Source organism: Candoia aspera, chromosome 1, assembly GCF_035149785.1.
Source record: "Candoia aspera isolate rCanAsp1 chromosome 1, rCanAsp1.hap2, whole genome shotgun sequence".
NCBI classification, from domain to species: Eukaryota; Metazoa; Chordata; class Lepidosauria; order Squamata; family Boidae; genus Candoia; species Candoia aspera.
Genome location: NC_086153.1, coordinates 251,798,628 through 251,942,806, shown reverse-complemented (window position 1 = coordinate 251,942,806; position 144,179 = coordinate 251,798,628). Strand labels below are relative to the sequence as shown.

At 40.1% G+C, this 144,179-nt stretch overlaps 1 protein-coding gene across 2 annotated transcripts; it reads left to right on the top strand.

The window, feature by feature from the left end:
- Nucleotides 1-39,043: 39,043 nt before the first annotated feature.
- Nucleotides 39,044-134,979, top strand: SYT9 (synaptotagmin 9). Of its 2 annotated transcripts, none has more exons than XM_063289509.1 (7): nucleotides 39,044-39,377; nucleotides 87,733-88,078; nucleotides 99,305-99,851; nucleotides 125,645-125,765; nucleotides 128,838-129,009; nucleotides 131,104-131,233; nucleotides 134,603-134,979. In XM_063289509.1, exons 1-7 carry the CDS (start codon nucleotides 39,230-39,232, stop codon nucleotides 134,609-134,611), a joined length of 1,473 nt encoding a protein of 490 aa, XP_063145579.1. In that variant the 5' UTR covers nucleotides 39,044-39,229; the 3' UTR covers nucleotides 134,612-134,979. The 2 variants fall into 2 exon arrangements, with proteins under 2 accessions (XP_063145579.1, XP_063145576.1); XM_063289506.1 differs by lacking the exon at nucleotides 134,603-134,979 and adding an exon at nucleotides 131,926-132,955.
- Nucleotides 134,980-144,179: the final 9,200 nt, after the last annotated feature.

Sequence of the window (144,179 nt, the reverse complement as noted above, 5' to 3'; positions counted from 1 at the left end):
TGCAAGCCTGTTGCCAAGATGGCTGGAACTTCAAGAACCAGTTATAAGTATCACTTGTTCAGTGCCATCATAACTTCAAAGAGTCACTGAATGAGTGGTCATTAGCTGAGGACTACCTGTATATCCAAAGAACCCTTTTTACCTCTGTGTGCAGTATCTGTAAATGCTGAGATTTAGCCTTTCTGATACAGTTCCTACAGTTTCTGGAGACTACATTAATTTCTTCTTTGGTTATGCTCCTGTCCTGTCATTTCCTGTACGTGTCCTTTTTTTCCTCTTCATCATTTTAGAAGCTGTACATGTAACCACACTGGCCTCCAATTTTTCCTTCTTGTGGGAACTTCTTGTGAATGTGCTTTCAGTCTTTCATTTTGTAGCATTTCCCACCTTTACTGGACATTTTTCTGAGAAATTCAAGCCACTGAATCTGATCTACCATTCCTCTGAGTTCATCAGAGTCTGCTCTTCTGAAGTCTAGTATGCAGGTCTGACTCTTCTCAGCTGCTGTTCCTCTGGATATAATCAATTCAAGGATAACATAATCACTTTCATCCAAGATGCCAGTCACCTTCATGTCTTCAATCAATTCCTCCCTGTTGGTGAGAATTAGGTCCAAGATAGCAAATCCCGTTGTTTTTTTCTTCAAACTTCTCACAAATGACGTTGTCAGCAAGAGAGAGCAAGAATTTGTTGGAAGTCTAGCCGTTGGCAGAATTAAGTTCCCAGCAGATGTCTGAATAATTGAAATTCCCCATTATCACTATTGTATTTCTATTTGAAAGACTGATCATCTGACATAGAAACACATCAGTAGCTTCTGTCTGCCCAAGTGGTTTATAAAAGAAACCCACAGTGTTATCACTTTTGTTTCTCTCTTCTGTTATTCTTGCTCAAATACTTTCATCAGGTTTTCCATGCTCTAATTCTGAATTTCTGTACAAGTATATTTTTATTGATTTATTTATTTAGCACATTTTTCCACCGCCCATCTCAAACATGACTCTGCGCGGCTTACAATACATTAAAACAGCAACAGTTCATATCAATTACAAACATTATAAAATATAAATATACAATATAACAAAACTCTAAAAATATATAAATATTATAAAACATATAAAGTTAAAAGTTAAAACCCAAGATGGTAAGATGTTAACATTCCCTAGGACTGTATTATGGTGCCAGCCACCCCCACAATGAACTATCCCCCTTCTTCCGCCCCAAGCGAGGTGGCACAGCCACGTCTTAAGTCCCTTCCAGAAGGCCAGGAGAGTGGGAGCTTGCCTGATCTCTGGGGGTAGCTTATTCCAAAGGGCGGGAACTATGGAAGAGAAGGCCCTCCTCCTGGACCCTGCCAATTGACACTTTCTTGTGGACAGGGTCTGGAACATGCCCTCTCTGCCTGGGTTTTTGTTGGGATTTTTCCTTTACATATTTCAGAGGGTCTGTTCCTTTTAAATAAATTGCAGTCTTTCAGGCCTGTGTGCCAATCGTGAGTATCATCCCACAAGTCTCAGTGATGTCTATCACAGCACATTTGTCTTCCAAAGTTAGGAACTCTAGTTTTATTAATTTCCCATACTCTGCTTTGGTGTAGAAACATCTGAGTACCATCTTAACGGTGTGTCTGTTGTAGTGTCCCCTTCCTGGCCTCCTGTTTCTCCCTTTGTATTCTGCTTTCTTGGCTTGAATACTTGGCTATATATTTGGTTCTGGGTTTTATTGCCCTCTAGGTGAGACAGGAGAGCACCTGCCACATACCTCCTTCCTTTTTGTAAGATGTATCCTCTCTATCCAACCCTTGGTATCACCTTCAGTGCAGTCTGTTGTTTACTTCCAGAATCTTCTTTTCTCTTCTTGTGCCATGACCCTCAGCTGGAAGGATTGATGAAAAAACCACACTTCTCCCACTTACTTCACCTTCCTGCAAAAAGCCTCATAGTCTCAACATTTGTTCAAAGTTTCTTCTGGCCATGTCATTCTTCCCCACTTGGATTAAGAGAATAGTTGTCAGTAGGTTTTAGTAGTTTGGGCAACCTCTCCATCACATCCTGGACATGGGCACCTGGAAGACAACACACCTCCCACAACATCATATAGAATCTGGATACAATCACCTTGGGTCCTTTGAGCAGGGATCACCAACCACTGTGACTTGCCTCTTCTTTCCCAGGCTAGTTCTTGAGTCTGATCCATGGGAGCCCAGGTTTCTTCTACAATGTTCCATTGCAGTTTCTTCAGGTGGCTGTCAAGCACGTTCTAGGGTTTGGGCCTGGGACCAGTCACTGAGCTCCACCAATACCAAGACCCCTGACCCTTTTGCTTCTTTGGGCCACATGCTTCCACATGTTCTCTTCTGACAAAGGGAGCTTTTTCCTGTCCTTTGGTGTTATCCTTCTGGATACCCATACATCCATTAAATCTGTAGGGAAGCCATCATAAGGAAATATGTCCCACTGAATTTTCTCAGACTAGGAAGTTTGGGCAGCCAAGCCCCACATAGACCAACCACTGCATAAGGCAGGAATGCATGTTGTCCTCTGCCTGTCTCAGCCCGTCAGGAAGGCAAGCTCTAATTGTCTTTTTCTGCTATGCATCACTAGCAGCATTTTCTTCGGGGGGTCCAATTCACCTGCTGCACTTCTTTTCATCGTAGGGAAGCAGGAATTAGATTTGGCCAAAACTTCCCAAATTCCTTTTAATTATTAGGTCTGTTACAAAATAGAAAAGTTATGCAGACTGTGAGCTATTCACACTTATGCTGCTACCGATAGTGAAAAATGATTGCTACGTTATTCAGCTCCAAACAGCACTAGCAGATGCTTAAAACGTCCTAGATTTAGGCAGGCAGATTAAGAATTCCTATTACTTGTCGCTTAAGAGAAATTTCAATATATGCAAAAGAGACAGTGTCACAATTGGTTTCCAGTAAGGCCAAAACTGGAGAAAATGGGCATGAACTAAACCAAAAAGCAACCAGATCTTCACATCTCCAGAGGACTTGTGAATATACTTTTCAGTGAAAAAATAGGAGCTCATCTGTAATGATACTGTTCATCTCTCAGGGGCATTAAAGATGTGTCTGCCAGAAAATAATTCTAGAGAAGGTGCTGCCGTTTTCTTAATCAGTTTATCAGGATTATACTTTAAAAGCAACATTAAAATGAAAACCAATGCCCATGGATTTGGGTGTATTTTTCCCCTTAAATTGTTACATAAGGCCTCAGACAACTTAATGGTAGCCAACTTCAACACAAATGCATCTTTTTGTGCACACTAGACCAGAGAAACATGGAAAATAGCCTGTTGATAGCATATAAGATTCTATTATTCTTATTGCTAATTCACGTATTTACTTTACCCAACCTTTTGGGTGAGCAAAACCCAAGCAGATGGAGGTGCTGAAACAGCTTTGCTTTAATCACATACAACATGTGCTTCTGTTGTTCTCATATTCCAGACAGCTTTCACATCAATAGCTGTTATGAAATTAAAATATGACAGTAAAGTTAGAAAAGGAAAGCCTCTAATCCCACTGTTTCAGAAACGGATAAGCCACTCATGCATTCACTAGTCTGAAAATGAATCACTAAACTAGATCCTGCGGATTTAATTATTCAGGTGGTTCAGACTTCAATACTCAATGATTATTGAAGTCTTTGATGTCATTTAAACTATTAGAGTCAGAGCTTGTACAACAGTGCCCTTAATTATTCTGCTCCAACAAAATGTGCAGAAATGCTTTCTCACTATTTGGATTCTAATGGTTTTTCTGTTCAGTACAAGTCATCTTCCCATTTTTAAATTTTTGTTTTAGTTGTGAGCAGCATCACAAATGTGGGTGGTGAATAGAAACATGTCTTGATTCACTGTAAATTCAGTAAGTACAGAAAGGGAACATTTGTTTTAGAAAAGCAATGTGAGCAACTTTCTTTTTTATCTATCATCTGTCTGTCTGTCTGTCTGTCTGCCTATATACCCACCCATCTCCGGTACATGACTCTGAGCAGCTAACCATTAAAAACAGAATAAAAACAATAAGCAAAATTATAACTAACATAAAATAGCAGCCAAGCAACAACACTAACAGTCATCCCCCAATCAATGTAGCCAAGAAACAGGGTCACCTCACTGTCATGGACGTGATGTGTTTGCTTTCTCTGGATAGACTTTCTCTCCAGTATCTTTTAAGGGTTTGAATGAAGTGGAATCTTTTGGCCCTTCATTCTTTTTTAGTTAAACCTCTGCTAGGCATTCTGGTAGCAACTTATCAAGGAAGCTACACATCCACAGAGCAGGGTAAGTGGGGAGGAACATGCTTCCAGTGATGACTGGAGATTACGGGAGTAAAGGATGAACACACCTCGAAGACTTTAGATTAGAGCAGGCTCATCTGTAGCTTCTCTAGCCTCTGTATGTGGTTCCACTCAAGCAAACAAAGAGGGAACTATTAATCCCAGTTAAAAATCCCAATGTATTCCCATACATAGGTGTTCAATTTTTAAGTAAAAATATTAAGAAGATATCTTCACATTCAGCATACATATCTTACTTGCTTATTTGATTGTTATGTAGAATAATTGTGGATTCTAACATAGTCTAACAAATGCAAAAGAGGGACAAACTCTGAATTAGTTGATTGCATATATGCTATATTGTAACCATACTGAACAGGTCTTTCCTAAGAAAAAGCAACATTGCTGTTACAAAGATAAGTGCTGTCTCACCTGACCTTCAGAGATCTTCAGAGTTGGTCCATTGGTCACATCTACATGCAAGATTTGCTAAATGTCCACAGTGCCATCATACCCACAGTGCCATCAATAGACACATAGAAATAAACCATATTTACACACCATTCAAAAGAGATGATAAACAAGCTAAGAAGGAACAAAGAACACATCCTCTCCAGCAGCCAACACCCAGATAAGCAGGGATTAACACCAGGCAAACAATCAGGCAGAAAACAATACCCTCATCAAGGAACTACCAAGGAGAAAAACACACCCCCACCAATACTGGCAAGGAAAGCTACTGCATACAAACAGGGAGCAACCCCACACTCACTAGCACTGATGATGTTACCTAGTCGGGTGATGAAACTTCTGCAAGCAAGCAACCAAGCTCAGGGAACACCAAGGACTCATACCACACCCTTACAGCCCACTTTAACTTTCTTGCTGAACAGCTAAGGTTCCTTTTTTCACCTCAGCTATCCAAAGTCTCAAATCACAAAAACCAGGTGTTTGAAATCTGAGTCATTGTGGCTTAGGAGTCCTTTTCTTGCCATGAAAAAAAAACCTTGTGAAGTGAGGACAGAGGGTGAGGCACAAGCAGGAAGCCAGTTTTGGTTGGCTGGAAGGAATGCTGGTCAGATCTAGTGTATATTCACAAAGTCTGTGGTGAGGACAATCACAGGCCACTGCAAGACATTCTGAAGCCTGGGGGTTGGAAGCATTGCAGCGTAGTGGTATTCCTCGTTTAGCTGGGCTTTCAAGGTTTTTGACAACGTTCCTCTTGAAAAAAAATTATATTGTAATCAAATTAATAGATATACTTGCTGGTGGCAGTGTCCATTTAGTTCTTCACTGTGGTTGAAAGTTTTGAGTTCATTGGGGTAAATGGTAATTAATTCTAGCATGGCTTTATTGACCACAGTATCAATCTTAAGCTTCAGCAAAGGATCGTTACCTTGTCGTGGTGCTGGAGCTTGAGCACCTCAATGATGCCATGAGCTAAACCGTGAAGGGTGTCATGTTCATCGTTGCAATGTTAAAGTGCATCGTAAAGTGCATCGCAAACATTACAAAGGGCCACCCAAGACGGGAAGGTCATGACAGAGAGGTCAGACTAAATGCAATCCCTGGGGAAGGTTTTGCATGTCATTTGGCTGATGCGTGTTTTGGTTGGGAGGGGAGGAGGACTCTGTTGCCTGGGATGTTATCTGTATTCAGCTAGGTTGGAATGTGTTTGGGTTATCTTGTGTGTTCAAGGTTTTCTTCCCAGGACATCAGCATAAATTGTTACCAGCACCTGGGGTGGGGAATTTGAAACGGTTGGGCGAGGGGAGGGATTACGTTTGTGCCGAGGGTTTTTAGTTTGTATTTGGCGTGCTTTTCCTCATTCTCAGCTTTCTCTGTATTTGCATACTATTCTTTAATAAATCAGATATCATTAACCTTCTACTTGTGAGTCTGCTTTTGTTAGGGTAGGCAAACATTACAAAGGGCCACCCAAGACGGGAAGGTCATGACAGAGAGGTCAGACTAAATGCAATCCCTGGGGAAGGTAATGGCAACCCACCCCAGTATTCTTGCCGTGAAAACTAAATGGATCGGTACAACCAGAGATATGTCGGTATACCATCGGAAGATGAGACCCCCAGGTTGGAAGATAGTCAAAATGCTACTGGGGAGGAACAGAGGATGAGTTCAACTAGCCCCAGACGTGATGACGCAGCTAGCTCAAAGCCGAAAGGATCACTAGCGGCCGACAGTGCTGGTGGTGAATGGCAAATCCGATGTTCTAAGGATCAACACACCATTGGAACCTGGAATGTAAGATCTATGAGCCAGGGCAAATTGGATGTGGTTATTGGTGAGATGTCAAGATTAAAGATAGACATTCTGGGTGTCAGTGAACTGAAATGGACTGGAATGGGCCACTTCACATCAAATGACCACCAGATCCACTACTGTGGACAAGAGGACCACAGAAGAAATGGAGTAGCCTTCATAATTAATAGTAAAGTGGCTAAAGCAGTGCTCGGATACAATCCAAAAAACGATAGAATGATCTCAATTTGAATTCAGGGCAAGCCATCTAACATCACAGTGATCCAAATATACGCCACAACCACAGATGCTGAAGAAGCTGAGGTAGAGCAGTTCTATGAGGATCTGCAGCACCTACTGGACAACATGCCTAAAAGAGATGTTATTTTCATCACAGGAGACTGGAATGCTAAGGTGGGCAGTCAGATGACACCTGGAATTACAGGTAAGCATGGCCTGGGAGAACAAAATGAAGCAGGACATAGGCTGATAGAATTTTGGCGCGAAGACTACTGCAGATGCTGACTGCAGTCAGGAAATCAGAAGACGCTTAATCCTTGGGAGAAGAGCAATGACAAATCTCAATAAAATAGTTAAGAGCAGAGACATCACACTGACAACAAAAGTCCACATAGTTAAAGCAATGGTGTTCCCCATAGTAACATATGGCTGCGAGAGCTGGACCATAAGGAAGGCTGAGAGAAGGAAGATCGATGCTTTTGAACTGTGGTGTTGGAGGAAAATTCTGAAAGTGCCTTGGACTGCAAAAAGATAAAACCAGTCCATCCTCCAGGAAATCAAGCCAGACTGCTCACTTGAAGGAATGATATTAAAGGCAAAACTGAAATACTTTGGCCACATAATGAGAAGACAGGACACCCTGGAGAAGATGCTGATGCTAGGGAGAGTGGAGGGCAAAAGGAAGAGGGGCCGACCAAGGGCAAGGTGGATGGATGATATTCTAGAGGTGACGGACTCGTCCCTGGGGGAGCTGGGGGTGTTGATGACCGACAGGAAGCTCTGGCGTAGGCTGGTCCATGAAGTCATGAAGAGTCAGAAGCGACTAAACGAATAAACAACAATCTATCTTAAGAGTTATAAAATGGTGCAATATAAAAGATTGATTTGATTTTTGTTGCTAGATACCATGTTTACATTAGAAATACATTAGAAAACAAAAATATATTTGCTTGGGTCTGTCATATTTAAAAGTGTGGGAAAGAGCAATTAGGAATTAATGCAATAACAAAATGTCCTTTAGTTAAGGATTGTCTTAACTAATATTTTGTCCTCATTTTTTTAGTTATACTAACAAAATAATCCATAGAAGATTATCTCCCTCTTTGCAAATACCTTTTTGAATAGGAATACTATTTCATATTTCTCCTTAAGATTACAAATGTACTGATATATACTCCAAATTATGTCATGTGGAAATCTATTATTATTATTATTATTTATATGCCGTCTGATTCCCAGCATCTCTGATTGGTTTACAAATACTTCTGGTGCCACTATTTCTTATTTATTCAAAGACTTAGGACACGTAGGAACTCATTTTTATAAATGAGTCATTTATAAAAATAATACAGGCGGGATAAAAAAATAATACAAAATGCTGGTTTACAACTTTTTTCACCTTCTGGGCAAAACGTTTTAACTCCACTCACACACATACATGCAATTCTCAGGTCAAAGTCTAGCTGGACCGGTTAGATCAAGAGCTCTGAAAAAACAGAAGTAGAAAACGCATTGCACATGGTACCTCATTGGCTCCAATGCACCACGGTTCCCATCCACTTTTATTCCTTAGCTAATCCCAGCTTGATATTCATCTCGTGCCTACTGGTGCTTTTCCGTTTGAATGCCAGTGCCTCACTCAGTTCAAAAGGGAACCATATGATCTTTGGAAACCGCCTCCTGTTGGGTCATTTTAGAGGTCTCCATCCTGGTATTTTTATTCATTTGGCAGATGCTGAAATCTAGTAGAATAAACTTTCGCGCCTTTATGGCCTGCTTCCAGAAGGTCTCATGTACTTTTATACATGAGCCCACAAATACATGGCACAAAGCTGTCTAATAACTTGCATAACAGTAAAAATAAAATGTATATGAGAACTGCTGAGACCCGAGCACCATGTGACTGAGTGAGCTCCCACACTTGCACCAACTCTTGCCAACCTAGCCATTCGAAAGCATGCAAATGCGAGTAAATAGGTACCACTTCGGCGGGAAGGAGGGTGACAGTGTTCTGTGACTGTCATGCTGGCCACATGATATGGAAGTGTCCTTAGACAACGCTGGCTCTTTGGCCATGAAACGGAGATGAGCACCGCCCCCTAGTGTCGGGAATGACTAAACAGGAACCTTTACCTTTTACTTACATAACAGCAACGAAGTGGCAAGTGCATTAAAAAACTGGTTTGTGTAACTTGGTTTTTTGTCAGTTTTTTTTAATGATAAAATTGGTTCCAGGTTTGTTGACACACAGTTTGCTTGAATAATAATGTTTAAAAGTTTCCTTATGGAAGGGCACAGAAAGAAAACAGAGCAACCCCAATGTGTTTTCTACTCATCCATGAGATGGGAAAAAAACATGTTGGTATTGCAAACACACACATGCGCCCCACCCACCCTTACTGCACTTCAACAGTGAGGCCAATCAGTGTTACTGCCTGCAAGCAATTCAGGGCAGGGTAATTTTAGGCCATGATTGGTAGGTTCCTTGTTATCCTTTCCTCTCCTGCCCACCCTCACCAGTAATTGCCCTCGTGAATGCAACAGAGCATTTCTCAACCTCAGCAACTTTAAGATGTGTGGACTTGAGACTTCCGGTGGGGACAATGGCAGCTTGAGCTGGTTTTTTCCACTGTCTGCAGACTGACCTGTCACTGTGGCTTGTTTTCTTGGGCTCAGGCGGGCTTCCTTGGAGCCCAGAAGCATTCTCTAGATTAAGGAAAACCCAGGAATCACCCCATATGTTCTCCAGATGGCTGGTCCCCACCAGAAGACTGCATGGCAAACATAAGATTAAAAGGCAATGGAAATATCAAAAGCAAAGATGATGATAATGATTATGATGATGATACACAATAATCACATCATGACACCTGAGAACAATCTAATCCAATCCATACATACAGACTCACCCAACGTCCAGACCCCATGCCCAAGGGAACATCCAGATCTTCAAAAACTTACAAAATGCGACTTCCGGTGGGAAAAATGACAGCTTGAGCTGGTTTTTTCCTCTGACTGTGGACTGACCTGTCAGAGTGGCTTGTTTTCTTGGTCTCAGGCAGGCTTCCTTGGAGCACAGAAGCATTCTGTGGATTAAGGAGAATCCCAGGAAGCACCCCATGTGTTCTCCAGATGGCTGGTCACAGCCAGAAGACCACAAAATGGTGTTTCGTGATCAACTAGTAAGCGATCAGCTGGGAGGCAGGGCTATCATCTTCTTCCCAAGCCGCCTGAAGCCATAACAGATCTTAGGGTTAGGGTTAGGGTTTACTTTGAAGTGGGATAATTGTCTAAATGTGTTTATCAGGATGGTTTCCTAAAGGTTTGGATAAGTGATTATGCTGTTTTGAAAATTCTTACATTTTTGGTAAATGCCTAGCTTATTGTTTAAATGTGGTTATCAGGATGGTTTTTTAAGGGTTTAGATAAATGTTTATGCTGCTTGGATAATTTTTATATTTTTGGTTAATGATAGTTTAGTTGGCAGATAGGAGGAAATTACAGTGAAGAAGGATAGTTTTTGTTACTATATTAGGTTCCAAATTATGTTTGAAGGATTTTATATGTTTTTCTTTAATTGAGAGGGTAATGTAGGGAACGTAATAATGAGAATTTAAATGCTTTATAGAAATAATGTTTACTATAATATGAATTGGAGTAAGAGATTGATACTGTCATGAGTAAGGATGGCGAGCAGGGGGCTCTCACCCAGACTGTCAAGCGCATGCGTAGCACTGAGGAACTGTTCAGCCATTCAAAGAGACACAGATCGGGACCGCCTTAACCTTTGGGGTTTATATGGCTGGGTTTTCCCACGCTTTCTCAGTTTGTTAGGATTCTTGTTAAGTACTACTAATAAATATTAGAGACCAAGTCCTCGCCTCAGTGTGTTTCCTGGTAATCAGGACATCAATCCTAACAAACTCCTACTCCCATCGAAAGAGGGAGGAACAAGCAATTAAACAGATACGTTTAGAAATGTCTTCAGAAAACCAAGAAATGCGGCTCGCCATCCAGCAATTGGCAGCAGCCCTACAGCAACACCAGCAACAAGTAGATCTCCAGATCAACACATTACAAGCTGCCATGCTACAGCAGTTGCAACAACCAGCTCCGATTAACCCACAACCGGCACCAGCAGCAGCAGCAGCAGCAGCCCCACCGGTAATGTTGAGATCACAGGGCAGTCTACCAGAGAAATTTGGAGGAGAAGCAGGACAGCTGAGAATCTTTCTCACACAGTGTACTATGTTCTTCGACAGCAGACCCGCAGAGTTTCCCACAGACAGAACCAGAGTCACCTTCATCCTAGGCCTGCTGAAGGGACCAGCGGCCAAATGGGCTATTCCCATGGTGGAGAACAACGATCCGATTCTCAACGACTACCAGAACTTTTTGACAGGCTTCCGAGCACACTTTGACGACCCCATCAGAGAGGCCACGGCCAGCCGGGAGATTCGGAGGCTCAAGCAAGGTAACAAGAGGGTGGGACTCTACATTGCTGATTTCAAGTTGTTAGCAGGAGATCTGGACTGGAATGAGAGTGCATTAAAAGACCAATTCAAACAGGGGCTGGATGAGATTAAGAATGAATTGGTGCGCCAGGGAACACCAGCCACATTAGAAGCCCTATATCAGCTATCGGTGGTCATAGATGCCAGGCTAGAGGAGCTTAGGCAGATGCAGCCGGGGAGAAGCAAGACCCTCCGAGCGTTTTCAGGATTCCCAACTCCCCTTGTAGCAGCCTCTCACTCAGCACGAGAGGAGCCAATGCAGATTGGGGCAAGCAGGAGACTGATTTCCGAGACTGAGAGGCAGAGAAGGAGAGAGAGAGCCCTGTGTTTCTACTGCGGAGCCCAGGGGCACATGGTGAGAACTTGCCCAGCGAGAGGCCAAACAGCTCCAGTAAGACCCCCAGGGCAAGCAGCTGAAACAGGACCCATCCCCGCCTCTGTTTCCAATCAGGGAAACTCCGTTGGTCTCCCTCCCAAGAGCTCAGCAGGGAGACCGTAAATCAATTAAGGAGGGCTCATTCCGAAGATTCCAGGCAAGACTTTTACTACTTACCCGTAAAAGTCCAAGTCAACCCAGAGCACCAGGTCAAGCTAGAGGCCCTCGTGGATTCTGGAGCTTCAACTAATTTTATTGATGCACAGACTGTACAAGACTGCAACATACCGACCAGGGAATTGCCATGCCCCATAGAAGTAGAGACCATTGACGGCCAGCCCCTCAAGGCAGGGCCGATTAGAAGGCTCACAGAACCGGTGCAGCTGACAGTGGGAGACCACACTGAGTGGATCCAGCTTTATGTTACTGCAGCGCTAAATGTGCCGGTAATCCTAGGCACGCCTTGGCTGAGGATCCACAACCCGTTGATGAACTGGACTACAGGAGCAATCTCCTTCCCAGCTAAGGAATGCCAGCACCACAAGAGTCAAGCCGCTCCACACTCTCCAGCAACCAACGCAGTCACAGTAGCAGGGGGGGTCCACTTGCCAGCCAAGTATGCAGATTTTGCAGACGTTTTCAGCGAGCAAGAGGCCACAGCACTACCCCCCCATAGGGACTGTGACTGCACCATTGAGTTGTTACCAGGAGCCAAGATCCCAGCAAGGAAACAATATCCCATGTCCCCCAAGGAGTTAGCCACCTTAAAGGATTACTTGGACTCCAATCTCCAGAAGGGCTTCATCCGACCATCTACGTCCCCAGCGTCTGCTCCTACCTTCTTCGTACCAAAGAAGCCCGACCCGTTGGCACCTGCAACTCAGGAGACACCCTTGAGAGTGGTCCACGACTTCAGTTTCTTAAATAAACAAACAAAGAGAGAATCCTATCCTCTGCCCTTAATCTCGGAGCTGCTAGATCGCTTGCAGAAGGCACGCATGTTTACCAGGTTGGATCTCAGGAGTGCGTACAATCTGATCCGGGTGAAAGAGGGGCACGAATACCTGACTGCCTTCGACACCAGGTTTGGCAAATTTGAGTACCTTGTTATGCCCTTTGGCTTGTCTAATGCAGGAGCCATATTTTCCAGATTTATGAATCACGTTTTTGCTGATTTACTAGACAAGTACATGGTCGTTTATCTAGATGACATATTAATTTTCTCTGAGGATGCCACAACTCACGTAACCCATGTACGTAATGTTTTGCAAAGACTGAGAGAGAACAGGCTGTTCGCCAAGCTAGAGAAGTGTGCCTTTGATTTAACTGAAGTACATTTCCTGGGCTATATAGTATCCACAGAAGGCATATCCATGGATCCTGCTAAGGTCCAGGCAATTCTCTCTTGGCCACCCCCCCGAAATGTTAAAGATATACAAAAATGGCTAGGATTTTCCAATTTTTATCGCCGTTTTGTCCCGGCCTATAGTCATCGGACCAGACCATTCACACAGCTCTTGAAGAAAGGCTCAAAATTCGTATGGGGGGAGAGGGAGCAAGCAGCGTTCCAGGAGTTGAAGCAGCTTTTTGCTTCCCAACCGCTCTTAAGGCACCCTGACCCCACGAAGCCATTCATAATGTATTCAGATGCTTCAGATGTTGCCATTGGGGCAGTGTTATTGCAATATACAAACAGGGCAGAGAATACATTGCTTCCTTGTGCCTTTTTCTCACGCATGCTCTCACCAGCAGAGAGAAACTATGATGTTTTTAACAAGGAGTTGCTGGCAATTAAAGCAGCATTCCAAGAGTGGAGGCACTGGCTAGAAGGGGCAACCTTTCCGGTGAAAGTTTGCACCGATCACAAGAATTTACAGCTTCTACAAAGCACCAGATCCCTCACCCCACGCCAGATCAGATGGAGCCAGTTTTTCTCCCGTTTCAGTTTTGTCATTTCTTATGTGCCCGGGGCGCAAAACTGCTTGGCAGACGCCCTGTCTCAATCCTTTCAGGCAGACCCCCCACTCACCAGGAAGTACAGGCTGCTATATTACAACCTCACAACTTTGATCAGCCGATGAGGGGGAGCCAAACGGAGAGTTTAGCAGCAGGCAGCCAAGCAGAGGACCTATTTGCAAGAGCCAGAGCTCAGCAGCAACAGGACCCGTATGCCAGGGCCAGGATGGATGACCTCCAGAGGGCCCCGCAAGACACTGCCTCCCCATTCAATGTGGAGGCAGGAATCCTCTGGCATAGTGGGCGATTGTACATTCCCCCTTCATTGAGGGAAGAAGTACTGAGACTGTGTCATGACCACCAAACAGCAGGCCACGGAGGCGTTTTCAAAACTCTCCATAGAGCTCTGAAAGACTACTGGTGGCCTAAGATGGTTGCAGACATTAAGGGCTACGTTGCTTCTTGTCACACCTGCAGACGAGCCAAGCCTCTCCCAGGGAAGCCCACAGGACTCTTGCAGCCCCTACCCACCCCCAGTAGGCCTTGGGATACGATCTCCATGGATTTCATCACTGATTTACCCCCGGTCCAGGGCCTGACTTCCATACTGGTGGTGGTGGACCTTTTCACAAAGATGGCACATTTTATTCCTTGCAAGGGCCTCCCATCTGCACCAGCCACCGCGCAGTTGTTCATGGACCATGTTTTTAGGTATAGAGGCATGGTGAATCACTTGGTGAGTGACAGAGGCCCACAGTTCACTTCCAGGTTCTGGAGGGCCCTTTTCCAGTCATTAGGGGTCCAGATCCACCTGTCATCAGCGCATCACCCTGCCAGTAATGGGCAGGCCGAAAAAATTAACCAGTGGTTACAGCAGTATCTCAGGTGTTACACCACGTATCGGCAAGACAATTGGCCAGCCCTGTTGCCCATGGCAGAATTCACTTATAACAACTCTGTGCAGTCATCTACCCAGATGTCTCCGTTCCAAGCGCTCTACGGGGTTAACCCTCAGGTGTTGCCCACCTCCTCCCAGCAGGGAACTGTTCCAGCAGCAGCTGATTTTCTTAAAGAGCAACAAGCCGCACAGGAGTTGTTAAAGGAGCAGCTGAACAGGGCAAAGAGTGCTTACAAAAGGGCAGCAGACGCTCACAGGCAGGAGGGGCCAGCGATCGCAGTAGGAGACAAAGTGTGGCTCTCTACCAAGTTCTTGATCTCTACCAGACCCTCCAAGAAATTGGACTCTAAGTTCGTCGGCCCTTTCACTGTGGTGCAGCAGATAAATCCAGTAGCTTATCGTTTACAGCTCCCACCATCCATGAAGATCCATCCAGTGTTTCACAGAGCCTTGCTAGCCAAAGACCCTCCCCCAAGTAACTTGCGATCGCAACTGCCCCCCCACCACCTCCAGTAATTGTGGAGGGAGAGGAGGAGTACGAAGTGGAAGAGATTCTGGACTCTAGGAGGAGGGGAAGGGGCATCCAATATTTCATACACTGGAAAGGGTACCCTGAGGAGGAGCGCACGTGGGAGAATGCCAGAGATGTACATGCTCCAGCACTGGTTCATCGATTCCATCAGCTTTTCCCTCACAAACCCAAGCCTCGCATTTTACCCGAGATTCCTCTTTCGCCTGAGCAGGCCGAAGAGGCCCAAGCTGAGGAGTTCGTGAGTGTGTATTTCCCCCCGCCCCTGCCTGAAGCCTCGACTCCAGTTACAGAGGAGGTGGGGGAACCACAGCCCTCAACCTCGGGCTTGCATTTCCCAGGGGGGAGGGGGGCTGACCCTGCTAACTCTCTAGATGTTTTTCAGCAGCAGCCACCTGGCTCGGAGGCGTTATCGGATTGGGAGGGCAGCACCGCTTCGTCCGTGGAGGAGTTGTCCTTTGAAGAATTGCCTTCTTTGCCAAGTTCTCATGAGACTTTACAAGCAGACAACATATCTTATCAAGACTCTGGAGGGGAGGGGGCTGAAATGGAATATCAATCTGGAGGGGAGGGTGATGTCATGAGTAAGGATGGCGAGCAGGGGGCTCTCACCCAGACTGTCAAGCGCATGCATAGCACTGAGGAACTGTTCAGCCATTCAAAGAGACACAGATCGGGACCGCCTTAACCTTTGGGGTTTATATGGCTGGGTTTTCCCACGCTTTCTCAGTTTGTTAGGATTCTTGTTAAGTACTACTAATAAATATTAGAGACCAAGTCCTCGCCTCAGTGTGTTTCCTGGTAATCAGGACAGATACTGATTTATGTATATCTTTGTTGTAGAAAGTTGGAAGGCACTTCGTAGTAGTTTATTTTGTGTTTTTTCACAACTTTTTAGTTCTGTTTCTTTTTCTTTATAGGCTTGTTTCAATCTTTTTAGTTTTTATGTATATTTTGAACATGCTTTAATAAAGTTTTTTTTAAAAAAAAGATGTTTGTACTTCAGTTCCCAGACTTCTCCAGCCAGCATGCTGGGTGGGGAATTCTGGGAGCTGAAGTCCACACATCTTAAAAGTCGCTGAGGTTGAGAAACATTGCAATAGAGGGATGGCTGGGTCGGCATGCCCTGTCACATGACTCAAAGCTGATAATGAACACTGTGCTTTGTTGTTGTTTTACAAAAGCTTCATGAGAGATCAATACTCCTACAGATAGAAGTTTCAGAAGAACATTCCATGAACATTCCCAGCCAACCATTCTATTTGCTGTTGCTTTCATATGCAACCTCTCTTAATGGCCTGACACACTGCCCCTCTCCTGAATAGGCTTTGAGTGATTTGTATGGAGGGGGTCAGAGGGAAAATTTAAGATTAGATGTACCCCCCCCTCTTTTCCCAGCAAAGGCGTGGAGAGTCTGGAAGGATGCAGGGGGCTTGTTCTGCAATGCCTGGCTCAGTGGGAGAAATCAGCAAGCCTTTTATGGGCAACAGAGGTGTCAGGCTCTCATCTCCTGAGGGGAGGAGGTGTCTGGGGTGCTTCCTCACTTGCAAACACACACAAGGGTCCCAAGTAAGGAAGCTGGTGGCATGAGGAAAGGGAGGGAGGAGCCAGGTTCTCCCTGAAAGCATCTGCTCTGATTGAGCTCTGAAAGACAAGGAGGCAATCTGCTAAGAAGACAGGTAGATGGAGATGTGAAGACCATACAGAACTAAAGAAGCTCATGGAAGACCCTACTTGAGAATTCTACAAATTTCAGCCCAAACCACTGTTTCTCGACCTTGGCAACTTGAAGATGTGTAGACTTCAATTCCCAGAATTCCCCAGCCAGCCATTGAAGTCCACACATCTTCAAGTTGCCAAGGTTGAGAAACACTGGTCCAGATATTTCTGGAAGGCCCCGGGTTGGCAAGGTTTATCTAATATTTTCTAAAATAATATCAGTCAGTGACCAAATATTATAAAATATCAGTTCTTGGTATAATTTTCATAAACACACTATGATGTTGCAAAAATAACATAACCTCCAGATTCTGTATAGGCACACATATACCATAAATGGTGGGCAGCTGCATTAGCAAATATCCATACTGTAAAAATGATTTTCCTGTAATCTCAGTTTGCTACAAACACATTAATATGGTCGATGAATTCATTTGTACAGGAAACAAGTCAAGAGCAAATTAGCTTTAATTTGACTAAATCAGGTGAATGGTTATGGTTAGATCCCTCATGCCTTATAATGTTGATAATAGGAAAAACATGTTATAAAGGTTGGCTGATCCTGAAAATGCATTCTTGTGCTTTACAGAATGTTGGCAGTAGAGGAGGAAGGGGTAGGAGAAATCAAGTAAAAACTGAATATATCATAGTAGACTGGGAAAAAAACATTATAAATTGTCAATGCATTTTCTAGTAATGATTATTAAAACTCAGAGAAGTGATCATTTATTTAAGAGCCCTTTCATTCATTTTATGATGATCACTCACATCTAGTAAATCATACATGAATGGCACAGTGTCACACTATTGTGGTTATTTATTACTCACCTCTACAAATCAGAAAACACATTAATTACACAATTCCATCCAATAAAATTAGTTCACAACTTAACAAAAAAAAACAGTAAACAAATATTAACTAAGACAAAACAAACACAGCTACCATTCTTATTTAAAACAATGCCTTAAACATGTCTAATTGCATATAAATCCGTAATTAAAAGCTAGATCATGGCACTTTATGGCAATCCTTTTTCTTTTGGACTACTCTTATATTAGGTACTAACCAAGGATGCTCATCATGACTGCTGACAGAAATATGAAACTGCATGTGTTTGCTCCATCTTTGGAGAAACTGTCTGCTTGTGAAGAACCAAATGAAACCCATTCATTTTGGATGAAGTTGAACAGGTTTGTCACTTCTCTGAAGGCTAGTTTGCTCTTTCCTTCTATTTCATGAAATGTTCACAGGAATTCACAGGGTGTTTTAGGATGAGCTTGGTTCCTTTTAATAAAATCAGGCTCAGAGTGCTAATAAAGAATATCCTCATATCCTATAAGCTTCTGATTTATTTATTTGTCAAATTTATATCTCACACAAAATCAACCCTTAAAATCAAATATAAAAACCAATTAAAACAATTAAATAATCAACATAAGTAAAAACAAGATTGTGAAAGGGTTGATTAAGATGTCATATGTGGTGCAACCAACATGTGGGCTCTCTCCTGTCAGGGGATCCGCAGACCTGATGAAAAACTGCATTTTGAGGGCTTTCCAAAAGGCCATAGGGGTTAGGGCAAACCTCACCTCAGGGGATGATGTTCCAGAGGGCAGGTGACACAGCAAAAAAGGCTCATCTCCTGGGTCCTGTCAGATGGACCTCCTTAGCAGATGAGACCTGCAACGTGCCTCTCCTGCTGTACCAGATGGGACCAGTAGAAGTAATCAGGGAGAGGTGCCTTAAAGGACAAAAACAGTAGCTTGAATTGTACCTGGAAGCAAACCAGCTCACGGAGCAGAGGTGTAACTCCCCCAGCAGTTTCATGTAGGTGTTAAACAGGAGTGGCTAGAGCACCAAACACTGTGACATCCCACATAGTAGGGGCCAAGGGTGGGATCTCTCACTCCCAATCAACACCGACTGGTATCAACCCCGTAGGAAGGAAGTGAACCAGCAGAATACAATGCTGCCCACTCCCAATCCCTGAAGCTGATCCAGAAGGATACCATGATTGATGGTACTGAAAGCCACTGAAAAGTCAAGAACAGCCAAGATGGATGCATTACCGCCATCCCACACTTGCCGAAGATCATCCAAAAGCATGACTAATGCCATTTCTGCCCATGTCCAGACCTGAATCCAGACTGAAAGGGGTCCAAATAATCCACTTCATCCAGGGTCTGTTGAAGGTGTTGCACAACCATCTTTCTCCACAACCTTCCCTAAAAAATGGAGGTTGGACACTGGTCGAAAGTTGTCCAGTATGGTGGGATCCAGCGATAGCTTCTTGAGGAGGGGGCGGACCAACACTTCCTTAAGTGGCAAAGGGACAACTCCCTCTCTCAAGGATGAATTCACCACCATTAGAACCCACCCACATGTCACCCCCCGGGCAGCCTTGGCCAACCAGGAGGAACATGGATCTAAAGAGCAGGTGGCTGAGCTCACAGTCGTAAGGACTCTGTCCACTTCCTCAGGCCAACAGGTTCAAACCATTCTCAGATAACAGGACAAAACTGTGCTCCAGGCATCTCCACAGGACCTGCACCAAGGCTGAAGCCAGGGAGTCCGAGTGTAACTAGAAAGACTGAGTGTAACTTCAGGAAGAGACAGGCTATTTGCATTTTCCCCTCAGACACCCTGGAATGAATAGAACTGCAAACTGCTCAGCCAGTTCTGTAAGAGTGTTATTGATGCTGTGCCTCCTTCAAGAAAAATATCAGTCTTTTTTTTTTATCAAATCCAATGAAAGCAGTTTAAAAAAAAACGGGGGGAAAATATCAGTATAATACTAAGACCGTGGAGCAGAAAACCGAAGGGGGAGAAAAAGGGAGCAGGTTTTGCATCTCCTGATAATGAAGACAATCTTTAATGTTTTCAAAGCTGGTCAAGTTGTTTCTATTTCGAAGGCATGGGTGCTGCCAGTTTGCCATGGAGACTGGTGCTCATAGAGGCACTTAATGACTTTACTTTAAAAGAACCAAAACAAACGAGCAATAAATTCATCTAATTATAGAGTTGTAATTGATTGTAATTGTAATATAGTAGAAGACATGAATGTTTTCTACTATATAGATCCCTGTGGTAAAACAGGATAATTTGCGTATCACCCCCACCACTAGCTGAAAGAGAAAAAGACTTTGGGAATTATTGTGTGGCCCATTCAGAATGATGAACTGCACAAAGGGCCTCAGGACAGATCCATAGGCAAAGCAATGCCTTGCAAACCACTCTGTATCAATTAGGGAGCTCCAAGCCATTTCTGGAGTGATCCTTTGCAAAAAAGAAAGACCCCAATGTTGAAAAACAATTGCCCATTTTAATATAAATACAGGGCTGCTAGAGTCTCTCCTCTGAGTTCAATTGTAAATGCCAACTTTCAGATGGATTTCCTTCCAACCAAATAATGCATGGCAAACACATTCAGTGGATGCTCTGACCAGCAGCCTCCTTTGGTCTAACATCATGAAAAGTCTCGTTGCACCATTCAGATGCAAATTCTTGCCTTTGTTTTTCCTCTCTTTTCATGGGCCCACCTGAAGCAGCTCATTTCATTCTGCTGATGGCAGGCATGGCCATCATTAGTGAAAATGAGAAGCCAAACATACCCATTTAGTTGCCCCAAATGGACATTTTCTAGAAACAAGAATTCCAGTTATCCAATTATGTTCTGAAGTCAGTGCTTCTTCCCATACCAGATTCTGTAATTTTATATATTTTGTATCTCTAACCATAGTATATTTATATCCCAATTATAATTGTTTGTTCTACTATGATCTTTAGAGAAATTCATACATCCAGTTGTTTTATCAGCTCTTGAGTATCTATTGCGAACATAATTATACCAATCAGTATATCAGGAGTAATTCCATTTAAATAAGATTCATTTAGGAGTCACAGCTATTAAACACATTATGTTTAGTCAAAGTGGGAAATCAATAAGATACCGCTGATAGCAATATTTATATATTCATACAAATAATGCTTTGGTTTTTTGTTAATATCATTTGCTTTATAAAATCCATCAGCTTTGCTCAAACTTTTGAACAGTATTTTGAATGGAAGGTACATGGGGAGGAAATCAAATATTTTATGGGAAGATACATTAATGCTCTGCTATGCTTTATTGCTGTGATTTGTACAGAAGTAGGACATTATACACAGGAAACTGCCTCTTAGCTTCAGCATAAGGATGGCTTGGTTTGGGGACCTCAAATCATTTGGTATGGAGGATTATAGAATGAATGGCATCTTCTTAAATTCCTCATCCAGATGCTCATCCGCAGGAAGACTGAGTTGGCCAGCACTTGCTACCTATCCTCACTTTGTTATCCAAGAGCACATCAGAGTGCAATATCCTATTTATTTTATTGTTTCTATACTGAAACAGATAACAATGAAATAGGAAAAAACCAAAGAACACAAAAAGGCAATAAAAGTCTTTTGGAGTTTATATAGAAATACAGAAATAATCTTTAGGAGAAATGCAAACATTTCCAATATTATTATCCAGGAAGATATTTATAGAGACCAAGCTTAAACTGTTAGGAAACACTTCGTTATTATGGATTAATAATTGAGATCAAATTTGAATAAAGCAATCCCTAACTGAAGCGGATCTTCAAGACTCTTTGCCAGGGCTATTGCCCACATTATCACTGATTCAAAGAAAGATGTACTTTAATGTCCAATATTTTGGAAACATAAATCTTGCAGCTAGCACGAGCCCAATTCTTGCATGAAGACCTTTTAAACTTTTAATGGGATGTGTATACGTAAGTTCAACTCTAGAGTTTATGATTTCTATTTCTATTTGCCTTAATGTGTGAGTGCTAACCATGGGGCACAGATTACACGTGTTAATCATGTTCTCTGTATTTCTGTATGTGCCATCTCTGGTCTCCTTAGAAATGCACTTTTATCATACATAACTGCAGGTTCTGAAGGGAAATTCTGTCTATATTCATTTGGACCTTCAAGCCTATCCATCCAATACAGTAAAGTTGGGGATCTCAGGAGGCAGGGCTGGCAGGTACTGTGATATGGAAGGGAGGCCAGCATGCATGGACTTTGTTGCCTTTTTTCAGTTGAGCTCCATACACCAGATGAAATGTTTGCACAGGACCAGAAAAGGCAACATTGGTTACCCCAGTGCTAGATGTGTAGTTGTCATAAACTAATTTCCTAAAGAATCTCATTATGTGTTTTGAATGAATTGCTAATGTTTTACTTATGGGCATAGTCCAGCCAAGTTAACCATTTTCAGGCTGCTTCATTTCAATACATACACAATTAATTCTGTTTATAGAGGCTTAGCATTTCTCACATCGTTCCTTATATTTCTTTAATGCTTTTATCCTTTTACTCAAAGGCCTTAGGTGCCACAGAGAAAAAGAAACTACAGCTGCAGAATAAATACAACTTCAAGTACCATAATTGAAGATTCAAAACAAAAGTTGCTAAGAGATAATGTAAACCAGGAAAAAAAGTGTCTCTAGAATACATCAAGACTTGGGCTTAGAACATGAGTATCCTTGATGTATGGATGATGCTTCCAAGAATGTATCTGTAATGACAGAGAAGGAAAAAAAAATAGTCTATAACAGGCAGGAGAAATTGTTGAATATTTGAACTATCTAGATTTGAGAGACAAATATAAATCTAGCCGTAGCTGGACCCGAATCAGACAATATTTCACACAGTCTCAGTGAACTCTTACCCTATTGTCTAAAGGCGAAAATTGATTTTCCCTTGTGATGCCAGCTGCTACTGATTATGCTGGAGAGCAGACATTGCTATCGCATAGTCCTGGAAGGGTTAAAAAAAAAAAGTTGCCACTCTATGAAAATATTTATATCAGAACTACTTTCTAACATTGCTCTTTCTTTTTCTTTTCTTTTTTTAATGCCTTCAAGTCAGTGTTGACTCCTGGTGATTCCCTGGACAAAGTCCCTGCAGTCTTCTTGGCAAGATTTCAGAAATGGTTTGCCATTGTCTCCTTCCTTGGGCTGAGAGAGAGTGACTGGCCCAGGGTCACCCGGCTTTGTGCGGGACTAGAACTTACACATTCTCCCAGTTTCTAGCCTGATGCTTTCACCACTACACCACACTGGCTCTCCAAGAACTCACTGACGCGCATGTAAAACTCTAAGCAAGCCAAGCCATCACTGTCTATGCTCTGGTAACAAGTATGCTGGAATGCCACAATATCTTACATACCACTGCAATTAGTCTAAGGTGTAGCTGGTTACGGACTGAAACAAGCTATCAAGAATATATCTCAAAAGGGTTGAAGAAGCGGCATTAATTCTCAATCCATTTCCAATCACAATTCAAAGCTCTGAGATGAAGAAATTCAAAGGAACTTCTAATTCCACATCAGTTTGTAAACATACGGTACTGAAATCTGTTTTCCCCAGCTTTATTATTTCTGAAACTTTTATTTGGATCTCTTTGAAAATATGGCTTATTTAGCATGTTCCTGAAATACATGTGGTGACTTCACCTACAATTCACTATAAATTAGAAGGGCAAAATTCATTAGGTTTATTTTTAATAGAAATGTATCTAATGTCACACATTCAAATAACTCAAAAACTAGTAATAATCACCTGAAATGTGCAGATCCAAATGCAATTCATTTTGCCCCCTCCCAATTATACACACACACACACACACACACAAATAATATCTGTATGTATGTTGCAGGAAAATCCATACAAAATTTTATATCTTCATGAAAATAATATATACAAATTAGGGAAACTTATTCATAAAACCTGTGCTTTAGCCAAAATTGCAGACAAAAGTGTCTATGTTCAGAAAACTGCAGAAGAAAATTAGCAAAAATATTAGTATGGATTTTTTGTTAAAGGAGTTCGGTTAAAAGATTTACCAAAATGAAAAACCAAAACAGACATACTCATTTATCTATATTACATGCCCACTTTCTCACAAAACTGATTTGGCTCAAGACTAAAAGATTTGTCTACCAAGACTTGGAGGGCTTGCTATTCCTGCAGTATGGAGATCAAAATAACTCTTGGTCATTTTGAGTCACTTTATGCAGAATCTGACTTGGGTAGCAAGTGACATTGATTGAGACTAAAAACGGATAGGCTCAAGAAAATAATACAACACTTGCAGAAAAGGATCTCCCTGGGAGCATTCTTTTCTCTGAGAGAGTTTAACAATAACATACATAATAGATAAGACGAGAACAATCAAAAGCAAAAGTAAAGTGAACTTGGAAGAGAGAGATTTTGACCCAGATTTCATTAGCTTTGATTGAATTTTCCTGCAGGCACTATAAAATGGCAGAAACAGCTTATAAGAAGGAGCTATCACACTCTGAGATACTGGTCCCCCTCTGATAACAAATGATGGGTGCAAGAATCAACAGTGAAAAAATTACTCAGCAGTGAATGGGTTGTGAAAACAAGCCTGGCACCAATAATGCTATATAGTGCAGCTAAAAAGGTGACATGTTTTCACACTTTGCCATTTAAAACCTTGAAACGCTTTTAGTCTTTTTTTGGCTTTGCCAACACAGGCTACAAGGATTTCTTCTGAATCTTTGATAATCAGATCCTTTGATTTTGGGTTACAGTCAGATGAGGTGGCTGGGTTGAGGAGGAAAGACACAAAGCCTATGAGCAAAATTCAATCTGGACTGTGTTTATAACATTTTACTTAAAAATGCCTATCTTCCTTATTACATGGGGCTTTCCACATAGAACTGTTTTCACTCCTTAATCTGGTACAATGGTTTGAGCCTGCAATGTGGTCATCTTCACTCCTGCTGACCTCAAAATGTTAAGAAGAGGCAGGGAAACACCATGACACAGCGAGCATACAACTTTAATAAATTATTATTAAATAATAATTTAAAAATAATGGGAGAAGCAAGATGACTTGCTTAAGCCCAGAGACTGGTAGGAAGAATAAGGCAATAGTTCAATACATAGGGCTTTTATAAGCAGGGAAATTCAAGCAGGGAAGGGTTGATATTATTTTTACAGGAATTGTAAAATTAACTAGAAAGATTAAGATTGGCTTTTGTGATAAAATTGCCCGTGAAATCTACTACAGCATAACAATTTCTGCCAGGGGTGCAGGGGAGAAAACAGTTTCTACAACTGGAAAAATGGTCCACCCTTCAAACCCTGCTGAGCTCTAGCCTTTATTTATGATTTGCACTGTGCTGCAGCAGAGTGAGAAGATACTAAACATGTCCAAAGAGGATGATGGCGTGAGAACATAGCAAAGCTATTGTCAGATCAATGTACAGTAAATGCCATGTGAGAAGGGGCCCTGGTTCTTGGGCGGTGGGGGGGAGTTATTTTCTCAAATATATCCTAGTCTAAATAAATTGGATATTTGCAATCATCTGAATATTGTCTAAATGAAGCAGGGCTTTTCATGAAGCTTTCAGAGATTTGTATGCAATTTTCCCTTTTATCCAATGCAGGACACAACATTCTTCATTTCTATAAGGACATGCTGTGATCCCGCTTCCTAGCTATCATTCACAAAGCACAAGCCTGCAACGTGCTGCTTAATGAATTCTGGCATGCCAGCAGATTATGGGACTCCTGTAGAGTAAACCTATGAAAGTTGCATTGCGTATTGTTTTGCTGAGTTAGATTGGGAATGTTAATGGATGACACCTGCTTCAATGCAATGAAATATTTACAGATTGAAATGTATCAAATAAATCAAACTGGAAAACCAATTTAATATTCCTTAAGGACTACATCCAACAATTATTCAGTCAGTCAAGTAACAGCCAAAGGCATCTTTTCCACCTTTTATGAAATGAAAATTAGGTATATCAAAGGTTTCTTGCTACACCAAATACAGTATATTACTCATCCAATGCTCTGACTGCTTTCCTATACCAATTAAGCCATGGTTTATTAAACAAAACAAAATTCATTAAGTTTACATATTGTATTTATCCATAAACAATAGTTTACAAATCACTATGGCTGAATTCACCTAACTCTAATCCAAAAACAAACAAACCACATTATAGTATAGCACAATATGTAAGCTAAGTGTATTTTTTGCTTATACCTTCTCCACCTTCCCCTACTGAAAATCTGTTCTGGAAGACTCGGGTCCCTCCTGGATAGCGTGGGAGAATCTAGAAGATTTTTGAAAATCACTTCTCTTCTTACAATGGAAATTAGAGCCAAATGTTTCTTGTAATTGAAGGAACCCTTCCACTACATTTTTGACTCCTTAAAAGGGAATAAATCAACTCTGTGAATTAACCCAGATCGAAAATTAATGTGACCAAATTTATAGTGTGCTACTATGTAAAATGAACAGTTTAAACTAGAATAATTATTTAAATCTAAATTCCTGCATGACAGCTATCATGGCTAAAATATTTTTCCCCAAAGAGAATCTCTACCTCCTTCCCAATGTACTTTTACTGAAGGGATTAGCTCAATAAATTTATTATCTGTGAATCCAAGTTTCTCTTTAGAATGTTTTAATTTGAGAAAGCAAGACAGGAAAAAGGAAAACAAATCAAGCAAAGAAGCTCATACCTGCTTCACCACTTAAAGTGGTTGTTTAGGATGAGGGATGTGAGGATGAAGGTTTAGCAACTCTCCATTTGTATGGAGCTAAGCACTAACTGCACTAGCCAATCAAATATGGTGGTAGACTGGAGACGGCTTTTCTTTTTTTCTTTTTTGGCAATTTGCAAATGCAAATATAGTTGCAAAGAATATACCCAGTATTCCAGGTATACCAATTATCTCATCTTCATCTAAATAACTCAAAAAGGTTTTTTTAGCATTATGAAAAAGAGAGAAGTTAGTGAGCATCTTCTGACCATTTTCTCAGCCTACATGACAACTCCAAAAAAGGGCCAAATTTGGGGCTGGTGTGGACAGAATCTGAAAAAGGCAAGAAACACAGCATTAGAAGAAACTAATTAAATTTTTAGTAGGGGCCCTGCCCCTCCAAAGTCCCGCCGATTGTGTTAATATTCATTGCTTTTGGCAATGTCTGCAGTGAAAAAGCCTTCATGAACATGAAAATACTGCAAATAAATAAATTTTCATAATTTACTTATTTGCGGTATTTTTAGACCATCCCAAACATGAGACTCTAGACAGTGTATGAGAAGAGAGACAACAACAACAACAACAAATGAAAACAAAACAGAACTAGACCTACATACAAGATGAATGCCAGCTTAGTTCAATTGGGGCCAAACACCTGGTAATACTGAACTGAATTAAAGTGGCTTCCGTGCATTTCTTGTTAACTAATCTCCTATGTAATTAGCTTATCATGTTTGATTTGTTGATCTTTGCTAGTGGCTTCCGGATACGCATATCACACCAAGCTATTATGGTTTATAACCATATTTTAAATCTAAACTGGGCCACTTCAACAAATCCTTGTTAAAATAAATCTTGGCCAAGTGGAATGGGTAACTATGTATTATTGGCTTAGGACAACAGCTTTCCAGATTAAGAATTTGGCGGGCTGTGGTCCAACACATCTGGAGGATGCCAGGTTGGGGAAATCTGACTCATAGTCTCTCTGAACCTTTGCCCACTGTTGAGCTGAAATCCACTACACACACCCTTGGAATGGGAGAAATATATACTGGCATGACATTTCCTATACTCCCAACTCCATTCCTGCTTCTCTTGTCCCTTTTGAAGTCACTTACTCACCTGAGCTCCCTCCAAGGTGACAAAGCCTAGCAAGTTTTATACATCATGTTTGAGTTTTGCCCATTAGACTCCCTCAATCCCCTCCCCCCAAGCAAAACAAGTGGTCCAAGCTTTTGAGCTCCATTGGCTGTGATTGGGGCAAAAATGTGTGGTAAATCATGGCAGAATATCCGCTGTTGGCCACTTTCCCTTCCAGGAGGGGCAAGGAGTGAAAGCTTCAGAGTAATCAAAAATCTCCACATATACTGTGCACTCATGCAGTGTGTGTGATTGTATATAAATCTGCAAACAGAACTTAGATTATTGGAACCCCTATGGTATAATAACTTCAGCAAAGGATCGTTACCTTGTCGTGGTGCTGGAGCTTGAGCACCTCAATGATGCCATGAGCTAAACCGTGAAGGGCCACCCAAGACGGGAAGGTCATGACAGAGAGGTCAGACTAAATGCGATCCCTGGGGAAGGTAATGGCAACCCACCCCAGTATTCTTGCCGTGAAAACTAAATGGATCAGTACAACCAGAGATATGTCGGTATACCATCGGAAGATGAGACCCCCCAGGTCGGAAGATGGTCAAAATGCTACTGGGGAGGAACAGAGGATGAGCTCAACTAGCCCCAGACGTGATGACGCAGCTAGCTCAAAGCCGAAAGGACGGCTAGCGGCCGACGGTGCTGGTGGTGAACGGCAAATCCGATGTTCTAAGGATCAACACACCATCGGAACCTGGAATGTAAGATCTATGAGCCAGGGCAAATTGGATGTGGTTATTGGTGAGATGTCAAGATTAAAGATAGACATTCTGGGCGTCAGTGAACTGAAATGGACTGGAATGGGCCACTTCACATCAAATGACCACCAGATCTACTACTGCGGACAAGAGGACCACAGAAGAAATGGAGTAGCCTTCATAATTAATAGTAAAGTGGCTAAAGCAGTGCTTGGATACAACCCAAAAAATGATAGAATGATCTCAATTCGAATTCAGGGCAAGCCATCTAACATCACAGTGATCCAAATATACGCCCCAACCACAAATGCTGAAGAAGCTGAAGTAGAGCAGTTCTATGAGGATCTGCAGCACCTACTGGACAACACGCCTAAAAGAGATGTTATTTTCATCACAGGAGACTGGAATGCTAAGGTGGGCAGTCAAATGACACCTCGAATTACAGGTAAGTATGGCCTGGGAGAACAAAACGAAGCAGGACACAGGCTGATAGAATTTTGCCAAGACAATTCACTCTGCATAACAAACACTCTCTTCCAACAACCTAAGAGACGGCTTTATACATGGACTTCACCAGATGGACAACACCGAAATCAGATTGATTACATCCTTTGCAGCCAAAGGTGGCGGACATCTGTACAGTCGGTAAAAACAAGGCCTGGAGCTGACTGTAGTTCAGATCACGAACTTCTTCTTGCACAATTTAGGATCAGACTAAAGAGATTAGGGAAGACCCACAGATCAGCTAGATATGAGCTCACTAATATTCCTAAGGAATATGCAGTGGAGGTGAAGAATAGATTTAAGGGACTGGACTTAGTAGATAGGGTCCCGGAAGAACTCTGGACAGAAGTTGGCAGCATTGTTCAGGAGGCGGCAACAAAATACATCCCAAAGAAAGAGAAAACCAAGAAGGCAAAATGGCTGTCTGCTGAGACACTAGAAGTAGCCCAAGAAAGAAGGAAAGCAAAAGGCAACAGTGATAGGGGGAGATATGCCCAATTAAATGCAAAATTCCAGAGGTTAGCCAGAAGAGATAAGGAATTATTTTTAAACAAGCAATGCGCGGAAGTGGAAGAAGACAATAGAATAGGAAGGACAAGAGACCTCTTCCAGAAAATTAGAAACATTGGAGGTAAATTCCAGGCAAAAATGGGTATGATCAAAAACAAAGATGGCAAGGACCTAACAGAAGAAGAAGAGATCAAGAAAGGGTGGCAAGAATATACAGAAAACCTGTATAGGAAGGATAACAATATCGGGGATAGCTTTGACAGTGTGGTCGGTGAGCTAGAGCCAGACATCCTGAAGAGTGAGGTTGAGTGGGCCTTAAGAAGCATTGCTAATAACAAGGCAACAGGAGACGACGGCATCCCAGCTGAACTGTTCAAAATCTTGCAAGATGATGCTGTCAAGGTAATGCATGCTATATGCCAGCAAATTTGGAAAACACAAGAATGGCCATCAGACTGGAAAAAATCAACTTATATCCCCATATCAAAAAAGGGAAACACTAAAGAATGTTCAAACTATCGAACAGTGGCACTCATTTCACATGCCAGTAAGGTAATGCTCAAGATCCTGCAAGGTAGACTTCAGCAGTTCATGGAGCGAGAATTGCCAGACGTACAAGCTGGGTTTAGAAAAGGCAGAGGAACTAGAGACCAAATTGCCAATATCCGCTGGATAATGGAAAAAGCCAGGGAGTTTCAGAAAAACATCTATTTCTGTTTTATTGACTATTCTAAAGCCTTTGACTGTGTGGACCATAACAAATTGTGGCAAGTTCTTAGTGGAATGGGGATACCAAGTCATCTTGTATGCCTCCTGAAGAATCTGTATAACGACCAAGTAGCAACAGTAAGAACAGACCACGGAACAACAGACTGGTTTAAGATTGGGAAAGGAGTACGGCAGGGCTGTATACTCTCACCCTACCTATTCAACTTGTATGCAGAACACATCATGCGACAAGCTGGCCTTGAGGAATCCAAGGCTGGAGTTAAAATCTCTGGAAGAAACATTAACAATCTCAGATATGCAGATGATACCACTTTGATGGCTGAAAGTGAAGAGGAACTGAGGAGCCTTATGATGAAGGTGAAAGAAGAAAGTGCAAAAGCTGGTTTGCAGCTAAACCTCAAAAAAACCAAGATTATGGCAACCAGCTTGATTGATAACTGGCAAATAGAGGGAGAAAACGTAGAAGCAGTGAAAGACTTTGTATTCCTAGGTGCAAAGATTACTGCAGATGCTGACTGCAGTCAGGAAATCAGAAGACGCTTAATCCTTGGAAGAAGAGCAATGACAAATCTCGATAAAATAGTTAAGAGCAGAGACATCACACTGACAACAAAGGCCCGCATAGTTAAAGCAATGGTGTTCCCTGTAGTAACATATGGCTGCGAGAGCTGGACCATAAGGAAGGCTGAGAGAAGGAAGATCGATGCTTTTGAACTGTGGTGTTGGAGGAAAATTCTGAGAGTGCCTTGGACTGCAAGAAGATCAAACCAGTCCATCCTCCAGGAAATAAAGCCAGACTGCTCACTTGAGGGAATGATATTAAAGGCAAAACTGAAATACTTTGGCCACATCATGAGAAGACAGGACACCCTGGAGAAGATGCTGATGCTAGGGAGAGTGGAAGGCAAAAGGAAGAGGGGCCGACCAAGGGCAAGATGGATGGATGATATTCTAGAGGTGACGGACTCGTCCCTGGGGGAGCTGGGGGTGTTGACGACCGACAGGAAGCTCTGGCGTGGGCTGGTCCATGAAGTCACGAAGAGTCGGAAGCGACTAAACGAATAAACAACAACATGGTATAATAAAGACTTAAAAGATGTATTGTTATGACTTGTAGCATACCATAAGTCAACAATTGTCAACCACAAAAGCTTACTGAAGCTTTTCCCACTCTCTCAAAGGAAGCTACAAAATCTTACTGGTTATGCCTCCATCCTCTGCTAAGAAGCTTGCAGTGAGGAGTGATAGGCTTCAAAATAGGTCAAATAGATGGGGCATATGATTATGCCTGTTCCTGACTTAAACACAGACCGATTTTTCATTTGCATAAAAAGCTGCTTATAGTTTCCTTTCTAAACTTTTTTTAATGCTGTAAAATATAAGGCTTTTCCCTCCAATAGTCAGATGCTTCTGAATACACATGCATTATTTATGGGTAATAACAGCAAGACGATTAGTGGAGGGACTGAAACCATTTTTTGAATAACAGTTCATAGCACAATACGGAAACATATGGTATTGTGCCAACTGTTTATAAATATTATCACAGAATAGCATAGAAGAGCAGCCTGCTATCAGAATCAAGGAAAATAACTAAAATATCAATGTAAATTGCTGATTACTCATGAGATCATCTTCTTTATCATCATCATCCTGGCCTTTTCATCCTTTGCTTTTCTCCCACATATATTCCTATACTTTCTCATTATAATCCCTGCAGAATATTTCTACTTGGGGTAAATAATCTTCTTGAAATAACTTACTTATGCTTGAAAGGCATAAATAACCAAGTATATTTGAACAGGTTCTCGGAAAATCACTTGGGAAATGTGTGCCACCACCACTGATACCTGAACAGGAACTAGATACTGCCCAGTCAGGCAGCATGCATAGGTTGCTAGATGTGAGACCTTGTTCCTGAAGTTGGGCTCTGGGTATCAGTTGCATTGTTGCTATGTACCAGCCTCCCTGCTGAGCTTCTTGACTCAGTCTCAGGGTTGGCAGTGGAATTCCCCAGGCTTATGGTTCTGAGGGATTTCAATCTGCCATCCCTGGAGGTGGGGTCTGAGGTGGCTCAGGAGTTCATGGCCACCATGACAGCCATGGCCTATCCCAGGTCATCCAGGACCCGACATGAGACAGCGTCACACTCTTGATCTGGTTTTCTTGTCGGAGCAGTGGCAACATGATCTGGAATTGGGGGAGCTTTCAGTGTCTCCTGCCATGATCAGATCATGCCCTGGTAGCCATGAGATTCTCTGGTGTTCCCTGCTGCAGGGAAGCAGGATCTATTAGATCGGTCCACCCCTGGTGGCTGATGGACCTCGATCAGTTCCAGAGGAAGCTGGGGGTTATTCCTGATGATCTGATGCATGGTCTGACGGAATCCTTGGCCATTGCTTGGAATGAGAGGGCGGCTGAGGCTTTGAATCAGATCGCGCCCACACAACCTCTCCTCTCTTGTGGATACTATTGCTCCCCATGGTTTACGGAAAAGCTCAGGGAGCTGAAACGGGAGAAGAGACATCTAAAGTGCTACTGGAATTCAGTGAGGGATGACTCAATCAAACATGGGTGAGAGTGCCTATTAAACCCTACCTTGTGGTGGTAAGAGTGGTGAAATGACAATATTTCTCTGCCCTTATTGCGTCTGCAGGTAGCCATCCAACAGCCTTGCTTAAGGTGACAGGAGCCCTCTTGGGAAAGCAGGACTTGGAGGTTTACCTACAAGGCTGTGCAGAGGAATTTGCAGAGCATTTCTCAGACAAAATTGCTCGAATTCGTTCCAAGTTGGATGCCAGCTTTGATACAGGTCCAGTGAAGATGCCTGGGGCACAGTCTTGCCCCATTATCTGGGAACAGTTTGATCCTGTTGGGCTTGAGGAAGTGGAGAGGGTCCTTATGACGGTGAGTTCAGCCATCTGCCCTTGAAGAGCATTCGGAACTGGTGCACAGTGCATCTGCATAGACAGCTATGTGTGCCCCTAGCATGGTACACATTACACCTCTTGTTCCACAAGCTGCGTTGCTTCCAGGTGCAATTCAAGTTGCTGGTTTTGACCTTTAAAGCCCTACATGGCATGGGACCATTATTTGAGCGACTGCCTCTTCCCAATTACATCTACCTGTCCCATCAGGTCGAGCAGGGCAGGTATGCTGCAGGTCCCATCTACTAAGTAGCTCCATCTGGCAGGACCCTTTTCTACTGTGCCTTTTCTACTATGGCCCCTGCCCTCTGCAACATAATTTCCCCTGAGTGAGGTTGGCCCCATCCCTGCTTGACTTCCAGAAAGCACTTAAAATCCCCCATCAACCTTGGGGATCCCATGGTGAGCCTACAAGATGGCAGTATGATGTCAAGTGACTGTTGTTCTCCCACAATCTTGGGTTTTTATGTTTTCTTTTTTACTTATGTTTGAGTATTTTATGGTTTTTAAATTGTCATTATGTTTGTATGCTGCCCAGAGTCATGTTTCATGAGATGGGCGGCTATATAAGTTTGCCAAACAAATGGATGTGATTAAAGCATAAAGTCTGTCACGGGAAAATATGTTTTTCTTGTTGTTGTTGTTGTTAAACCTCATGATTTTCTACCCACGCACTCTCTCCCACATTATCGTCTTTGCTTTGGCCCTCAAATCATCCATGGCATGAGATAGACAGGTACAACCATTGACCCACAGTCCACATGTAACCCTATTTTCCCCCACCTCCAAGTTTTGATACAGCCCTAGATCTGCCTCAAATGTTACTACCAAATTTGAGAGATGGAGCAATTTGTTCCATCTCTCAAATTTCCAACTGCAGTTTGTTCCAACTGCAGCAAAACAAAACAAAACAAGGGAGTTCCTGGGGCCACAGTTATGCCTCGCCAGCCTGAGAATACAGCCATCCCATTACCTGAGAACTCAGACTCAGGGGTGGAGCTAAGGGCTCTTCTAACCGGCTTAAGTGGACACCTGAGTTCATATCGTCTAGATCTGCTATGTTCCAGACCCAAGGGACAGAACACTCTAACTCCTCTTCTTGACATCACAGAGTTAAAAACTGGACAATTACACTTTTATCCCAGTTGTCTGTTCTCCCAGCCTTCTTTCCATTTCAGCCCCTCTTTTCCCTCTCCTAATAGCCATCCCATTGTTTTGATTTGTTTTTTTCCTTAAGGCATATAGGTTGTCTCACACCTTTTCTGTCTTCAGGAAACCATACCAAGGCAACTGGAAGGAAAGAGAGGAGAGACAGAGTGTATATTATAGCAATCATAGCTGAACTGTCCCCTCATGGTTTGTGACTTTGTATTGGGAAAGAGGCTCACACATCCCAAGGAAGCTATGACCTATATTCTTGGCAGTGTATGCTCCCAAAAGGATAACCCATAATGGATAGCTCACACAAGAACAATCAGACTTAAATGTGACCCACTGGAGAAGCAACTGTCAATCCACTCCAGAATTCTGACAGGAAAACCAAACGGACATTCACAACCAGGACAATCTCACCATGATATTGGGGTATGAGTACCCCCAGGATGGAAGGTATCCAAACAACTACTGGAGAAGAGCAGAGGGTAAGTACAAGTAGAACTGGTGCTTCTGATGTGGCTAGATTGAAGCAAAATGAGATCCATCTGCTGATGTTCCTAGAGGCAAAAGAAAAATTCAGATTGGCAAAGATATGTATACCATAGGAACATGAAATATCAGAACCATGAACTAAAGCAAACTTGATCCAAGCAAGAATTTACAAGAGCCCAAAGAAGAAATCACCATCAGACAATCTTGGCAAAATGATATCCTTCAGGTCACAAAGCGTCAGAAGCCACAGAACAACTGAATTGCAACAGAACTGCCCTGCAAAAATCCTGGTAACTGCTAGGTGGCAGCAAATAAATCAGGTCTATATATCTTTGCTGCCATCTACTGGTCATCCAGGCTTTAGCTGCCCAAGCATGATAGCCCTAGTATATACCTGTGCATAAAGGAAAATAATGTGATATGTGTATGTATGCATATGGAAGATAAAATATGCATATATATGGGGGAATCAATGAAGTTTACAGATAGAGTGTTTCACAGGCAGTCAGTATGATCAATAAATACCAATAAATTAATAATATTAACTTATTTAAGTTATTTTGTCTTTAACTCATTCATTTTTGGAGTATATTCTCCAGCACTCCATTCAAAGGTTTATGTGGCCCTTCCTTGCCCTATCAAGATTATGTACCCTGGCATAAATGAGTCTGAGTGGACTAAGGATTTAAGAGCTAGAACAATATTATCAAGGGGCAGGGTCATCATATTTCAGCTTTTGAAAGGATATTCTGGAGAAGGGGTTGCTTATGTGACGTGCTACATATAGCACAGCTTGAAAAATTCTTTGTTTGCTTTGTTTGGTTTGCTCTTCTATCACAAGAAACTGCAGATGGGTCTCTAAATCAGTTATGGTTCTTTTAGTCACTCCCAGTGGAGTTAACTTGGCCTGGAGCAGTGTTTCAAAATCGAAACTCTCTGCCACCAAGCCAACGTTTGCTGTATGAAATCACAAGTCTCTGCCAATAAGTCAATTATTTGCTGTATGCAATCAAAACTCCCTGCCACTTAAATCAGTATTTGTGGTATGAAATCAAAACTCTCTGTCACTTAGATCAATTAGTGTTAAAATCAATATCTGTCTCAGGCAAGGGGGAGGAGGCGGCGGCAGCGGTAGAGGTTGCTTAAAAAAACTCACCTCTCAGATGATACTTTCTGGGGTCTCATGCCACCTCTAGCTGTAGTTATATGTTTCCTGACTATTTCCCTTTCCTTCACACCAAGTAGGAGGCAGGACCAACATTCGTTGCCATGGATGTTTATTCTTTTTTTTATTATTATGAATTTCATTAAGTTTGAAAAGAAAGATAAAAGCTACAAAAAAGAAAAAAAAGAAAAAAAAGAACTCAAAAAAGAGAAGAAAAACTAAAAAGGTGTGAAAACTCAAAAGAATTTTTTTTTCAACATTACAGAAAGATGTGATTTCCAACTTTTAACAGCAAGGATATAGAAAAAATTTCCATAATCAATCTCTTACTCTATATTAAAGCCAAATCACATTATTTCTATAAATCATTACCCTTTAGCACATTATAAAAATCACTAAGTAGAGTTACTCCCTCCCCTTATATTAAAACAAAGAAAAAAAATTCATATAAACTTCCTAAACAACTCCCCCCACAAATAACACTTATTTAATTATTCCCTTCCTACTACTATTCTGTACATTTCTGTCTACTACAATAAAAATCAAACTAAAAAGCACATAAACTGTCTTCCATTATACTAAATAATACAACAATTTTAATAATCTTAATCTTAATAAACTCAAAAAAGAAAAGCAATTGAAAACAATGACCTTAAATCAAATTCTTAAAACCATCCAAATAAACATTTTTATACTCTAGTAATCTTAATCCATATCCTTAAAAACAAATAACAGCAGTCAAATCCTAAAAGTGATCCAGATAAACATTCTTTAGCCCTAATTCCACTTCAATGTGCAGAGTTTTTCTCTTAAAAAAAATCAAACAACCCAACTGCCCCCCTCAAAAATTCCAACTTCTCTTCAGAAAACCTCCCAAACATAATGACCCCTTCTTTTTCATGGTATTTCATCAAAAAGTCAGTTTTACTAATTACTTGCAAATCTCTCTCTCCAGTAGATTTATCCAACTCCACTATCCAATCTTCATCCAGCATCTCAACCGAAATCCCAATCTCATTCTTAGAAGAAACATTTCTATCACTATTGAATTCCTCAGTTTCATCCACTACATCCCCAACCTGATAGGACATTTTAGAGCTCATATTTTCTACAATGTCCTGAACGTCTTGTGTAAAAACTTGATAGGAGTCAGAAAAGATCTGTTTAAAATCCTCCATGTCTCACGCAGTAGATTATAGCGCCCCCTAGGAGCTTAACCAGTGAAAGTTGAAGATAGGGAAAAGTTCCAAAGTATGTTTACACAAAGTGAAAGTGAGATAAGCAGACTGTTCCCAAGGGAATATAGAAGCAGAAAGCTGAAGGTTTAAATCAGCCGATTCAACGTGTAGGAAAATGCTAATATCTTGAAATTTAATACCAAAATAATAACAGGAAGACAATTGTTTACTCTCAATCCTCCTTTATCTTTGAAAGGAAAATGAATTCCAAAACTTAAAAAAGAATTTTTTGAAAAGTTATCCCAAAAATAACAGTAAGCACCAAGAGAGCCAGCTTCTCCTTACTGTAGAAAGCCTCTCTTAGGGTATGCATACCCTCCCTCTACATAAATATATTTGGTGATTTAGAAATGGGGTGGCCGGTCTTACTGTCCCAGTGTGGCTTGGAAAATGATGACGTCCCAGCCTCCCAGCTAGCTCTTACCAGTCAAACGTGAAATGCTGTTTGCAGTCTTCTGGCTGCAAGCATTATCCCATCATAACTTTAGGATACGTAACATTTTGTCATCCTTTATCTTGTGAAGTGAGGTCAGGTGACTTGTGGATGCAACCAGAAGTCTGTTATGGTGTTGGGAGAACAGGCACCCGAACACTCACTCTTCTGGTCACTAACCAGTGTCTACTGCAACCATTTATCTTTGTTCATCTGGCCTCTCCATTAGCACTTTGTTTTCTGAATTGCTCTTTTATCTGTCCCTCCCTGGTTTTGGAACTAACTTCCCTCACTCTTCCAGCAAGGTAGAGGAGCAGAGAGCAGACCTCCATTACTTTATCTGGGTAAGGAGGAGGATGGTATTAGCACAATTCCAGATTAACTAAATAATTAACCAGTTCACTAAAATGACCAAAGGACCAATATTTTACTTGGGGAAGAAAAGGAGATGTATTAGCACAAGTAAAAATATTCTGAACTGGCATGAGAATCTTTACCTTTAGATGTAGCATTCCATCTTTTCTTCATTGCAAGGTCCAGAAAATAATAAGTGGTATTGAACTGAGCTTCTGTTACTACTTTTCAATTTTCCCTGTATTTCAATCACTTCCTTCTGCCATAAAGGAAGGGAGATGACAGCCAGCAGCTAGTCAACCTTTATCTTGGAGGTAAAGTTCTCCCTACACCCTAATTCTACTGTTGTCAGAGGATCTGTCTCCCTTCTCTCTATTTTTGTCCTACTATCTTTCCTTATTTCACATTATTTTAACTTGAGAGATGCCCAAAGGGAGCACTGGCAGATGAGCAGACAAACCATCCTAGAAAATTCAGGCAATGTCCTGAAGTCAAACAGGCCCCATCCAATGACTGGGGGATGCTTACCCTGCGGGCCAATGAGGGCTGAAGGGATCAACATCACCAATCACCTTGTTGATAGAATTTAGTGTGCCCCAGCCACACCGTGACAACAGCATTTTGCATTTGTCCCAAAGTACATGCTAACAAAAGGATTCCACCCCCCACACACACTCAGTTCACTTGTGCCTCCCCCCGCCGTTCTATATACAGTATTCATGTCCCAGTTAGAAGGGAAAAAGTGTTCCAGGCAATGGCGTTCTTAATAAAACCTCAGCAAGTGGTAGCACCTGACTGACTTCATCTGCACCCAGCAGCTAAGTGGGGTGGGGCTGGTTAGTCTCTGGATGGGATATCACAAGGACTGCTTCTTACACTGAGGAAGCGAAAAACATCGTGGAAGAAGCCAGTGCCGACCTATTTCTGTGTCACGGAAACTATAGGGATCTATCCACGAAGTCACCAGATCGACTGGAAGGGGACGCCACCACTTTATTCCAAGGACCGCACGCGATGCAGGCGAAGCAAAGAAGTGGCCAAGCGCGCTGAGTTTGACTGTAAAGAAAGGCAAGGCTCGCGGGGCCTGCTCGTAACGAAGAGTTCCTACCACTAGGTAGCGCTGTTAGGGCGCCGCTTGGACCCAAGGTAAGACTGCTTAGGCGCCGCGGCGCGTCGACGGATGAGCCTAGACTAACGCGCAACTGGTGGCGGGATCCTCCTCCTCCTCCGGGAGGGGTCCTTCCCGTCTCTCATGCCCGGCGCCGGCGGCAGCAGCAGCAGCAGCAGCTTTTCCATCCAAACACCAAGGCCAACAGGACGAAGTTGGGAGCGGCAGACCTCGGGGGGCAGCGGCGTTACCGCTGCTGCTGCTAAACATGCGGGCGTCTCCCCAGTTGTCTCGCTGTCGGCGCCAGGCGAGAGGCGGGCAGCAGCCGAAGCAGCGCGTGTGAGCGAGCGGGGAGCTCCTCTCCTCTCACAAGGATGCTGGGGGACGATGCCTGGTGGCAGGGAGGACGAGATTTGCCAGAAAGCGCTGAAACTGCTGGTCGAGCTCTGCTCCGAGGGGACGGTCGAGAACGACAGGTGCCTGGAGTTCAACTACTACCTGCGGGACAGCGGCAGACCGCGGCCCGCCGACGCAGGTAAGCGGGGTGGAGTGCCGGGATTCGGGGCGGGCAGGGTGGCTCTCGAGAACTTCCTAGACGCCAACCAGCCTGCTTCAAGAGGACCTGGTTTCAAATAAAGAGGCGACCGTGCCGGCTGGGCGGAGGGGCGCGTCCATCCTATCAACTGCCCGAATGCTGCCCATTGGATCCAGGCAAGCAGCGCGGAAACGGGGCAACGAGAAAGCGCGTGTCCGGCCAACGCGACTCCCCCCCCTTCCCCATTGACTTCGGTGGTTCTTACTTCCTGCTGGCGTTTGGTGGTGGGGGTCTGAGCTGAAAGAGAAAGGGATCCTTTCGTTTTTTCTCAGTCTCGGGGTACAGGCTTGCATTTTAATCCAATGTATCTTTACTCCAAGCTGAAGTCCTACAGAGTTCCGTGGAAGACACTCTCAGATGGGTTTCGATCAGCGTAAGGAGCCGTCTGAGCTATTTTTAGATCCTGTCGGGTTTCCCCTTTCTGCTGCGGTACTTATATATAGGTATATAGGAAGACGTGAATCAACACTTCTCCAGCAACTGTAGAATGACAGGAGATCAGGCTGATGGTGTATTCTTCTGTCTAAAGGCATTAACTCTGCTCATGGTTCTTGGTGCAACTTACACAGAGTACAAACCTCCAAGGCAATTCAAAACTTCCTGGAGTATTTGTCTCTTATACATCCACCCATACCATCCATATCAGTAAAAGTCACAGTAATGAAAAGAATCAAATGTGATAGATGCATTAAGTCTCCTACTAGCATTTAAGCAATTTGCTAAATGTTAGACATCTCCACTTGATCCCTTTAAGATCAAACTGGTCATGACAACTGGAAGCAAATCTTGTTTTTCTTGCAAACCTGTTTCCAGCTCGATTGGACTAGTTGTACTTGAGCAATCCGGTGCTGTCCCAGCTTAATAGTGCTAAATCATTAATTAATAGTGGTAATAAGTAGCAGCTAGACTTGCGCGTATTTGAAGCTAGCCAGCCAACTTTAGTAAACTCAGTTGGCAGGGATCGGGATGGAAAATATACATACCAAGTTGTTAAAATGGTAAATGTTTTATTTTCCTCCATAAAATGACTCTTAGCTGTGATGTTTCTTTGGAAGCAAATCTGATTAAAGAAACTTGTTTTAAAATAAATGTAAAGGTATTGAGTGAAGAAAGGAGTTGGTTTAAACTATTGTTTTGTTTTAGTAAAATCCATATTTGGTCCATTGTGCCATTTTTATTCTGCAAGTAAGTTCATTGCACTGTCTTTAATTTCCAACAGATCAAATACCCATACCAGCCTTTGTGGATGATTACAGGATTTATACTGGATTATGTTTTTAGCATAACAATTTTTCTTTCTTATTTTTTTTATAATGTACTCTTGGACATTTTTTTCTTTAAAAACTACTTTGGGCTGCATTGTTGACCAAAGGGTGTTAATTATTATTTTACCCTGAAGTCCCAGAATTATTAGGACATACTCTAATAATTAAAAATTCAAAGTTCCCCTAGTACTTTTACAGCTGTGTTTTATCAAGGAAATATTTTCCAGATAACTAACCAACGGCCTAATGTACATTTAAGTTGGGTACATGAATGAGCGTGTTGTCCAGTACATACCCAACGTCTGAAGTCTAGGCATGAATATTTCTCCCCCGTTAGCTACCCTAGAGACACAGGTGATTGCCAGACTAGTGTAGGTCATGCAGTTAGCTGCTGAGGCCCAAAAGGTTCTCCCATGCCTGCCTGCCAAACTTTCCTTGATCTGTCTCTTGCATGCCTAATGCCATTTGTGTTCTTTTTTAAAATAATAATTTTATTAAAAATTATTGCAAAGATAAAAACTAATACAAACTAAAAAAAGAAAAGAAAAACTAGAAGGTGCAGAAAAGAAAAAAGTAGAAAGAAAAATAGAAAAGAAAGAAACAAGAATTTAGTAAAGAAAAAGAAAAGAAATATATAAAGAAATGACTTCCCCCTTCATCACAACAAGTATAAACAATATTAGTAACATTACCTTCTCTTAAAATACAACAAATGATTGATCTCTTCTTCTCATATCCCATCTCTTATCTCTAAACAAATCCTTAAAGCCTTGTCGTTTCAGTGCTGATCAGCAAAAGTCCGTTAAGTGTTACCAGAGATAGCAACATATCTATTTTAACCTTGATCAAATAAATCAACTTTATATTCCTTCCTTTTACTCCTAACAATCTTGATCTTTAGTCCCTTAAAGTAATGTCCTAAAGCTTGATTTCTTTTCATTTACTCTTTGTCCCTTCTCAAAAAATTCTTCAAAGCTTTAACAAGCCTCTTTTGTAAATCCAATATAGGGAAATTATCCAGGTCACTCTCTTGGTTTGTTATTTGTATACCCCTTTTACTTATTAAGACATCAGCTGGTTTCTTTTGTGTGTCTGGTGTAGCATCTTTTTCCATAGAGCCTGTCATTTTTAAACATACTTTCAGATCAGTTTCAATATGGTCAGGTAGAACTTATTCATCTTTTAGTCTATCTGTAGAGGCAGACACTCTTAAAATTAATTCCAGGTCCATTGTTCAAAAATATCCTTCAATATGTCCAATGTTAGAATATTTTGCTTCATTCTGTATTAGTAAGTAAAATTTAAGTGTTCTTCTCCTTTAATTGTAGTCTTTAGTTCCTTCTGGTTTCCTCTAGTGTCCAACCTTCAAAGTCTCATCGTATCATTGTTTTTAAAAAGAGAATTAAAAAAAAGCATTTTCCTATGGGAAGGATTCTTATAATTAATTCCAAAATCTTATTTCAATCCATCTGGACCATTAGTCCATTTGTAACTTACAAAAATCAAACTTCTAATAACCCTTTTGCTGTTTATTCCCCCCGCCCCCCAATTTTTTTTTAAGTTCTTAAACCTGTATTTAAAACTTATTTTGCTAAGGATTGAAGGAAACTCACCCAGTGTTTTCAGACATGTTAATCCAAAGGTTCCTAGAAGCTAAAAAGCAGTTAACAAGCAATTTCCAAAAGTGATTAGAAAAGGAAGTATGCAAACCCGGTGTCCTTAAAGGTGCCAACTGTCATTTGAGCAAGATGGCTATTCCCTTGTTTCCCAGAGCTATAAACCCGCTGGAGACCTCTCTTGTGGTCTCCTCAAGAGGACCAACTGTCTGGAGCACTTGTGGGTAACCTCAAGTCCTCTCCTTGTCTGGGGAGGAATTACAAAGAGCTGGTCTACTCAATGGCTCTTCATTCTGCTGCAGATGCTGGTTCCATCTTCAGTTCACCATTTGTTCCCCGGAAGTCCTGCCATTTGCATTCTTAATTTTTATTGAAGTGGAATATTTACTAGGAAACATATACCTTTGAACTCAATGGGGGTTCCAACCTGCTAAGTATCTTTGATTGCTTGAGCCTATGTTCCAGAGAACAAGAATAAACCTAAGTTAACATCAAAGACAGGAATCCCTCCTATAACTTGAATATTACTACATTTTTAAAGAAGGGCCTATAAAAAATATAAAAAGTTTGCTTGCAAGTCTGTAGTGCATGGCTACAATTACTACTACTACTACTACTATGTGGATTGCTACACGCATATCCATACTGGATTTAGCTTGTTGGAAACCTGAGGTGTGCAAGTGAAGAATGATCAGGTTTACAGTTTGGAAGATGGCAGCGGGGTGTCTGTGTGTGTATGTGATTGGAAACTCAAATCATCTTCTCTCTTCTTTATCCCCTTTGCATCTAATGAAGTAAACTCAACTCATGAAAGTTCCATGTCATTTAATAAAGTTTGTTACTCTAGAAAGGTGCTACTAGATTCCTTCTGACATTCTCCTGCTGTGATCTTTTCCTTCTCTTAGGTAGCCTCTCTATGTTGGCCTGCCCTGGCCATTGTCTTCATTAGTCCCTTTCAGGCAGTTCTATGTATACTCCATCCTGTTTTCTTGTCCAGCTGACTCAGCATTGTGTGGCCACTGAGCACGCTCAATCTTTTCTCTCAATACTTTTCATTATCTTCTGCAAAACAAATGTATTTCTGTCAACATAAAGATTTCCCCAAGCGTGTTGATATTTATTTCTAGTTAATTGGTGACTTTGATTTTGGTTATGCGTCAATCAATGGGCCCTGTAGTTTGGGAACAGAAGCAAAAACTGGGAACAAATCATTGCATGGGTGGGAGAATCTTCAGAGATACTTTCCATAGCTTCTGCTGTTTGGGCTACTTAACTGTGGTCACTTGGACAACAGATCCTGCATTAGAAGACAGAGTGGTCCTTTTGAATTACATGCAAGCTTCCACCAGAACAGGGAAAGTTCCATATTGTCTTGGGTCTTTAGTTATATTATACACATTGTGATTTAGTGAATGTCATTTGTATATTGATAGTGCTTCAGTGAAAACAAAGGAAACATGAAGAAAGCATACCCTAGGTGCCTGATTAGCCAGTATAATCCTGCAAATAAATCCACAAAATGTATTAGCCAACAGCTATCTGTCATGTTTACCTGTCCATGCATCTCACCTGTATTAGTCATTTGAGGCGTAATAACAGCAATACAAAGAAAAAGCTGTTTTCCATTTTCAAGTAGCTTCCTTGCCTCAGCATCTGGATGCCACAGATATCCAGTTACACAGATATATGCCAATATACCCTATTTGGGGAGAACCTGTAGTACACTGTAGTCTTAAATCATGTTAAGCACTTCAAGTAAACAGAAGATTAAATAAGTCAACAGGGGTATCTGTGTGTGTATGTATGGTAAACTTTACCCATAAATTATATTTTGAGTGACTGATGGGTCTCTGTTGGACGGGATTCATAAACTAATTCAGTTTTTGTCATACTAAATAATATTTATGAGACACCATCCAAAATGATTCTGACTTGAACTGTATTTTCCGTGTTGTTCTTCTGGTCCTACCAAGGGTGTTTGGTTCAGCTGCAAAGTAGGTTAGTTGAATTTTTAAACCATTGATGTCATCAGCACCTTTGGGGATTTCTTTCCAAAGCTGTCTGACTTCTATAGAGATGCTGTTTGGGGGAAAAAAGAAGTGCAGTAGGTACAATATCCATTTTCCAGTTTAACACCATGAACAGAGTAGCTTGCCTGGCAGGTAGAACATCTTCCCCTACTTAGTACTCCCTGAAACAACTATGGATGTTTGTTTCCCACTAATAAGAAAGCTTTTCTGCAACAAAACTGTCACTCTTGCATTATATAGTAGAGCATAAATTCATGTTATATTGGTGTTTAAAATACATCTTTGCTATTATTTTTTCCTGGCATTTTTATTTCATTTGTTTATTTTGGAAGGGGGTATATTAGACTAGCAGGAAAAGCCCTGCTGGTACTGTAATAGCATACCGACTTGACAACTAATAGAAAATAAAGTAAGTTGGAAGAAGCAAATCACAGGTTTAAGTTTCCAGAAAGGTTGCTGTATCATCTTGGTGCTAGTTTATTGTCCTTACATAACAGGTTGAAATGCACAGCCTACTCTCCAGTACAAAATGGATGAGAAGGTGCAATGCCATCTGCGTTCACATAATGCTGTATCCAGGGTGAGTTGGGGGGGGGGCAGACCCATTAATTTTCCCTGCTCCTCCCTATAAATTTCAAATTGTCTTTAAATTACTAGATGAATTCACCCCAGCTTTTGGTGGCCCCTTGAACTTTTAGACAGATTTGGGGCCTATGTTTATATGGTTCAGATAATAACCTCTCAGCTATACAATTAATTTGATGAAAGAGGGGTCAACCTTGTCCCACTGCGTCATGAAGTCCTACCATTTTTCTGCAAGGCTAGGCAGAATGGGCAACTGGAATAAGTACGTGTCTCTGGTATAATTGTGTGTCTTGTTGTTTTTGGTCTTTCAGTTACAGCTGCCATTATAATATTAGTCACTGTAATTGGGGTTCTCATGAGTGGGTATGCAGTAGAAGTGTTCAGTTAGTACATCCATGGACTTCAGTCTTTATGCCAGAAGCCTGCTCTACACACATACAGTATGTCTCTTGCAGTGAGCACTGAAGCTTAATAAAGTCATTGGATGAAAAGGTTTGCTTCTCAACACAGTTCTTTCCTAAGTAATGCTGTGTGTTTCTGCATTTTCCAAATGAGGCTCAGTAATCTTGTTTTGCTTTTTATGTGCTTTGTTATTTCTTGTTTGGCCATTGAACGGGGAGCTAAAGACAGAGCCCTTTGCTTTGGAAGGCTGAGCACTTAGCCCACATTTCAGCGATTGAAACAGTATCATATGAAGATTAAAGGCAATCCCCTTGCTGTCTGCTATTTCCAGCCATGAAGTTAAATTTCTTATCCTAGTTGGAAAACAATATATTGAGTTTACTAAAGGGGGAAAAAAAACTCTAAAGTAGCATTTACTGTGGCTCCACAGAAACCCATCAGTAGTAGACAGGCCCCAAACATCTTGATTTATTCAGACAAGCTGTCTTGCTGAGTTAGTGGAAGACAATTAATGGGCTCTGAAGAATGTCTCTTCAAGTTTCCAAGGACTGGTCAAATGACGATTGCAATGGTGGATATACAAAACATATACAAATGTTTGTTTTAGAGGGTTTTGTCACTAGAAGAATATAAGGAAGAAGGAAACAAAGAAAAAAGATACTTTTCCCCTTTTACCAAACTTCAAAAAATAGGGACACCGTTAAAGGAATCATTCATGTAAAGTTAGAGCAATTGCTCCAAATCAAGAATGGTTTCCACACCCCCATTCTGCTTTTGTTCCTCTACCCAGGATTACGGCACATTAAAAAAATGTACATTCGCATCTAATAGCTCCATCAGTGTAGCAGCAGACAGCCCATTCTTCCAGGTCTGTCTCTGGGCTCAGCTTATTTAAAACACTTGATTCCTGATCCACATGCCACTTAGTTTTTTTTTATCTTCCTTAGATCAGACATACAGCATACTGATACTTTCTGTCAACCTCTTATATGAACGGTAGTCTGCTCCCTTGCCATTGTTCCCTTCTTTTTGTGCACTGATTGAGTTAGATATTTCCTTCTCTCCTTTTTGTAGTTATATTATATGATGTATTCTATCAATATTAAGTTAAAATCATAATTAGTAGCATTAGTTGCCAAGGAAATTGCTTGGCTTTTTTTCCTCAGTCACCCAGGGAGGCTGCTTATCCCAACATACTCTCTGAAGTCTGCAGATTTTTGAGTAAACAGAGTGGAATATTTCTTGGACTAGTGAGCTCCCTTCTGTAGAACTCATCTAGGAGGGTAGACAAGTAATTGTAAAGGGAAAGGCTATGCAAAGACTGTATGTTGGGCGCACATCCTAAGATACACAGTGTCCCAACCCCTCTAGGAACAGCCAATGAACAGAATCCAGAATGCCTCCATAAAATCTAATGGGATGTTTATGTGTTCCCTATCAACCACTTCTGTTGTTTTAATAACCAAAGTAGTGTGGCCTATTAGATGCATGTTAGCTTATAGAGGTATACACCAAAGTCATAGGGAGAGTTTTTGTCGTACAAATAAATGTATGTTTTTCACCATAAATATTTTTTTATTCCCAGATGGATTATGTTCCTTTTCAGGGGCCAAAACTGCTAAGGTAATCACATATAGCATATATAGGTGGTTTCCTCACTGCTGAGTTGAAGTGCAATCCACCCAGCCTTGAGCTGGCAGAAGACTACGCTGGCATGAAACAGAGGTGTTAAAAACACAGAAAGTGGTTTAAAAATGATCTTGGATAGAAAAAAGATAAACAAGCAAGGTTCTAGGTAGATTACAAGACAATAGAGTCTGCTTCTAATTTAGAGAAAACTCTGTTTAAAGAGATTCCAAGTTGCATAAAGTTACAAGTACTACGTTTGCGTAGATAAAATAAATATAAGAGGCATTAAATTGCCAGGGACAATAAAAATTCCTGGTTGGAATGTTGACCTATTCCTTCATGACAAGGATTACAGCATAAAACAATTCTTCCTTGTTTCTCCTGGATTCTCCCAGGGAAATATGACAAGATTATAAGAAAGGCTGAGGAGAGAAATGTTTCTTTTCGCCTTTTCCGTAGCTATTATACCTCAGTTCTGGCTTGGATTTAGATGGGGGGGGGGGGGGAAATGCCATTCTTTCCAGCAGAAAGTGTGTGTGTGGGGGTGAGTTATCTTTCTACATAAGTTTTCCCAGCTATGTCTCAGCCTAGAGAAGATGCTACTGGGTATATCTGAGTAACAGCTTCTTACAATATCTTCCCTGAAGGGTTGGCATGCAGACTCTGAGAATGCAGGTAGTAGCCTGCCCATTCACTATCTGGGGCCAGAATTCAGGGATTAAACTACTATGACTTACTCTTGTTCCAATCATGTAAGTTTGCAGTGTGAATTTTACTATTGATGTTCACTATTAACGGTGAAAATGAGTATGTAATATTCCTGCCACAGGGGTGCTGCCAAAAATGACACGTCCATGTATATCTTTATCCCATTAAAGTAGCATTCATTTACTAAGGTACCTTGGGTTGCTCCATGTTCTTACTAGCTTCTAGTACGCTTTCATTTTAACAGCTCGGACAACTTAAGTAAGGACATTATTTTCAATGGGATCCCCGCAGAAAGTGAAATGTGTAGTCCATTTCTTTATATAGCACCTCTGTTCAAGTGCATGGCACCTCAGAGTAGGTTTACTCAACCATAAGCATTTTCTCTAACAATATGGTTCCTCTGGAGACAGAGTAGCAAGATTATTTGTACAGATTAATGTTTGCGTGTGTATATCACTAATATGGGGTCAAGATCTCTGGATTATAATTCTTTAGGATGATTTTTCAGAAATTGATATGCCATTCAAACAGTCCCATCAGTGGGATTCTTTTCTGAGAAATACATTGGGATTTGAGCCTAAGAAACTTCTATACAAAATTCATAAAGGTCATAGGCTGCTGTGAAGCTTCAGAATAGGATGAAAAAAGAGATCAGGAAATACTTATGTAGATAAAGATGATGAGGAGAAAGACCTGATCATTAATCACATTGAATTTCATTAATATCATGGTGAGCGGAAGAATGACATGGCCAATATTAAGTAAAGCTCTCTGTTTTTTATTGCCCTACTGGGTGTACATTGTTGAAGTCCCCAAAATAAACTAATGGGCTACTGCTCTTTGCTCATATTAAAAGCAACTTCTGACATATTGCAGTGTAAGTAAATATTATTGTTCTAGCAGCAGAAATTAAATTCCTGGAGGTTATGAATCAAAAACACTAAAAAGTCACATCTGATCATTTATTAAAGTTGAGAGCAGATCCTTACATCTAGAAAACCTTTTTTTAAATGTTTAGAATGTCACTTGGGTTTTGTGATACATTTTCATGCCAATGGAATTGGTAGTCTCCTCATCAGTATTCTGTTTGCAAACGTATTATACTTAATTTTCTTTAAAGTCAGTATGCCAGAAAAATGCCCCTAACGTAACTCCTTAAATTATGAACATACAAAAACATGCAAAATGACTTTTATGTCAACTGCCTTCCAGATTGTAACTACTACTTTTAGGTGGATGATGATGATGATGATACTGAACTCAGTTATGTTTTATCTGGATTCTTATGGCCAGATAGAGACCAGGACACAATTTTACTGTATTCCCCAATGTTTAAGAAAATGGCAAATACCCACCTCGTTCACACTGTTTTATTCTTAGGTTTTATAATTTATATTTTTAATTGTTATTAAGCTACCTTGAGTGTTGTATAAACAGAAGGGTGTTTAAGTGTAATAAATAAGTAAATAAATACTGGTTTGTTCTGTTAGGCACTCGTAGAGATGCCCTCAGTCAAGCTCAACTTGTGGGGGCATCATCTGTGCAGTTTTCTTGGTAAAAGTATGTAAATAGTTGGCCATTGTCATCTTCAGGGTTTTTTCAGAGCTGTTGGCTAGACTTGAAAGTCCCTGATGTACTAACCAGAAATACAAGTACTAACTAGAACCCACCTGCTTAGCTTCCAATATTGGCCAAGGCAGCTAGGTGCTACCACCTGCTGTGGTATCAACATAATAAATGTTTGACAATATTATCTACAGCATTTCTCCTACAGTCATTATAACATACTGTATTTTAATACTTTAGCCTTTGGGAGGCTGGAGATTAGATGCTGGATTGTATTTGAGTATAATTCTGTGAATGTAGGAAATATGCATCTCTATAGATCTGGCATAGCAGGCACATAGTTGGGGGTGTGGACAATCTTAGCTTATTTAACAATAAGACCCAATAAAAACCTTATGGTCTATATCAGGATTTTTCAGATTGTGTCCAGTGGAATTCTAGGGCTGTGTGAGAACTTGACGGGGTTGCTTGAGAAACTAGAGGCAAAATTTTAAAAAGGGGGGGGTCTTGAACACAGCCATTTTTCTGTGATAGAATTTTGCCTCCTGATCAGAGGTTCTGGAAAGTTTTTTTTTTAAAGAAAAAGAAAACATTTTCCATGGCCTGAAAAAAATTGAAAACCCGTGGTCTGTATTACATTAGATCAGGCTTGTATATTAGATCTTATACACTAGAAAGCATTGCTCTCAGTATAACCTCAAGAGAGTGATTTCATTTCCTGTGTGATCCCTGGGGCATTAAGATCACTTTAGGAAATAGAGAAAGGAAGGTTGCCAGAACATAGCAGTTGAGTAATCTTGAGATGGGAACAAAAAAGGACTGTTCAAAAATCCAACATCCTGAAAAGATTCACATGCAAACCTTTGGTGCAGCCTTATATTTTACTCTTTTCCGTAGGCTTTTATTTAATATAAGGAATTTTTAACAATGGTTAAATCCACCACCAACATGAAAATAAAAGAAACTAAAAAAAAGAGCCTTTTCTTTTTAAAGACAGTTCAGGTTTTTTTTAAGGGGATATATTCATTCATTCATTCATTCATTCATTCATTCATTCATTCATTCATTCATTCTGTGTTTGAATAAGTTGAAAAGTTATTCAAGTGATTTTGGTCAGTGTCATAACCATACAATCTGTTAAAGATTTATTTAAGCATGACAAATTTCAGCTGAAAGGGGAAACCATTTATGAAGTCAAAATCAAATGAAACTTTAGATTTAGAGGCAGAAAAACTCCTTTAAAGTTAAAGTACATTTTGCAGTGAGTTAGCTATGGCTGAAGTCATACTTATCAGCATTTCTTATATTTGTGTCAAGGTGAAAATAGATTAAATGCAGCCTTTCCAGTTTGGTAGACTTTTGTCCATCTTATTTACAGAAAATCCCAAGCACGTGCAAGATGGCAGAAGCATGAGCATTCAGGAAAATTTAGGATTATGGTGCCAGCCAGCCTTCCTGAAGAGGCATACAAGAGATGTTGACAATTAAGGAGGGCTGGTGTATAACAGCCACCCCTAAAAGGCAATGCAGATTGTGCAAACTCTTCTATCTCTAACAAAGGGGACTCAAATCCAAGTTTTCACAAGTGCCACATGAACACTAGTTCATCAGCTCAAAGGCCACCATACTGAAGCCATTTCGTACATTGATAGAAGAGTCTCTAGTGAGTCAAAAATAAAGAAAATGAAAGAGTATCAAATTACACTGTTAAACACAAATTTATTAAGTAAATAAAAAAGTCTATGTGAAACAGAGCTAGTTACTTGTGACACAGAATTGCAAAGCAGAGCCATTTCATTTTGGCCACTTAGTTGGCAGCGTTTTCCATTAACCAAAACACCAATATTAGGTTTTATTACTGGGTTGATGTGTAATATTTTTCAAGATCACATTGATGATGATATAATCTAGAAACCCACTGTACTACCAACCACCCAAATGCTGCTTTCCTTTTTCTTCCCATTCTTGCAGACAGGGAATCTTCCTTTCCTTTGTTGTTGTTGTTGCTTTCATTTGCTTTCTCTCTGTTCAGTCTCCTTGCCTGTCGAAACTCTTCCTTCTTTTGCCCAGCAGAGAGACCCTTGATTCATGGCAGCCAGATCCAGATCCAGTTCCTCTTCAACTGCCTCCTCCTTTCCTATCCAGCTTCCTCCCCCAATTTCCCTGGCCGAGCTTCACCTCCATGCTGTCCCTACCACGAGACCCTCATGCTGTCTCAGAAGCAGTATCCATGATGGAGTGTGAGAGCAGGCCAGAGATCTCCGAAGGTGAGGCTGCTCAGTGCCAGGGGCCTTGGGTTTTCAACTGTATGTCATGGTTGACCAGGCCCCACTATTGTTGGGAAACCCACTCAGGCTGATATGAGCTACTGGCCATTGCAGTCCTGCTATTCCTTTTCCTGGAGTGCTTCTATGGCCTAGCCTGCACATCTACACAGTACTCAGTGCCCTGACTTGCTGGGTAGCTTGCTCAGATCCTATGAACTACTGTTGCAAACTATAGAAAATGACTAGGATGGCTGAATGTGGCCCATGAGCCATGAGTTTTGAAAGCTAACTATCATGAGAGATTCATGATTCCAAACTTGTCCTTTAGTTTTGTTTTTCGCTATGTCAAACATGTCATTTGTTAAACCTGTTTCACTGGTTGAATAAATTTGGGGTTCATTTGACTAGAAAGGCTGATTCCAAACATTGTGCTGGGCTGTGTGGGGGGGGGCAGTTGAAATCATGATTGCCGAATAAGCCATAGCTGCTAAAATTGTGTAACAGTGTGACAGGGTTCTTTTAGAACTGGAGGTGTATTTTGGTTTGCAAGGATGGCAATTAACACAGATAAACAAGAACATGGAGGCTTTTATGCTTTCTTAAACTATATACAGTGAAGCTATTTACAAGAAATATTTACAACCGGTGTATAAAACATGATCCCGGAGTCAAGTTTACTCCTAAGTCTCTCTCCCAGAGACTGTTTCCCTCTAGCTCTCCTGCTAACCATTTTGCCTCCTCCCCCTTTCACTCGGTCTCCCTCCCAAGTTTCTGGGCTTATCAAGAGAGAGTGAAAAGAAAGGGATGTGTTGGGTTTACTGCAGTGTGCTCAGCATGGCTTGACCTTCTCCTGGATGTGCTCAGCCGAACACCTACTGCTTCTCTCTTGGGGGAAGAACCTCTCTCAGGGTCTTCTGCTCAGTCCTTCCCCAGAGCCTAGGGCTTCGCTAACACCAGCTGATCCCCCTTATCCATCTTGGGTCATGTGTGAAGATGTTGTCTGTCTGGTACTTCCCTTCCTCCAGGAAAGCCATCCTGGAACCTTTCTTCTCCCTCCCCAACCAAGAACCAACAACTGCTCTGCACACACATGTAACTTCACTCTCCAGCTTTTTTCTCTAGCTACTCCATTTGTGCAGTCCTTTTTTCTCCTCTTCTTCTCTCCTTTCCTTTTGGGGCAGACCAGCAGCATGTTCCCCAGCAACTGAGGAAGTGGGTGTCCCCCCAGGACTCTAATCCCCAACACCTATATACCAGGCTGGACCAATAGGACTGCTGTCTCTACATCTTGCCACAACAGCCATGGCTAGCAGCCAGGTCAGCTCATCAGCCCTTGTGACAGCACAGCTGCCCTTCAAGGCCAGAACTGAGCTTCTTCTCCCCTTTTCTCACTCCATTTGCTGACTCACACCAGCACAACAGCAGCCAGGCCAGGCCAGGCCAGGCCACTGAAAACCATATATCTCAAAAAGGAAGCTGCAAATCATGGCTGAGTTCACAAATTCACTAAGCCAAAACCAATCATTACCTTAGAACTATGTATAAATCCATGCAATATAAAATTAATACAGAAATAAAATTCATGGTGAACTTATTTTAAAAGACATTCTGTAATATGACTTCTGTTCTGTTGAAAAGAAGGGAAATGTTGAGGCATCTAAAAGAAATATCTGCAGCTAAGATGTTAGACTTGAATTAATTGGCCTTAGTGAACATTAGCTGTATGGGGATAGGCTCTTAACCTTATTAGTGTCAGCAGATAATGTTTAAGTACTTGCATTACAAGGCAGGAAAAGCTGCTCTACAGCAATAACTGCTAAGTAACTTTGGAGATGAAGGCTAAGACATTTTCATTAATAGGATCTACAGACTTTCTTCAAGCAAGGTTGGGCTCTCTCATATGATGGTAAGAATGGAGATCTTAAAGGGTTATGTTACTTCTACTGTTACGGGATATAAAACAGAATTCTTCCATCACTTTTGAATAATGCTGTTTAACTGAGAAATGACAGAAGCTGAGATTTTAGTTTTCTGGGAAGCTTATCGTTTTTCTTAGCCTCTGTTCTTTTTTAAAACTACATCGTATGTCAGGTCTGCTGTGCCGTTACAGGTTCTTTTTATTATCTCTCAGATGCAGGGCTCTCCTATTCTCATAAAATAGTAAAGACTCCCTGGAGTCAAATTCAGTTGCTGGTGACTTCATGGACATAACCATCTAGTTTTCTTGGCAACAACACAGAAGTAGTTTGCCCTTGCCTTGTTTTTGTTTGTTTACTCCCCAGTGTAATCTATAGGCGTGGGGTTTCCTGATTGGTAGTAGAAAGCTTCACAAGAGTATTTTGCTTTCTGTTACCACTTAGTGCTAGGGCGGGAGACTATCCATAGCAGTGTATTATATTAAGAAGTTAAAAAAATAAAAATAAAGCCATAGTGGCTCCCTTGATGCTTAAAAAAAAAAGCAGCTTAGGATCTGATTACCTACAAGACCACCTTTCTCCTGTCATTTCTGCCCAACCAGTACAATCTGGTAGACTTGATGTGCTCCAGGTCCCAGCTGTAAAACACTGTCATCTTGTGGGACCTAGGAGATGTCCTTCTCTGTAGGTGCACCTACCCCATGGAACAAAGTCTTCCCCAGGTCCATATGGTCCTGACCCTGCTGTGTTTTCGTAAAGGTATAAACACCTGTCTCTCTGGGGTAGAGTGTGGTAATCCATTTCCTGATAGTATATCTTGCTTTTATGATAGATTGAGTTTGTTTTATTCTTTTCCAGATGTGTTACATGTATTACTCTTTCCTTGGTTCTTGTTTTATTTTATTGTTTTTAAACCCTAATGTGTAAGCCACCTAGAGTTATTTCAGTAATTGAGGAGGCATGCAAGCTGGCAAACAAACAAGCAAACAAATAAGACTAAAGTGAAGCATCCATGTTGATTTGCTTCAGAGTCCCTGTCCATCTGCAGAGTTTGAACTATGGGAGAAGGCTGAAAGGAGCTTTCTCCTGACTTAGTATGATTGGCACCTCCAGTTCAGGTTTCAGAGACCAATGTATAGGCCACTGAGGTCAATCCAGAGATGCCTTGACATGCACTAGGATCCTTCTCTGCATTGCTCAACTAATTGAGAAAAGCCAGTAGCATGGAAGAGCCCTTTATGCGTTGGTGGGCTCTCAATTGTTCCCCAAAACACAAGCAGTTGAGAGGTGCCACCAGTGAGAAAGGACCAAAATGTCTTATTCGGGGAGCATTGCAGGAGAAGGTTGAGGGAAGCTAGGTTGCAGGAGAAGGTTGAGTGGTTCCAGAAGTGTCTGGCCTAGAACCCCTTGATACATCCTGAGAGTGGTCTAGGCTAGACAGCTTCAGAAAAAGATGCAGTCAAATCTGAAGCCACATAGTCTGGAAGCATTTTATCAGGGCTGTGGGAGAAGGCTAAGAAGAGTCTCCTCCCACAGCAGTGGCCTGAAGCAATTCAAAACCACCCAAAACAAATCAAGTAGCCTCTTTGCATTTGTGAAGCAAATCAGGTAGTCTCCACTGCCCAAATTGCTTTGGCAAAGGAAATCTTTCTCACTTTGCATAGGCTCATCAACCAGGTCCAGCCCTGCTAAAGTTTTTCAGATCAACCAAGGTTGGGAAGAAGCTTTCACTTATTTGTGCAGAAACAATATTTGTAAACATCTCTGGGATATTTTAATGAGGAAGCAGTATAAAAATACTGTTAGTAATATTAAATAACACAAATATTTTCTCATTAAGAGGTTTGTGGGGGGATGTTATCCATAACTCTGTATAATGGAGTAATTCTAATTTGTACCCAGGAGCACTAGATATTTTAAGTTAAGCATAACTTGCATCATAGACATGGCTGTCAGACTTCTCCAAAGGTTGCTTCTGTTTCTTTATCTCTTATGTTCTTTTATGCTGAGATTTTGGGAACAGAATGGGACTAAATGTATCACCTAAAGATTCTAAACTGATTCCATTGGACAGAGAAAATTTAGAGACTGTTTTATTCTACTAAAAAAAGAGGCCCCACTGAGTTCAAGGAAATTAAGAATGTTGGTATTGGATTGCACTCATAGAAATTAAACCTTTTAGAATCGATATCATTGCAGACTATATTTACTTGCCACAGTCTGGTTCCAGGATCTGGCATTTTAAAACAGTGTTCAAACAGCTGTTTGTACAATCAGATTTGTGTAAATAGGGGCTGTCCAGAAGTCTCTGGTACCCGCATGGTTGGTAACTCTGCAAACATTCATGTTATTTCCAAACATCACATTCATTTCTCATTTCCTGCTAGCTTTGGGATTGGAAAACCTCTTGAATCTTCTGTAAAGGCTGTAATATTTTCTAAGATGAAATTTGTGTGTCTCTGTTATTAAGTGCAAAAACATTTCCATATAATCTGTGTCTCCTGCTTGAATTCAGTATGTCCCTTCAGTCTCAAAGCTATTGCATTTATTTTGCTTGTTTAGGAGAAACCTATCCTGCACTCTGAAACTTTCCAAATCATTCTGGATTTTAGCTGTATTTATGGCATTAACTTAAGCTTTTGGGGAGCTTTACTTAGCATGAAGAGACAGAAGAAGATTACTTTAGTTTTAAACCTATATTTTGTTGATGGAATCTTGTGATAAATTTGCTTTCAAGATAATAACAAAATTGACAAGATTATTCATAACTATGTTTGCTTTTCTGTTTTCTTGTTTCTTAATAAAAGAGTCATTACAATTTATGAAGCGTTGACATTTAGATTTTATTTTAAGTCTAAGAAAATTATTTTTAATTTCTTCTTTTGGTTCTGTCTTCAGTGAATGAAATATATACTCTTCATGCACAGCAGCTGGTATTTTATTGTTGTGATCACACTTAAGCCTCAGCATTATTGTATTATTCATGTGCTCTTGCAATCTAACATAGTAAGAACAATTATAGTATTCCCTGAGCATATCTGTATAAAAATTATGCCACTAGATACAATGGAATTTGTAAGCATGCATATAGAAAGGGGCATCTGGCAGGGTACATGTGGCTTCACAATCCCTATTTTGCAACTCCCAGAACAACCCGTTTGCACCACCAAAATTCAGTAATTAACCCCCCAATATTTGGAAGTGATTTTTTTCCATATTTTTTGTTTTTAATAAGATTGATGTGTGAACTGATGTGAGGCACACGTATTCATTCTTCTCCCAATGCTTCCCCCCAAATACAAAAATGTGCCAAAACATTTAAGTGCTGCCCATTTGGTAATATCACTGCATTACTGGATACTTCCCCTGAAGCTTTTGGCATCCCAAAACTTTTTTTTTTTTAAGGAGTGCAACCTTCCCTGATGAATAGAGTTGGAGCCATCCATCATTTAGTAAGGTCAGTTTTATTTGAATTTGCCACATGGGGATTAGCTATGTGGTAAGGTCTGCAATACCACTAGATGGTGGTCAAGGACTTACTTCCAAGAGTGCTTTTTTTATTTAATATTTTGGGGGAGGAGGTTGTCAGATTTCTCAGGAGAGAGGATGGGATTGTTTTGCACACAAAGTTCCAATAGAAGGGAATATCTGGAGCTCAGGGTTGAACTGTGGAGTCCTCGGTGCTCTCTGAGCTTGGTGGTTTGCTTGCAGACCTTTCATTACCCGACTGGGTAACATCATCAATGTGAGATCACAAGCAAACAATCAAGTTCAGAGAGCAGCAAGAACTCCACACAAGAAAGTTCATGGAGAATAGATGTTTCCTACAATGAGAGAAGGAAATCCTCCAAAAGGGACAATACTGCTCCCCTCTAACAAAATGCTTATCAATTTTATCTTCACTTTACTAACCCTTCTGTTTTTCTCCTATAAGGATATGTATACTTGTTAAATTAATACTTTTTTTTTCCCTGTAGATCTTTTAATTAAGATTTCAAAAGACAGAAATGCTTTGTTCTGGTTTATAACTGCTGATTAAACCTTGTACCAAACTAACAAGCAGTCTCCTCTTCAAAGCTCTTGTCTTAATACAAGCTGTATTATGTCCTTGTTGGGGGTTTTGATTTGTTCATTTGATATTAAGCTGTTTTCTTCTCATATCGCTTCAAAGATAAAAGAGTGGAAATGAGACATTTCACTAATTCTGTTCCTCATTTTCCCTTTCTTATTTCCATCGTGTCTTTGCTTTCCTTTTGACCTTCTCCCACATAGTTGATATTATAATATTGGTTTATCTAGGAGTGTTTCCATAGTGTACTGGGAGCCACCCAGGGCAAGAAAAATTGTCCAGACCAAAAGAGGATTTGAGAAAGGTAGGGAAAAGATGAACAGCAACAATGCAGGCCTTGTTCAAAATTAGGCAGACTGAGGCAACCCAAAATAGCTGATTTCACGGCAGAATCAAATGAACAATCCTACTTTCCTCTTCTACAATCTAGTAGAAAGGTGGATGGATAATAGACAGTGCAGCTTCAGGAGGAGACTCCTGCAACAGTCCAGTGTTTTGAAGTCAACACCCACACTTCTTCTGTGATCACCCATCTGGGGGAAAAAGATGAGTTATAGAGAGTATTTTGAGGGGCTAGAAAATGTAGTGGGGAACAGTCTCACTCACTTTGTCTTCTGGGCATTTTGTTACATGCCACACATACACCAAGGCAGCCATTTGTGGACAAAAATGCTCCTCGTTGGCAGCTATTATATGAGAGCTCCAACATGATACCAGACTTCCAGACGTGCCCATTAAGGATAGTTATCAGCACCATATATGTCTGTTTGTATCATTTTTGCTTAAATTAGCTTCACTGGGCTACAGTAATCGAGGTTCTTGGATGTAACCTTTTGCAATCTCCTACAATTAGCCATTTGTTCATATAGGATTGGCTTGGTAGCAGGTCGTGTGAGCAGAACGAAGAGCTTTTTTGAAGAGCTAGTTTTTGGATTGACTACAACTGTTTTAAACATAATTAGGTTTCATCATCAGAAAATACTGCTCTATCTGTGCATTATTATGGAGGTTGAATGAAAAGTAACACTTCTACCTCCATCACTTTAGTTTAAATTGGGTAACTTTAAAAAATGAAACAGGAAAATAATCCTTGACATTAGCCCTTTTGTTACCTGTATTTTCTTCTGCACATAATCAGCGCTATTCGTTATACACTTCTTCCAGTGATGGACAAGCTTTTTAAAGCCATCACAGAAGAATTCCACATATTGTCTCTTCAAGTAGGTCCTGACAGTTCTTTCAGCCTTTTCATTTCAGTCAAACAGAAGCCCAAAAGGGCATTCCTTCAATTTTGGTAAAAGGTAAGTTGTACAGTGTCAAGTTGGGACTGTATGGTGACTGGGGTGAGGCAAATTCAACTTTGCAATTGCACCTTGGATGGCTTATGAGGTGTTAGGCCTCAGGTTGTCATGCTGTAGCAAAATTTCCTTCTTGTGTTCTGAACTCTGCTAATGGTTGTTTCAAAATTTTGAGTGTTGCAGTGTAGTGCTCTGAGTTGTTAGTAGTGCCAGGCTCAAGGAAATCCATGTAAACAACACTGTGTGTGTCCCCAAGAGCTGAGTTTTCTTGCCAAGGATGTTTTTTTAAAAAAAATCCCCACAGGTGACGTTTCATGATGATATTCTATGGACTGATGCTTCATTTCCAGATCATAATGTTAAGCCCATCTTTTGTCAGCTCTCAAAATACCATGGAGAAATTCCTCACCTTCATTTTCATAGCATAACAATTGCAGGCAAATTTTGGCTGATGAAGCTTTAATCTCTGTTGTCAGCATGCGAGGAACCTATCCTGCATAAACGTTCTAATCCTGAAGAATATTAATAATATGACCCACATGTTCCTGTGAAATGTCAGGCTTGACTGATTTCCTTTTGAGTGTTCTGTCAGCTATTCTATCAACATTTCTCATGTGAAACTCATTGGTTGCTGTCACAAGTCATTCACTTCAGTCTTGATGACACAAAATGAGCTCTTTCCAGTTCATTGTCTTTACATTTTTTTCTGGCCCAGCGATGCACAGTACTCACTTCAACATAGCCATTGCCATAAACAACCCGCATTCAGCAGTGAATTTCAATTAGAGGAACTCTTTCAATCACAGCACATTGCTTAAAGTACTCACTGCATACTCACTGCAGACTTCCATTTCAGAAACAATAACAACCCAACCTTTTCCCACAACAACCTCCCACCAACTGAGGTGAAAGAACAAATTCTAAAGAACACATTATAGCTTCTAGCATATAAGTCACCTGTTGGCAACTTACAACATTTGAGGCATTAGTTTTCATTCAGCCATCATACTACCCAGCCTGAACCTTCAGTTGTGGCCATTGTGTTCATATAAAAGAAGCTCTGTTGTTTCCACTGCTGCTGCTCTTTCCTTTCCTTCTTCCTCTCTGAAACATCCACTGAAAAATTATCATAACGTTCTGGATAAAGCATGCCAATTGTTTTAAAAGTACAGCAAAATTTAATCAGTAAATATGACATCAGGTGCTGACGTATTTATAATTCTTAGGGATATTCAGATTTTGCTTTGTTTCATCAGATATATGAACTAAGTATCCTTTACAAGAAATGCCACAACGTAGCAATATGCTTCTAACCAATGAAACAGCCGCACTGCATTCCTAGGCAATTTTGTTATGCACATGAGCTGCTAGAAGAGAAGCTGACATTAGGTTGTGACAGACTAATTTCACCTCAGATTCACTGAAGTGCAGTGGTATGTCTCATCAAAGAAAATCATACTCCTACACCAGACAAAGGCCCTTGTAAAGCAGATTCTAGCTTTACAATGGCTCTTCTTCCCTGGATTGTGGGTGGAGGCTTTAATTAGTTTATCTCTTTCCCATTCACATAGCTATCCTAACAGTAGGTTAAAAATTGTGCTATTGCTGAGGTGTTTGTCATGTGGGAATGACCTTGGGAGACAGGAGGGAGAGCTGCAGACTGGATAACTGGCATGTAAAAGATATCTCAGCCCACAGAAGGAGAGATGGCATGGGAAAGATTTCAGGAGGGACCCTCCCTAGTTTCCCAGAGAGTAAAAGGAAAGGAGGGGAGAAATACTTTCAGTCTTGCAATATTCTGTTAATGTAACTTTAAAATAAGGATGGAGCTAGTACACCTGGTTGTGCTTCTTCTCCTGACTACCTTGAAGGGGCTAACAGACTTTCTCTATGACTTCCTACTCACATAGTATCCATTGCAGCTATGTTGGTTTTTACTGAACTGCTGTTGACATTTTGCCACCTGTTTTGATACAGTTAAAAGCAGCACTTTTAAAGTTGTAGGGAATGTTTCTAAACCAAATGTTGTTATAAAGTTTTCCTAGAGCGATTTAATAGAAATACAGAAAGACAAAAGTAGATTCACCTTCTGGGGGGGAAACACTAAAAGTAAAAAAAAATTGATGCCTTTTGCATACTTAAATTTTCATAGAACTCAACATAATAAGTCTTTATTTTTAGGAAAATACAACTGTTTTTGGAAACAGGCTGACTTTTTAAGATTTCTACTTTTTAGGACTCTTGTGATAGATTTTTAAAAACTGAAAACTCTTTTTTTAATTCAGTGCAATCACTTATCCACTGCAGAAAGTTTCTCAAATGAATTTGCTAATGTATGCTTTAAAAAGCATGTTTTGATTAGGTGTGGGAAAAGAACTTCTGAACAATGAAACAGTAAGGCACTCCTAACTGCACAAAAGTTGTTAAGAAGCACTGCGACAACAGTGCATATTTGGTGAGCTTGGAAAGGAATTATATGCCTAGAACAACATGAGATAACTGACAAAATCAAGGCTGTGGGGAGTCTGAACAGATGGAAGGACACTGAAGCTGCTGACTTATCTCATGGCATCATGAATATGTCTGAAAAAGTTGCCTTTTGAATTCATAAATAAAAATATCCTGCAAAATATTGAATGATACTTCTTTGCAGGTATGCAAGTCATGCCCCTTTGCTTTGCTTTTTCTTTCCCACTGCTCCATTTCCCCTTTGGCCTGGAGCCTGATAGGAGGCTGGCTGGGGAAGTCTGGGAGTTGAAGTCCATACAGCTTAAAGTTGCCGAGGTCAAAAAACACTGGTCTAGCTGCTGGGTGAAAGGCCCCACCCCTCCTTTCCTTTGCTTCACCTTTTATTTCCCCCTCCCCTTCAAACCCCTCTTTCAGCCTGGAGCCCAGCAGAAGATCTGCAGGCTTTGGCCTAATTCTCTTTTCTTTCTATTTCTTTTTCCCTTCCAAAAACACACTTTGTTAGTGCATCTTCTTTGACAGTGAGCAGGAGACTGTCTTGTGTGGGTGTGCAATAGCCACTGTACAGCTACACATGCATGTAGCTTAGAGGAAACATTCAATGGCTGGGGTGCAAATGGAATTGAGGCTGCGTCCAAGGGACAGGCTGTGGTCTGTATTTTCAGTGCAAGACTGTGGAGTGAGACAAGATCATCTGGCAAAGATGTCATTTATGAAAGTAGCTTGAGTATTTCAGAATGTAAGACTTCAGTGCAGTTAGAAACATATCGTTCCTAAGAGCCAGCTGCATTTATTTTAGCTGCCTATGAATCAAGGCAAATAAAAAGTCATGAAGCTGTACCAAAAAGTTCCCAGACTGGCCAGTCAAACCTAGAGGGCACCAGGTTAGGGAAGTAGGACTTAAACCACACTGAATCATGCTACAGTTGTTGAAGTTGGTATCTTGCTTACCTTCCCTCAGATTCAAGGGATAGCCTGTCATGTTCCCCTTTCAATGTGCTGTTAACATTGTAACGTTTCACATGTCATCTTCTGTTCCGTGTTCCTTCACCCGGGGTTTTTCCATTCCTTCACCCTCCGTTGTTTTGAGGGCTTGGAATGTATGTTTGGGTTTGCGCTCCTGCTCAAGGTTACTTTCCCAGGCGCGTCTAACGGCTTCTAGCACCTGGGAGGGGGAGCGCCCTGACGAGGGATGGGGCGGAACTTGCTCACAGGCAAGGCTTTTAAGTTTGTATTTGGCGCGCTTTTGCTCATTCTCAGCTTTCTCTGTATTTGCATACTATTCCTTTAATAAATCAGTTATCTTTAAGCCCGAGCTTGTGAGACTGAGTGTTTGGGATTAGGCAACCGTTACATAAAGCTGAGAATCATTTCATCCATTTTCCGCTAGCCCCATCCAATCGTTGGATAAGAGGGAACGCTAGCGATGACAGAACCTCAGCTTTGCGCAAGTGATGGAAGCGAGGAGGAGCGGGAGGCGGCCAGAATCCGGCCAGCGCTAACCTCGAGAGCGCAAAGAGCAGCACGTCGGGAGTTGCGGGATATCCAATTAGATGAGCTGCTGATATCCATGCAGGAGAGCCTCAGGAGTGAACATAGAACTGTTATGGAAAGAGCACCGGGGAGGGGGTCTCCACAATTATCCTGGGAGCCCGAAGTCCCCTTGTCACCGAGGGTGGTGGTAACCAACCAACCCCCGGAAGAGCCGGTCACTCCAGCTCGTATGAGGGCATTAGAGGATAAAATGGATTTAATAGTGACAATCCTTAAGGATCTACCCAGAGATGCAGAGCCCACCCCGGAGGATTGGGAGGAAGAGCCGTCACAGTACCCCAGGCATAGTACCCTATCAACCAGGGGGAGAAGCAAGACTCGATCAGCCCGTCAAGGGGGGGGGGCGAGAAGCAAGACCTCCTAGGGATCGGCCACCCATGGGGGCTCGGCGTACGCTGACATTCGCGGAACCGCCACAGCCAGCTGAGCCGGCAAGAAACTTCCCACCATTTGGAGTGAAATTCGATGGGGATCCCACTACGCTCTCCTTCTTTATCACTAATGCCAAGCATTATATAGAAGATTGGGGCCGGAACTTTCGGTCAGAACATGGCAAGATCAATTTCATTGCCAACAAACTGAGAGGAAGGGCAGCTGATTGGTATGTGCAACTATGCCAGGCTGAGGCAACTGAGTTAGAGGACTTCAATGACTTTTTGTGGGCACTTAAACAGCATTTCGAAGACCCTCTAGCCCAAGAAACAGCTAAAAATGACCTGAGGAAACTCTACCAAGGGTCCCTCTCAGTTGCCAATTATGCGTTGGAATTTAAAGCTTTGTCAGGGAAAGTGGAAGACTGGTCTGAGCCAACAATAATTGAAATGTTCAAGCAGGGGCTAGAACCAGAAATCCTTCGCTGGGCACTAGGAAGAGATGATCCCAAAACGCTGTATGGGTGGATTCAGTTGGCGGGCAGCGCAGAAAATGCCCTACAAACCTATGCCCATACCAAAGAGCTTAGACAATCGCGTCTTGCTAGAGGAGCGCGCACATCTGGACTTGCCAGCCGCCCCAAACCGAAAACCTGGGAAGAGGAAAGGGAACGACGGTTCTCCAAAGGTCAGTGCCTGAGATGTGGGAAAGAAGGGCATCGAGCCACGTCGTGCCCGAGACGCCGTCCAGAGGAACGACAGACGAAACCTACGGTAAAGTCCCCTGCTCCTGCTCCACCGCGGAAACTGAAAGCGGCCGTCGCAGAACTGGACCCCCCAGAACTACCCTTCGGAGAAGAGGAAGAAGAGTTGCAATTCGAGCAGCCGGTGGGAAAAGCCTACCACCTGCCCTGAAGGGCGCCCTAGGGCAGGTGGAAGAAACCGGGCGTAACCACGATTCGGTGAGTGGAAATTTCCCCACACTGACTGTTAAAGTTAAACTGAGCTCAAAAACCAAAACTGTGGAAGTTTGGGCCATGCTAGACTCGGGCTGCTCCCGTTCCCTTATGCACCCTGATGTCGTAGCGGCTCTGGAACTGCCCACGTTTCCTTTGCCAAGACCTATGATCTTCACCCAATTGGATGGAACTATGGCGGGAGGGAAAGCAGTCAATCATTCCACGGGACTGGTCGCCTTGCAGATGGGCTCCCATCAGGAAAAGCTGCCATTTGTGGTAGCTCCAGTGGGGGGTCCTCTGGTAATCTTGGGGATGCCTTGGTTTGTGCAACAAAACCCTTTTATCAACTGGCTGCATAGAACTGTGACTTTTGCAGATGGATTTTACAAAGTACCCGAAAAGGACCTACTGGAAGACATGGAGGGTGGAGGGGTAGCGTATACTACTGTGCAAACGCTTCAACCTCTTGAGGGACTACCCAATCAGTATCAGGATTTTGCTGAGGTATTTGGGGAAGAGGAAGCAGATCGCTTGCCACCCCACCGAAAAACGGATTGTGCCATTGAATTCTTACCAAACGTGAAATTGCCTCACCCAAAAATATACCCCAAGTCACCCAAAGAACTCACTACGCTAAGGGAGTTCATTGACAAAAACCTGGCTAGGGGTTTCATTGAGCCTGCTAATTCCCCGGTAGGAGCCCCTGTCCTATTCAGGCCAAAAAAGGATGGGTCATTAAGGCTTTGTACCGATTTTCGCGGGCTCAATGCGGTCTCAATATTAAATAAATATCCTTTGCCCCTGATCAAAGATATGTTATCACATCTGGCCAGGGGCAAAATTTTCTCAAAACTGGATTTGAGAGAAGCCTATTTTCGGATTCGCATAAGGGAAGGGGATGAGTGGAAAACAGCATTTAACTGTCCTCTTGGGGCTTTCCAATACAAAGTCTTACCCTTTGGGTTATCCGGAGCACCTGGGGTCTTTATGCAACTAATCAATGAGGTCTTGCATGACCACTTATTTAAGGGGGTACTGGTATACTTGGATGATGTATTGATTTATACTGAAACCATATCAGAACATATCCACTTGGTGCGTCAGGTACTGGCTAAATTGAAAAAAGCAGAGTTGTACGTGAAACTGTCAAAATGTGCATTTCATCAGTCACAAATTGATTACCTAGGCTATCGAATTTCAGCTCAGGGCATTGAAATGGACCCTGCAAAAGTAGAAGCTATTGTGGCATGGGAGCCTCCCCGTACCAGGAGACAATTACAAAGTTTCCTTGGATTCGCTAATTTTTATCGGGCATTCGCCCAAAATTTTGCTGAAATTGCCCTCCCCCTTACTGAACTGTTAAAAACTAAAGGACAGGGGGATACGCGACGTTCAAAGAACCCAGGCGCGCTCCTTAAATGGACTCCTGCCTGTCAGCAAGCGTTCGAAGCGCTCAAACAACTCTTTACCACAGAACCAATTTTACAGCATCCAAACCCCTCTAAACCCTTCGTTGTACAAGTCGATGCTTCTGATTTCTCCATAGGAGCAATCTTGTTACAATCTGACCACTCTGGCGCCTTAAAACCCTGTGCCTACCTCTCTCGCAAATTCACTGAAACTGAGAGGAGATGGCACGTTTGGGAAAAAGAGGCTTTTGCTGTAAAAACTGCTTTAGAAACATGGCGACACCTATTGGAAGGCACTTCCAACCCTTTTGAAGTCTGGACTGACCATAAAAACCTGGAAGCTCTAAGCACCAGTCGAAAACTCAGTCCCAAACAGCTGCGCTGGGCTGAGTTTTTCAGCCGCTTCGACTTCACCCTTAAGTTCATACCAGGCAAGAAAAACTTTTTAGCTGATGCACTCTCCCGCAGACCCCAAGATGCTGGCCCAGGACCAACGGTCCAAGGCACCGTCTGGACCGACAAACAATTAAGTTTGGCAGCGGTGACTCGCAGCCAGACCCGAACGCAATCAACGCAACCTCCAGCCGCTCTGCCTTCCAGCCGCTCGCCGCGCTTGTCAATTCCATCCGATTTGCAACAACAGTTGCTTTTCCACCTTAAAACAGATACTTGGTTACAAACCAATAGAAACAATTTAACCTTCACTGACGATCTTGCCTGGCGCAACGATCGCCTCTATGTACCCGATGCTATGCGAAAAACCATACTCCAGCGTTGCCACGATGACAAGCTGGCTGGACATTTTGGCTATGTAAAAACTCTACACCTTGTTCGCCGACAATTCTGGTGGCCAACTTTACTCAAAGACCTGAAGGCATATGTTACTGCGTGCCCTGTGTGTGCCGCGATAAAGCGCAAAACAGGCAAACCCCAAGGTCTCCTTCAACCCGTTGCCACCCCATCTGTCCCCTGGCAGGACATTTCCATGGACTTTATCGTTGATCTACCCCCTAGTCAACGCAAAACTGTCATTTGGGTGGTCAAAGACTTTTTCTCCAAACAAGCCCACTTCATCCCATGCGCTTCTATCCCCACCGCACAACAGCTGGCACGCCTCTTCCTCATCCACGTGTACCGCCTCCACGGTATCCCCGCCCGTTTGGTGAGTGACAGAGGCACACAATTTACGTCACAATTCTGGCGGGCATTTTTAAAACTTTTGGGCACCAAACAGTCACTTTCCACCGCGTGGCATCCGGAAATGGACGGATCTACAGAGGCGGTTAATTCTACACTGGAACAATATCTCAGGGCTTTTGTTAACTACCAACAGGACAATTGGGTCGACCTACTCCCATTTGCAGAGGTCGCTTACAACAATGCCGTTCATCAAACCACTGGTCAAGTTCCTTTTAAAACAGTTTTTGGACGTGATTTTGTTCCTATTCCTGAACTTCCCCATCCACAACCGCTGCCAGCTTCCCTTACTGACTGGGCGGACTCTCTCCAGCACTCATGGATTAATATTCAACAAGCTCTCCTCCATGCCCAGGCTACTTATAAACGCCATGCCGATGCAAAGCGTTCCCCAGAACCATCTTTTGCTGTCGGGGATAAAGTCTACTTGTCAACTAAGTTTATCAAATCCCCACAACCCTCTAAGAAACTTGGCCCTAAATTTGTCGGACCTTTCCCAATTATCGCCCAACTTAACCCTGTTACGTTTAAACTTGATTTGCCTCACAACCTTAAACGTTTACATCCTGTTTTCCATTGTAGTTTACTCAAGCCCTACCTGTCGTCGGACCGCTGGCATCCACAACCCATTCCACCCCCTCCCCTCATGATCGACAACCAGCAACACTTCGAGGTGACGTCCATCCTCGACTCCCGACGCCAGCGCTCCGCTTTACAGTACCTCGTCCGCTGGAAACATTTCCCTCATCCTGAATGGGTTGCTGCTCCAGACGTGTTTTCCCCTCGTCTGGTAGCCCAATTTCACTCTGCCTATCCTGACAAACCTGCTCCATAAATTTTTTTTTTGGAGGGGCAATATGTCATGTTCCCCTTTCAATGTGCTGTTAACATTGTAACGTTTCACATGTCATCTTCTGTTCCGTGTTCCTTCACCCGGGGTTTTTCCATTCCTTCACCCTCCGTTGTTTTGAGGGCTTGGAATGTATGTTTGGGTTTGCGCTCCTGCTCAAGGTTACTTTCCCAGGCGCGTCTAACGGCTTCTAGCACCTGGGAGGGGGAGCGCCCTGACGAGGGATGGGGCGGAACTTGCTCACAGGCAAGGCTTTTAAGTTTGTATTTGGCGCGCTTTTGCTCATTCTCAGCTTTCTCTGTATTTGCATACTATTCCTTTAATAAATCAGTTATCTTTAAGCCCGAGCTTGTGAGACTGAGTGTTTGGGATTAGGCAACCGTTACATAGCCCAACACAAATACAAGTCCATCCTTCTTTTCCTGCAAACATCTGTCCTTTACATAAAAATGACAGTACGACTAAAAGGTATAATGTACAACTTGCTCCTAACACTGTTAACTATCCAGTATATGTCACACAGGCAAAACTGGTATTTATATAGCATATTTCATCCTGCTGCAATATTTCAGATGGCTTCCATGACTCTTTGTTTTCCAGGATAACATGACCAGAAGAGGACAATGTCTCTTGCTTTCATATGTCTGGTCATGAGAAACTGGCTTGCATTGGGTTTATGAAAACCTAGCATGGTATAATGTCCCAATTGACAAACCATGGTTAAAGCTATTGCTCTGCTTCTTGAAGTCACAATTAAGGCTGTGAATTACTGAGCCTTCCCACCTCCCAGCTGGCTGTTCCAACATTGCCCTTCCCTTCCTGGTGACTATCTTATCCATCTTTTTTTTTTAATCTGAAGGCTCAGAAGGAATCAACAGTGATATGTTGAGTAATCAAAGATATTACTGTTTTTCTGATTGCTGTAAAAATTATAATCTCCATGCTTTCTTTAGGCTATAATCTCACTGTTGTGTACATTACCTATACATTTGCTGATCTGTGGGGGAGGGTTTAAAAGCCTTTAAAATTTAATTGGATGCTTGTTTCAGAAACTACACTAGTGAAGGTTAAATGGTCATAAGGTATTTTTCACTGAAGTTTCTCAGTTTAGTTGCCCTGCTTCTGTCAGTTGCTTTATGCTATTGTAGTTCTCATAATCAGCTGTCACCAAGGCAGACAACACTGGTTAATTCTCATCATAGTGCAAGAATGTGCTGAATGTTATTTCAGAGGTGAGGAATGTTTTGAACTTGTTTCTTTTAAAAATAAAATGCTTTATTTGATTTTAGGCTCCTCATACTACATTTCTCCTGGAAACACTAACTAGGCTTCTTAGCAGATTTCAGAAACTCTGCTGTGCTTCCCAGAAACTCCCTTGTGTATTATCTCTCTCTCAGTCTCCATTTCTTTCTCATACTGGGTACTTAGCATTGATTGCTGTGTCTTCCTACAGCATTCTCAGATGCATGGCCTAATCAAGTATTCATAAATACTCTACTGTTTTTTTCTTTATTGTACATTGTGGATAAAATTCCAACACCTGCCACCCTTTAGGCAGTAATAGGATGCAACTTCCCTTAATTTTTGAACCCAAAACATGTGAATTTGGATTTTAGAATAACTCTACACAAATTGTATATTTAATGTGTGCAAAATTATATAAATTAATTCATTGCTGCATTTTTATTTATTGCCCCACTATAAATCAATTAACTCTTGCATCAAAAGCATTCCAAGCTCCAGAAAATAAAGGAACTATTCTAATTATTACATATTTCAAAGGTATGCATTTGAAATAGGTTGGTAGAAATAGACATCAAAACATACGATTGCAAAACATTTGTAATATAAAGTTACAATTTTTCCCGAATTCCAGTAGCAACTCCAGTGGGTACAAAGTTCCAACCCCTTTATATTCAGAAGGCAAGGATATTTCCAGGGTAAAAAGACAAGCTTGGAGCAGCAAGAAAATAATTCACCTCTTCTGTTGTGTAGAAATGGATTGTAGTAACTGTAAACTTAAGCAGCTGACCATACCTCTTTTCCTGACTATCAGATGCCAATTCACACAGGTTGCATGCTCCCTTGGAAACCCTTAGACTCCTGTCTGGAGCAACATTTAATATAGAAGAATGAGCAAAATACACATACAGTATAGTCCTCTCTACTGATATGGGTGGGAGAGTTAGCCTTTCACAAAACTTGGTAGCCAGAAGTAGGTCTTTACTATTTTTTGCAAGAGTTTGCTTATGGGGCAAGCATAGCCCACCACCACCACCACCACTACCACCTCCTCATTCGCTAACTTTGCTCACTTCAATCATTTCAAGATTGAAAATCAGCATCCAAGTGCACATGCAGTGAATAAGCAGGCAAAAGAGGCAAGTCCAGCCTTGCTCAGGCAAGACAAATGGGACTTGAGGGGGGAAATGGGCAATTTAAAACCCCTAACCTCAAAGGGGGAAAACTCTAGAATCAAGATTAGGAAGAAGATACCAAAAATGTTATCTTTATTATCTCCCTTGAACCTTAGAACATAAACTTGGACATCCCAGAAAAGCTAAAAGCAGATCAAAAGAACATTGAATTAGGAAGAAACATCTGATTCCAGAAATTGCTATTTTGATACCAAATTAACCAAATTCAAAGGTAACTGAATTTATCTAGAAATTTTGTCAGTTGTTCATGTTTTATTTTAATGTGTGTTGCTAGTGAACTACTTTAGCATGTCTGAGATTTTAGTGCTTGTGCTTATTGCCTGTCTTTTCATGTTCTCTGCATAGCTTGTATAGTTCTTTTCATTTTACGCATCTTGGAACTGATAGCTCTGAGTGTTTCCAAAGAAGAGCAAACCAGGAGGCCATCAGATAGGCTGCCCCGCAATCTTCTCCTTTTTATCATTCGATGGGAGGTTTTTGTTAATATGCTGCCTGTGATTTTAGCAGCACTACAGTATAAGCATCATTGTTATCCGAAGAGGCTGTTTAAATTGTGTCATGGGAAAAAAGCCGCTATAATATGAACCAAAGCAATGGAGATCCGAAAGAAAGTTTCTTTTACTGAAGAACCCTGAAACAGTGATCACTGGTTTCCCAGGCAAATTGATTGAGAGCTCCAACAATCGTTTGACAGAGGTTTATAGAGGAGATAGAAAAGGTGCATCAATGGCCATGAATATGAATTACCTTTGCGTAGGCAGGAAGAGCCCCCAACTCTCCCTCCGCAATAATGTAATCAACCAAATCCAGACCTTGAGGCTGGTGCCATAGTCTTGCGTTCACCCCTTCTGCACTACCCTTGGCCTGACATTTTTACACCATGTTATCTGGCTTCTGCTTCCTTCCTCCAGGTCACTTTGAACTAAGGTACAGTATCAAAGGATGTCCTGAATCCCAGCAATTGTCTTAATTCTGTGCAATTTTCTACTGGCATAGGAAACATGATTTAAACATAAAAATCAAAGTCTTGACTAAGAAAACCTAGAATTCTAGCTTTTAAGCTCGACCATTAGAAGATAAGTGTTTAGAACTTCTTTCCTTATTTTCAGTAAAGCTTAATTTACAATCAAAGCTTGTTATATTGTTTTGAACCCCCAGGGAGGGGGTCAGCTTTTCCCCTAGAATGCACTTCAAGCTTGTACTACATTTCTAGGAGGGGACTATAGATTTTAGTTCACTTTTATCATTCTTGTATTTCTGTGATTTGCCAGTACAGATCCCTAATTGTCCCACTGTGTCAAGGCGGTTAGGCAGTTTTTCTGGAAAGGGGGAGTACTTTTAACCCTACAGGCTCAGCCCTGGTCATTACAATGGAATTCTTACATAGTTATTTCTTTTTGGAAAATGTGTACCTCACTTTTCTATGTAAAGATGCCTGAAATAGCTAAAAGTACCAATTCAAAATGGAATCTGTTTCTAAAGAGATTTTAAAATTAAATTGTGTCCTGCAAGGTAGTGTATAAATGTGTTCATTTATATTAATTTATATATAACTACCTATCAATGTGTACTGAGCAGCAGATAAAATACCAGAAATCAGCCAGAGATTTAAAATGGACATTAAATAAAGACCCTTTAAAAGGCATTAGGAACATTGAGAAGACTACCAGCTGGAACTCTAGAGTGCACACACTCCAAAACTTGGGTGTGAGAAGTGTCTGTCCTATCTTCCCTCTAAATGTCTCTCTATACATGATGGAACAGGCAAACAAAATTCTTCAATAGGAATGAAGCACTTATACAAGCTGTGAACTTTGTCTCCAATGATCCTGAGCAGAGTTCCTAATAGTGGGGAACGTTGGGAGTATTTGTAAATATCTTGAGGGCAACTTTTAAAGGACAGCAGGTTCAAATGAAGCAAGATGGTCTTTCTGTTATCCTGGTCTTAAGCCTTAACAAGTAGCAGTTTAAATTTAGCCTAGAAATGAACCTGTAGTCTCTTTTAATGCAACAACAAAGGAATCACTTTATCTAGCCAAGCTACTCCGCTCAAAACTTTGGCGGCAGAATTTTGTAGCAGCTTCTGAAGGTTCTCGTATAAGTATATTCCATTAGTCTATACAAGAGGCAATGAAGGCAAGATTGGATTTCTGTGAACCTTAATAGGTAAACAGGTATCTAAATAGGTAAAATTGGCACCATAGCTTCATCTAGGCACATAGGGCAGTGATGCCAGGTCAAGATACATCTCTATATGGTAGTATCTAGAAGTTCAGTATCATTCAAAATTAAGTAGTTTAGGTTTCAATATATTGGTTCACAACTACTCCTTTGTTGCTAGGAGATATTAATTCTTTATTTTCACTGCATCTGAGTGGCAAATTAACATATATGCATATATTTGAATCTATCAGTGAATACAAGAGATTACATTACTTAATTCTAACAAGTCCTGGTCTATAAAATAATTTAGTAAGACTTCTCATTTGGGGGAATAAGTTTAGGAGTCTTGATACCAAGCTTGTTTTCAGTTATTTATGTTTTCAACATAAGCTCTTCAAAATTTACCTTTATAGTTTCAGATTTAAATTTTAAGTCTTGAAAACCATGATGGACATATTGTTGGCAAAAGTAATACATTATTACTAATATCATCAATAATAACATAGTCAGTTTAATGAGAACGATGAAATGTACCAGCTGTGTGGCCATACAATTAACATGAATAGTTAAATAGCACATGTTAAAAATAAAGGCACCAATTTTTTAAAAATATGATTATAATTCCACATATCAGTGTAGATATATTGGCATTGTACTGCTCTAACTGTTAAGACAAAGGTTGTGGTTTCATTGTGCTAGAATTTATCCAGTCGTGTGGTGTTGTTTCTAGCAGAATCCTTTAAGTAGTACAAACAAAAAATCTAAATACTCCCTTTCCATTCCTGTGAAACAGAATACAAGGCAGTGCCTGATATCAGGCACCTGAAAAGGCACATAGTGTTCCATCAGTCACAATTAACTTTTCCTCTTTTTACCAAAATCCCCATTGTAACTACTTGGCCGCTGCATTTAAAGTCTGTTTTCAAAAGCTTGTTATTTGCATAGTTCAGCTGCAAATAACCAATAATTGTTCTACTGCATTAAGAAATAGAAATGTAATTTGTTTATTATACTGTTAATATAAATAGCAGGTGAAAGGATGAAGAAGTACAAACACACCAAAAGGTGTACAGTAAATCATTCTCTGGAGATGGATGGAGGGAGGGAGGGAGGGAGGGAGGGAGGGAGGAAGGAAGGAAGGAAGGAAGGAAGGAAGGAAGGAAGGAAGGAAGGAAGGAAGGAAGGAAGGAAGGAAGGGCTTGTATGGGGGCATTACTTGCTGCTTGCGTTGAAACAGGTTGATGATTGACATGGGCAGTGCCATCCTTTATCAAACATGTCGATATCATTCAGAGACTACACATGCCTCTAGGTGAGGATTATTACTGTTTAAAATTTAGGGAAAATAAAACGCAATGAATATTGTAATCTAATAAAACCAAATCTTACTAATCCTGTGAGCTATTTATGAATCAAATGCTTTTATATGAGAAGCATCACTTTTTTGCTAAAGGATATCCAGAATATTAAGGTTTAGGGATGCAGGAGCATTCAGATATTCACAGTGAGTTGTTTGAATGAGTTGTTTATTTTGAACACTTGCAAAAGAGTCAAAAGCTCTTGAAAAAATTGTTCACGGTTGTCTGCCTCTTCCCCCATTCCTGGTCATTTTCAGGAATAGAAAAATTGTGGCAATGCTCTGGCAAAACGTCTTTTTTCTGCCAGTATGGTGAACTTAGAACTATTAACCTCAGAATTCATTTGCAGGTAATTGATCGTAATTTCTGCATAACAGCAAAAGGGTTCTGAAATCTGAAGACCTTCTCCCTCTGCAAGACGTTCTGTGCATAGTGCTGGTTTTCTTCTGTGCTTTCTAGAATGATGCTGCCACGTTTCAGTCTCTGAGATGGCCAATATTGTGTCTGACCCAAAGGATTTTGGACTAGGAACAAAAGCGTGGAAGATTATTGCAGATTCAAGATGAGCACAGTCCTGCTTGAAGCAGACTGTGAGCAAGGTTCTTCTCATACTGACCTTGCTCAGGAGGGTTCAGTCAGGGCAGCTTACAGTATAAGCTAATATTCATGTAATACTTCATTTTGCATCTCTAATATAGCTAAAGAACAACTTGGAGAAATTTGAGTCCTTCTTATACAGCTTCTTGTTCTAGTATGCTGTAGAATTCTTTTAAAAATGCTTGGTTTCTTAACCAGGCCATAATTTGTAATCTGCAGCTGACCATATGCATACCAGAGACATTGGAGAAAATATATTTAATAACATGCATCAGAGGAGGCAGAAGTTGATCTCATTGAAATCCTTCTAGTCCAGAAATGCAAACATCCTTGTCTCTCTTAAGTCAAAGGAATTTGTGTTTATTTTTTAACGTGGCACTGAATGGGTCTCTCACCCCTGTGTCCTAGCAAGCAGATTTTCTAGGGCCAAGTAATATGCTAAATGCTGACATTGAAATGTGTGTACTAGAGTGAGAGAAGAATTGAATGTGGGTGAACTACTTTTCTGTATCCAGTAACCACAAGCTTTTGTAATCCATACAACAGTTTTAAATCTGAAAACTAGTTATGTGTATCTGCAGTCAGTCCACCCACTGGTCTTGTATTCTTCTCTTTGTCATTCGATGACTTAGTCTTACCAACATCTATTTCACTACTCATCCCTCCTCACTTTTGCTTTCTGTTTCAGTCTGTGTGTGCATCAGATCTCATTAGCTGGTATCTTCCAAGATTGCAGTGAGCTAAGGTTCACGGAGGACTGTGACAGAACACATTGGCATAGTGTAGATGTCATAGAAGGGACTGGGATCTTTCTTCTTGGCCCAATAGAATTTGAATCCTAAGATCAATTAAGCCCCCTTTTCTTGGGTATTTTAAAGTTTTGAAATTATATCTTGCAGAGCTTTGGTACCACATACAAAGAAATGTAAGAGCTAGTACAATTCAGTCTTCACATGAAAATAAAACTATTCTCCCCAAATACTTTTTATCTTCCCATTTTAAAGTTAAACTATCTGAGAATATGGTCATGGTGGCCAATTAGATTATTTTCGGCATATCCCATTTCTTGAGAGTGGGAAATTATTTTTCATTATATAAATATAGCTGCATTGTTTTATTTGTTTATTTATTTTACACTATTTGTACACAGCCTACTTTGTGGGACTGGGTGGCTCACCACTATGAAGCATCCTAAAGAACCACCATAACATAAAAATCTTAATAAAATAATTAATCATTAGATCATTAAAAAAAAACAATAGGCTTCCAGTCACGGCCATCAGGGACTCTCTAGCTGTTAACATCACTCTTGATGTACCACTTAAAAGCCTGATAAAAGAGGATGGTCTTTGCTTTCCCAACTCTTCTGCAGCCTGGCTGTTAAGGGTAATTACGCAGCTATAAATTTCTTAGCTGAGACAGGCTATAAAACTCTTCTGTCCTACATAAAGAGCAGAAAGGTACTAAGATGAGAAAAAGCAGCAAGAAATAGGAAGCCAATCAGGCTTGTTTTCAGATACCTTAGGCAGTCATATGCTGCAGCAGAAGCCACAGCAAGTTGAGAAAAGGGTCCAACTAGATGGAAAATTTGGAAGTGTAATCAAACAGCAGGCTAAGAAGGGTCTAGCAAAACATGGAAATTGGTAGCTGAGCAAGCAGCAGCCAGAGTAAAAGACCTGTTTTCAGCAAGCTGCCATATATAAGGGAAGGCTTAAATGTTCCTTGCTGTGCTCATTCCCAGCACAGGGCTGAGTGTCATCAGTCCTCCTACAGAAACTCATCTGCTCTTCTGCCAGGAACCAGCCTGGCACTAATGTGCTGTGCATCCTTCTGACCTTGTTCTCTGAGTCTGCATCTTTCCTGAGGACTTTGTGGTCTAACTTCCAGATCAGAGTCTGGGCCACTTGGTCCAGGCAGAGGGGTTTCTGAGGTAGAAAACTGGTTCCATGGTTGTCAAGGCTGCTGCAATTTGGAATGTCTGGGAAGCTGCCTATTGACTCACTTTGTAAAAAATTGACCATCTTGTTGACTGAAGTAGCATCCTAATATAACCTTGATGCAGATGTCCTGCATTTTATATAAAACACTCTTCATTTCTTTCCATTCGTGTCCTTAGACTTATTCCACCCCCTGCCCCCCCAAAAGACATTCTTAAGAATAATGCATAAGAGTTTTTCATGTTAATGACGGTTGTAGAAAGGCACTAACATGTATCAAAAAGGTGGTTACTGCCTTTTGCTAAGACCAATCTTCGAACCTGCTCAGTTTTTAGAACATGTTTTTGTACTAAAACTATACCCAAGCAGATCAACTATTCATGTAAGGCTGCAGCCAGATAATACTTAAACAATAAGGCTTTTAGGCACAGGTTCAAAGACCCAGCTCTTGACAAACTAATTTTATTACATATAATAGAAAAGCTGTAATTGGAGTAGAACACCAGCAACCGTCAGCTATAAGATTCAGGCCATATAAATTATATGTTAAGGCCCTAGAACCAGTCATTTCGTCATGGGAGGAACAGTTGACATCTGTGTCCTGGTATCATAACAGGCCTAGTGCCAGGCCCTCTGCTCCCAATCTTGCCCATTCTAACCCTAGCAGTTCAGCATTCCTGACAGCTACCAAGCTGTTTTAAACTACTTGATGATTTACACTCAAGAATATTCCTAATTTCTGCATTGTCTCTAATTTGGAGGGTGGGGCTCCTTGCACCTCCAGTCAAAAGGGACCTATCCAATTTTTTTCTTTCATTAACAGAATTGCTTTTGGTAGTTAAAAAAACACAGAATAAATGATGGGAAAACAGAAGAGGGTTGTTACAAATGGAAGAAGGTAACTGATCTCTCCTTCCCATACAGTTTCATGAATGATGCAGGATGGTTGGACAGTCTTAAAAAACAGTAGTCTTCCCTAACCTATGAACCCTCCAGATAGATATATGGACTTCAGTGCTCAGAATTCTCAGAGTATGCTGATTTGGGAAAACCAAATTAAAATTTTCACAACCCAATCCATATGGCCAATTATGATGAGAGCTGCAACCTATAGTTCAACAGGATCTGAAAGGTGGACACATACATTTCCCTTATTTGTTCTATGTATAATCTGGTTTCCATAACATTTTGGCACTATCTTTGTTATCTCCCAATTCATTTCAGTTTTTGTGTTAATGGATAAGCCTATTTTTTAGTTATAATTAACCTAGATTTGTACAATTTGTGAAGGCAATGGTGGCTATCAAGTGTGAGGCTGGTTAGAGTTCATTTGTAGAATGCTATTCTGTCTGACTCAAAGCAGTGCAACATGTTAATTTAAACCAATCTTACTCTTCACCTTAGTTTTCCTTGAAGCAGTAATGAAACTTTGGCTATTGACCCACTTTTGGCTATATTGATAATGTGCAAACAGAGGATGGTATGCATTTAAGGGGCAAAACCAGAATCAACTTACTTAAAGCCCATAGTCCTAGAGAAAGAAGAATTTGGTTATTGTGTATTAGTTATTTTGTCTAGTCTAATTAGGAATAATCATCTGAATACAAAATGCTTGACAGACTAATCCAGTGCATATACCATAAAACCTATTGTGTTCATTAAGATTCATCAGAGCAGAGTTCCTGAAGCTGCAGTCCTCTAGCTGACAGTAGGTTCCTCTGAACCCAGTAGGGTGTTTCTGAGCAGTTATAAATATGGTTGCACCAAGAGACAGTGTTGACATTTCATTCAAAGAACACCACAAGAATGCTTATGGATTTATTTGTTTATTTTCAAAGGTACAATTTGTTTGTTTGTTGCAGGATGAGAAGAGGTGAACATGTACAGTATACTGTCAGGTATTAATCCCATCTAGTTGTCAATTCACCCTTTCAGAGAACAGCTGGAATAAAGACAGCTATGTGAATAGAAAAGTTTGGTCATGAATAAGTAATATTGAGTATTCCCATTGCCCCAGTTCATGGCAGCTTATCAATTTTTTATATTCTAGTGAGGATTAAAGGCCTCTTCTGTGCTTTTTCATGCAAAAGGGGATAGATTTCAGATTGCCCTTTCTTTTTTTGGTGGGTTGGCGCAGTAAGCTCATTTTATATCTTCTGACATTTGCATCTTTCACACTTTGCAAGGATAAAGGTCTCTTCATACAGAAATCCCTGCAGAGGTTTGCAATTGGTGTCTTTTTCTTAAAAGATGCTTAACATTTCTGTAGGATATTCAATAACATTCGGAATCAAGCAGGATGCAAAGTGAGCTGCAGGTGAGGAGAAATGTCCAGCATATATGGATTTTCTCTTTTCAACAAGCAGTTTTCTTCTAAATATAAACTCAATAATAATTGATCTACTTGCAACCTTTTTTTCAACCCTATCCGTGTTACACCAAAAGAAGGAAGAAATCTTCATTCTGAGCTAAACTGTATTGTTCGTTTGTTTGTTTCAATATGATCCTGAATGGGTCACAAACTATACAGCATCATAATGTTCTGGATCTTTAACCTAAATTTGGAGTCGATTGAAATGCTGCAAATTGGACAAGTTATGCAGAATATGTGTTGCTTGTTATGAGTTGTTCCTTCAGTTTCCCAAGATCTCTGTTAAAGTGATAATTAAGAGTCATTCTTTGAGGTAAAGATTGTAAGAATGAGAAGACCAGCTTGGTAGAAACCCTTGCCAGGAAATAGGAGATGCGAGGAAAACCTGTTCATAAAACTGCAGCTTCAGCACTTGGCCTGAGAAACATTGCGTGTTGCTCATTGAGTTGCTTTGCCAAGTACTGCTTCACAGTTTTCCTAGGTATAATGAATTACTTTCTAAATATCAACCACTGCATGTGGCAATCCCAAAATATACTTCATCTAGTTGTATTTCTCTCTCAACTCCACCGTTTATGCAGCACTATTTCCTGCAAGGGCTGTTTTCTTTATGACATGCTGTTCTGACCTGAGCCTCTGATTCAGTGATATTTATCTGAAAAACACCACTGCACTTATAATGCAATTAAACAGGTGTGACAATTGTCTTTCTCATCGTTTAATTCCATATGACTGTGAGGAAAGGAGCTGTTATGGTTGGAAAATATATAGAATACTTGCCTCCAATTATTTTTAAGAGCTGGAGGTGTGATATATAAACACTTTTCATCTCTGTAGAAGATTATGGTTCTGACTGCAAGCAGATACTTACTACAATCTTGTATAAAGTCACCACATAGTAAAGGTAATAATCTTCTCTGGTGTCATATGAATAAAAGGTAATGGTAGAGACTGCCACAGGTCAAGTTTGACCCTTGGGTGACCATAACCATGTAGTTTTCAGTGGTTTGTAATTGTATTCTTCCAGGACGTTTTTGTTTTATTCCCATGAATGAGACAAACCAGCCCTTCACAACCAAGAATGTCTTGGCAAAACCCTGGCAAAGATTAAGGAATTTTCCAGCCAAATCACACCATAAATGTTGGGCAGTAATACCGGCTAGAGTGGTCCCCATCTCTGTGCTGCACAGGATAGACAGAGCTTGCTACCAATAAGTGGAATGAGGTAACATGTGCATTAGATACTTTTTCAGTTTTCTCAAGCAAGGCAGCATTCATGGTTCACACATCCCTCTAAATAAACTGTGGAAGCAGCTTTCAGTGATCGTTTAACCTGGCAGGAAGAATCAAGTAGGAATGATTAAGCAGCATATACCAGCAGAACAAGCCAGAATTCTGATGTGAGAAGAGTGCACATAGACACTGTAATGTTCTGTGCCTCCCAAGTGCCCACCAATATGAAAAGCATATAATATCCTTAAGAGTCTGGGGGAATTCAGGTTTTAGGACTTGATAGTTTACACTGATTATGCAATAAAAAGGAAAGTCAAGTCAGTGCACTGAATTCTTTTTCAGGCATATGATTGGGATGAGCAGCAACTATGTGGCAAGAAGATAATCTTATTTGTAGGTTTAAAAAAGCATAAAGTCAGAGTTACTCCAGCATGTTAAATCTATCTTTGTTTGGCAATCCATGTGATGAGGTGAAAAAAAAGAAGAAAAGAAACATCCCTCGTACCAGAGAGAAAAAGAAGTTCTAAAGAATATTTGGGATGGGTGGCTTTGACTTGCCTTAGACGAAGGGGGTTCTGATTATTTTTTCTTTATCAGGAGTCATCTTTGCACTCTCCCTCTGCCTTCCTTGTCTTGGTTAAGATGCTCAGCTCCATAGTAATTCTATCCTAGCTCCCTGGAAACCCACAGCATTAACCATACCCATTTTTTAAATCTGAAAACAATGGTTTCTAAGTAATTAAATCAGTCTCAGAAAGTTACACCTTCTCTTCCAAAGCAGCACAAAATACCCAATAGGTACCACTGATGATGTTACCTAGTCTGGGTATGAAGCGTCTGCAAGCAAACAACCAAGCTCAGAGAGCACCAAGGACTCCACATACCCCATAGAGCTTTTGGAGTACTATTGCTGAATGGCACTACGCTCCCTTCTCTGATGCTCCCTCCATGGAAGGTCATTGCAACAGGTATCATCCCAAGCCAAGATGCCACACACATGGAGAGTTGGGGAAGTCTGGGGCAAAAAAATTGTTGCAGTTCATATTTGCTCACTCTTACTTTATTTTGCTTTTTGCCATGCTTCAGATGTCTAAGTGTTTTGCTGCCCATTTCCCCCCTTTCCTCTTGTCTCTTTTGTGACTCTCTAACAGTGTCTCTCCTTTCTCTTTTGCCTTTATTCCACTCGGAAAGAGAAAGGGAATGACGAGAGTATATTACCAAGATATTGTTTCTGGAAGACTGGGAAACCTTTAAACTATTGCTTTCACTCTGTGGAGAAAAGACAGATGCTATACATTCAGCTTCAGGGTCCCTAGACCTTAACCAAAAAAGAGTTCTGAATGTCAGATTTCAAATAAGTTCTTTTTAAATAAAAAATTTCATCTGGCAGAAATACGTTTTCTTCATGTCATGATTGCATGACGTAACACTCCTGAAAGCTGCTCAAACATACCGAATAGAAGGCAGTCTGTTAAGAGTAAGGTCACTGGTTTGAGGCAGCCACGTATGAGCCAATTCTATGAACCCTGATGCACTGCTATAGAAATCTGGGAAAGAAGTAATTGTGAACAGCAGGCAATCCACCATATTGAATGACATTCATATCTACAAAGGTTGCACATTTAGAGATTGTGATGCTTCCGTTTTAACTCATGGCACTGTGAGAAAGTAAAAGGGTCAATTGAACACCTAACTGAAAAGACATCATATCTCATCCTGAAGAGAAATGCAAGAATGCTGTTAAATGCACAGTTGCATCAGTCCACATATAAATGGATCCAGATTCATCTAAGCTTGTATAGTTATGCAAGAAATAAAGCCATGGCATCAGTGCAGGTAATTGCCCAAAGATCTTTTTTTTAAAAGATATATTTTTATCGTACCTTTCCTCCATGGAGCTCAAGGCAGTTTTGATCATCTCTTCCCCCACCCCACTGCCATTTTATCCCCACAGTAACCCTCTTGTCACTCTGGTCTTCACATAAGGAAAAGAAATAAAGTGTATGCATACACTGCCAACATTTCATGGTTGCAACCCAGTTTTGTACTAAAGATCATTGGGCACAGTAATGCCCATTTTAGGGACAACAATATATTATGTTACCATATAGTATGCAGCAATCCTTTTCATTTTTATTTATATAATTAGTATGAAAGTTCCAATCCAGATTAGAACCTCCATGCATACATGGACTGAGGAAGCTTAAAACTCCCTTCCATCCAACTAGTTTCAGAATCTTTCCCTCCCAACCAGAAAAGAAAAGAAAAGAATGAAGGTTCAGGAATTTTTTTCTACCCTCTTTTTTTTTTGCACACGGGGGTGTAGGCAACTCTGAAACACAGCAAGTGATGAACTGAGGCATTATGCCTTTATAATCTGTGTTCAGAAATGGCCTATCTCTGATTATTGCTCATATGAACATAGGCAAAATGAAAGTTTTCTGATGCTGGCTTATATCCGTAAACTATCTTTCGAGGTAGTTCAGATGTAATGGTATATTATGGTTTAATTGACCTCAGGCAATAGTTGTTTTCAATCTCCTTGTAGCCATGCTGGAGGACCAAAGAGAAAGCCCCAAGTAGGACAGGCTCATTTACTAAACTCTGGGATGATTTTAAGTAGCATTTGTAACAATTTTATTATTCAAGCAGGACTTTGGTAAGATAGCGAGCACAAATACATATCACCTCAAAAACTTGCTTCATGCAGAAGCAATGGTGAGCACCACTTTGTGAAAAATCAAGGCCAGGTACCCCAGAGCTTTGGTGCATGCAATCGAAACCTCATTGAAGTGAAGTAACCCAATAAAGCTCTAACACCTCTTCTATAAAGCACTCATATCTTTAATTGAAACTAGATTACTTCCAGCAATTCACACTTTGTGTCTCTCCAGCTCTATGCTATTCTGCGGAATCCCTTCCTGGTAGCTACTGAGTATAGCTACGTTGAGCTGTCCTTCCTATCTGTTTTAACAAAAACATTTTAAAGGCAAAGATATTTAAATAAATTTAAATTTTGTTTGATTTTTAAAATCAATAAATACAAAAACATAAGGGATATGTAGGTGAACAGTGCAAACAGACAAAACCAGGAACAAGAGTGATTCATCCACCCCTAATTGCTGTACGAAAGAACACATAAGGGTTAGATATGGATGCAGGAGGAAAACCAATGGAATATATGCTGAGGATTTAAAGAATATTGTTTCAGTATAGTCTACCTTTCGCATATTGCCATTCCACCACCTTTTAATCTGAATTGATAGTAAGGTAGGGTATCTGTATTTTTTCTCTATATAAAAGCAATAATAAGCCCTATTTCCTTTTTTTTAATTTCATGTCCAGGCGTGCCAAGTATATGAGAGAATGCCACATATCTTACAATATATATATATTTAAAAATCACTATAACTAAAAGAAGAAAATGGCCTTGGCTTAGTGAACTGCTATTGTATAGGAAAAAAGAAGCTGTGAACAGTATTGTTTATTTTTTCATGGGTTATAACATTCAGGTTTATTTGCCCACTCATCTACAAGGCCATCAAGGAGACATAAAAAGAACCTACTAAACTTACATTGGTAGGAGGACCAGTGCCTTAATTTTAAACAAATAGAATGCTCAAGTACTGTAACAATAGAATCATTCTAATTCCTTTCAGGTGGGCCCCTGCATTCTAGTACCTGCAAGATGAATGGCACAAATACCGTTTCAATATTCTCTCTCCATAAAAGTAAGCCATGGCCTTTACAGCTCTTAAGGAGTTGGCATACCACATTGATACTGTTGAAAGGAGACCTTGTTAAAAGAGACCCCGACAGTTGCCAAAGGTCTTACGTGTGATCTAGGCTGGTTGTGTGTTCTGTTTATTTAAGCAGTGAGGATGTATTGCAAATACAAGCTTCTGGCTTCAAAAATAACAACGTACGTGAATACTGATTCTCTGAGGTTGAGCATCAGTAAGATGCTAAGAGAATCAGTTCTGCAGCATACTTTACGTGGTTGCAAGGGTCGCAATCAACCTCTTACAACAAGGAGGACTGAAAGACAACTCAGTAAATGTATGCAGCTTGGTGTTCTGCCCCTTGTTATAACACAAGACACGCATACTAGTCTGTCATGTAACAGACGTGCATGCTTATCCAGTCACGCATACACATTCCGTGAAACCAGATCAAACAGTTTCCAGCTGTTTGGGGCTAGCTACCCTTCACTGAAAAGTTTGCAGTGAATTGAGAGATGAATGCATGCAGGTGTTCAGAAGCTTGCTCAGGTAGTGACAGGAAACACCTTGTTTAAAGGATAAACTCTTTCTGGTTGATTGCTGTAGTGAAGTTAACCATTTTCAAAAAGACAAGTACTAAAGCTGTTTGTTATATAAAAATACATCCCATATATAAGGTAAATACAAACTATGTGTGTTTGTGTGTGTATTATATTACAGAGTGGCTTGCCACAATAGCTAGTTACATAGATTGAAAAGGGAGAAGCTATAGAAAGTGAGAGAAATGAAAACCATTGTAAAACCACAACTGCAGACGTACAAGAGCAGGTCTATTGGAGCCCAGTCTACTCATAGGGGAGTGAGGTGTACTTAACATGTGTGTTCTCTGAGCTTCCCCTACTCTAAGCTATTCACAGGACACTAAGGGGCTTTGTGAATAGTTAAAGGGATAGGGCTGGCCCGGTCAGAGTTACATATTCAGTACTTAAAGGGATTACTTGCAAACTGTTACTTTGTTTGTGTTTGGCCACTTTAAATTGTGTACATACACAAGTAGGTGACCCATACCATAAAAGATACCACAAATACAAGCAAAATAAGGAATGTGTAGAAAACATGAACTGGCTGATTTTTGCCGAGCATGTTGACTCAACAAATATGAAACTGCCTTGGAGTATATATAGAATATATTCATTATAGACAAATTATAAATAAATCAAGGGCTGTACTTTAGCAAACTAATTGTAATCCACCTTTACTTCCTCACACTTCTGTTCCTGGAACATTACATTTCATTTTCAGTCAGTCAGTAAGAAAATGTAAAAAATTCCCCTTCTCGCTACACCTCAGATTCAACTGCAAGGACTGTCCTTGGTAAATGTTATCATCCATATATCAGGGCAATGGAGGGATGGAGCACCTGGCCCCACCCCTGAGGATACCGTCTGTGTCTCTCCTGCAGTATGTTCAGAATGAATGCTTAGTAATCTCAGTGGTTTGTGCTATAGTTCAACAAGTTGTTCCTGAGTGTGCAAGATGCTGCTTGGCCATAAGGGATGTAATGTTGGGTCAGTTTGATGAGCCAGTTTGGTCTGGTGGTTAAGGCAACAGGCTAGAAACCAGGATCAGTCTCCTGGTTCTAGTCCCACCTAAGGCCTGAAAGCCAGCTGGGTGACCTTGGGCCAGTCCCTCTCTCTCAACCCAACTCACCTCACAGGGTTATTGTGGGGAAAATAGGAGGAGGAAGGAGTATTAGGTATGTTTGCTGCCTTGAGTTATTTATAAAAATTAAAAAGGCAGGATAGTAAATAAATAAATAAAATGTCCCATGCCAGTTTTATGAATATTAATTGTTTGTTATGTGGCCCTTTAAAAATAAGAAAAGTAAAAATATCAACTATTCTTGTACCTTCCCCAGGTGTGTTTCACAGTTCTAGGAGTTTAATTTCTGTTTAGAGCCACATAATTTTTAAGAACATTCTCAAAAATTATAGACTGCTATACACTGCAGACTCCTTCTGATATAATCTCAGTAGTTAGCTTGATGTGTCAGTGTGGCTACAAGGGAAGATAATACTAGGATTTAGTGAGAAGGAAGCAAATAACTTAATTTATCCACTCTCTATGACTAAAAAAGCCCTAGGAAGTAGAGAAAGCTTTAAAAATAGCAAAAGAAAAATTTAAAAAGGAAGAAGAGGGAGAGTAGAAGGTAGTTTATTTTAGATGGTTTTCAGGTTAAAACACTATTGGGAAAAGGGGATGATTGTTCCCTAAACTTAAGAATACTGGACCTTTCCCATTCTCCAAGTTTTTAAAGAAATGAAAGAAATTTACCCCTTCGGTTTCATCACAGAAAAATCACGTTTGGAGGAACGTTTTGTTGTCTCTTTGAAGGCCTTGTGGATGAGGGTGCAAATAAATTTGAATGTATAACCCATGAAAAAGAAACCAGTACCGATCACAGTTCCTGCTTCCTACATAATAATCACTCAATATTTCAAGGCCATTTTCTTCTCTCTCAGTTGCATTTTCTTTTTATTGTCAAGTATGTGGCATTGCTTTCATGTACTTGTACACACTGGCCCAAATATCTAGTAAAAAAGGAAATGGGCATTATCCCATGTTATTTATTTACATAAAATTTCAATTAAGATTCAGACGGTGGCGGATTAGACAGCTGAATATACTTAAACATTGTTGTGAAAAAAAACAATAACCTCCATCTTATATTTCCCTGGTTTTCTTACTGCAGTCATGACCTAACTCTGTGGGTTACATTTCTACAGCAATTGGGGTGGATGAACAAACATTTTAAGATATATTAAGTTCAAGGAGTCATGGCAAGTGGCAGAACCTCACCAATCTTGCCTGATCTCAAAAAAACTAAGCAAGGTTGGGCCTGATTATTACTTGGACTGGAGATCCCTAGGAAACCCCAGGCTGTAAGCTAGATTGAGATGTCATCAAAGTATCTCAGAAGCAAACTCCTTTCTATTCCATTGAGTTCAACTCGAGAGTCTTTACTGAGGCAGTGAATCCTTACCTGGATTGAACTGCTTAGGGGCTGTGTATCATGACTCACATGACCAACAAAAATACCTATGCACATAGAAAGCTAGTTGTTTAGAAGAAGATTTGTCTCTTGGCATTCTTCCTGGCATGGATGTTTCTATGCAAAAGATTTCTTTCCTGTTAACGGTGTCAGCACTTCCCTCATTTGTATAATGCGGACAAACTTTTATAACCTCATGAAAGACAAACACTGGTCTGATTAAAAGAACAAGCTTATCAGTCCCTGTTTCTGCAAAGTTCTATATTTAGATATCAAATAAGTGATCTTGTCTAATGTTCTTGCATATGTACAGAGAAAGCCAAACAAAAATCCATTTGTTTCCTAATTAATCACCTTTTCCTAAGTCAGTATTCTGAGCTGCAGATAAGCTAAACAGCAAAATCACCTGTCAGGTGAACATACCAAGATTTGAACAGTTCTTTCCTCTTACACTTACAGTCTCTCTTTCTGTAAGTGAATAAACAAAGCTGAAGGTCTTCCCTTAATCAGAGTGTCCCATTTTATCAAAACCTCACAACTGTGAGTGCTAGTTTCAGAACAGGTCAGGATATTAAACCAAGTTGAAGCCATCTTTTAATATGCTAATTTTGTTAGCTATAGTTTCCTGATCTGGATGGAGTACAAAGTAGGATATTACAGTAGATAGTTCCTGGTTTCATAACTTGTATGCAAAAGGATGTGGACATTTGAAAGTTTTGGACAGTGATGTTAGGGTTTATAAAGACTTTTGTACAGTTTTTTTTTTTCAGTGTTACTGCTATCAATTATTAAGCATCTTAATTATCTTTTCTCTGGTCCTGGTGGCAATCATCACATCAGTGATTTTACATAATTTAAATTTAAATAATTTAGACATCAGAATCCTTTGGAGTTGGGCAGCTAATACATTCAAATAAATACATATATAAATATACAATTATTTTTATTGTGAAAATCCAGTCTTTTATTGTTGCGAGAGAGATGCTAGTTGAATGCAATCACTGAATCTTGAACTCTGTAGGCTTTTAAATTGATCCATTAGAGTCCTTCATATATTTATGAGGCAAGATAGCATTAGTTAAATATACTTCAGTAGAAATCTTTAATGGAAAAAAATTAATGGAGCATTTAGAAAGAAAAAGAATTAGAAGTAATATTTTTCTTGGGCTTGCTCTGCACAAAGAAAGTTTAATCCTGGTCAACATTAGGTTTTAGAACAGCAGCTCTTGTTTGAACATTAACATGTATTTCTTTGTCTTCTTTTCAGATATCACAGTAAGTTTGCTGTCCTTAGTGGTCACCGTGTGTGGACTTGCTTTGTTTGGGGTATCTCTGTTTGTGTCCTGGAAGCTTTGTTGGGTTCCATGGCGAGAGCGTGGCCTGCCAGGCAACAAAGACAAGCAGGAATCCTTAAACTACACAGACACAGAGACCAATGACCAAGAATATAGTGAGGAATTCCTGGGGCAGCCTACTTCCTACCCTGACTCTTCCATGAAGATTAGCCACACTTCTCCAGACATTCCATTGGATGCTAAGGCAGGGACTAAGGAGAACTGTATGCACAATGTTCGGATGCATCGACAAATCACAGAGCCAACTTCTTCTGCTCGGTCAGTAGCTCTAATATCTTGTTAGAATAATGAAGGAGGAGAGCAAAAAGGTCAATTCTTTCCCTTCTACCTCCTCAATCCCAAGGAGAAATATATAAATGGGTAGGGTGGCATTCCTTTCCCCGTTGTCTTACATTTATTTTATTTCTTTAAATTGTATGCCATCCTTCAAAACCAAGTTTTGCAAGGAATTTACACCAGTCTAAAGCAGAGTTTCTCAACCTGGGCCACTTTGAGATGTGTGGGCTGCACCTCCCAGAATTCTCACTGGCTGGGGAGTTCTTGGAGTTGCATCTTAAAGTGGCCCAGGTTGAGAAACCCTGGTCTAAAGTCATATTTTAAAAAAAATGGAAATACTCAGCATAGATTTGGGATACCATGTCTGGACTGCTGACATCTGGAAGACTACTAGAAAGCAAGAAGGAAATACAGAAAAATCTAACTTTGCTGCCACTTAGTGGTTGTCCAGATGTTTGTACCCAGATATGGTAGCCCTGCCATGGGAGGCATCAAAGGAAGGCAACTGTAGGATGATGTTAAGCTGTGGATTAGAAGAGGATGCCTTGTTTTATCAAATGTAGGAATGGAGTCTATAGTGGGAGATGAACTAAAGAAATAGAAACCTGAGCAAAGAGAAATCAGCTGTGGAGGTGACAAGCAATTCAACCATCTGTTTTTCCTTGAGCTTGAACAAAATCCCATTCCTAAGAAGAAAAGGGATCTAGCAAATAGAAAGCCAGTTGTAAAAGACAGAGAAAGACCAAGACAGAAAAAAAAAACCATGTAGTGTATTTTTACTGTATTATTAAAAGTCAGAGTTGGAAAACTAGAAGGAAAAAGGACCAGGCGTTTTTATAATAGGAAAATCCACTTTTCCATACAGAATTGAGAATTGGGCATTGAAAAGCTGATGGTTTGACCAACACTTTGATTCCTAAATCTCTTCAGTAGGGTCAGTAGCATCCACAGGAATTTGCTGCTTTCATCTTTGTTGTAAGCAGCATTGTAACATTGCAACCCATGGAAAAGAGGGTGGCGCTTGTACCACAACATCCCTAACAGCAGCTTGACCCTGCTTGCCCCACTTTGCAGATGCCTGGCCTATTGATGTTAAGATTCTTTGTCATTTTACAAATACTGTTCAAGGGGAATCACAAGGTAGTTGAAAGTGGGGAGTTCTGAATAGTGGTCTATCCAAGGTATTTCACATTTCAGAAGAATTAACTTTTTATTGAGTCTCTGGTTAGAAGAGGATAAAAGAAGCTTTTTGTGCAGGCTCTTCCTCTTTCTCTCTCTATGTACTGTAGCTGCATTCAGTGTTACAGACACAACCATGTTTCTTTGAAAGGAGAGTTTGAATTGAAAATCTGATCCATAGAAAAGGAAAGGCAGAAAGGAGGTTAGAAAAACATGAGCAGAAATCTTTCCCTACCTTTTCAAATGGAGTTGAAAATTATCACCAAAATCAATCCTCAATAGTATTTTGCCCAAAAGTATGTGCAATGTGACCTACTTGTATTTGTATGTATGTACGTATATGTGTGTATGTGTGTATGAAAGGTGAAAGGTCCCCTGTGCAAACACTGAGTCATGTCTGAGGGACTGTCATGAGTAGTGATGGTGAGCAGGAGGGGGCCCCTATCCAGGGGGGAAAACACACGTTTAGTTTAGAGAATTTGAGCGGTCATTCAAAGAAACCCAGAACAGACCCGCCTTGACTTTTGGGGTTTATCTGTCTGGGTTTTCCCACACTTCTTCAGTTTGGTAGAATTTTCTGTCTACAATAGCAGCAATAAAACACTAGAGACTTCTTCCTCATCTCGGCATGGTTCTTGTTTAGTCAGGACAGGGACGCTGCTTTTGTGACGTTTTCTTGGCAGACTATAGCGGGGTGGTTTGCCATTGCCTTCCCCAGTTGTCACCTTCCCCAGCAAGCTGGTTACTCGTTTTACCGACCTCAGAAGAATGGAAGGCTGAGTCAACCTGAGCCGGCTACCCGAGAATCCAGCTTCCGCTGGGATTGAACTTGGGTCATGGGGAGAGTTTTCGGTTGCAATACTGCCGCCTACCACTCTGTGCCACATGAGGCTGTTATGTGTGTATATATATCTGTAAAAAAGGGTGGCTGGATAGCAAAATGGTTAGAGCACTGCCCTTTCACACAGGAGACCGGGTTTTGAATCCCAGCTGGTACCTACCTTACCAGTAGGAGTCCTTGGACAAAGACCCCCTAATGCTTCCCCTGTCTATCTCAGATATGAGAGTGACATGAACTAAGAGAATCATGCTGGCTTGGACGTTGCCTGGATTAACAAGGTCCACACCAGATGTTGGAGAAGCAGGACAATCTGACGATAAGTGGGCTACTGGAATAAACCATACATGGATGAGACAAGAGAACCTGGAATTGATGGAATGCTACTGCAACAGCAGACCTAATGAGAGGGGATATATGAAGCGTATGAGGGAACTATGGATGGGCAGAAGACCTACATCCACACTAACTGAGAAACAGCTAGTTACCCAATGCTTCAACATAGTGAAGAGGAAACTGCTCTTAGAACTTGAGATAGACCAACTACACATTGCATCCCAGACTCAAGAAGACCCTGAAGAACAACTGGATGTGCAGCCAACACCTGAAGCTGGAACTTCATTGCCACCCCCTCCATTACAAAGCACAGCAGCTGATATGAGGTGTAAGATCATGGATAAACTAGCTACAGTCAACCTTTGAGACCGATTACCAAGGCTCAGTGGAGAAGTACCATCAGATAGTATGCTAGAAGATGCCAATAGAGCCCTCGCGACAAACCCTACTACCACTGTAACTCAAACCAATGAACTGGTAAATGCTACAGCTGCTGTAATCCTGGGGATGCTTGGCTACACGATCAAGAAGAACAGCAGTACATACCCCCTCTGGAAAATGAGGTTGGAGGCTAAGATCAAGGTAACTCTTAGAGAAGTTACTCAGTTGGTGGAACTACAGAAGGGTGTGGAGATTAATGATGATATTTGGCTACTGAAAAAATGCAAGGGCCTGACTCCATCTGAAGCCCTAGAGACTGCTAAACAGGCTCACAGCATCGGCTACCAGGCTAAGGAGATACCCTAGAGAAGCAGAGGCTAAGAAGATAAATGCCCTGTTCACCAAAGAACCCTCCAAAGTGTACTCCCAACTGCAGTGCAACAACACAGTAACAGCAGAGCCACCAATAGCAGAAACTGAACAGTACTGGAAGAGCATATGAAAGAAAGAGAAGACACATAACACCAGTGCAAAGTGGCTGCAGGACCTGAGGGCAGACCACAGCAATCTCCCAGAGCAGGAACCAGTCACCATCACAGCAGCAGACATCCAACAGGGGTCAAGATCATGAAGAGCTGGACAGCACCTGGCCCAGACATGTTCCACACCTACTGGTTAAAGAAACTAGCAGCAGTGCATGAATGCCTAGCAGCACAGATGAACCAGCTGCTAGCAGCAGGCTCCCACCCAGACTGGCTAACACAAGGTAGGACAGGGCTGATCATGAAAGACCCCATAAGGGAACAGCACCATCCAACTACCGGCCAATAATCTGCCTCCCCACGACATGGAGAGTCCTATCAGGCATCATAGTCGCCAAGCTGCAGGGCCATATAGGCCAGTACATGAGCACAGCTCAGAAGGGCATTGGGAACAACACCAGAGGCTCCAAACACCAGTTGCTCATAGATAGAGCAGTCGCCCGAGACTCAAGGGCTAGATGGACAATCTGAGCATACCCTGGATTGACTATAGGAAAGCCTATGGCTCAATGCCACACACATGGACCTGTGATTTCCTGGCACTGTAGCAAGTCAACAGGACACTAAGGATCTTCCTCAAGAACTCAATGGGACTGTGGAAGACAACATTGGAAGTCAACTCAAGACAGCTTGCACAAATGGCCATCGAGTGCGGCGTATACCAAGGTGATGCACTGTCCCTGCTGCTGTTCTGCATAGCCACATGGGAACCATGATGAAGAGGCAAGGAAGACAGCAACATCCAACTACCACCAAAGAATAAGACAGGTCGTAAAGAGCCAGCTCAGTGGGAAGAACAAGATCCATGCCATCAACATGTATGCTCTGCTAGTCATCAGATACCCTGCCAGTATAGTGAGCTGGCCAAAGGAGGACATGGAGGCTGCCGATGTGAAGACCTGGAAGCTCCTCACAATGTATGGAGGTTTCCACCTCAAGTCCAACACTCAGAGACTGTACGCCAGTCGGAAAGAGGGTGGGTGGGTCTGATGCGTGTGAAAGCCACTGTCCTGAATGAGACCCAGAGCATCCAGGAGTACATCAGTAAGATGGCACTAAAAGATCAGGTGCTGAGAGAATGCCTGAGGCAGCAGCAGACATGGGAGGAAGATCAAGCAGAGGAAGTGCCATGGAAAGGCAAGATCCTGCACGGGATGTCCCATCAACAGATAGCTGAGGTGGCTGACATTGGGAAATCCTACCAGTGGCTGGAAAGGGCTGGACTAAGAGACAGCACTGAGGCACTGATCGTAGCAGCACAAGAACAGGCACTAACCACCAGGTCCATAGAAGCAGGGGTCTACCACACTAGACAGGGCCTGAGGTGCAGACTGTGCAGAGAGGCCTCAGAGACAGTCCAATACATAGTGGCAAGGTGTAAGATGCAGGCAGGAACAGCATACACTGAATGACACAACCAAGTAGCTGGCATGGTGTACAGGAACATCTGCACAGTGTATGGGCTAGACCTCCCAAGTCCAGATGGGAGATTCCACAGAAGATCATGGAGAATAACAGGACTAAATCCTGGGAGACTTCCAGATCCAGACTAACAGGCAGGTACTGGCCAATCAACCAGATACTGTGGTAGTAGACAAGGACCAGAAGACAGCGGTGGTGATAGATGTAGCAGTGCCAAGTGACAGCAACATCAGGAAGAAGGAATATCAGAAGCTGGAGAAGTACCAGGGCCTGAAGGAGGCATTAGAGAGGATGTGGAAACTGAAGGCCAAAGTGGTTCCAGAGGAGGTAGGAGCCCTTGGGTCTGTGACTCCAAAGCTGGGAGAGTGGCTCCAACAGATCCCAGGAACAACATCAGAGCTCTCTGTCCAGAAGAGTGCAGTGCTAGGAACAGCTAAGATACTGTGCAGAACCTTCAAACTCGCAGGCCTCTGGTAGAGGACCCAAGGTCGAGGAAGACTCATACCACCCATAGGGGTAAGAAGGGATTTTTCTTTCTGTATCTGTATGGGCAGTGACTGTACCCCCCAAAATGGGCAGAGCAAATTCAATGGGCAAATTAAATAAATATTTTGGATTAATGACTTATCCTTCCACAAAATTGCTTATGAAATAAATCACCCCATTTATAAAATTAAGTGAGCCCGTATACATTCATGTAAACCATCTGTTATACATGAACCACTCTCTCGCACACACACATAGAAATGAACATACACATTCATACAGAAAAAGAGAAGAATCTAAGCTTAAGGAACATAAACCTATGCCTGCTCACTTTGTTAATGCATATTAAGGCTCATTGTGCTCAATGGCTTTTAATCCCACCAAGAGGCAGCTGCAATAGTCAAGATGCCAATCATGTCAGCATAACTGAAGCCCCGCCTCATTGTGGGGCAGGACCAATTGTACTGCTGCCACAACCACCTTGCCTGTTTTGAGCCCCCTGTGGACCCTCATAACTATGCATAGACTACCACTGTGCAAAAGATAGATCTGTTTAGTTCAGTTCAATGCACATGAGCTGGTCTAGAAACAGAGAAGAAATCCTTTTATCCTTTGTTTAGAACAAGAAAATGGGTTATTAGAAGCCTTAACGCTAGACTCCAAGGAGAAGGGAACATTCTCAAGGCTTGTTTTATAGGAAATCATATAGACTTCAATGACTCCTACTCCCAGCAAGTATGTTTAGGACTTCTGGTCCTATTCAGTCAGCATGGTAGCCTCTTTCTGCTCCACACGTAAAGGAGGACTCTGTAGAGCAGTGTTTCTCAACCTTGCAACTTTAAGATGTATGGATTTCAACTCCCAGAAAAGCTGACTGGGGCATTCTGGGAGTTGAAATCCATGCATCTTAAAATTGCAAGGTTAAGAAACACTTGTATATACCATTAATCTAGTGCAGTGTTTCTCAAGCTTGGCAACTTTAAGATAGGTGGATTTCGTATCTTAAAAAAGAGGCTCTCCAACACTTTGAGGATACTGATTTTCTTGATCGGCGTGGAAAGCATCCGTGGATGGGAGGAAGTGCTCATTGCAGACAGTCATTTTCTACAAATGGACAGCAGTAGGTTGCTTTCTCCCTCTGTTCTTCTCCTTTGCAGTCAGTTTGCACTACTTACCCAATTTAGTCACCTCCAAAAGTTAATCTCAATGTGGCTGTATTCCTAGTAAATATAAGAGGATTCCTTTTCTCCTAACTGACTTGTAATTATTTGGAAGGGAAATCTCCTACTCTGTTAGCATAAGCGCAGTACTAAAGAGTTTCAAAGATGGAAAAGGAATCAGATTTATGTGGCTTCTTTTTAATTTATGATGTGTAGGAAAGAAATGCAACATTCTTTGGTACCTCACATATTAAAAGTCACCTTGCTGCAGAAATTAGTGACCCTGGGAGCACTCATGATGAACAAATCAAAAGTGTGTGTGTTGCAGAAACAATCCTTCATTTACAGGCAATGTATAGCAAGAGTTATTTTCTAAACTAGACGAAGTTGCCAAGTGTAGTATGTGAAAGGAGCCCCAATTTAATCTTGCAAAGTATGTTCATTTGCACTTATCTCTGCTGCTGTGACTGCTGATGTATCTCTGCAAAGATGTCAGCAAAAATAGAACAGGTTAATAAAACACTTGTGAGAATAAGAAATAGGAAGTGTTAGGTTTTAGCCACAGCTTTGATTGAGTGGGAGGCATGTGAAGTCACCAAGGGAGACTGACTGAATAAAATTACATCAAGGGGAACATAACAGAAAGGTGGGAGCAGGAATGACAGTGGGCAGAACCAACAGAAAAATTATCCAGGCTATATAAAACTTGTGGCTGAGTTGCTATGTTGCTGAAAATAACCAGTCCCAACACTAATGAGACATGGCAAATCGGATTATCCCCAGCATTCAGAAGGGGTGCTTCATAAAGCACATTGACATGAGCAAAGCCCCTTTCTTGGAGCATTACAGCCACGGCATCCTCTGAAAGGCTTGTAACAGCTTTGGTGGCTGCCCCAGGTGCATGAACCTGGGACCATCAGTGAAGCAGCTGTCCATGCACCCCCAGGCCTTTGAAGTACTTGCACTGGGTCTTCCAGAGGATTCAGGCAGCTGTTTAACCTTCAAAGAGGGGTGCATTGTTCACTCTAATACACTTTATGAAGTGCCCCTTTCAAGCGCTTTGCACTGCCCGATTGACAACGATAAAAGCTGTTTGCTTCCACTTCCAGTAATAAAAGGTGCACCAACTGCCTCTCCAAACATGCAGTATTTTTGTAAACTCCAAAGTAGTAATACTAATATCATAATGATGGATAATGATCCATCGTGACTTAATCTATCATAAATTTATCTCAACTGGCTGGGGAATTCTGGGAGTTGAAGTCCACATATCTTAAAGTTGCCAAGGTTGAGAAACACTGATTTAGTGCTTAGACCACATCTTGTGGCAATGAAATCCTATAAATCATGATAGATACTAGTTGTCATAAATTTCCAGAAACCACTACATTTTTTCCAATTATGATGCCAGATTCTCTTTGTTTAATTCCCTTCCCTTTCTCTTTCTCTTTCTCTTTCTTTCTTTCTTTCTGCATCTAGGGCCCTGCTTCTGGGCTTGTCAATTGGTGCCCATTGATCAAAGAGGAAGCATGATCTTTTTGCAGCCAATTAAGAGCAAAGATGGTTTGATAATAGTAAAAATGCTAAATTAACCTTAGCTAGTTACCTCCTGTCTACATTTTAGTGCTGGGTGGTTTCTTTTGCATCCAAGAATTCAGGAGTTCGTTATTTGAGCAAGGGCTACGCATAGAGTAGAGAGATTAGAATGTGAACCTAGCTATTTTTGGCAGCATTCTGAGGCAGGCCAAATGAGGAACAAATGATGAAAGTGTTTCCCTGATGATATTTTGTTTAGATATTATAAGGCAATAGTTTGAAGGGGAGACATAGAGGCAAAGGAACATTTATATTTTTCAGAAGCTTCCCCAAAGTTGAAAATTCCATTAGTGCTCTTTGATTTTGTTTGTGTTGCTTAATTTTACATAAGAGGGCTGCAATCCTACTGCATTCATTTCTCAAAATAAGCCTCACTAAGCTCAATTGGACTCTCATCTTAATAGTCATGTTTAGGATTTCATTGTGCAAATAGCAATTTATTCAAACATTCAAAAAGGGGAAAGGATATTTCTGTAGGTGTTTTTTGTATCAGCTAGGAAAAAAGGGATGTTGCAGTGACCCATTCCTGTGACATTTGTGTGTGTGTGTGTGTGATTTTATTGTTTAGTTCTCTGTAAGGAGGGTGCAGTTTGATAGTACTTACTAGAAATAGGTTGCCCTGAATCTAGTGAGACCAGCTTTTCCAACTAGCACTTGTGCTTATTTCTAAGAAGGCATGCAGGTGAAGTACAACCTTTGTCTGTTTTGGAAGTGTATTTTGCGTTGAGGGGCTCCATCTAGTTTAACTTCGATCCCACCATTGTTGGAATGTAGCTTTTGGAACCTTTTCTAGAACTGAGATAGACATAAAAAGCTCTTTATCTCTGGTGTAAACGTAATGAAGTAAACATTAAGAAATCATTAATTAGATGTCTTTGAACCTATATGAAGATTATTCCTTTAGGCTTAAGTGAATATATGTGGAGGTGGGGGACGGAGGGAGGGAGAAAAGCAGTTTTGTGCGCATTTTGCTATGTCAGGCACATTGAAATACATACTCATTTCCCTGTTTCTTTTTCTGAAATGTTAGCAGGTATGATTTATTTATGACCAGTATGAATAATGCTTTCTTTTGTTTATCTTGTTGCTTTTGAGCTCTAGCAAGTTTTACAACTAGATGGTCTCTGCTCATCTGCTAGATAGATGATTGGGACAGGAAGAACCAAACAAAAAAACACCATTTTATTCTTCAGTGTTTTACTAGATTTATTGTTTTTATTTATGGTGTCCTATCCTGAGATTCTTTGATAGAAGATTGGTGGATATTCTGAAATTTCAGTTAGAAGGCAGGGCCATAATTCCAAGATACTCTGTGCTGCATGAGGTGCAGTTTGATAGTACTTACTAGAAATAGGTAAATTAATATGGTGCCTGCTGGGATGCTCGTCTGAACTCCAAGCATTCAAGTCGCAATTTGTAGATGGATTTACCTGCAAATGCTCCTTTGCATAATTTTTACTCTTCAATTTGGCATAGTGTGAGTCACATTCAGATGTACAAGAATTGTCCCCATTGCCAATAACAGCGTGGAACAAATATAAACTGAAACCATCAGAAATGTTCCCAACTTACTTTTCACACATTCAAATTACTATTTTCCTTCTTATAAAGTCTTTGTAAGGTACATTTGTGTTCTCATTTCTTACATTACTAAGGGTGGGGTAATGGTAGGGGAGAGTGGCATTCCTAGCATATTTGATACTTGGAGCAGATAATTTTTAACACTCCCCTTCTCCTTCATTGCTGATAGCCAGTTTGGTGTAGTGGTTAAGGCATAAGACTAGTAACCAGGAGACCATGAATTCTAGTCTGCCTTAGCCACAAAGCCAGCTGGGTGATATTGGGCCAGTCACTTCTCTCAGCCATAGGAAGAAGGAACTGGCAAACCACTTCTGAAAACTGCTGTGAAGAAAGTTGCAGGGGGCAGTCACCAGGAGTCCAGACTGACTTGAAGGCACTATTTCTTTCCTCCACTACTACTGCGCCTCTGCCACATGGGCAGTAGCAACCTGACTCCACGCCCACTGCCAGCCTCATGTCCTCAGCAGCATACCCCCTTTTTGCCTGCACTAGGGGAGATGCCCCCTACTCCATACACCACTGATTTAAGGCCGCCACAGTATTCTGTGCTATTGCTCCAACTGGTTGTTTTACATACTGTAGATTTTAGCCAGAGATTTTTCACGTGTGTGAATCATGGGGAAAATGTTCTCCAACTTGATTCTAATTCTGCTTAGAAATGGAGACCCTCATCTCAAATAATGCAACCTTTTACAAGCAGTTCTCAAATATAAGAATAATCCAGTGAGGAGAGTCAAGTCCATGCCAGCAGAATGGGAAATATTATTCCCTGCAAGTCCTGAAATTCCCTCTCCAATTCCGTGTCATGCCCATTGAATCTCTGAATGTTGCCATGACTTGGAGATATGTATTCAGATCTCCTAAATGTCAGGACATTAAGTGGCACTTCTCCTTTTTACTTGGCTGCATGTTGGCTTTAATGTAATATTATATGCTTGTCATATAGTATGGCATGTGTTGTTTTTTTGTAGATATGTACAGTCTACATTTGGCAGCACAATAATGTCTTTTAAAAATTAAAAATGATGCTTGATTATACAAGGAGCAGGAAAAGTAAAAAGTAACTGAGGTTTGCCTGATGGTTGGACTAGAAGACTTCCAAGGTCTTCTAACCCAATGATTCTATGATTAGATGAGTTGTAGCTGGAGAAATAAACACACCAGCTCAAACACTCCTGGAACAGCCTGATTGGTAGAAGTGACCAAGCTCTGAGAGCACCCCGAAGCCTAGCCGTCCTTTTTAAAAGCTTGGGTGGGGGAGGATTCCCCTAAGAAATTCCAAAGCACTAGTTACTATGGTAGTCAAAACAGGAGCCATCTGGACTGTTTGCAAATGATTTAAATGCTCCAATCCAACACCCTTCCAAAACAATTTCTACACTTTTGTGAGTGAGAGAGAAACTCTGTGTGTGTGTGTGTGTGTGTGTGTAACCTGTTTCTCATAATCCAAAGTCTTGATTTTAACGCTGAACCATCTTTTTTTTTTAAAAAAGATCTCATATTCCTCTCTATTTATCTAATGTACTGTACATTGAATCACATTTCTCTCTCTCTCCTTCTCTCTTTATAGTAGTTGTATATTTTTATTTTTTAATTTGTCCACTCTTGAGAACATCTTTTTTTAAACTGTAGAGCAACAAATAAATGCAGTCAATCAACCAATCAATATATTTCGCTTTCATTTAAGGCACAATTCAATCCGACGACAGCTCAATCTCTCCAACCCTGACTTCAACATCCAGCAGATCCAAAGGCAGGAGCAACTGACGGGGATTGGACGCATCAAACCGGAGCTGTATAAGCAAAGATCAGTAGACACGGATGATGGTCGGAGAAATAATAGCAAGTCTTGTGGGAAACTGAATTTTATTGTGAAATATGATTGTGACTTAGAACAACTTATAGTGAAGATTCACAAAGCTGTCAGCCTGCCCGCAAAGGATTTTTCTGGGACTTCAGATCCTTATGTCAAGATCTACTTACTTCCAGATAGGAAAACAAAACATCAGACTAAAGTGCACAGAAAAACTCTTAACCCAGTGTTTGATGAAGTTTTTTTATTTCCTGTTCCTTATAAAGATTTGAGTTCAAGAAAACTTCACTTCTCGGTGTATGACTTTGACCGCTTCTCCAGGCACGACTTGATTGGCCAAGTGATAGTGGATAATTTTTTAGAGTTATCCGACTTTCCCAGGGAATGTAATATGTGGAAGGATATTGAATATGTCACCAATGTAAGTATATCCTTTTTAATTCTGAAATTCACTATTTTGTTATACTGTCAGCCTGTTTATCTGTGAACAAAATGAAAGATTCATGAGGAGAACCCAGGATGTATCAACCTAGTGCAGACATCATCATTAGTAAATGTATTGTTTATAGAGGAATTACTTTCTTGTTACAAAGGTATTTGTCCCTTATTTCTGAACTCCCTTCCTAAATATTAGAAGTGTGTGGAGATCACCTGATTCCTCTTGAGGCCTGATCCAGAGATCTGAGAAAAGCCCAACTTGTTCCTGATAATTCTGAAGGTAATCTAGTCTGACTCAATGTCTTAGCATTAGTAATTAGTGGTTAAGGTGCTGGTTTAGAAACCAGGAGGCTGTGAGTTCTAGTCCCACCTTAGGCCTGAAAGCCAGATGGGTGACCTTGGGCCAGTCCCAATCTCTCACCCCAGTTCACCTCACAGGCTTGTTGTTGTGGGGAAAATAGGAGGAGGAAGGACTATTAGGTATGTTCACCGCCTTGAGTTATTTATAACAATAATAAAGGCAGGATAAAATTTAAATAAATAAATAAATTAGTAACATTAGCCATAGCTCAGGACAGTAAGATTGTGAAGAATGTTATACTCATCTCCCATGGTATAGCATAGCTGTATTCTTTTCCTAAAAGCATAGATTTACATTACACTGGAATTGTATACAGGAACAAAACCTGCCAAATTTCATAGAAAGTGGTGCAGTGGTCATACCTCTGCTCTTTTTTAAAATACCATTTAAAAAAAACTTTGTTGTTTGGGGGAGGATATAACTCGCTTTCCAATAACAGTAGCCTCTGTGGTAAGGAGCATTGCTTACAAATTCTACACAGATAGATGGAGGTTTTGTGCCATGGGCAGATGTGCATGCAAGGAATGTTGATGCTGCTTTCTGAGTGTTACAAGGATGATTGTTGGAAAGGGAGGTGGAACTAGAAGGAATTAACTCATTAGTCTTTCCCCATAAGATAAATCATATACTAGGGCAAGTCAGCTGGCTAATGGCTCACAAAGCACAATCACACCATTTCTCAGGAAAGGGCACAGTGCAAAAGTAAGGTAGAGTACATGGTTAAACTAAGGTTCTCTCTCAACCCCCATTTATTATGTATTTATTATTTATTTAAGTAATAAAATAAATAAAATTCAGAGCATATCCCTATAAAGTACTTTCCTTACTACCTTGGATTTTCTGACAATAGATGCTACTTTATGATTATCACTTTTTAGACATTAGTAGACTCTGCAAACTTGTTTCTGAATTCACAAACTTCAACATTCACTTCCCCAAACTTTCTAGAATCCATCCTGAGTTTATAACCTAAGTATCCTAGATGTGTTTCTCTAATCTTTTGGAAACTCTGAAGGCCCTTTATCCATGTGCCCCACAACTGACATCATCAAGACAAGGATAAAATCTGCTGGTTTTGTCCCTTTTCAATTGTTAAGAGAGGAAAGCCCCACATATATTTGCCATGTACCAGAAAGTCCCCAGTTTAAGAATGAGTTCCGTTCCCAAGGTCTGCCCTTAAGTCGAATTTATATGTAAGCTGGAACAGTATTATTGTATAATACTGTATAATAGTATATTGTAGAGAGCCACAAAGATGATCTTGGGGAAGCTAGGCAGAGGGAGTCATAGTTACAAAAACAAAATTATACTTTAAGCCCAGGCAACAATGCAAGAGTGAGAGAGAAGCTCAGATTGACTCCTTACTAATTCATTATAAGAGAGATGGAGGGGAGAACTCAGTCAGACTTTCAATATTCTGTTATTATAGCTTATATCAATAAACTGTAGTTCCAGTCAGTTTTGTGGAGTCTGTTTCCTAATCTGGCCTACATCGAAGGGCTGACACATATGTGGTTCAGCAAATATTTGTGAAGCTTTCCTCCATTCTTTCAGTGAAACATATTGCAATGCTCTCAAGAAGTTGATTTCACAAAAGCAAGGAGGAAAAAATAGGAAGAGTACTTTGAGAACCAAGAAGACTGGAGGAGAGCAAATGTTACCACCATCTTCAAAAGAAAAGAAAATGGAGGATCTTTTCTGGGAAACCTTAAGCCAACAGCCTGATGTCTACACTGGGCAAGGGCTTCAAACAGATTATCAAACAGCGTGTCTCTGAGCACTTGGAAACACATGCTACAAATAACAAGAGCATGGGCTTGATCAAACAAATCCTGCCAGGCTAATCTCGTCTCCTTTTTTGTCAGATCTTCAAGATAGGCCAGGAAACAGACAACACAAGAACTGCTGGAATTCTTTTGTTATAAGATGCAATAACAAAATCTTGAAAACCTGTCAAATGGTACTCAAGAGGTGGCAAAACTCAGAGAAAATTATGTTTTCTAGATAAGAAACCCATGAATTTTGTTTACAAATTAATATTTTCTAGCTTTCTGTTGATTTAAACATTCATAATTAAAGGGTGATTTAAGACTTCTTCATATTTACCTACAGCCTCCCTGTAGAGGGGAAGGAGGGACAGAGATGTTTCTCACACACGGTAAATTTAATCTCAAATCCTTGTGTGGTAAGCATTGTGTCAAATACTTGGATTTTTGCCATATTTCATGAACCTTTTGCCTGAGCTGAGTGATAAGAAAAATAGAACTGATTTACTGTGCAGAACAGAAAACACATAGACACGTTTTGACCATGCTCAGCTCTAAATCTTAACTGTTCCAGTCTCTTTAATTTATTCATCAATTTTAAACATACTTGCCCCTGAAACCACTGCACTTATTTCTGAATAAATATATTTAGGAATTGTATTATCTCTGTTTAGTTTACCATTTTCCAAGGGATTCTGCTTTACTTGCACTTAAACAGTGAGCAGTCAACCCCAAGAGGTAATAGCTTGAAAAAATGAGCAAACTCCATGGGAAAGAAAGTCTCAAATCAGATTCTTGCCAATCTCAATTCTTGCAGATCTCGATTCTTACAAATTCTGGAGGGAAAAGAATGAATAGAGCCTTCCCAAAGCAATATAAAAATATATTACCAATTGGTAGTTCAGAGAATTGATGCACTTCTCTCATTCAAGCTAATTACTTTTAGCTTTGTATGTCTCCTAAATAGCAATTTTCATAGAAACTATACGTACAAGGTGCTGGGCATTTTGAAGAACAATTGGAATAGAAATATAATAAATAAACCAAAGGTATATTGCAAGATCATCATAATCATGACATTTGTTGCATACACAGGCTGAATTCACATAATACCTCTAACCATACTGATTTGAATAAACATTGGTGAATTAATCCATATTTTAAATTAATCCAAGTTTTAAAATGTATACAACACATTTAACTATAAACTAGACACACAAGGCACAACCAGATGGCATTGAGCCAGCAGAAAATTAGACCTACATAAAATTTGCTTGCCCTGATTGCTGAGCTCTATTCTGCCACAGTAACAAGACCAATGACTGGCACTTCCTTACTGTTTTAATATCCAAGTGAAGGAAAAGGACTCCAGCTGTATTTCCCCACCCACCTAGTTTCCCATACCTATGGGAAAACACTCTCCCTAATGTGGGGTGGAGTGAGACTGGGGAAGTATAGGTGGGTGCTTGGAACAGTGTCAAGCTGCATGAGAAACAGGTTGAAGGCCTGCACAAAGGGGCATTGTGGTGAAGCAGTAGGGAGTGATCCCTAGTGCACAGTTTATATCTGCGGCTAGTGCTGCAAGGGAAGGGCAGTCCTGACAGTGAGTTCAGTTCTGTCCTCGTGGATGGCAGCCCCCAGGCACAGCCCATGGACAGTCCAGGAGCTGTAATGGAGTAGGCAAAATGGTACTGCCCCCCACAAAGTAGCAAAAAGAATAGAAAGTACGGCCACCTGAAATTTGTTCACAGAAGCCGTGGAAAATCTGTAATGCATCCACTGATGACAGAACCAGCTGCATGAAGCTGGCAGAACCTAGCTTAAGAGAGGGGTAGACCTGCTTTTTAAACCTAGGCCTAGCACTCTTTAATACCTCTGCTGAATGCCACAGCACAAGCTACTGCAGATGCCCAGGCAGTACTGCTCCCATAAGGAGGTTGGGAAAATACTCCGCCCCTCTACAGATCCCACAGCAGGGGGAAAACAGACCCTGAGCAGAGGTGACATTGTTGCAGGAAAGGAGAGAGATCATGGGGTGTTAAGTCCATGTCTACAAGAAGCCCCCATGACACCTGACCAGTGTTTCAGGATGTGCTGGTCAGACATTATGCAGGCAGATGCTTTTGCAGAATATCCTGTCTGTCCTATGGCTCGAACCAAAGCAGCTATGGAGGGCAGTGTCTGATGATCTGAGGGCAGGGAACATGCACAGAGTAGCCTGAAGCAGCAACAGGAGCTGGGCAGATCCCACTCCTCCACACATCAGCAGCCATTTTGCCATTGAAGTTTTCTGGGATATCCACAGCCAAAATGCTGTTTAGAGAAGAGGAAAAACATACTTTACCTCTGGAATAGCTAAAGATGACTTTACGCAGGATCAACTTTGGGCAGGGGGTGAGATGAAGGGAACATTGGTTTGCCTTTTAGTTTTGAGTTTGCTTGGTTTAAATCAGTCTACCTAGCTCAGGTACAACAGCAACATCAGCAGCAGCAATTTCACAGGTATTAATAGCTGTTCAATCTAATGTACTATGCTTATGCTGCTTTCTGATCAGTGTAATATGCTTTTATTAATGGTGCTGCAATTTATTATATCATTTCTAAAATGAATGGAATTCAAGATGATACCATCATGTTGTTGCTGATTGCAAACGATTGTATCTCAAGCAAGAATCTGACATTTCCTCCTAATTATAAAAATAGAGGCCAACCATTTTCTCTCTCTTTCTCTTTTAAAAGAAAGAAAATCCATTTCAGTTCTGGGTGTTCAGCTTCTGAGATCGGTTTTCTTTTTGGCTTCAGAAAATGCATTTGATAAAGCCTTCTGCAGATTTAGCTATCATTTTAAACTGGAAACGTATATTGGCTTGTTCCAATGGACTGAATAGCAAGCAATGGATATACAGAGAGATTTTTGAGCATCCTAAAGTAGCTGCTATTGGACAAGCTACCCATGAACTGTAGGGATGTGCAATCCCTACAATCCCCTAAAACTAGGCAAGGAGTTTGGTGAGTGGTGAAGGTTGCATAAAAGTGCTATCTGTCAGAATAGGGACGTTTTGATGGTGGGAGCCACTCTTGACACTTTGTGAGTACCTCGGGGCCACCGTGGATAGAGTGATGATGCAAAGAACAAAGATTTTTTAAGAACGTTGGGGGGGGGAGCTAAGAGGTTTTATAAATTATATAAAATTTATTTTTGAGTTTGCACTATATATTTTGTGTTTCCTACCTTAAAATGGCCAAAAAAAAATGCCACCAATTTCTGCCAGCTGTGGTCAAAGGTAGACATAAAACTGGGTTTCAGAGAAGCAGACTACCTACCCCTGATCTAAGAGGACCCTGAAGTTCAATTTGATGAATTAATATACTAGTTGTGGACTAGTTATAGATATGCCTCATTTGAATCATCAAGAAATTGAAATCAATTAGAAAAGATATATACTGCACGGAACCCTCAAACTCCCAGACTTCTGGTAGAAGACCCGAGGTTGAGGAAGACACATACCACCCATAGGGGTGAAAAGGGAATTTTTAAATTACTTCTGTTCCCTTTTGGAGGCACACATACTTATAAATACTTCTTTTATGGAAAGGAATGATTATTGTTAATTAAAATTGTAAAGCATTTTACTATAGATAAATATATATATAGAGAGAGAGAAACTGTGACTCCAAAAGGGAACAGAAGTAATTTACTGTGCATAAATTAATTTGTTAATATATATTGTATTTATTTCTGAGGCTGCACAATTATATGAAGAGTCCTGTAGAGCATGTAGTGTTGAGGACAGCAATTGAAGAGAATACGTCAGAAGCAGGGAATGAGAAGACATTCTGTCTTTCAATAACTGTGCATTCCAGAATAGTTATTTACCCAATACCAGTGAGCAAGTTATATATAATTGTCAATAAAGCAAGTTATATATGTCAGTAAAATGTGCAAAGTTTAGTCTCAGCAAATGGCAGCACCTAATTGAGCTTGTCAAGCACTAAGCAGAATTGGGCTTCATTCGTACTCAGATGCACATTCGCCAGGATATACTAGAATTCTAGACTATAAAATTGAATAATATCTAAGAAGGAAGTGGTGAACAACTTCAGTATCTCTGTCAACAGGAGTCAAGTGGAAAAAGGCTTTACTTTTACTATTAGTTTAAGCAGTATTATTTCACCTTTGTATATGATGGACAGCATTCTCCAGTTTGGTGCATTCAGGTGTGTTGGTTTGAAGTTTCTAGCTCATACGGTTTTAAACTTGCTAGTTTGGGATTATGGCTGCTGACATTTAGTATATTTGGAGAGTACAGTGTTGGGGAAATTGCATTACAACCTGAAAAATAGAAAAAAGCTTCACAAGGGAAGGGAGAATTCGATGTTTTTGCCACCATAGATTAACATGGCTCTCCTCCTACAACCTCTATGAGTGTAGGGAGAAGGAGAAATCTGCTTCTGTCTAGCCTTGTTCAATCAAATGCATCTGGAAGGTTAAACAAGGTCTTGGGTTTGTTATAATTGTGCAACTAAAAAGTGTTGAATACCAAGTGATGTAAATAAGAAAAAAACCTCACCATCAAGAGGGAAAAAAATAATTGTTCTTCACACTTGACATGGAAGAATCACTTTTTGTAACACTTCTGTTGGTTCACTGTCAACATTTTTTTAAAAAACTTGTTTTATACTGTGTGATCGTTTTCATTTCTAAGCCACCTTTTCAGCACTGAGAGTTGGTTCTTTTTAATTTTTAGAAATTGACAACTTTTAAAAATATGTTGTGAGAGTTCCTGTTAACCTAGAATTAAATAATTTTAAGACTGGGGACAGGTATAGCTTTTTCAAAGCTGAAGGTGATATGAAATAGGCATAGGGCCTGGGGTACATACTGTACATTCTGCCTTACAAAGCCAACATTAGGATTTGTTGTATATTTTGTGTAACCTTTGCAAATATATTTGAAAAAAGTTGATAGAGGGAAATGATCCCTGTATGCTAAACTTGTCTCGTCATCATCATCACCACTATCACCAGTTCAGACCCTTACTAATCTTTATGAGTCTGCATTTGTACAGTGGGAAGAAGAGGTGTTAAACACTCCTTTCCAGAAGACTCCTATGCTAGCTTGTGGTTTGAGTGCCAGAATAAAGCCTGTGGTAACCTGATTGTTACAATCTTTTTCTCTTCTAGTTTGAAAGATAATGAATGTACACTGAAGTGGCAGAATGTATGCCTTTATACAATGTAAAAAGTAAAATAAAATTATTACAATAGCTTCCTTGAGCCCCAGATATTTCAAATACAAATTCTTCTGGGACACTCTTTAGAGTGGAGCTGTACCTGGTATAGGCTTTTGTACTCAGACATGCCAAGAGCATGGGTCACGAGGTTACATAGATCTTATATGGTAAGTTGATTAAAGACGGTTTGAGTATGTGCACATGAATGCAGAAGATCCCAGATAAAGAAAGAATGGCTTTGCAACTGATAAGGAAACAAGTTAACCACAAGAACAGGATTTCCTTCATGGTGTGAAAACATTACAAACCCCTTCTTAGAAATGCAGTACAGCAGCTTTGATATAGAAGTTGAGCCAACACCCTAATTGTTATCCTAACAAGCTGAATTTACAGGAGGAAGAGATTAGGAGGTGTAGCAGTATATATCCTTGAGTCCTACTTTCTTGAAAGGCATGACCTCTGTGACCAATTAGTCACAATGGGCACAGATTGTCACAATAATCAAAATTCCATGCTTAAGGATGTTTCTTGAGAAGTACAGAGAAGGAATCTATGAACTTAAAAGAAACATATAGCAGTCATCCCCTAATATCAGTAAATAGACAGATTGATTCAACCTGAGTTCTTATTCCAACCCATCACATATACACACATACATTCACTCACTCACAAAGCACAAATAAATTACAAAAATATCTAATAAAAATGATAAAGCAGACAAGGGCAGCAGTGCTGCTTATGTTCCTTGAAGAAAGAATGCCTTTCCAAAAAGAAAGATTGTGATCTGTTGGTGAAACACCAGCAAAGAGGATGGCAATCTACTCACCCAAGCTAGTGAATTCTACGTTTTGGTGCAGCCACTGAGAAGGCTCTTTCTCTTGTCCCAAACAAACATGCCTGTGCCACAGGTAGGAGAGAAACATCTCACAATTAGTTGTGAGGAAAGAGGCAGTCCCTAAATTATTCTGACAGTAGGGTAAAATAGCTATAAAATTTGAGGGCTCTTGGATTTTGACCTTTTATTGTTAAAAAGTGCAACTTAATAAGTTTTGATATTCAGTATGTGCTCTGTGTGTGGGGGGGGGGGCTGGGTATGTGTCTCCGTGAACATGCACGCAATATAGATAACCTACAGGACTATTACAGCGTTCTTGTGACATGGCAGACCCCTCTGTCATGGCACCTGCCCTATGGAATACCCTCCCACCCAGAGATACAAGCAGTCCGACTCTTTTGGAAGGCCGTGAAGATCTGGGTCTTCTTATAAGCACTGGGGCCAGGGTATTGAGTTATTGAAGCTCTGGCAAGGGGGTATGTGGGAAGTGAGATTTTTATTGAGCCTCATTGTGGGTTTTTTTCCCCCTTTGGTTTCATGGATTGGATGTTTGTACTTTGTTTGCCACTCAGAGTTTCATTGGATAGATTAATAAATAAATAAATTAGAGGTGGTGGCAGCATCTATAACAAGCCATGATGGCATCAAAATACCATGTGTCACAACATTGTGGGAGTGGCACGGTGATGTCCGACTAAAGTAGGTAAGTCATGTGATTTGGGTGCTGACATCACAATCCATGCATCATCATCTGTCCCTCCCACAAACGCCCATGATTAGTATGTGTGCAGTGCATATGTTCCTTTTTCCAGCCCAGCACCAAATTTCTTCACTGTAATTTTGTAGTCTTTGCTGAGAACTGATTCTAGCTCTATATTAGGGGATTCTGACTTTGAGGAGTGAACCTTTTCCTAAAACTTTTCATCTTTACACAGTCTTTACTCACACTTGAAATAATTCTTACCTGGTACATGCTTTCTCTCTCAAATTCAAGCTCTTGTTTTCTTTTTTCTCAAGATGCTTCTGAGCTATTTTCTCATCCATATGAACGAGCTTTAAAACTCTTTTTCCAGTGTTAATACACAAATACTCATTTCTGTGATTACCACCTTCTTTCTTTGCATTTTCAGCCTCTTTAATGAGGCTGAGAAACAGCAGGTTCCAGCTTCTTTTCCAGTAAGGAAGACACACATTCAATGATACCAGAAAATTCTTATTTAACTAATTTCCTGTTTGGTCTGTTCCTAGATCTGGTCAGTCTGAGTCTGTGTTATATTAGATCTTAGTTATGTGCTCTTTTGTGGAATAATGTTGTGGTGGTTGTTCATTTCTGTGATATTCATAACATTATAGTTGATTAGAAACAGATCTTTAAGCACAGCTGCAGCATTCATTGCAGCTCTCTGGACTGAGATTAAACATTCATTCATCTGCGTTCAGCTGAATTCTTGAGCCAAAAATTCACTCCAAGCAGTTTGATATACTTGATTATGATCTGATTTACCTTTAACTTGTGTGGTAGCACGGGGACTTACCTTTACTCTCTCTCTCTCTCTGTTTGCCATTGTTTCTGAACAGTTTGACAAATTTTCCCGTCTGCCTCTCTCCAGACAAAACTACCGAAAAAAGTTTGCTAACTCTGTGAATTAATGTTAAAGATATTGGTGATGTTGATGGTGGTTTAATTCATGAAGCTTAATTTGATTTTATTTGTCCTCCTGAACTGCATATTCTTTAAGTGTCTCAAGCTATTTTTAGCCTTTAATCCTCACAAGATACCACAGCCATCAGCCATTCCTCTTTTTCTCCCATTTCCTCCTCCTCCTCCAGCTTTACAGGGTGTACAAGTCTTGTGTATAATCTGACCTTGTAGTTTCTGTTTTTTTTTTATAGTGCTATTGCCTGTCTTTTAGCAGCTTCCGGTCTTGAGATTGTGTTCTTTTTTTAGAAACAGATAATATAAGATTGGATATTAATACCTTGGGTTCAAGAGATACTAGCAACAACAACCCTTGGCACTGCCCAGTTGGTCTGGAGTTGGGCGGTGCTGAAGAAAAAATAATAAAAAAAGTTGGTTCCCTAATTATTCTGGGTCAAAAGAAAGGAAAAATACTTGACCATCATATTTACCTCAAGGATATTATTCTCTCCTTTCAAGTTAGTTTAGTGTATATTATCTTTTTTCTTTCTTGATTGTATAGTTTTAGTAAATAACATTATTACTTTACTATTGTTTATTTTTGACGTTATGTAAATACATTGAGAGCTCTTGCACTGAAGTCAAATTCCTTGTATGTCTAATCATACTTGGCCAATAAACTATTCCATTCCATTCCAGTAATAGCATTTGGAAGCAAAGTGTTGATGTTATGTGCTGTCATAGAACTTTTATGTGTCATCATATCCTCTTGAGCTAGGGGAGGATTGTTTGAGGTTCTGTTTTAATCTGGAAGTTTTTGAAAGCCCAATTCAAGCATGAATTACATATTTAAGTTAGAAACAAGGAGACTGGATTATAATCTATTATTTGCATTTTTTTAAAATTTTCATTTCAACTTGGGTATTCAGTTTCTTCAAGATGAACCTTCAATTGGCTGTGTGCTTTGTTATACTTAATATTATTATTATTAACATTATTATTATATGATACAGTTTAATATTCATTCAAGTAATATTAAGTGATTTTTTGTCCAGACCCTGCTATTTTTTTGTGCTTATGCATACGTATATGCACATAATATACAAATGAAATCACATGGACACATGCTTTGGACAGTGGGAGTTGGCAACCCTCGTAAACAAAGTAGGGAAGCTGGGAAATACTGTATATAGGATTTTTGTCTTGGTTTCTCTTCTTTGTGTATGTGTAATCTTTCCTTTTATCCATGGGTTGTTTTCCTTCCTTACAGCAAGTGGCAACCCCTAGGTAACCTTGACTGATTTTGAAAAAAAGCTAAGCAGGGTCAGACCTCTTTAGGACTTGGATGATAGGCTGTCAGGAACTCTCAGGTGTAGGGAGTTCTGTAGACTTTCATGGACAAGTCCATGAAGTTATCAGGAGTTGAGCTCATCTCAAGCAATACTTTTAATTAAATATGATATAATCTTTTTAGATGAATTTCCTTTATGGAACTATACCACACATTGTAGAGATCATGTCACTAAAAACAATTTGTCATCATAAATCATTCTTGCCCCCACTAATGTAAACATCCTTATGCCCCTTCCAGCAACCCCTGGATATATGGAAGGGGGACTTGGAGAGAGGGAAAATACAGAGAACTTACTTCCTCCCCTCTCAGGATCTTTCTTCTCAGTGGGCATAATCACCATAGAACAGCCTTTCTCAACTTTTTGACCCTGGAGGAACCCTTGAAATAGTAATCAAAGTGAATATTTGTAACTCAGGTTTGAACTGTGGAGTCCTTGGTGCTCTCTGAGCCTTGTTGTTTTCTTGCAGATGTTTCATTGCCGACTAGGCAACATCTTCAGTTCAAAGAGGGAGTGGGCCTTGCTCTCAGTTTATATACTGTGGCTTGTGTTGTTAAACACCCTTACCAGTTTATATACTGTGCAAAGAGGGAGTGGGCCTTGCTCTCAGTTTATATATCGTGGCATGTGTTGTTCAACACCGCTACCAGTTTATATACCGTGGGTTGTTCAACACCCCTACCAACACAAGCAGGGCAAGCCATGGTATATAAATTGAGAGCAAGGCCCACTCCCTCTTTGCACTGAAGATGTTGCCTAGTCTGGCAATGAAACATCTGCAAGAAAACAACAAGGCTCAGAGAGCACCAAGGACTCCTTGAAATATTTTTCAGGCCTTGGGGAACCCCTGCACATTCAGGCTCAAATACAGGCCAGAAGGTACAAAAGTTTTATATTTGTTTCATGTGTAGGCCTGTATATATGCACTAACAGTGTTCTTAAACTGTAAATTAAAAATGGCACTTATTTCTTTAACGTGAAGTTGCCCAAATTTGAAATATTTTTTTAAATAAATCATGATCTCCCAGGGAACCCCTAGTGACCTGTTGCAAAACCCTAGGGTTCCATGGAACCCTGGTTGAGAACTGTCATGAGTAAGGATGGCGGGCAGGGGGCTCCCATCCAGACTGTCAAGCGCATGTGTAGCACTGAGGAATTGGTCAGCCATTCAAAGAGACACAGATCGGGACCGCCTTAACCTTTGGGGTTTATATGTCTGGGTTTTCCCACGCTTCTTCAGTTTGTTAGGATTCCTGTTAAGTACTAGCAATAAATATTAGAGACCAGTTCCTTGTCTCAGCGTGTTTCCTGGCTGTTAGGACAAGAACCCTGCCATAGAAGAACAATATACAGTACAATATTTGGACAGGTTTATTGAATTAAAGCTTGAATTCAGCTGTCCCTTTTTTATCTGTCTCAGTTCCAGCACAACTAATTAGAGATACATTGTGGTCAACACAAATTTCCCAACTAATGTGATCAGCGAGGTTATCTAAACTAAGAATCAGATGGTTACCAAAAGTTGTCTTGTAACTCCTTGATTCCAGAAAGATTTTGCACCATGGAAAAGATAAAAAGAATACTAGTAGGCAAAAAGCAAATCAACAACAGCTTGCTATAGAACAGAGATGCTCTTACACTACACTCATATTACATACATACCCTTCACCCAGCTTACTCACAGAGCTCCTCTTTGTTTCCTATTTTATAACTAAAAGTGTTTGACTCTTTCTAGTTCGTTTCCATCAATTTTGTCATAGAATATTGTTACAATTGAGAAGACAATTTAGGCAGAGGTCTAGCTCTTCTTGGGCAATTGACTCTTGGTACGTTTATCCATCAGTCATACTTTGAACTTCTCCTAGTCTTTAGCCCATTATTGTTTTAGTCCACCTAGCATGCTGTTGCATTTCAATGCACCAGAGTGTTCAAATAGACTGTATTTACTTCATTAGACTGAGTATTCATATAGCTAATTAAACTCATTATCCATCATGATCTCTAGAAAAGGTCATTTGCTGGGCAAGCCTGCAAAGTGGTTACATTGTGTTCAAACATGGGATCTCTCTGGTTACATTGTGTTCAAACATGGGATCGCTCCCTTGGTCACTGTATGTCCGAAGTTCCCTTCAAGCAAGGGGTTTCCTTGCCATTTTCCTGGGGAGTAGTATGAAACAAATTAATTCTGTGAACAATTTTCAAACTGAAGGGAGAGCTTTATAATACCTCTGCTTTCTAAGAATATGTGCTTTTTTAAGAATCTTCCTACAATATTTCTTTTAGTATTGTTATTGAAGTGGCAACAATCTCTTGTCCTAGAAGACCACGCGTGTATGCATTGTTACTCCATTTGAAATAAACTGTGAAAAACTGGGGCAGTAGCTCAGTGGCAGACCATCTGTTCACCACGCAGAAGGTTCCAGGACCAACCCCACCCATCACCTTCTAGGGCTGGGAAAACTCCTGCTTGCCCAAATCCTCATAGAGCTGCTATCAGACAGTTTTAGACAGCTAACCCTGACCCTAACCAGTGGCCTAGCTCAGTATAAGGCACATTCCTTATACTGCTACTCCAGACTTAAAGTCCTGGATTGAAGATAAGTATTCACTTTCTGCCTTAGAACTGGCTCTGTATCAACATAATGGAAAGATTGACTGCTATGAATCTATGTGGTCAAGGTTTGACATGTGCAAAAACTGTGTTGCTTTTATATATTTATATAATTGTTTGTATATTTCTTTTCTTTTTCTTTTTTATCTTTTTTGGGGAGAGATTGTATTCTGTAGTCCTTCGTTTTCCATTTTTTGTAGTAGTAATATCATCATTGGCAAAAGCACCTTTGTAATCCAGTCATTGTTGACCTGTCCAAGAAGGTCCTGACAGTGCTCCATTTTTGTGAGGTCAGGTTAGATAGCATTGTCTTTCAACTTTGGTACCTGTTCTTTGGAACAGCCTCCCTCTAGAAGTTAGAAGTTACTGACCTCCTCAGTAATAGCCTTTCGAGGCTGAACATTCCAGAATGCATTTGGAATGTGAGCCTTCACCATCATTTTTGTTTTATATTATGCTTTTACCTTTTCGTTCTCAACTATTACTGTGGATTTTGTTCTGGGGTTATGAGGGCTATGAAGTAAATTGTTCACTTATTTACTGTTTTATTACAGTGATGTTTTACTGTATTTATGTTTTTATTACTGTGGATATTTGTATTTTATTTTGTTGTGAGCTGCTAAGAGATGTAATTATTTGGTGGCATACAAATTTAATAATCAAATAATAAATAAATGTGCAAACTTACACACACACACACACACACACACACATCAATATTCTTAACATACAGTTATTTATTAGAAATTCTTTTTTGGTTTAGCTGATTGGCAAATATCTTTTTTATCCAAGAGAAAATGACATCAGTCTAGAAAAGAACAGCTTGATGTCTGTCATATTGTGGTAGATAATGAGAGATAATGGGATTTTTCTCATTCTGTTTCAGTTCATACTGTATATGTTCTTTGTTTGTTTTTTCAAACAGATGCATAATTTTAAGGACTAATGTATGGCTTTTGCTCTGCTGCACATGGTGAAGTTCATCAAAGAACCATGTAGTTAAATTGAAATTATATATTATTAGAATTTTAACTCCAAAAGCAATTTCATGCAGAATGGTGCTATAACTACTCTGTATTTACAAATACTTATAGATTTTCCCAGCTGAACAAATGGCAACTTCTTGCAGAAGATATTTAAATCAGGAAATAGTGTGGGGAGAAAGAACCATTTTTCTGGTGTGCAAAGCAGCCACATAGAAGATTGTAGGAGGTTGTAATCACAATATATCTTACTTGACCCTCAGTTTTCTAAATCGACAAGAGGGAAAAAGAATGTCAGCTCATGACATATCTGAAGACAAAGAAAATAGTCTGATTGAGAACTGCAAAAGAGATTGGAGAAAACATAAATGACTGCCGTATATAAAGGCAAGTAAAAGGAATGAGAGAAAAATATCTTATTGGTAAGAAGTGAGGCAGTGCCACATTTTCATTGCCTCTGCTTTATGGTAAGAAATATTACCTTACTAAGGACTATAAAAGTGACTAAGTTAATGTCATGGGCCACTTCTTTTCCTAAAGAATGAAAGCAATTATTTTAAATATATTTTAAAAATTAGGTGATCTGATTTTCCTAAGGAGTTTGCATTGTATCCACCAGAAGTAGCAATGAATGGACCCATATATATGAGATTTACTTTCAGGTTGAGTCCCCATAAAGTTACACACAGTTTTTATTGAACTATCAGCCTAAGATATTTTTGTAATAACAGCCTACAGCTTTTGGCCTGCAAAGTTTAAGATAGCTAGCATGTGAGTGTGGAATCTGTTATATAATATAACAATCTATAATTTACCCATTCTCAAAATAAGAGGGAAATGGAGGTGTGATGATTTTATTTCAAATTAGGCCAAATTCAATTATGCCTGTGAAATACAGATGTGACTAAGAAAAAAGCAGAATGCATCCCAGCCCAGTTCAAGGATTGATCTATAAACTACAGCTAAAGATTGCTAATCAGAAATATCATACAGATTAGCATGCTGACTGGCCAGCATTTTACCGCACAAATCCAAAAATAAAGTTTTACATTGGTGTAGTGAATATTCCCTAATTGGTGGGTTAATCAACTGAATGAAAATGAGACACTATTGAGTAATCATGGACTTAGGAAACAATATAAAATGTTGGTATGAAGGATATGAGTAATTAAGCCCTTTAACTGTTTGCCAGAAACTCGTTATAGAAACATTTCCCAGCATTTTATTGAACACCTTTCAGAATAAAATATACACCTTCTAAAAACTGCATTTTCTAAGACTAATATACTTCTTTTTTTAGCTTTTCATTGAACAGTAACAAAGATAGAAAAAAAACCATCACAATCATGAAGATAGCACAGAAAGTGCTGATAATAGATGCCAAAAGATTAAATGCTAGGATGAGGCAATACTTAACTTCAACGAAGATTTGAGCAAAACCCTCAAAGCTGCACCATAAAACCGTGAGCTCCCCTTGTTTCTAAGGTGATTTCCCCACTAGTATCTTCTACAGCTATCTAACCATCTTTGTGCCAAAATAACTGTGATGAGGACAGGATTGGTATCTTGTCAGTGTTGACTGAGTGATACTTTCAAGATGCTGTCTCTAGTTGGATGATGGCCTAAGAGCAAAGTGGCCATGTTGTTTCATTTCACCTGTGTCCTAACAGTCAGGAATCACGCTGAGACGAGGAGTAGGTCTCTAGTGTTTATTACTGCTGCATAAGACAGAATCCTAACGAACTGAAGAAGCGTGGGAAAAACCCAGACAGATAAACCCCAAAAGTCAAGGCGGGTCTGATCTGTGTCTCTTTGAATGGCTGCTTAATTCCTCAGTACTACGCATGCGTTTTCCCCCATGGATAGAGGCCCCCTCCTGCTCACCATCAGTACTCATGGCAACCTGCTTCACTTACTTCCTCTGCAGCCTCCTTAATACCTGTACCAGTGTGTGGGTGTTGCCAGTGCAGGGAGATTAAGAGGATGCAGACCTGAATTGAATCACATTGCCTCCACAGGGTGATGGTCTTTCTCAGGGTGAATCAAAGCTGCCTTGCCTGAGGAAGTTATCCCTAGGGTATTGTGGAAATCAATCTGGCATCATACAGCAGGGCAGGATCAAGGAAGCTAGAATTACACAGATTCCAATAAGATATTTTAATGCATGGATTAGGGATACAGTATAGAACCTTGGGAATGCAGTAGAAACTCCAGCCCTCATTATTTGTGAGTTCATTAAGGTAGAACCTCTCTGAATATTTTGAATCACTTATTCTTTTTGCAGCCAGGAGCTGTTGTTTATTAGGTAAGCTACTGATAATCTCCTCTCCTAATTGTTAGTTGTTTATGTCTGGCATTTCTCCCTGGTTTTGTGTGTTTTTTCTTCAGTTCAAATGGCATGGGATACTTTGATGATGGTGGTAATGGAGTAAGCTCAGCAGCATCCCAGTGGGGCTGGGGGATGTCACAATTAGCAAGATGGCAGACAGAGCATCATGGTGCAGTCCCTGTCACTTTTTAATGTGTGTGTCTGTAACATTGATGACTGGGTGACGACTAGGGAAGGCAATGGCAAACCACCCCACTCTATAGTCTGCCAAGAAAACATTGCAAAAGCAGCGTCCCCCCAAAGGGTCAGACATGGCTTGGTGCTTGCACAGGGGACCTTTCACCTTTCACTTTTCAACATTGATACACATACAAAGGGGCAGAGCTTACAGTGGTGCTATACTATCTGCCATTTTGACCCTATTGTAGATGCTGCTGGATAAGCTTCAATGACATCACATTTCCTATCAAAAATATCTTTTTTTCCTTTTTTTTCACAATACTGCACATAAGAGAGGAGCAACTATGGAGGCCTAAAACATTTACTGGAGAATGCAGAAATGGGCACTCTGCACATGCCCTCTCTGAGTTAACTAAAAAATCCTCACCACAAGTAGTTGCTGCTGCAGATCTTCACAAGAATGACTGTCCCTGCCTTGATACTCAACTGAACATGAAAGAAGAAAAAGAAAGGAGATAGGGGAAAAAATGGTGAGCCATCTCCTTTGGACTCTGGTTTTGTCCCTGTCCATTCTTAGCTGTCACTCTTGACAAATTAGACTTGAGGAACTACCATGCTTGACCGAAAATAGGAATCCTGATTGGGAAGAATGGAGTCAAGAAGGTGTTCGTTTGGCTCTCATATTATCCCAGAATTGTGAAGCACGAATTGCTGAATACCCATAATTGGCTACAATTACACGCAGTACACTAAGAACATAGTTAAATAATGCAAAGGCTTAGTGCATCCAATGAGCTAAGCCACAAATAAACATGCTACTTATGGCTTTCCTTTTGGGAATTGCAAACAGGTTAGTAAACTGCAAAAGCATACTTGTAGGTGGTCTGTCTATGAGGTGCCTTGTACTTAGGGATTTAATTCATAGGAAATTAGCCCTTTGTAATAGGTGCTTAGCATGATGTTTTAAAAATGTTTGAATAATCACTTTAAAAGTACATTGTGTGTGTGTGTGTGGTTTTTTTTTAAGGAAAAATGGATGAAACGTAGAGCCACCTGACTGGTAGACTGGAAGTGCTCCTTGTAATGCCACATTATAGGATACTTGTAATTTTCAGATTCTTGCTTTTAAATCTACAAGGTCTTGTTTTTACTTTGGAGACTCATCTCAGTCCCAAGGAGATTCAATCTGGGTGAAATAATAAGGGAGAGTAAGAGAGTTCAGATGAAGGAGCAAGGATATCTAGCCAGAGAGCTTAGACTCTCCAGCAGTCTATTCATTTGGGGATTAACCATTAGCTTCATCTTAGAACCTCATTTGTCTCTGATGACTCCTGCCCATCTTTAGAATGATAGTTTTGTTATACTCCTTTCTCTTAGAGTAGTTGCAAGACAGGTAGAAACTTTACAAGTGAAAGTTATCCCATAGTCATATTCCATATGAGTTAAATTTTGATCCTCCTGTTTTATTTGTCTGTTGTAAAAGACTTAGAAATCAAACTAGAAAAGAATACACTAAAATCTCTGTCAAGTCAAGCTTGATTCCTGGTGACTATATGGACATGTCATTCTAGTTTTTCAACAATAGTACTGCAATTGTTTGTTGTTATCGTCTTGTGGTGTTTTTTTCAGGTGTCCAGATTAGTCTGTAGCTTTTATAGTCTGTGGCAGTCTCTCAACCAAATACTAACCAGGCTTGGCCCTGTTACTTTGAAACCAAATGAGGTCACTCAGGTTCTACCACCTGCTGAGCCTAGGAGAATAGCTCTTCCTTATTATGAACTCTGACTTTACTTCTTAATCTAGAAAATATGGGGTTTCTACAGATTTCCTAGATTAACTGATTTCCTACATTGATTTCCTAAATTGGCTTATATGGAATGATGTACTACAGTTTGGCAATACAAAGATGAGGTAGAATGGTGAACTTCTTTCTCCTACAACATGGCTGCAATAACAGGAGTTTAGAAGTGCACATTTCTCTTGATTAACAGTAAGCTGTATCAAGTAAATCTGTACCTCTTGAGTAAACAATAGGTAAGGTTAATCCCAGCTTAAGCATTCAAAAAACACCCTAGAGTTTGATTAATTGGAATCAGGTGCTTTTTATTTTTCAGTAATGTAAAGCCCACTGCAGTTGAATGCTCTCTTTTTAAACCATGGATTATTGTATGTGCATTTTCTAAAACCACGTCAACAGAAATCCTATCTCATGCAATCAAACAGGTTCACACTCCAGGCTTCAAGGCAGTAAGACCACATGTCAATTTCTCTGTAGTATGTACATTTGAGATAGGCAGTTTAATACATAAGATATTGGTTTATTTTGTGCCTCTGTTAGGATTTTTGTTTTCCTCTTTTATGTTGGTATGTTACTTACTTTTCAGTGTTACAATTCACAATAAATTCACCAACAAGTACAGTATTAACTCATTAACCCAAACCATTCATTGACAGACTGTGATTAAAAGTATGTTTTTTAAAAAGACAAATACTGTGGATGAAACAAATTAAGCTCATGAATGTCTCAATCCCTCGACTCCCAGCCACTCAACCCATGAGCCGACTGCAAAAACTTTGGTTCCTGCAGTTTAATCATAAGAAGCAGCTGTCCAGAGTACATGTGGGCAGTGTCACAATCCCTCCTTTTTCCAGAGAGACTTTGCCAGCCAGAATTCACCATCTGGCCACTAATCTCCGCCGCAATGCCGTCTAGTTCACCATGAATCCTCACCAGAAGTGTAAAGATATCTTACTTCCTGAGCTCCTTAGAGCTGTTCTTTTTATGAGATTTGAATACCAGTCACTGGAGCATATCTTACGTAGGTCTAATGATACATCATTCTGCATTAAAAATGTTGCACAGTACTGTATGGGAAGAGCTGTTGCTGCTACCATCTGTGTCATCATCATGCTATCACAGTGTTTTTACTTCTGTCCATTTTGATATTAGCAGTTGGTCCTCACAGTCAGTGCAATGAATAGGCACAAAGTTCAGAGCAAAGCTTAATGGCAGTCAGAGCCAAATCTATAGCTTCTGTTTCATCCGGGTATGATAACACCTTTGAATCAGAATACTGTTTTCTTTCCCTTTGCTTTTTTCATCAACGTGGATTATTCTTTAGTTCAAATTATTATCAAGACTCAGTTGTGTGGAGTTCACTCCTGGTGACTATATGGACACATCCTTGTCATGTTCTTAGCAACAGAGTGGAAGTAGTTTGTCATAGCCTTCTCCCAGGATGTTTGTTGACTTGCCTGTCTAGCATATAACCATGGAATTTCCTGGTAGTCTTCTGCCCAAGATCAGCCAAACCAATTAGGTGCTGCTAACTACTGATCTTCCAGATGTTACAACTGGAGAACTCTATTAGGATACTGTTATGACAGTTCTGCCAGTTTGAAACTACATGGGAATATGAACATATACAGTATATGGCCATTATCTACTATAGGACTGTAGTTACAGCATAATTCTGTTTCTAAGCTCATCTATTTTTAAATGACAGGAAGAGCTACAGCATTGCAGGGAGTTATGGGTAGATAGTTTAAGAGTATATTCACATACAGTTTCAGACTAGTGTGAAAACTTCTGCATGTGTCCATCTTCATTATTAACTTAAATTTTTACAAATGCAGCTGATAGGAATACGCTGGTTGGAAAGATCATTAATGTATGAAGACTTCAAAAGCAATTTGCTCTAAGAACTTAATATTTTGTTGGCGGTTGTGCAGAGTGCTGGAAGGCGTTTGGCCCGAGAGATCAGAAAGAACACACCAGGCATTTCTATAAAAATAAGTGTATTTAAACAAAGCATAGAACATAAACAGTTTCCTTATCCAGAGCCCTGGATAGGCAGTCCTTAAATACAAAGAATCGTTTTAAAAGCTCATATGCGTGCACACATGTGCTAAGCAAATGAGAGGGCTGCTGACCTGGGCTGAACAGAAAACTGAAACCTCTGGTGGCAAGTCCAGGCAAGTTCCCTCAGGCAGACAGCAGCTTTTCCTTATTTGTTCATCCTTTCCACACCCCAACCTGAGACAATTAAGTCTGACCTCCTCACCCTGCTGACACTTAATTACCATGGGTACTGTTCCTCTGCAGCTAAATTTCCAGGCAGAAAAAAAATACCAACATATTTATCCCCTCAAAACAAAAGGAACTGCCCAAGCGGCTGAACTACTGGAAGATTTTAAAGCAACCAGACATTTTAGAGTTGCACTTAGGACAACTGGTTGGAGTTTTAACTAATGTAGCTCTGTGTTATTAATATGATTATGCAAGCAATCATCAAAGTAGCCTAAACCAAGAGTTGCTCTCATTCATCTTTCCTGATGTGATGGTGGGTGTCATTTTCAGACTTTCTGGCCAGATAGACAAGGGCTGTATACTCTCACCCTACCTATTCAACTTGTATGCAGAACACCTCATGCGACATGCTGGGCTTGAGGAATCCAAGGCTGGAGTTAAAATCGCTGGAGGAAACATTAACAATCTCAGATATGCAGATGATACCACTTTGATGGCTGAAAGCAAAGAGGAACTGAGGAGCCTTATGATGAAGGTGAAAGAAGAAAGTGCAAAAGCTGGCTTGCAGCTAAAGCTCAAAAAAACCAAGATTATGGCAACCAGCTTGATTGATCACTGGCAAATAGAGGGAGAAAATGTAGAAGCAGTGAAAGACTTTGTATTTCTAGGTGTGAAGATTACTGCAGATGCTGGCTGCAGTCAGGAAATCAGAAGACGCTTAATCCTTGGGAGAAGAGCAATGACCAATCTCAATAAAATAGTTAAGAGCAGAGAAATCACGCTGACAACAAAGGTCTGCATAGTTAAAGCAATGGTGTTCCCCGTAGTAACATATGGCTGCGAGAGCTGGACCATAAGGAAGGCTGAGAGAAGGAAGATTGATGCTTTTGAACTGTGGTGTTGGAGGAAAATTCTGAGAGTGCCTTGGACTGCAAGAAGATCAAACCAGTCCATCCTCCAGGAAATCAAGCCAGATTGCTCACTTGAGGGAATGATATTAAAGGCCAAACTGAAATACTTTGGCCACATACTGAGAAGACAGGACACCCTGGAGAAGATGCTGATGCTAGGGAGAGTGGAAGGCAAAAGGAAGAGGGGCCGACCAAGGGCAAGGTGGATGGATGATATTCTAGAGGTGACGGACTCGTCCCTGGGGGAGCTGGGGGTGTTGACGACCGACAGGAAGCTCTGGCGTGGGCTGGTCCATGAAGTCATGAAGAGTCGGAAGCGACTAAACGAATAAACAACAAGACAAGGCACTTGGACTTTCAACAATTCTTTCTTTGCTCCTGTGCTGCTGCTTTTGTATTCCATTCCACGTGCTCAGGCCAAAGTGTTACATTTTTTTCTTCCTTCGCTAGTCCTACAGTACACTCCATGATCCCTAAGGTGTGACAGCCTCCTTATTATGTTGTTTAGTGCCCAGTTTTGTCTGTTCCTTACTCTATAAAATGTTGGTGATGATAGAGGGGATAAAATAGGGATTTTTGTTAACGCAGGGCATGCAAGGTAGGAATTTACCATAATTCAATTATTTGTAGGAATTTGGGCATCAGAAACATCCTAATGAAGCCATACAGTCTAATTGATAAGAGGGGAGGGGCAAAATAATAACATTTTATTATATCAATCATGAATTGTAACATAGTTCAATTATTTTTCAGATTTTTTTTTCAAACTCCAGGGATGAGTACTGGCTAATTCTGTGCAATAAAGTAGCTTTCAGTAATATAAAATTTATTCAGTAAATGTATCTACTTTATCTAATTCACTGGTATTTGTCATGAAAGTAACTCTGTTTTTGTTCTGGTCAAGTTTGCCATTCGCAGTAATAGATGCCAGAAGTGACAACCAGCCAGTGGAATATGCTAAGGATTCTATTACAAAGAGATTTGTTTGTTAATCTGACTTTTGACAGTTACTGAAGCACATCTTTTCTGAGCTGACAACATATTACTTGTGGCAAGTTTTAAATTGTACATCAGAATTTAAACTGTGCCTCCATAAGACTCACTGTCACACCAAATCCCATACCCTTGGAAGTTAACTGAAGTTGCAAATATTGAGTTTAGCTCCTGAGTTTCACTGTCTTTTAATGCATTTATCTAGAGGTAGTTGTGTGTGTTTAATTTTGAATCCCTCCATGTGTAATGAAGCCTTTTCTTGGGCATCATATTTTCTTAGGAGTACCAAGGTATGCAAATGGAGGCAGGGATTGTAAACCTAAACATAGGGATGTTGCCAAACCAGTTCCTGTACTATGTTAACAATTACTAGGCAGGCTAACTGAAGATTTTTGGGGAATCAGCAAAAACTTGCCCTGCTATTTGTTGTTCAGAATTTCTTTCCTTATATCGTAGCAGTCATTTCAGCAAAGGATTATATTAGCAAATGATTCCTTGTAGCATAAATAATTATAAAAAGATGTGTTCTTTTATTCCATTGTTTGTAGTTCAAAGCCATATAACTGCTTCTATTAAGAAAAACAACTTGCAGCTACAGTAGACATGAAGTCCAAATATAGATTGAAATACAGCAGTTCTTTGGTGAAGATAACCCATTTAATTTTTTTTTTCTGTAGTTAGTATGATTTGTTTGGGTAAATTTTCCTGAAGCAGTTAAAGCAGAGCTCTCAAATTCACGACCCATGGGCCATATACAGCCCTGCAGCCATTTTCTGTAGCCCACAATGGTGCTTGGGAAGACTACCACAGAATGGTAGAGGGCCTGTCATGCTTCAACAGAAGGATGGACTGGAACCGCTTTGATAAGGTTGCAAAAAAATCAGGAACCGAGAATAAGTAACATTTAGTGAAGGAAGTTGAAGGCAGTTCCAAAAGAATTTCAGCAACTACAGCTAATCATGAACTAGCCTGCTTTTTTAAACAAACAAATAAATAAATAAAAATAATGATGATGATATTTGTTTGTTTGTTTTGTCCTGCCCTACCTATGGAGAACTTGGCCTCCTCAATTGGGTAGGATGGCTTGTTTCATTTGTCCTTGTTCTTAAGGTGGTCAGACTTGCTTTTATCTGCTTTTTCACTGACTGTAAGAATTAATTTTCACAGACATCTTGCTGAACAGAGCTTTTCTAGAAATGTGGGGAGGGCAGCGTTGCTTGTGACTGTGTAACAGTGGAGGCTTTTTATTTTTGGTAAGTTTATGCTTGAGGGGATTCTATCATTTTCTTCATTTTTTACTCACTGGAAGCTTTTTTATTGGGTGGGGGACTTCATCAGTGTTGTTCCTCATGTGGCAGTTGTTGCAGTTTCAGTTTGGGATCCCAGTTTTAAAATATCTCATATTTACAATAGCTGAGTATTTTATTTAACATGAAATGCCATATAAATATCTTTAGATCATATGTTATGATGACTGCAAAAATCTAATAGAAGTGAATTCTATAAACGTCTTCCAAGTTATTTCCACATTAAAGTCAAATAGGTTTAAAAAGAAAGTCATACTTTTTCCTGTATGATTTGGAGAAGGAACATCCTTCCAGCTTCTATAGTGAGTTCTCAAGCCAACAGGGACAAGACTATGCTCAGTCTGCATGTTGAAGCAACTTAATTGGCTTAATCCATACACCCAAACACATTGCTTCCTGGAATGTTATGATTGTGATGCAAAAGTGTTATAATAGGAAAGGTTGCATATTTGAGGAGAAAAACTTTTCTTGGCATATGACAGATATTTGACTATCTAGGAAATTGACAGAGATCCAGATCTACCCTGATGATGTTTAGGAAGCTATTGAAGCCCTGGCTATTCTCCCAGGTCTCTTAGGGTAGGTTGCTGGTGGAGCCCATGTTGTGTGTGTGTGTGTGTGTCTGTCTGTCTGTCTGTCTGCCCTTGGACCACTTACAAGTTTTTCTCTTTTTTATGGTATTTTCTTGCATTTTTAACTGTAAAGTACCCAAAGTTGTTAGAAATCAGGTGGTCTCTAAGTTGTTTAAATAAATAAATTGACACAGAGTGCTGTGGGTGTCCATAGTCCAACAGAAAACAGGAAGATTCCAACTTTTCCTTTTTAAGAGCCATAATTAGTTCCAATGGGGAAAATCATCTTAGGGATTCACTAGTTACTATTCTTGGTTTTTCACTCTGTGAGCAAGAGGATAGAAAATAGATGATAAAAGAAGCTTCAAGAACATTGGAATAAGTGACAAATCTGGTCCTTTGTAGGTCTGGGGAAGGGGAGGACTCCATTCTTTTTTTAAACGGCTCAGGATCACAGATGCACTCTTTCCACATGCCTTGCATTTACCCAGAATTTTACTCAGAAAACTTCACTCAGAATTTCCCTTTTGTTCTGGAAACAGCAATCAAGTTGAAATCCTGAAAAACATGAGACTGCTAAGAATAAGAGATGTATCAGTCTCATTAGTGATACTTCAACAGATGCAGAAGGACATTTTTAATATTGTTCCATATGTATTTCATTACTCTGTAGGACAAAGTGGATCTTGGAGAGTTGATGTTTTCGCTTTGCTATCTTCCAACAGCTGGCAGACTAACTATAACTATAATAAAAGCAAGAAATTTAAAAGCAATGGACATAACAGGAGCATCAGGTAGGAATATCTTTCATGCTGGTCTAAGATTATCTTTGTTCATATAACAAAACTGTTTAGGAATTGATGGTACATCTCAGCTTTTAAGAGAACTGGGTAGTATCCAATTAGTTCCACTGTTAGAGCATTTCTGTTGGCAGAATGGGGACTCTTTCTCCTCTCCTGTGTCTCCAACTTCTGCTTCAGAGGCTGGGGAGGAGGGGCACTTCTGGGGAAGAAATGGCGAACTGATGATGGCTCTGCTAAAAGTGGAGCCAACGACCATGGTGGAATGAAGAGCTGATGGGTAGACGGGATCTTCGTAATTCCTCTTTGGACAAGGAGAGGACTTGAGAACCCTACATGAGGAGACCACAGGACAGCTGTCTCTGGTGAATTTAGAGCTCTGGGAGATAAGGAAATAAACATCTTTTTGCTCAACACCTTCAAAAAGGATAGTGGGTTGGCATACTTCCTTTTCCATATTGTTCGTTAACTGCTTTTCAGCTATTAGGAACCTTTGGATCAACACGTTTTATATCACCGGGTGAGTTTCCTTCAATCCTTAGTGAAATAAGTTCTAAATACAAGTTTAAGGACTTTTAAAAAATTCTTTTGGAATAAACAGCAAAAGGGTGATTAGAGTGTGGATTTTGGAAAGTTGCAAATGGACTAAGGGTCCAGATGGATTTGCATTAAGATTTTGGAATTAATTATAAGAATCCTTCCCGTGGGGAAATGCTTTCATTTTGAATTCTCTTTAAAAAAAACATGATAGGATGAGTCTTTGAAGGTTGCACATTAGAGAGAGCCAGAAGGATCTAAAGATTCCAATTAAAAGAGAAGAACACTTAAATTTGACTTACTAATACAGAATGTAGCAAAACATTTTAACATTGGACATATTGAAGGATATTTTTGAACAATGGACCCAGAAGTTAATTTAAGAGTGTTTGCCTCTATAGATAGACTGTGTTTTAAAGATGTTACAGAAGAGGAACAAGTTTTACCAGACAAGACTGAGACTGATCTGAAAGTGGATTTAAAAATGACAGGCTACAAGAATAATATGGAAAAAGATGCTACACTGGGCATACAAATGAAACCGGCTGATGTCTTAATAATTAAAAGGGAATACAAAGAACAAAACAAGAGAGTAACCTGGACAACTTTCCTACACTGGATTTACAAAACAGGCTTGTTAAAGCTTTGAAGAATTTTGTGAGAAGAGGCAAAGAAAAAATGAAAAATAATGTTCTAGGATATTGTTTGAATGGACTAAAGATCAAAGTTGTTAAGAGTAAAGGGAAGAAATATAAAGTTTGTTTATTTGATCAAGGTTAAAATAGATCTGTTGTAACATCTGGTGACCCTTAATGGGCTTTTGCTGATCAGAACTGAAACAACAAAGCTTTAAGGATTTTTTAGAGATAAGAGATGGGATATGGGAAGAAGAGATTTATCGTTTGTTGTATTTTAAGAGACGGTGATAAGTTACTACAGTTGTTTATACTTGCTGTTATGAAGGAGGAAGTTATTTCTTTATATATTTATTTTCTTTTTCTTTATTCTTTTTAAATTTTTCTTTCTTTTTTCTTTTGTGCACTTTCTATTTTTTCTTTTTATTATTATCTTTTTTAGTTTGTATTAGTTTGTATCTTTTTAACTGATATTTTTAATAAAATTAGTATTAAAAAAGAGGCTGGGGAGGAGGGGGGTAGGCATGTAGGTGGGGAGGAGAAAATCATATTGGGCAAATTAAAATTCAGTGAGCTACATGCCCGTCCTGGCAACTACCATTTACTTTCTGTAAATACAAATACATTATAGGTTAGAAATATATTGTATTTTTATACTGATATTATGCATTTTATCTGTTTATCTCTTTTACTGTAAGCCACCTAGAGTCATGTATGTGAGATGGGTGGCTATATAAATTAATTAAATAAATAACAAAAAGATGGTTGCCATTTGTGGGGAGGGATAAATTTTTATCCCACTCAATCTTAAATTGCTGAGAGATCTTGGTCGTCAGTTGTATATAAAGTCTAATAAAATGATGTAATGAACTATTCAGGTTTTTTTCCCATTGGGACACAGAACAACTGCAGCTTATTTTCAGTCCTTGAAAACTGAGTGAGTTGAGTCTAAACAATGACAAGTCCAACCTGTTAACTATCACACCACATGGATTTGCGGCGCTTGCTGCTTTACCGTTCTTTCAGTCATCCTCTGAGATAGGTGAGGCTGATAAGATAGCCTAACCGAACAGGAAACTGTAGTCTCCCCGGTCCTATCCCCAAATTTGATTAGCTGTATCACATTTGCCTTTGTTGCCAGATGGCAATTATTTTGGAGAAAAGATATTAAAAAATGAACCTTGCCCTAATAATAGCAGTAGCTTCTAAGTGATTTCTGGTGATAATGCTATTGAATATACAGACCTATCTGCCCTAGACTGTTTGTGTGTTTGGAATGGGTTAACCCTTCTATTAGGACAGCATTTTGTAATAGCTCTGCTAAAGAGGGGCTGGACTGTGCACATATGTAGACGCCTTAAGACTGGAGATCCAACCCCGTTCAGTAACAGAGTCGCTGTGCATTTGGATCTCAAGAACACAAGGATGGTCCAAGTTATGTCGTGCTATTCACCAGGCAGCATGATGACAATGGAGAGCAGGAAAAGTCAGTTATCTTCCTGGAGTGAGATAAATAGCCCAGTCCACCTACTAAAAATACATCGCTATAAACAAAACAACCAAGTATTTTGAATTCTGGCATATTTTTGCTGGATGTTTGTTTACAGCAGACTTCACTGCAAATTCCTCTCCGTTTTCAAAAATATTGTTGGAAATTGTGATTTAAGGATGCAGGTTTTTCTTCAATTTCTTGTAAAAATGGTATTAGACTATAAATGTTACCCTGAGAAATAAATTCTAAAAGAATGTACAAGGTCATTAATTAAATCATGCCTTTTATTTATAGTACAGTGAGAAGGTTATAAAGAGAGGGAAGATGAGCAAAGCTGGATGGATATATCAATCATGCTTTAAAGCAAAATAAAATACTGTGGTTGTTATATCTGTTACACAGATCCGTATGTAAAGGTGTCGCTAATGTATGAAGGGAGACGACTGAAGAAACGGAAGACTTCTATCAAGCGGAACACCCTTAATCCTGTTTACAATGAAGCCATAGTCTTTGATGTCCCTCCAGAAAACATCGATCAAATTCACTTGTCTATAGCCGTTATGGATTATGACCGGTGAGCTATCTGGACAGCTATGAAGACTGATGAGTGAATACTCTAAATTTGGGTGGTCAAGCCATGCTCTCCCCAACTTGCACATACTCCCAGGTCCTCTTCTACAAACCTCAGACTCTCCAGGGATTATGACACAAATGTTTAGCAACAAAGGTGGTGTTACAATCTCCTGCTGGAACTGTTTTTTTTTTAAAACGAAATCAATAGGTAATTAAGTACAGCGGTGTCCATGACATCAAAATGGCAGGCATGCTTGGACAATCAAAACCCTGCTCTTTTAATGTACATTCAATGTATACGTTGCATATTAAAAAGGGGCAGGGCTTCAATTGCCTGGTCATGGCTTCCATTTTGATGTTGTTGACCCCCTCTGCAGAAGCCCTGGACTTGGAGACCTCACAACAAACTGAAAAACAAAACAGTCAGAATATGAGGTCTAACCTCCCCTGCCTTGTACCACTATCTCCCCCCATTTTTTTTTTTTTTGCATTCCTATGTTATCATGTCACTACCCTTTGCACTGTGGCCCTTGTCCACTGGAAGAAATTCTTTTAAAAAGTTGCTTGTACATACTCTAATCCAGTAAAAGTGGTTGTCTCCTGGTACCTCAATAAAGAAGCAGCTAGGTCTTCTCTGGTATGCTGTATTGGAACTCTTAAAAGAATTTGAGCACTAGATCATTGAGAAGGGGCATCTTGGACATTTTCATTTAACGGAGGTTTGAATTTACATCTGAATAAAGACAGATCCCTAAGATTTAATTTTTGAAACAGAAAAAAAAAGCTCATGTTATATTTTTCCTTTCTTCAGTATCAGGATTGGTTGCTGTTGATCTCCCCATCTAGCTGAGAAAAGGGGAGATAAAATTGTTCCTGAGGCTTGAAATGGTAGAAGGAAGTCTCCCAAAGGTTTGAGGGTAATAATCCGCTTTACAAAGAAGACATGGTCTTTGATGTCTCTCTAGAAAGCATTGCCCAAATTAATTTATCTCTGACTTCTATGAATAATGAATGGTGCAATATTACTGAGGAGACATTTTCTTTTTGGAATGTGGGAAAGCCTGAGATTAAAAACTTTGGTAGGTATTATCTGCACAGAAATACAATTAAGCTTCATTCCCATATATCCTTACACCCTGCTTTCCTTTAGATCTTTGCATATTCAGCAAGTTATGTTATGTTATGTTAGCAGAACTTTTTTAGATCTTCATAGTACATACAGAAGGTCTAGAAGATGGCTTGTGGCATAGGGATGATAGGACTGGGACTTACCTGCCAGTTCCCCTGGCCATTTTAATGGCACTTATGTGCAGGCAAACCTTTTCATAGGGTTTTTGAACACCACTCTTTCCTTTCTGTGTTAACTCATCCCAAGCCAATTTGGGGGTTCTACGTTGTTACCATGAGCCCTAGACAGAAGTGAAATCAAAAATTGCCAGAGTACAATGGAACTAATTCTTGTCTGAATGCATGATTAAGTCTAAGTAAAGTAAAAGAGGTCTCCCTCAATCAAGATTGACTCCTGAGAAATTCATGGACACATCCCATGCATTTTTCTTGGCAACAAAACTTAAATAGTTTGCCACTGCTTTCCTTGCTTTCTCTTAACTTCTCAGTCTGATATAAACATTTTTCCAAATATTAATCAAATCTTACCCTGATTATCTTTTCAAAATCAGCTAGATGATACCAACTGGGCAATGTAAGTCTAGAAACACATGGTTTATTTGTAAGAACTAAATTTCTGAGCTGCAAACTGCACATGCATCTTTGTTTCTAAAGTGTGGGTTTTTAAAAACTGAACATTAATTTCAAACCGAACATGAATAGAAACAGGCAGAGAAAGGAAATTTCTCCTAATAGGGAGAAAATCTTCTACTGGTGTCATTGACAGGTTTACTTGTAAAACAAATGCTAATTTCTGAGAAGTGATTTTCTTTGTATATTCATAGGCTGTTTCCGTACTATGATCACATCATCATGAACTGCAAAGATATATTTAAGAGCACACCTGCTTCAGCTGTTAGATCTTTTGAACTGTGTAGTTCCTGAATGCATAATTTTAAGAAATAAATATTATTGAACATTTTCACAGTGTAGGTCACAATGAAGTAATTGGAGTCTGTCAAGTGGGCAACGAAGCAGAAAGTCTTGGACGAGACCATTGGAATGAAATGCTCTCATACCCTCGAAAACCCATTGCACACTGGCATCTACTTGCAGAGGTAAGACAAATGAGCTTTTACAGGAGGGTATTTTTTCTGTAAAATGACACTTCTTTCTTTTTTCTTTCTTTCTTTCTTTTTCCTCCTCCTCCTCCTCCTCTTCCTCCTTGTGGCTTTGAGTCAGTGTTGACTCCTAGTGATAGCCTGGACCCTGCAGTTTTCTTGGCAAGATTTCACTAGCACTGGAGAAAAGAATCCACTTGTTTATTGTAAATCCTATTAAGACATATTGGAATCCAGGGGCATATATCAAAATTGATGTACAATGGAAGTAAAATCTGTTCCTCATAGATTTTCTCTTTTTTTGTATAAGATAAAATTCTTCCAAGTTAAGGTAAAATCCAGATAATATACATAAGAAGATTTTTTAAAAAAATCTTAAACTTGAATAGACAACCAGGTTGTCTATACTGTTTGCTATGTTTGCATAGACAACATTCTCATATATAGCTTTAAGCTTTTCTTTTAAGGATAGTGCTTTATATAAGGCACTGGGTTGAGTATATGAAAAAACAATTTCAAAAGGCTTACTGTTATATTTATACAGAAATCAGGTAAAGTAATTCCACTTCAGTATCCAGAGCGATGTCAAACTACTTTGACATTAAAAATAACTTAGAGATTAGGACATGCAGTCAAAAGCTCTCCTCAAGTTACAATCAGATTCCTTTGTGTCTTTTGTCTTTATTTAGGGCCCTCTTCAGCAGAAATGTTCTGCAGGCCTTCTACGCATTGATGGCTGCCGAAGAGGCTTCTTCACTCTTTTAACCTATTCAGCAGAAATTTGGCATTCCTGTTGAACCCTTTCTTAGCCATTTTCTCAGGGGCCATTCTGCAGAGTCCAGAGGGGTCAAGTCATCCCCTTAATACCATTATTTGACCCTCACCTTTTTCCCATCCCCAGAATTTATAAATCCCAACCCATACAATGCAAAACTTTCTTAGTTACAAAGGTACCTTTGCTTCTGAAGCTATCTACCATTTTTACTCTAACATAATCACCCATGTTTATCAGGAACACCCTTCTACTGTTATTGGTGGGCTTTCAAGTAAATTGCATAATTGGTCACATTGTCCCAGTCAAGAGGATAATCCATTTTGATATAAATTTTGAGATTCATGAAAATAATGTCTTATTTTTATTATGGCTATTATCATAAATAGAAAATATGGACTTGCCACAACCTACTATCCATTCATTTAGTTGTCATAATATTGATAAACAGCTCGTGCTAATTTATAGTTTATGAATTACAGTGCAATAATAATCTAGAAGCTTCAACAAACTGGACCTCTCACCCCTTCCAACCATCAGGATGAACTGCCTGCCCACAGGCACACACAAAACTCAGAAAATAAAACTAGATTAATAAAGTTAAGTTTCCTTTGAGTCAAGCTTGACTCCTGGTGACTTCATGGAAATGTCCTTGTAACTTTCTTGGCAACAGTACAGAAGTTGCTTGCCATTACATTCTTTCAGGGTGGGATTTTGTATTATTATTATTATTATTATTATTATTATTATTATTATTATTATTATTTCCAAGTCTAGATTACAGTCCTGGTATTTCCTGGATATCTCATCCAAGTACAACCCTACATAACCTTTCAGGATCAGCAAAGAATGGGTAGACAATAGACCAGCAGACTAGACTGGCATGAGGCAGCATAAAAATATGACAGCTGGAAATGTGATAGCCCAGAAAGGCAGGGGAAGGAGTATTTCCCTAGTTTTTTTTCTTGATTTTTTTCCAGATTTTTTTCCCCTTGAAAAATTGAAAAAAAAGTTTATAGTCATAAACATGTTTAATATTGCATCCTAAAAGCAACCCCCCAAAATGTTGAAACCACTGATTTTCCCCAAAACAATGCCTGAAATCTATACCGTTAGAAGCCTTTCTACAGTATCATTATAGTTATTACCCTGAACTTGGCGGGTGGGGGGGATGCATTTCTGCCACCAGAGAATATTTCCCAAAGAAAAGGAAGGATTTGGTACCTTCTTTACATGTTGCTTTTCTTGTTCACTTTTATAGAGGTTGGTGGATCTGGCCCTTTCCCTCTGCCAGTCTTGATAGATAGGATAAACAACGGAGTAAGCAGCAAATCATTTATTTTTGTAGGTTTAGATGCTGCAAGCTGATTATCTGGCAATCATGAGGCCTTTACCCTCATTCCTAAAATTCCTTTTGCCCCTCCTATTTTTTTTTTTTAGTTACATGGTATGTATGACTTAGGCTAGCTGAAATAAGCTGGTCTCCCAACACTTTCATCTCAGGATTTTTGGGTTAGCTGGGATAGCTGTGGGCCTGATGAGAACAGAGCAAGTCTAAACATTTTGGAGTTGGAAGGGACTCTTTCTCCTGGCCCTGTGAGATGATTGTCCCCCAGATGAACAAAAGACAGAGTAACACAGAGGAACTAAATAGCAATGTTTATTTCTTTACTAAAAGATTAGAGTTCTGAATTCTATATATTAAATTCTATTTTAATTATATGACTATATTTTTGTAAATTATAAATTGAAATTATAAATTATAGTTGAATTCCTACTAAACTGGTATTTTGTGGCAAAAACACTCACCAAATGTGCTTTTAAATTTACAATCACTTTTAAATGTAATCCAAATCAAGTCATATATAATGTTTTGTTTTCAAAGTAACAAATTGGTCTTACATCTGTAAAAGTTGCTGTAATAAAAAGATTTATCCATTCTCCACCCTCCCAACAAAAAATCTTATTTTCCTCTAATTTCTAGCACTTCAGAAACCTTTCAACTTTTATTGAGGCACTATGAATAATTACACGAAACATATTTAAAATGTATCTCATCATAGATAGGAAGCTTGTGGGCTTTGTAGAATGCTTCAAGTCATGTTTTAGATAAACCGTGACAATTGAAAACAAATGTGATTTAGAGAGGCATAATTGAAGAAATGATGCCATATAGTAAACCTATCTTCACGGGTTTCAAAAACGTTCTGCAAACAAGCGTATAAACTTTGTTCTTTCATGAGATATGTGTTGGAACAAAAGCAAAACACAAAAAAGGTTTGATTTTATGTAACTGTTGTCACTGACTTTTGTTTGTTTGTTTTTTGGCTGAACTTCAATTTTTCATTGTTACGTTGCCTTAAAGGGTCTGAAAAATCTGAGCTTCAGGTCCTCATCCTCTGGGAAAGGTCAGATTAGCAGTAATCCAACTAGTAGCTTTTGAAGAGAAAGTTGCTCCTTAGCAGCAATTGTTCCCTGCAGCAAATCTCTTAAGCACTTTTTACATTGTATGCAAGATTATTGTCAATCAAAAAGTGGAATGACTGACAAGCTCCTAATGGAAAATGAGTCTTCCCCAATCTGATATCTTTCAGAGACGTTGAAAATTCTTCAACCAGCATGGCCATTATGGGAATTGAGGACCCTGGATTAGGGAAGCTGATGTAGACCAAGACATCTTGATTACAGTTTTTTTAATACTCTGGAGCTATGTGGTTTGATTAATCAGATTTGTAAAGGCAGTGTTGAGGAAGTCTTATATCACCGATGCACACCATCCCATGCATAACAAAGAAAAGACTCAAAAGAAATGCAACATTGCAAGGAGTTCTGCTCCCGAGGAGGATACAGTCTCATCCCTAAAGATCGTAGGCTAAATATTCCATTTCTGATTCCCTGTTAAGTTGTCAGTGAAACAAATCAAATTTGTAGAATGAATAATCTCCAAACTTGCACATGCATGTCCAGACACACACATGCACACACTTTTCATGCCATTTCACTTCCTGAAGATTTGGATGTACTCAGTCTTTGAAAACTGTACCATATTTACCAGGGGTGTGTGTGTGTGTGTGTGTGTGTGTGTGTATTTGTCAATCAAATTTATATAGCTGCCCATCTCACAAACGTGACTCTGGGCAGTGTACAATAAAACACTTAAAAACAAGTGTAAACAACCATTAAAAACAAGCATAAATTAGACCATGGGAGAATGGGCCAACATCCTGTACACAATATAACCATTTCGCAGGCTCCCTGTTGCCATGGGATCTCCAAGGCTACTGGGAAAACCATATTTTAAGAGATTTCCAGAAGAAATCCCTCTGGGGGGATGATGTTCAAAAGGGCAGGCACCATGACAGAAAAGGCTCTCCTCCTGGGTCCCACCAGATGGCGTTCCTTAATAGGCAGGACCCGTAACATACCTCCTGCTGACCTGATGGGATGGGTAGATGTAACGGGGAAGTGGCAGTCCCTTAAATAACCTGGTCGCATGCCATGTAGGGCTATATGGTTATACCCACACACGCATAGTCACACACATCCACATAGATGCTGCCATTTGCTTGCCATATCGCATTGTGCATGTGTGTGCGTTCACATGCACACATGTTGCCATTTGGTAAATATGGTACAGTTTTTGAAGACTGAGTATATCCAAATCTTCTGGAAGGGAGTTATGATTTGAGTGTATTCAAACTTTCCATGCCAGGTTTGTAGGAACACACGGAACCTAGTCTGATGGCTTCATTACCAAAAGTGGCAGCTTATAACTGGAAGGTGTCCCACAATTCTTCTGATGGTGCTCTGCAGCAAGTATTATCCAGATTGCTCAATTTAAATCTCCACTCCAAACAAATGGGCTGAACATAGAAAAATCAATCAATCCAATCTGTATACACAGAGAGAGAGAGAGAAACATGAATATATAGGAAAATGAAACAAAGGGAACAAAGAAAAGGACTTTTGAGCAGCTTGCTCAATTTGGGGGATATATTTTATGATATATACAGTATGTCAGGCCTTCTTTCCTTCTTTCCTTTCATTTTAATATAGTATCACAAGGTTAACATAACTATATATATATAACTAAACATAGTAAAACCTCAGTTTAACTGGTCTAGATTTACCAGATTTCTGAGTTAACAGAAAAAAATGAGTTTGGACTTCAACCAATTGAGCAATTAATTATAAATAATCAATGCAATTATGCAAAGTATGTATATTTATGCAAATAAAATATACTTGGATTTAATGTACTCTCCATCCAAAAATGGTTCATTAAATTGAGGGTTTTACTGTATATTCTCATTATTATACTAAAATCAGTTTAAAAGAAAAAAAAATGTGGGGTTGGGCTTGCTTCCATCCATCACTAAACCAGCATAATAGTGGTTAAGAACAATGAAACAAGAAAGCTTGTAATGAATGATCACATCCAGCTTTTCTTCCAGCCCTGTTTTTCTGAATCAGAGAATAAAATAGTTTTCTAGTTGTTACAATGAAATTAGTCTTATTTTAGTATTTTGTTCATTTTGGCGGGGGAAGGATTAAATGAATGAGGTGTAATTAAATACCATATAATGTAAAAACAAACAAAATGAACCTTTTAATACTACCTTCAAATTAAATATATGCATCGCATGCATCATGTAGCTTTGATGTACCTCTCCCTTTAGAGGGACATTCCAGTCTTGAATTTTTAAATATCTTTCCTGACTTCTGTCATTCACTTTGTTGTTACATGTGAGGCTCCCACATAATTTTTTTCATCAGATGTAGGAATGTAGGGAGATTCTTGCCATTGGGAATACTTGAAAGATACAGCACATTGTATGAAGCATTTACAAAGAAGATACTTACTTATCAAGCTGGTGAGTTACCCTCCATGATAATTATCACCCACAACAAATATTATTGCCCTAAATTCAAATAGCTGTGAGTAGAAACAAGCTACACAAGGAGCTGGATTTAGACTTGATTTTCTGAAAGAGACAAGTTCATCTGTGCTAAAGATTTAAAGCCACTCATAGGTATCATAATCCCAGTGATGCCAAGAGGACAAAATGTGCATTGCAATGTTATGATGCAAGCTCCGCCCTTTCATTCTTGCATCATAACTTTGCACACAGATACGCTGGGACAGAGGTTTGTGTGGTGATGTTGTGGCCCCCCACGGATGCCTGTGGAGCCTCTGGAGACTCCTAAGGGCAGAAGAGATTATTTTTGTCCATTGCATCTATTCCTGTAACCCCTACTTCTCATGGGAAGAGCCTCTCTGCCTCCTCCTAATGGGAGCATTGAGTTCACACCATTTCATCCATGCAACTTGAAATAACATAACAAGCCCAGAAAAAGGGAATGATAAGTATCAGCATTCTATTCAAATGTTGTCAGCTGCAGAGTTTTTAAAATAAAAGGTAACATTGGATTTAAGCTAGACAAAAATAGATTTTGTCAGTGGTACCTTACAATAGCTATCCCTAATTGGTGCCATCCAGATGCACTGTCTTTCACCTTCTACAATCCACAACCAGAATGCCAAATGAAGTACAATGCATATGGATGATAGCATACTGGAGAAAGCCATCCAAAGGTCATGGGGGCATTGGGTAATTGGGCAAGACTTTTCCCTCCCTCCCATTTCTTTGGTGAAGTTTTTTCTGGCATTTAGGGATGGATTTTTTTTAATATTCCTAAATAATATAGATGTGGAGGATCAGTACACATAAATGCCTGTTATGTAAGTGAAAGAGGAACACAGAAACACACAACAAATTGTACCACCATGTGATGGTATTTTGTCACTGAATTTTGATTGTGTATTTGAGGAAGGTGCCAGGAGATGCAGAAAAATGTTTGGAGATGCACACAGCCCTTAGCCATGGGTTGCCTATCCCTCCATCAGATAAAATCATAGCAACAAGACTAGTTTCACAGAAAAAATGACAGTGAAGAACTGAAATTGATTAGTTAAAAACAACAACAGAAAAGATAGGGATGGATGTCTCTTCACTTTTGGCTGGCCTGTTGATTGGTCTTGGGTGATAGGAAGCAACATTGAAAGATATGAAAATGAGGGATACATTACTTTCAGCGTTAAACTGGGAGGACAAGTGTACAAACTTCCAACTTGCTTGAACAGCATGGAGAATTAGCCTCACAGTCAAAAGAGACCAAAGTAGTGGCATCTGTAGCCAACTGCAGTAGCACCAAAAAAGGCAACATGTACCCAGTGATGCCATCATGAAAATGCCATCATTATATGATGCAAGTACATGAGTACTGTTTTCTGTTGTTGTTTTTAATTAAACAATCAATTTCAGTTCTTCATTGTCATTTTTTCTGTGAAACTAGCCTTGTCAACTCATTATGCATTTTTTATCAATTGCTCCCCACTCAAGATTGCCCATGGGGTAGAAGAGTCCGCTTTCATTATTTTAATGTAATGCAGTGTTTCTCAACCTTGGCAACTTTATGATATCTGGACTTCAACTCCCAGAATTTTCCAGCCAGGATGCTAGCTGGGCAATTCTGGGAGTTGAAGTCCAGACTTTAAAGATGCTAGGGTTGAGAAACACTGTTGGAATAAATGGCATCATTGCCACAGTCCTACAATATTTGAGCTTTTTCTCACATCTGTATTTGCTGTATTGTTACAAGATACACCAACTATATGTCTGTTTCCATATTATTTTTTGGAAGGGGTTGGTGACCCAACAATGAATCTGAAAAGATGACAAAGAAGAACTGAAATTAATCATTTAATTTTTATTTTTTTTTAAAGATTAGAATGACAAAAAATAAGAAAGATTTTTCTCTAGTGTGGGCTGATCGGTGGCTGGTTTTTGTGGTATGAATATTTTGAAAGAAATGAAAATGAGACACTAATTTCAATTTTAAACTGAGAGTATTTGCAGGTTTAGCGTGCCAAGAATATTCCTAGAAGTGCACTATATAAATTCCTTTAGAATTACAATTATACAATTAGGGAGGTGCCATTAATTGATATTTCAGAGTAAAATAGCACTTGTAGAAAAGGAAAACAAAATCATCCTAAACCAGGGAAATGGTTTAAGTTGAAGAAGTTAGTGGAAAATTTATTTTAGGGTTTTTTTTTTCCTTTTTTATGGTCCTTTTCAGGACCACTTAGCAACACAATGTGTCCCCATTCTTGATATTACAGCAAAGAGAGGAAAAGGAGAAAAGTTTTTATTTTAAAAAAAATAAAGTTAATTAGAATTTGTCCCAAACAAACCAAATTGTTCTTGATTTATCACAGTGTTATTTCATTCTGTCAGCAGCAACTTGCTATCAAATTATTGAACCTATGAATAAATAATGGCATTTGAATGAAATTGTAATGGAAAAATAATTGTGTCATGCAGTCCATTTTTACAAGGTAGCTTGTCCTATTTTTTTAAAGGGTAATAACACAAGGAAGGAGGACACTAACATCTATTTCACTTTGATTCCCACTGCCATTAAATTTTGCTCATCAGTGTGCTTCAGAGTTATTCTCTTAAAAGTTAATAAGCCATGGCTAACTGATACATACATGGAACTGGGCACTCCATTAGGGTTATGTTCAAGCATTGCATTAAAAGGTGACTTCTAATGCAGTGGGTTGGGCAAGGAGAACACAGCTGGAAGTACAGTAGGGTCCTGCAATTCTCTCAAAGGGCCTCTGTCACCCTGGAGGAAAATGATTACATAGAACCAAAAAGATTATTATGGGACCACATTCAGAAAGGACAACAACACGGATGATCACCTCAAATACTAAATGAGCTAAGTAACTTATTACAGTCAAGGTTTTCTAGAAGATGGACTGTATAACATCTGGATTCTTTTCCAATGTTTTCTTTTTCTGTTTTTCTTTGATCAAAGCAGAGTGACTACAGATGACCATTTATCAAGTGGAGATGTGCTCCCATTGTGTTTGTAGCCATTTGAGAAGCTGGTGATCTTTTATCACCCTGCCAAATAATAATAATTGTACTGCTCAGCAAGCCGTGATCAGAACCCTCTGGAGAGTTTGGATGGGGGACAACTCAAACAGTTTATCAAATGATTGCAAGCACATGGTCCTTTATTGGCACCTCTCATAAATACTCCTCTATATACACCCATAATCAAACTGGAATGTTTTATTCAGTTGCATGCTGGATAGTCACCTTTCATTTTTATTTACTATCTGTCCCCAAAGGTACATAAACCGAGGTCCTGTTCTTTTAATATGACTTTGCTTTTATGACACACTGACATTGTATTATATTTTGATCTTTGCTGTTCAATTAGTAGTCCTTGTACATCTATGTTTAATGTCTAATTTTGGAGCATACAGTCACATCCTTGTCAGGGCTTTGTCAACTTGGTGGACTTTTTTCTCTTTGTTCAGTAAAAGTAATGCATGATTCATTTGCAGTAACAATTTGAGGGATGAAAATTACATTTCTTAATTTTATAAAAAATATAATGTTCTTATAAATACAATTAAAATGTATGGTGATTTTATTTATATAGATCTAGTCTGTATGAGCAATTTTGTTCTTAATAAAATGATGTTGTGCCATTGTAATTTATGCCTATTTTGTATTTATATATTAAAGTTGATGTGGATATTTAAAAAGCTTATACTCAATGTTTTAATACTTGCTCCTTGATTACCATGTGTGGGGTGATTTTCTCTAATGCAAAAGCATAAATTAATGAGGGAAGCAAAATAAGCAAGTGCTTTATTCAGCTAGGAGAGGACAATACAACAAATACCTGATGATTGCATAGTGAAACGAAAATCTGCAAGATAAAAAGCCGTTTCTGCAGAGTTAAATTATATTTTCTTAAGCACCGATGAGCAATTTAGGGGCAGTATTGTGCTTTGATTCACCCACCATATTTCATTTTAATGTAATTTCTCAAAGTGACAGAATATTATTTTCTTGTTTAAATGAGTAAGATTGACTCTCTGTTTATGTTTGACATGTCAATTAGGTAAATTATTAGATGTGCTCAGGTGGTGTGGTCTTGTACAGAAAGAGAGGAATTGTAAGGATCTGACACAATTGACTCAATAATGACCTGACTCATGCATTCATGTAAAATGCAGATTATTGCAATAAAATGCATTTCTTGTAGATGTGTACAGAATGAAAGCAAAAAGCCACAACTAAAGATTCCTGCGCAAACTACCTAATTAAAAGCACACAGGCAAGCCAGACCCCCCCTCCACATTCCTTCCCCACTTCCACCTACAGCCCAGCATTCCAAGTCCGACCACCTCCGACTGATACGACCTTGAACACCATCGTTAGAGGAAACGGTATTCTTTCCCACTCTCAGCAGATCTCCCCCTCCCATCCGATGCTTGACACGTGTTGCCTCAGATGGCAGAGGACATGATCAGACGATCTACCAGTTCCTTGATCGTGGGTTCTGACATTAATTGTGAATAACTAAGGCTCATTCTGAGGAAAATCGTGCAGATTTCTTCTACTGAGGGTTGTTGCATTAAACTCAGACTGATATATGCTTATTGGGGAGGGGTGTGTGTTTTGTTTGGTTTTTGGTGCCTTCAAGTCAGTTTTTGACTCCTGACGACTGCCAGGACAAGTCTTGCAATTTTCTTGGCAAGTTTATTTTGGAAGTGGTTTGCCATTCCCTCCTTCCTGGGGCTGAGGGAGTGACTGGCCCAAAGTCTCCCAGCTGGCTTTGTGCTTAAATCAGGACTAGAACTTACAACCTCCTGGTTTCTAGCCTGATGCTTTAAATGCAACACCAAACTTGTTTTGTTTTGTTTTGTTTTGTATTAAACCCCACCAAATTCATCCAGACTAACTTCTGAGTAAACATATATCAAATTAGGCTATAGACACCTTTTCTGAGTAGAGGATGGTTTGTGCAAAATTCCTATGGTGGATGATGGATAAATGTACAATATCAGTTGTCTTCCAAGGGAGTTTTCTGAATTGCTCAGGTATCACTAAAAAACTATACTAGTTAATGCACAAGGATAGGCAGTATAGTTTCTAGATTTGGGGGACTTCAGTTCCCATCAGCCCCAACAAGCATGACTTATGAAACATGTAATCTCAAAAAGTTGTAGAACTCAAAGCTACCTACCTGTCTGAATTTTTAACACCACATAAAGAATATTTGCTCATAGCCTTCAGAACTATGGATTTCATATGGAGCAAATCAGATTATAGAAACATAGAGGAATAATCAGTGTTAATGTTAGCCTCACAAAACTGCACGTACTTTGGTTTATCCATGCTGGTGGAAACTTTGCAACACTTCTGCGAAGAATAAAATAATGGATGCAGAACCTACAAGTACTCCAGTTGATATCAGCATGAGAATTGGGATATGAGCAAGGAGCTTCTCACGGCAGAGGCTGCCCCCATTCATTTCAACACACATGACTTATGCACTGAGATTTTGGTTTACTGAAATGAATATGATGGCTCTGGGCCACAGGTGACTAGATCACTGAATATCCATGCAGAATCTTTTCATCATCCAAGGAGTGTCACTTCCTATCATGACACAAACCCCTTCCTTTGTGGATGGGCCATAGTTGGAGAGTCTCATCTGTGCCTATACATGATGCCTTGTTGAATCAATGACTACATTGCATGGCAGTTTAATTCTACTGCTTTCCCTGGGATGAACATTATTCGAAGTAATCCTAGAACCACAGCCTCTAGTCTTACTGTGAAGAACCCATCTCACATTTTTCCACCCAGGATCATTATGCAAGCAGATGTATTCCCACATCCGTGCAGGTAAAATTTCTACCAGATACTATATAAATCCTCTTTTGCATAGCCATAGATTTGTAATTTGTAATGGTAACGTTATTTACTGTGATCTCCAGATTAATAACCTCCAGATACAGCTTCATCTTCACCTCATGGCTTGACAGTAACAAAATCTATAAACCATTTGATGCTGAGGTAAAATATAAGGACATACTTGCTTTTTCTATCTAATTATAAACATGAAATCACTTCCTGCTATCTTCAGCCTAAGCCATTTGTCAATGCCTAATTTATTTCTATTGAAAAAAGAAAAGATACAAGAGATTCCAGACTCATCCCCAAAGCCAAAGAAGCTTAAAGGTTGTGGACTACAGTTAAATGCCATTTTATTGTCATTTATATTGCAAATTGTAATGACATTTCCTTTAATGTATTCTGTGTAAAACGTACAGCAGTTCTTCTCTCCCTCCCTCTCTCTTTCTCTTTCCATTTTTTTTCAGACTGATATTTCTGAACATACCTAACTGAAGCTTAATATCCTAATTTAGCACAACTAATCTTTGGTACAGCTAGCAGTTCATAATGCCACATCCAGCAGCCAGGAGTATTAACCTATTATTGGCTGAGTTTGTGCTTTGCCATTACTATGGTTTATAAATCAATAGGCAGGCATCACACAATATACTAAACCAGTGTTCCTCAACCTTGGCAACTTTAAGCTGTGTGGACTTCAACTTGCAGAATTCCCCAGCCAGCACTGGCTGGGGAATTCTGGGAGTTGAAGTCCACACAGCTTAAAGTTGCCAAGGTTGAGGAACACTGTACTAAACCAAAACCAAACCAACCAGTTTATAGTTTAGCATAGTGACTAGGTTGACCCAACACACTGAAATATTTATTTGGTTTGTTCTTATCATCTCTTGTTCATGAGTAAATTAGTACTCACAATCATTGAGGCCCATTCAACATACTTATTAGTAACCATAATAGTAATAATACCAAAAGTGGAATTTTGGATGTTCCTCTTAGAAATATATGTTCTCTCTCAGGAGTGGAGCAGGGAGATAACAGAGGCCTGGAGGATAGGATGCCTTACTGAATTTCTTCCATTTAAACTTCAATTGGAGGAAGGGATACTAAAAATACTGAGAATCTGGAAATGGGCAAATAAAGAATACCCCTCCTGTTTAAGCAAAAGAACAGGTTCTGAGTTAAGACTGACAGGAAAGAAGTGGGGAGACTTTAAAGGAAGGTCACAGATGACAAAGCATTCCTAATGAAAATTCTTTCTCCTCTAGTCAACATAGTATATGTTCATGGTTTTTGAAAGAATTCAGAAACAATAATACAACTTTTTCTAATTTGTGGATTGCACATACAGTATAGGTTTCTGAGGGGTGTCCACAGG

What these genes read in the sequence shown, in the direction of transcription:
- SYT9 (XM_063289506.1), top strand. Translation starts at nt 39,230, where the DNA reads ATGCCTGGTGGCAGGGAGGACGAGATTTGCCAGAAAGCGCTGAAACTG. An exon ending in GCCGTTATGGATTATGACCG is followed by an intron (nt 129,010 to 131,103) that starts GTGAGCTATCTG and finishes ACATTTTCACAG; the next exon opens with TGTAGGTCACAATGAAGTAA. An exon ending in ACTGGCATCTACTTGCAGAG is followed by an intron (nt 131,234 to 131,925) that starts GTAAGACAAATG and finishes GTCTTTATTTAG; the next exon opens with GGCCCTCTTCAGCAGAAATG.